General features: G+C 49.2%; 1 protein-coding gene across 1 annotated transcript; it reads left to right on the top strand.

The window, feature by feature from the left end:
• Positions 1–40,365: 40,365 nt before the first annotated feature.
• Positions 40,366–135,448, top strand: PTH1R (parathyroid hormone 1 receptor). The gene is made up of 13 exons (XM_053950985.1): positions 40,366–40,845; positions 80,443–80,548; positions 91,752–91,862; positions 95,823–95,941; positions 105,298–105,392; positions 107,818–108,004; positions 111,238–111,391; positions 120,290–120,350; positions 122,229–122,295; positions 125,491–125,585; positions 127,751–127,892; positions 128,365–128,406; positions 129,544–135,448. Exons 1-13 carry the CDS (start codon positions 40,771–40,773, stop codon positions 129,904–129,906), a joined length of 1,617 nt encoding a protein of 538 aa, XP_053806960.1. The 5' UTR covers positions 40,366–40,770; the 3' UTR covers positions 129,907–135,448.
• Positions 135,449–142,500: the final 7,052 nt, after the last annotated feature.

Genomic DNA, 142,500 nt, shown 5'->3' with positions numbered 1-142,500 from the left:
TTTTTTATTCCCTCTGATGTCTTTCCTGGATTTCTGGAGCTGTGTATGAAGCACTGAAGGTTCTGCTGTTAATTCCAAAAGGAGAAACTTTTCCCTGCTCTCCTGCATCCCATTCCCATGGGGTGACACCGTGATGGCATCAGTGACACATCCCTGAAAGGGATCATTCCCATTGTTTTCCCATCATCCTGTTTCTTGTTCAGCATCCCAAAATTTTGGAGAGCTAGGTGGGAAGATCCTTCATTCAGGGGGAAATCTTCCTTTAGGTCCCTCTGTAGGAGCTGAGCCTTAAAATTATAAATATTAAAATTACCAAGATCATGGAATCTCACCCTGATCCTCACTGGCTTTCCAAGTGTTTTCTGGTGGATTTTCACCCGTCTACTCCTTGGGCAGCTCCTCATGTCCCTGCAAGGTCATTCCCACAATTCCTGCATCCTTCTCCCCACAGAGGTTGCTCCACCCTCAGACTGCTGGAACTGGGAGTGAATTGCTTCCCAAAAATCCTGGGGAGTTTGGGATTCAACCCCAGGAAAATCCTCTCCTGGAGTTTCTAAACTCACCTGGAGAGTTTTTGGCAGGGCTGAGGGAGGGGCTGGAGGGTGTGGAGGAGGAACGGGGATGGGAAAAGCGGCTTTTGCATCCAGAGAATCCTAAAATCACTGAGGCTGGGAAAGATCTCTGGGATCATCGAGTCCAAGCTGTGCCTGATCCCACCAGAGCCCCGAGTGCCACATCCAGGAATTCCTTGGACACCTCCAGGGTGGGCACTCCAAACCTCCCTGGGCAGTTTCAGTGCCTCACCAGGATTTCCATGGAGAAATGATCCCAAATATCCAATTGAACCCTTCCTTGGAAGGGTTCAGGCTGTTCCCTCTCCTCCTGTCCTTATTCCCTGGGAGCAGATCCCAATTCCCTCCAGCTGCCCCCTCCTGTCCCAGAAGGTCCCCCTGGAGCTCCTTTTCTCCAGGATGAACATTCCCAGCTGAGCTCCAAACTCCTCACAACCTAACGCAATCGGAATGTCCAGGAGCTGGAATGAGATGATCCAGCTGCCCCCTCCTGTCCCAGAAGGTCCCCCTGGAGCTCCTTTTCTCCAGGATGAACATTCCCAGCTAAGCTCCAAACTCCTCACAACCTAACGCAATCGGAATGTCCAGGAGCTGGAATGAGATGATCCCTTCCAACCCAAACCACTGCGGGATTCTGGGATTCCACGGCATCCAGATTTACTAGGAATCACCTGGATGTTCCTCTCCTGCATGGAGCTCATTCCGTGAGCCCCCGGCTGTCAGATACAGGCAGTGGATCCGAGATTTTGGAATTTGTCCGTGTTCCTTGAGGTCCCAATTGCCCTCAGCCCCATCCGAGTGATGGTGTCCGAAGAGTGACGATGGAAAAGTCTGATCAGTTCTGGGTGGAACCCAACTGGATCAGGAAATGGCGCTCATTAATCCATGGGATCAATTAGGAATTAACCTGGGTGCTGTCCTGTGGACTCCAAACGCAGCGGAGTCGCCCAAGCAGAATTCCTGCCTGGAATCCCACCAGCAGCGAATGCCTGGATTCTCCTGTCACATCTGATCCCATGGAATATTTTTAGCTTTTTCCCAGTGTCCCCAAGCCCCTGCTGACAATCTGCACTGCCACCTTGTGTGACTCCGGATTTCACTCCGCCTTCCTTCGGGATCTTCCCTCTCCATTTCTGCTGGATACCCCTCCCTCCCTCCCAGTCACAGAATTTTCACCTGATCCTGAAATATTTTCATTATTCCCCTGCTATTCCCACTTGTCCCAGCCTCCAGTCAGGCTCTGATCTCATCCCTCCTCCTGCTGGTGGAAAATCCCTTGGAAGTTCGTGACGGTTCAGATTCCCAAACATGGATTTTTCCAGGACTGGTATTCCAGCTCCTCATTCTCCTCCCGCTCTTTCCCCTGGCTCAACTCTTGCTCAGGAACCTGGAGAGGATTGGACCCAGCGGGAAAAAGATTGGAAATTTAGGATTCATCCCTGAGCTTCCATTTCCCACTTGCCTGTGGCTGAGCCTGTTCCATTCCCAAATCCAGGTCAGGGAGTTCATCCATGAGTGGTGTGTAAAGAATAGGATCAGATCCTGTAGGGTGCAGAAACATCCAGAAAAATCCCATCCCATAGGATTTTCCCTCAAATCACTGCTGCTTTAGGATGATAAGAAGAGTCTCACCCTCCTGGGTGTGGAAAACCCAAACCCAATCCTGGTTTCTCCTCCATCCTCCAAGGAAAAAATCCATGGTTTTATTAGAATTTTCCTTTAGTGACATTTGGGACTGGTTTTGCCATCGAAGGTTAAGTGGGGAAGGAGAAAAACCAGGGAATTTTGCGTGTCCTGAGGAGGAAATGGTGAGGTTGGAAATTTATTCCCAGGTATCCCAGTTGTTCCCAGATTTTTGAGACCCTTTCCACACATCCTGCCACATCCAGCTGGATCCAGGTTGGAGAGGATTCCTGACAGGAAAAGGAGACACTCGAACTTTCATTTTCTTCTTGTCCCCCTGTTTTCCACATTTTATCCTGCTTTTCCCACACTAAATCCAACTTGAAATTCCTCGTTGCAGCCCAAAGCCATTCCCAGCGATCCCAAAAATCACCTCAGTGTCCCACATTTGCACATCTGCCCTCAGGAACCTTGTGAGCTTTACCTTTAGTCCTGGCTTTGGTTTTAAGTGTATCCATCCTGCTCCTAGGAGCTGATCAAGGCCCAGATGGAAATTCCAGGATGTTTATGGACCAGTGGATTGAGATGATTCTGAAGCCGGGTGTAATTAAGCTCAGTCTAACTAAACCAGGCTCACAGCCTGGTTTGACACAGTAAGAACTGAGTTCAGGTGATCCCAGCAGTGCTTCCCAACGGGATTTTAGGCAGAGCTGCACTTGGATCCAATGGGAACACGTGGATCCCGTGCCATTCCCAGCTGTTCCCTGTTCCCTCTCTGCTGGGAGGGGCTGGTGTGCAGCTGCCTCCCAGTAAAGGATCCCAGTTGAAGGACACAGGAATGTTGGAGTGAGTCCAGAGGATGCCACGGGGTTGATAAAGAGACTGGAGCTTCTTCCCTATGGAGCTGGGAGAGCTGGGAATGCTCATCCCGGAGAGGAGAAGGGTCTGGGGAGAGCTCAGAGCAACTTCCAGGGATTGAAGGGGCTCCACGGAAACTGGAGAGGGAATTTTCCTCAGGAACTGCAGGCACAGGACAGAGGGATGGGCTCAGGCTGACAGAGAGAGGAGGTTTAGATGGGATATTGGGAGGTCCCTGGGAGGGGCTGGGATGGAATTCCCAGAGAAGCTGTGGCTGCCCCGGGATCCCTTGAAGTGTCTGAGGCCAGGCTGGAGCAGCCTGGGACAGTGGGAGATGTCCCTGCCCATGGCAGGGGTGGCCCTGGATGGGCTTTAGGATCCTTTCCAACCCAAACCATTCCATTATTCTTTTGCAATTCTACCCTTTAAAGTGTCTTGCTGGGACAAATTAAAACATTTAAATTAATAAGAAATTTGTTTCTTTCATATTTTCAAATATACGGATATAAAAAAAAAATTGTTTTGGTGTGAAGTTGGGGGTATTTTAAAATTTATTGGTTTTTTTTATTTACCCTTTTGTAATAAAGGAGGGAAGAAATGGAATTAAAAAATGAAAATGTTAAATCCGTTTTATAAAGGGTTTAAATGCAATTTTTAAAAGGTTGCCCAGAGCAGCTGTGGCTGCCCCTGGATCCCTGGAAGTGCCCAAGGCCAGGCTGGATGGGGCTTGGAGAAATCTGGGATAGTGGGAGGTGTCCCTGCTCATCCAGGGGTGGCACTGGATCACCCTTACGGTCCCATCCAACCCAAACCATTCCATGGTTCTGGGATCCACTTGGATCACCAACTCCTTTCACATCCTGATTTTTGCCTTTGCATCAGACTCCTGAGGAATCTGTACATTTCCCCTGCCTGTATCAGGCCGAGGAGACCAAGGGATGGAAAAATTCCTTCTCCAAACTCCGAGTTCCAATTCCAGGCACAGAACAACCAAGGAGTGTTTTAGGCAGGGTTTATTTCCTGGTTTTTCTCCTTCAGTATTCATTCATCAATTCATCATTCATCAAATCCTGACCCTGGGACTGAGAGCAGGTAAGCCAGGCTGGGAACCGTGTCCCTGCTGAGTCCCTGCTGTATCCCAGCCTCTGGAAGTTAATTTTCCCTGCTTTACTCATTAACTCCATGCCAGCTATGCCTGATTAAAAATTCCTGCCCCAAGCAGAAAAGTGTGGGACAAAGGGATTGTTTAACCATCCCAAAGGGGATTGCATGGATGGAACAGCAAAAACCTCATCATTTATTCAGGACTGTTTTCCCTCTCCAATATTCCCCTGGTTTTCCATTTATTCCAAGCTCTGATCCTGTGGAGCTGGAGAACATCGACCTCTGGCAATGTTAAACTCCGGGACAGGGCTGGAGTTCACTGTGGAATTTTTAGGGAGCATTTTCCTCGCCCTAAGGAATCATTAATGAAGTTTCACAGATAAGAAAAGTCCTGCCACACCAAATCTTTGTCCTGGGTGCTTCCCAAGATATCCATGTAATCCTAGAGCAGCTCGGGATGGAAGAGAGCTTCAACACCCCCAAATTCCAGCCCTTCTGACCATTTTAAGTTTTGTGTTTTGGGGTCACTGTGCTGGAAGGGAGCCAGGACTGTGATGCTCCCTCAAATCCATGCATGCAGGGCAGAGAGGATCCCAGAATTCCAGGATGGTTTGGCTTGGAAGGGACTTTAAGGATCATCCCATTCCACCCCCTGGATGGGCAGGGACACCTCCCACTATCCCAGGGTGCTCCAAGCCCTGTCCAAGCTGGCCTTGGGCACTTCCAGGTCAGACTGGAGGAAAATCCTTCTGGTTTTCTCCTTTCAGTGCCCCTCAAGGGCTTCTGTAACCCCAAATTCTCTGGTGCAGCTGGAAAGGGATGGAACGGAGATCCTGGCATTCCTTATTCCAGGAGCCCCAGGGATGAGAGGGGACACTAAACCATGGAAGTGACACTGGCCAGACCTTTCCTGCCTCGTTCTGCTCCACTTTCCCGGACTTTGGCCAAGAAGAATCCATGGAGATTTCCCAATCATTCCTGAGGATGAGGATGAAGCCTCAGGGCAATGAGGTCGCTGTGATCCCACCCAGCCACCCAACTGTCCCCCCATTCCAGGCTTTTGGCAGCTCCTTGGGCTGAATCCCGGGAATGCCAGGGGTTTAATGAGGCGAAGGGAAAGCCAAAGGTGTTTTCAGGGACCTCGTGTCACCTCTCCATAAATATTTAAATGTTGGAATGCAGTGCCAGCTTTCCCTGGAATTCCTGTCACTGCTCCCTGCTGGGACAACAGAACCTCCTCGTTCTCAAGCACATTCCCATCCTGAATCCCCTTTGGAAAATGGAATGATTGCCGAGATGTTTGGTCTGGAAGCAGAGTTCAGGCTTCCTTTCTTCCATTAATCACAACCAAGCACAGGGAGATCCCAGAAAATTCCCTGCAGTTCCACAACTCCCACGTGCAACAAAAGGAGTCACAGCTTGGATTCCAGGATCTCAGAGGTGTCTTCCAACAGAATTGGTTCTGTGATCCTCTGAAGTGCCGGATTTTCTCCGTGGATGAAGCTTCACAGCAGGGGAGTTTCGGGAGTGTTTGGAATTTGGGTTGGACAATCCCAAAGGATGTAAAATGTGGGCAGAGTTCATCCAGTGGCTCCGAGCTCCCTGCGGGTTCCTCGATAATCAGCTGCTGGCTCCAAATGTTCATCCTGTCTGACTGTGCTTCCACCAGAGAATTCCAGCCCAAACTGAGAATATTCCCACTACATCCCATGGAAAGTCTGGAAAAAGTGCTGTGGAGTCACAACAAACTTTGGTTTCCATAAGTCAGGGTCAGTCCAAAAAAAAAAAAAAAAAAAAATTAATAATTATGGGGGAAACCTCAGCCTCTTCTGGGGTTTCTAGCAGTGGAACTGCTGGAAGTGAATCCAGAGGAGGCCCCGGAGCTGCTGCCAGGCTGGGAGTGCTGGGAATGTTCCCCTGGAGAGGAGAAGCTCCAGGGAGAGCTCAGAGCCCCCTGCAGGGCCTGAAGGGGCTCCAGGAGAGCTGGAGAGGGACTGGGGACAAGGCCTGGAGGGACAGGACACAGGGAATGGCTCCCACTGCCAGAGGGCAGGGATGGATGGGAGATTGGGAATTGGGAATTCCTGGCTGGGATGGAATTCCCAGAGCAGCTGTGGCTGCCCCTGGATCCCTGGCAGTGTCCAAGGCCAGGCTGGATGGGGCTTGGAGCACCTGGGATAGTGGGAGGTATCCCTGCCCATGGAATGGGATGGGATTGGGATAATCCTTAGAGTCCCTTCCCACCCAAACCATTCTGGGTTCCTATGAGAGGAATGAGGAACTGTGATGATCCCAAATTCCATTTCTTTCCCAATCCAAGCTGTCCTTTACATTCCAGTAGTGGGATGCTCCTGAACTAAACCTCCTCTGATGGAAAAGTTGGGCACAAGAAGCTTAAATTTTTTTTTTTTTTTAATTCTCAATGAACAATATCCAACAAACATCCGTGGATTCTGTGGATGGATAAAGGATATTGGAATGAGCATTCAGGTGATATTTTTTTAAAATAAAAAACAGGATTTGGGATTATTAAAGCTGCATCCCCAAGCGCTCACCAAGGGCAAATCCTGAAGGCTGCAGCCATGAGGAAAACAAGGAGAATTCTCCCTGGTTTATTTCCCAACCACAGCAACAGCAGGAGTCGGATTTCACGAGGCTGCAATGACTCTGCAGAGTAAACTTTGGGAAACTTTGGAAAACAACTCCATTGTCAGGAACCACAGGCTGCTGATTGACAGCCGGAGAACAATGGCTTCACACACATTCCCAAAGCCAGCCTTTATTCCCTCTTTTTGACTTCTAGGATTGGCAACACTTGAAAGGCTTGGAATTTTCAACAGCCAGATTTTCAGATCTTTCTTCCTGAAAATCGCATTCGACACCTTTAAATTCTATTTTATATCATATTATCATATATAACATGATAATATATTACATATGTATTATATGATATGATATATCATATATCATAAATCATATGAGTCTAATAATGATCTAATTAATAATTACAAATGAGATAATTTAATATGATGTTTAGGGGTTAAAAATTCCAGCGGGGAAGGGAATAAAGTCTGCGTCAGCCATGCTGAAATCACAGCTGATCCACAATAATGACAGCAATTAATTCTCTAACAATTAATGCCAATAATCCCAATATTTGCTCAGGAGCAGGACTGGGAGCTGGGAGCATCAGGAGTTTCTTGGAATAAATCCTCCTGTTCCCTGTGCCAGCCAAGATTGGCAGCCCAGGGTCTGACCCTCTCCATCCAGGGAATTTTATGGATTTGTCCGTTCCCTGCAGATCCAGATAATGTTTGTGCCGTGATTTATTTGTGCCAGGGGGGGAATGCCGTGTTCCCACAGCCTCCTGGCGTAAATATTCCTCTTTTGTCAGCAAGAAAAGTCCGGGATGCCGATGGCAAAGATAAGGAGCCGTGCCAGGGGTTCTGACGGATTCAGGCTGCGCTCAGCTCCAGGAAAGGAGAAAGATGGGAGAGAAGAGGCTCCTCCAAGTTCAAGTTGCTCTTTGGAGCCATTATTCCCGCCTGGATTTTGGCCGGGAGCCGGAGATCTCCCGCCCTTCCAAGAGCAGTAAATAAAGCAGTGGCCTCTCCTTAAAAAGGCCGGAGAGTTCAGCTGAGTGCTGGGAGCCTTTTCTCCATCCCAGGATGGAGCAGCTGGAGCTGGAATTGTTTAGGAAAGGGGAGAATTCCCACCTTCCATAGGATGCTCCTTCCATCCTCTCCAGTGCCGTGTTTGGGTCTCCTTATCCAGCTTTAATTCCAGGCTCACTGTCCCACCCCAGAGCTTCATCCAGCTGCACTTGGGAGCTTCACCTGCATGGAAGAATGGAAAAGGGAATTGCAGTCCTGCAGGTCCACAAAGACCTGCACAAACAGGGATACCCACATCCCTAAAAATCCCGGTGCCAACAGGGGCATAAAGATTTCCATGCACAGCAGGGATTGAGGGATAAAGGATGGATAAAATCCTGCGGAGATTGGGGCAAGGAAATATTTGTATTTCTATGGAAATTTGTGGTTATGGAATCATAGCAGGGAGAATCCCAGGGTTATTAAGGCTGGGAAGGATCTCTGGGATCATCGAGCCCAAGCTGTGCCTGATCCCCACCACAGCCCCAAGTGCCACATCCAGGGATTCCTTGGACACCTCCAGGGATGGGCACTCCAAACCCTCCTGGGAAATTCCAAGGCCTGATCACACTTTTCATGGAGAAACGATCCCAAATACCCAATTTAACCCTTCCTTGGAACAACCTGGGGCCTTTCCCTCTCATCTCATCCCTTGTTCCCTGGGAGCAGATTCCGACACCACCCCGGCTGCCCCCTCCTGCCAGGGAATTCTGCAGAGCCAGAAGATCCCTCTGGAGCCCCTTTCCCACCTCCATCAGCTGGGAATTTGTCCCAGATTAATCCTGGAGCATCTCCAGGCATCCCTCGGGGTGCTCATGGTAGAATTGGAGTGCCTGAAATCCAGGGAAAATCACCCCAAGGTGAGAATGGAAGTGGAGCTCAGCTTTTATCCCGAAGGAACTGCTGGGCATCAAATCCCAACATGGAAAAAAAGGTTTGGGATCAGCCCATGGCTTCCCTGTGTTTTATTTTTTCCCTGCACATTTTGCATCTCCTCAGCGAAATCCTTCCTATGGTTTTCCAAGGAAATCAATCATCAGTGCCTGGCAGAAGCTCACAATGGATTTTGGGATGGAAATTCTCTTCTCCTATCCCAAAACTTTTTTTTCCATCTTCTATAGATAACCAAAATTCCCTTCACATTCCCAATCTGAGCAGCCAGGACTGGTCTTTACATTTTTTAAACAAATTTTTATTTTTAATTTCAATTTAATTCCATTTTTCAATTTCATTTTTAAAGAATAATCAAAATAGGCAGCACTAAAAGAAGGGGGAAAATCATTCTTTAAATAATTAGGAACGGCATGGGCATCTCCTCAGGCTTTTCCAATGTTTTTGAAAAGAAAATTAATTTACCCATACTGTTTTTAGGAGTTTTCCTGCCTTTAACAAAAAAAAATGTGGAATTTTTCTCCCCAGAATTGAAATTTATTTTTTAAAAAATGAAATTTATCTTAAATTTATTTTATTCAGGACGAGCACCAAAATATCTTTATAGAGAAAAATGGATAGAATCACTTCCAGCACTGGAAAATTCCCAAAGTTAACTACATTTCCCAGGATTCCATGGGTTTTATTTGCCTATAAAACTGTGGGAATGATGGGGAATTCCATCTGTCCCACGGAGAAAAATGGGAACATCTGAACTTTGGAGTCCCTCAGGCTCCACGGCCACACTGGGATTCTCGATGGGATCCAAACATTATTCCCAATCCCAATTTCCTGAGGAAAAGCTCGTTGGTTGTTGTTCATCCTTTATAACTCAGCACAGAAATTTCCTTTTTTCCTTTCCCTCACTCCTGTCCCAGGGAGTAGGAAAATTCCTCAGCACAGGCATCGTCTCCCTGGAATAATGAAAGGAATGATTAAAGGACAACCCTTCCCTCCCCAGCACTTCCATTTCATCCATTTCTCATCCAAAACACCAGGAATTTTCCCCTGGATCAGCTCAGATATCCCTTTCCTGTGCCACGAGGAGTTCCTGCTCTCCCAAAGAACCCGGGAGCAAAATTAGAAATCAGGGAGAAAAACCAGCCGAGGGAAAGGATCCTCCAGCCCCGAATTAATCCCTGGATTCTGCTGTTTACTCAGGGAAAGAACACAAGGAATTCTTTTTTCTTTTCCTCTCCTCCTTTTTTTATCCTTGCCCCGAGGAAACCAGAGAAGGGTTTTAAAAATCCCAAACCTTCAGCACTTTCCTTAAATTACGGAGTGGGAGTTGGTGAGGGCACGGCGTGGCTCCTTTTTGTGCTGCTCCTGCATTTTTGGGTGGCTGCAGTTTCGCTGGAATGGTTCAGGCTCGGATTCTGTTTTGTTTTTCTGGTTTCCCTCCTCTTCTGGCCACGTTCCGCGGCAACTTTATCCTTGGATTTGGGGAGCTGGTGGGGACTGGGGCCAAGCTCAGTGAAGAATTCATTGTCTGGGCGATGTCAGGATTCCAAATCCGCGGCGTGGGCAGCGCCCGCAGTGAGGTCAGGTGCCAGGGGAAGAGGGGAGCGCCTAAAATGGGAAAGGGATCAGGAGGAACGCTGAAAAAAAAGAGGGAATTCCGGATTTGGGGGAAATGTTCCCATTATTTGTCTGACGAACATTTTATGGAAGCGCAGCTGCAGAGGAATCTTGGTGTTTGGAGCCTGTCCTGGAGTTGTTCCTGCAGGGATGCCTGGGAAGGGCTGGCACGGGACATTCCCAGAGTCCAGGGAGACAAGTGCTGGGAGAGAAATGCAGCTGGGGATCCCCGGGGGATGCAGGGAAGCTGGGCATGGCTTGGAATGGCTTGGGAATGGTTTGAGAATGGATTGGGAATGGCTTGGGAATGGATTGGGAATGGATTGGGAATGGATTGGGAATGGCTTGGGAATGATGTGGGAATGGCTTGGGAATGGCTTGGGAATGGTGTGGGAAAGGTTTGGGAATGGATTGGGAATGGATTGGGAATGGATTGACAATGTCTTGGGAATGGTTTGGGAATGGCTTGGGAAGGGTTTGGGAATGGTTTGGGAATGGATTGGGAATGGCTTGGGAATGGATTGGGAATGGATTGACAATGTCTTGGGAATGGATTGGGAATGGCTTGGGAATGGTTTGGGAATGGTTTGGGAATGGCTTGGGAATGGATTGGGAATGGATTGACAATGCCTTGGGAATGGTTTGGGAATGGCTTATGAGTGGCCTGGGAATGGTTTGGGAATGGTTTGGGAATGGCTTGGGAATGGTTCGGGAATGGTTTCAGAATGGCTTGGGAATGGTTCGGGAATGGTTTGGAAATGGCTTGGGAATGGTTTGGAAATGGCTTGGGAATGGCTTGGGAATGGCTTGGGAATTGTTTGGGAATGGCCAAACCCATCATTCCCTGCTCAGGGGGGATCACAGCAGAGCTCACCTGGGCCTGGCCTGGGCTGGGCACTGCATCCAAATCCCGGCTTTAGCCAGGTCTGGATCCCTCTTTTCCTTCTCTGTCCAACTCCATCCAAAAACACAGGGATGACATCCAAAGCACCCACAGGGCCCACCCTGGGTCCTTCCCTGGGAGAGCTGGAGCCCCTCTGCTCTGGAGCCAGGCTGGGAGAGCTGGGAATGTTCCCCTGGAGAGGAGAAGCTCCAGGGAGAGCTCAGAGCCCCTGCAGGGCCTGAAGGGGCTCCAGGAGAGCTGGAGAGGGACTGGGGACAAGGCAGGGAGGGACAGGACACAGGGAATGGCTCCCACTGCCAGAGGGCAGGGCTGGATGGGAGATTGGGAATTGGGAATTCCTGGCTGGGATGGAATTCCCAGAGCAGCTGTGGCTGCCCCTGGATCCCTGGCAGTGTCCCAGGCCAGGCTGGATGGGGCTTGGAACACCTGGGATGGTGGGAGGTCTCTGCCCATGGCAGGGGTGGAATGGGATGATCTTGAAGGTCCTTTCCAAACCATTCCAGGATTCCCTGAGTCTCCTTTTCCTACACTTCTGTGTTTCCCCTGGGATCACAGTCCTGCCTTCCTCAGAGCAAGATGGCCCTGAAATCCCAAAGTTTCTTTGAAAAAAAAAAAAAAAAAAAAAAAAAAAAAAAAAAAAAAAAAAAACAAAAAAACCTAAACAATTCAAATGTTTGCACAGGCCGCTTCCATGACCCTTGGAAGAAAATCCCTTTGGAGAGGGAAGGGAAGGGAAGGGAAGGGAAGGGAAGGGAAGGGAAGGGAAGGGAAGGGAAGGGAAGGGAAGGGAAGGGAAGGGAAGGGAAGGGAAGGGAAGGGAAGGGAAGGGAAGGGAAGGGAAGGGAAGGGAAGGGAAGGGAAGGGAAGGGAAGGGAAGGGAAGGGAAGGGAAGGGAAGGGAAGGGAAGGGAAGGGAAGGGAAGGGAAGGGAAGGGAAGGGAAGGGAAGGGAAGGGAAGGGAAGGGAAGGGAAGGGAAGGGAAGGGAAGGGAAGGGAAGGATCAAGGTTTAACCAACACAGAGAAAGCCAGAGGAGATGAAGAGGAATTGGATTTCACTTCCAGCCTCCCGAATATCCCTTGGGCAAACATTGGATTCCAGTCTGGGACACGAGATTGGATTTTCCAGCACATTCCCACCCAAGATGGGCTGGGATTGTGCCTCTGGCATTACAGGGATTACAGGGACCTAAAATAGAGGTGGGTTTTTGTTTTTTTTTTTTTTTGGCTAATTTAAACTAAACTGCTAATTTAGACTAAACTAAACTGCTAATTTAAACTAAACTGCTAATTTAAACTGAACTGTTAGTTTAACACTAAACTGCTGTCTAGTTTAAACTGAACTGCTAATTTAAACTGAACTGCTAATTTAAACTCAACTGCTAATTTAAACTGAACTGCTAATTCAAACCGAACTGCTAATTTAAACTAAACTGCTAATTTAAACTAAACTGCTAATTTAAACTGCTGCCTAATTTAAATGGAACTGTTAGTTGAAACTAAACTGCTCTCTAATTTAAACTAACCTGCTCATTTAAACTGAACTTCTCATTTAAACTAATTCCATGTCAGAAAAGCCTTCATTTGGGGAGGAGATTCCTGAAATTCCCAGCTCCAAACCCCACGTCCCAATGTCCCACACAGATCCCTCCAGCTTCTAATTATGGAAATTATGGAAATTACAGAAATTATGGGCTGTGCAAATGCAGAGTAAGGGGAAAAAGGGCATGAGGGCTGTGGTTCATCCCAAAGGTGGGTTAAATCCCGGGAAACTCAACCAGCAGTCCTGTCCTAAAATTTCTTCCCACAGCACAGGGTGGATTCCAGAGGCTGGGAGAAGATATTCCAGGAATTTTAATTCTGCCTGCTCTGAGAGTCCAGGAATTCTGATTTAAAGGGAATGCTGGTTTAAAGGGAATGATGATTTAATGGGAATGCTGATTTAAAGGGAATGCCGATTCAAAGGGAATTCCATGGAGAGCAAAGGCCCGTTTGGAAAGAGGAAGAGGAGCAGGACTGAGCTCTCCACTGAGATTCCAGCCTGGATTATAAATCCAGGTCTAAAAAAGATGGATCATTTTACTTGGAGGTCACTAAACCACTCAGAATTTAATTTGAAGCTTGGACTGTAACAGAATTCCGATATGATGGACACAAAATCCATGATTCCCAGCTCCCTGCAGGGGGGTTGTGGCACTCGACCCTTGCTCCTGAGAAAAATTGGGAGGAGAATTCCAACTTTATAAGGATCAGCAAGATCTCACTCGGGAGGAAGATTTAAGGAGGCTCCACCTAAATCGTCCTCCTTGGTTGGGAGAATCCATCCCCAGCTCCAGAGGAACCTGGAGAAGGTGGAGGCTCCCACTGGTGACCCAAATCACCCAGATGTGAAACTGGTTTGAAGTGGACATAAAAAATGATTTATTTGGTATTTGTGGGGCAATTTTAAGTCATTTTGGGGTTTTCCAGGTGTTTTTCCAAGGCCACCACAACCCAGTTCCAGATGTTTTCCTTAAATCCTTCAAGGTGAAAGATCTTTTTAGCTAAAAATGGCTGGTTTTTTAAAAAAAGCAAACAGAAAGGGAAGGATGAAGTGGATATGAACTCACTTAATTCCAGGGCCCAGAAAAATACGATTCATTTGTTCAATCTTTGGGAATTTCCACAATTTGCTGCCTTGGAATAAAAACCACTGAAATCCCTGTTGAGTCTGACCTTTTTCTCCCCAGAATTAAACTGGATTTCTGTGGGGTAGAATCAGCATTCTGTGGGGTCACCATCCCAGAAAACATTGAAGGACTATCAAGGAGCAAGAAATTCCATTTTTAAAAATTTATTTTCCGGGATATGAACCAGCTTTGAAAGGGAGCAGTGAAGAGTTAACCTTTTGGAGCTGTCGAATCCGTGATTCCCAGAAAGGAGACTTCCTGTTCCCGATGACAAAAACCTTTTGCTCCCAGATGAGATAACTCCTGGGAGTTGTAGGAATTGCAGGATAAGGCTTCATAAGGATTGATATTTATCATTTAAAGTCCTGGCATGTCACGGACACTTCGAAGCTGGGATAAAAGCTGGAATCTGACTGAGAGGAGCAACACTGAATTACTCACATCGGCTTCTCCCAGGGCGGGAATTGTCTGTTCCTCTCTGGAATTCGCTGCCCTCTCCTTGATGTGGTTGGAGGGGAGGATTATCCGTAGGAATATTACAAATCCTTGCTGGCTTTAAGGAAAGGAAACATTTACATTGGCCCGATGTCTGGGATAATAAATCCCAAATTCAGCAATCCATTAAAACAATGGCCGTAGGAACTGGAGGCGGATTTTGGGACACAATTCCGAGCCCCTGTTGAAGGGAAATGATGGAACAGGAGGGTGGGGAATTTGGGATGCTCCTGGTGTTGTTTAAAAGTCATCTTTGGATGGACGCAAAGGATTTTCCCTCCCTGTGGGTGGGTGTGGAGTTGTTCCATCAATTCCGTCACCTGCTGAGTCCTTATCCCACAAAACCACAGGGATGAGACCCCCCAGATGGCAGAGCCTCCTGTCCCCTCTTCCACGTTCTTCCCACTGCAGCAGGATCCAGGAGGAGCCAGGAACACAGGGAATTCAGATCCTGTAGGATCATGGAACGGTGTCCACTTAGCCCGAAGGATCCGAGGAATACACCAGGGAGATTTTGGCCCAGCAGAGAGATCTCCCAAAAATCGTGAGGGAGGTGGACCTGAGATGGAGGGAAAGGAATCCCAGATTCCCAGCAGGTGATTGGATAAAATCCAGCGTGGGCCAAAATTCCCAGCCAAGGGAATCAGGAATTCCAGAGGGGATCCCTTCCCTCCCATCCACATGTGGAGAGACAGGAGAAGATGAACCAAAAAATATCCAAACCTTCAAACCATCCTCAAAACCGTCTGAGAGGGGACAGTGGCACAGAAGGCTTTTTCGATTGGAATTCTGGCCTTAGGAATGATTTGGGATGAGCCGGGATCAGTTTTCCACTTCCAGACAGGATTTCAGGCTCCAGGACGGCCGTGACAGATCTGCTGGAGCTTCTCCTGGTCCTTATTTTTAGATCATCTTGTGCAGTCCTTCCCTCAGGATGAGTCACTTGGAATCGGCCGCTCCAGGAGTTACACAAAAAGTTTTATTTTCTCCCAAAATTCTGGCAAGAGATGGAGCTGAGCACTGTCAGCATTCCTGGCTGGAAGTGATAACTCGGCTCCGGCTGCCAGGAGGAAAACTCATCCTGAAAATGCTCCCAGGGGAAGAAAAGAGCTTTAAAAACTTGTGGAGGCTGGAAATAAATGGGGTTTTTCAGCTGATCTGGAGCTCCAGCGATTCCAAAAAATTTCAGCTGATCGGGAGCTCCAGATATTCCCGAAATTTCAACTGATCAGGAGCTCCAGGAACTCGCAAAATTTCAGCTAATTGGGCTGACAGGAGCTCCAGAGATTCTCAAAATTTCAGCTGATCAGGAGCTCCAGATATTCCCGAAATTTCAGCTGATCAGGGGTTCCAGGGATTCCCAAAATTTCAGCTGATCAGGGGTTCCAGGGATTCCCAAAATTTCAGCTAATTGGGCTGATAGGAGCTCCAGAGATTCCCAAAATTTCAGCTGATCTTCCCGAAATTTCAGCTGATCAGGGGTTCCAGGGATTCCCAAAATTTCAGCTGATCAGGGGTTCCAGGGATTCCCAAAATTTCAGCTGATCAGGGGTTCCAGGGATTCCCAAAATTTCAGCTGATCAGGGGTTCCAGGGATTCCCAAAATTTCAGCTGATCAGGGGTTCAAGGGATTCCCAAAACTTCAGCTGATCAGGAGCTCGAGGGACTCCCAAAATTTCAGCTAATTGGGCTGACAGGAGCTCCAGATAGTTCCAAAATTTCAGCTGATCAGGAGCTCGAGGGATTCCCAAAATTGATGGTCCTGGGGAAAGAAACCCAAAGCCAGGTTTGGGATAAAATTCTGTTTCCGAGTTACATTCCATAAGCGATCCAGGAAGGAAAAGCTTCCATCCATTATAAAGTGGATAACGGGACTGATAAGGGGCCAGCTCTTATCTCCTCCCAGGAGGGCCTTATCCAAACAGATCCAAGCCACTGAGGAAAAATTTGGGAATGTTTTAAATGAGGATTGAGGTTTTCCCAACTCCCTGTGGAACGTCACCGGGAGAGCGACGCTTTGTGAAGGGTTCCTGTTGCACTTCCCTTCTTAAGCGGGGCACAGGGACAAAATCCATGGAATTCAGAAGGATCATGCATTGAAATTCCTGGAATATCAGCCTTTGGATTGGTCCTGCAGCTCTCCGATAGATTTTCTAGAGAATTTTTAATGTTATTTTTTATACTTTTTCCCCCTTCCATAGGAAACCTGCCCTGATTTCAGCATCTTGGAGACACAAGAAATCAGGGAATGGAGGGAAAAGGAGGGAAAAAAAGCGGGGAAAGCCCCCAGTTCTGCATCCCATTGGAATCTGGCTTTCCAGCTGCTATATTGGAAGTGTGAAATTCCTTCTGGAGATAAAAACATCTGGATCTGAGTAATCTCTGTCTCATCTGAGGCTGGACTTCATTTTCAGCTTCCCAAGAATATCCCTATGGAATTCTCCTTCTCCTGTTTGCAGGTGACAACGCTAAAGAAATGAAGGAATAAATCAATCCCTGGGATCAGTTGCTTGGATCAGGGGTTCCAGGATCCTGCTTCAACTGGATCAAGTATTTTATCCAAATATCCATCTTTATCCAAATATTCCCTTGAAACCAATATCCAGCTGAAAATCCAAACGTTTTATTCCCTTTATCCCAGTATCCAGATGGAAACTGGGATGTTTTATTCCCTTTATCCCAATTGCCAATTGGAAACTGGGATGTTTTATTCCCTTTACCCAATATCCAGCTGAAAATCCAAACGTTTTATTCCCTTTATCCCAGTATCCAGCTGGAAATTGGGACGTTTTATTCCCTTTATCCCAATATCCAGCTGGAAATTGGGATGGTTTATTCCCTTTATCCCAATATCCAGCTGGAAATTGGGATGTTTTATTCCCTTTATCCAATATCCAGCTGGAAATTGGGACGTTTTATTCCCTTTATCCCAATATCCACCTTGAAAATGGGATATTTTATTCCCTTTACCCAATATCCAGCTGGAAATTGGGACGTTTTATTCCCTTTATCCCAATATCCAGCTGAAAATCCAAACGTTTTATTCCCTTTATCCCAGTATCCAGCTGGAAATTGGGATGTTTTATTCCCTTTACCCAAAATCCAGCTGGAAATTGGGATAATTTATTCCCTTTACCCAATATCCAGCTGGAAATTGGGATGGTTTAGTCCCTTTACCCAATATCCAGCTGGAAATTGGGATGTTTTATTCCCTTTACCCAATATCCAGCTGGAAATCCCGATGTCCATCAGAAAATGAAAACAATAAATAAGGAAGCATCCCATGGGATTTATCCCTGTTCCCTGTGCAGTGCACATCCTGCTTTCCAGGGCCTCCGGGATCCCATCAGGAATCACATTTGGGATTCTCTTTATCGTGGAATCTTGGAATGGTTTGGATTGGGAAGAACTTTTAAAGATTTTATGTCCTACCCTTTCCCATGGCAGGGACACCCTCCACTATCCCAGGGTGCTCTTAGCTCCATCCAAGCTGGCCTTGGACAATTCCAGGGATGGGGATTAAGGCTGGAAAGGACTTTTAGGATCATTGAGTCCAACTGCAAATATCCTTGAGGGGCACCTTGGCCCCACAGGGACTTTTAAGGAATTTTTCTCCATTTGGATGTGGATGAACAACTCGGACACTCCCAGGCATGAACCTCCTGCCCTCTGCGCCTTCCCAATTTCCATGGAAAGAGATAAAAATAACTCCATGGAAAAGCTCCATGGGCAGGGATGGCCTTGTTTGTCAGGGGTGATTAACGCCATGAATAAATTACCTCCAAGTGCATTAATTAACGTCCCCTTCTTTCCATTCCAAGGGGCACGGGTTGAACCTTGAGATTGCATTCCCAGCCAAAAATATGGTTAATCCCAAAAAATGGGCACGAGCGGGAGCCAAGGACATGAGAGCAAAACAAAGGTTGTGCCAACAGATCCGGCAAAACGAGCGTGGAGCGGGAAGAGAAATCCATGGAAGAATTCCCAGCGGGAAGGGAGTTACTCATTTATCCTGAAGGTCGTTGTTGGCACTGGAAGAGGAGTTAAAGATTGACCCAGCCCGAGCTGAGGCTGGAAAACAGGAGGGGAATCTGGGATTGGAGTCTGATCCCAGGCTAGGTGATCCCAAGCCACAGGAATAACTTCCTACATTTTCACCAGGATCCTGAGAGCACTTGGATAATAAAACCTGGAACAGGGACATGTGTTCCCAAAGAATCTGGAGAGCAGCAGCCTGCCTGCAGCTCCCTGGAGATTCTAGAATCCCAGAATCCTGGAATCCCAGAGTCACAGAATCCCAGAATCACAGAATTCCAGAGACCCAGAATCCCAGAATCCCAGAATCTCAATATCCCATAATCACAGAATTCCAGAGTCCTGGAATCCCAGAATCCCAGAATTCCAGAATCCCAATATCCCAGAACCACAGAACCACGGACTCCAGGAAACTCGGAATCCTAGAATCACAAAATTCCAGAATCCCTGAATTCCAGAGTCCTGGAATCTCAGAATCCCAGAATCCAAATATCCCAGAATCACAGGATTCCAGAGTCCCAGAATCCCAGAATCCAAGTATTCCTGAATCACAGAATTCCAAAGTCCTGGAATCCAAGAATCCCAGAATTCCAAAATCCTCATATCCCAGAATCACAGAATTCCAGAGTCCTGGAATCCAAGAATCCCAGAATTCCAAAATCCCAATATCCCAGAACCACAGAATTCCAGAGTCCCAGAATCCCAGGATCCCACAATCCCAGAACCACAGAATCCACCATGGGAACGGCTGGAAGGGAGCACAGTAGAACCCAAACTCTGATCCAAGCTCCCTGCTCCAGCAGGACCAGATTTTTCCAGTCCCTCCCTACTTTTCCAGCTGCAATTCCTCCCATCTCACTTCCAAGAGGATCAGCTCCCAGATCCATGTCCCATATTCAGGGCTCTCTTTCCCATATTTCACTGTCAGGGGTGGGAATTGTCCCAAAATTATATTTAAAAAAATATAATTCAAAAAATATCAAAATATGGTGGACCTGGAAGTGCTGGTTTATGACTAGACTCAGTCCTAGAGGGCTTTTCCTTAATAATTTCTTTAATAACTTCCTTAATAATTCCCTAATTCCACAATTTTTTATCTTAAAATTTATGGGATAAAAGATACAGAAATTAAACCCCTTCAAACCCTCACAGGACTCATGTGGGGATGGCAGCATTCCCAAAAAAACAGCCAAGAAAAGGGGCAAGCATTGAGAATGCTCTGCTTGGAAAATTCTCTCCTCGGTAAATCATTCCAAAATGATGGAATTTTAAAGTGTGAGGATGAGGAATTGGAGGAAGGGCAGAACTTGAACTCCCCACCCACAGGAATTTGGGGTGTATTTCATGTTCCTGCCGGGAATGGGCTGGATTGGGATCCTGTGGCTGCTTCCCAGCCTTCCATAGGAATTCCTGACTGGGATTTCCCTTTCCTGGATATCCCCTAAAAGATCATTTATAGCTCAGTTTTAAAAATGGAATTTCTAGCTGCTTCCCACTCCCCCAAATCCTTCCCAACAAGATTTTTATTTTGAGAGCTGCAAGGAGAGTTAAATTTGAGCCAGGCAAGAGAACTGAGCCCAGCTCAGCTGTGAAAAGCCAGGCCTAAAATTAAACTCAGGCAATAAATTCCTTTTTTAAGCTGGAGTTTGAGCTGAGGTCAGGTAAATCCCAGGAAGGGGCTTTTAATGGGAATTCTCTGGGTAGTTTAGAGGGATTTGATCAGTTTCCGTTCTACTTTGTGCCGGAATTCCCTGATTTTGGAAAAGCGCTTTTTCCTGAGGTTTCTGAATATCCAGCAGCAGGGACTGGAATTCTGTCCCAAGGATTGAGGGCATGGATCTCACCCAGGATCACCTTCATATGAGCCCCAGCACCTCCACAGCCTCCCTGCCCTTTCCTGATGATGCAAACACTCCCATTCCAACAAATATTTCCAGGGATTCGAGTACAGGGATCCTAAAGCACTTCCCAGAATTCCGGGATGAGGCCATGGCTGTAGGATTGCAAATTCCCTTTAAGCCAGGCCCAGCCACACCTGGGGAAAAGCTGCAGCAGTAAAAGTTGCTGGCGTTGACCTGGAAAATCCCGATTTATCTCCTTATCCAGAGGGGATAAAGGTGGGATTTGTTGGACCTTCCTGGCCGAACAGAATGTTCCACATCCCGTTATCCGCGAACTTTGTGCTCATCTCGGTCCCACCAAATTTTTCCAAGTGCTGGGAAGCTGAATTTTCCTCGCTGAGTGAAAAAAAATCGTAATCTGTGTTTCAGCAGAACCATTTTCCATGGGTTTTAGTTTGTTTTGAAGTGGAAATATCCAGGTCTGAGCTGCTCCAGGGGAAACATTCCCTGATATTCCCTCTGTTTCCCAGCCCCTGTTGAACGTGTCCTCTGTGAATTCCCAGATTTGTAGCTCCTGTGTGGAAATTTTTCACCCAGGAAGGTTTTCCTGGGGCTTTTCCTTTCCAAAATTGAGTTTCAGTCCAGTCCAGGACCATTTAAAGGGAAATTCCCCCATTTCAGTTCCCTTCCATTAATTTTCCTCATTCCTGTAAAAACTTGGATGCTTCCAAGTGCTTGGAATGCTTCTTTATTCCCATTTTTTTTTGCAAATCAAAAGGCAAAAAACGTCCCAGGATGTATTTCAATGTTTTCAGTTCTTCTTTATTCCCATTTTTTGCAAATCAAAAGGCAAACCCAACATTGCAGGATGAATAGAAATGTTTGGAATTCTTCGTTATTCCCAGTTTTTGCAAATCAGAAGGCAAATCCAATATTTCAGGATCTATTTAAGCCTCCCCACTGCAGCTGATGGAAATTTAAGAAGTTTTAGCATTTTCAGTGACTTTCTCAGGGCACAACTCTCACCCAAGAGCTGCCAGGGATTGTGCAGGACCCCGAATTCCATGTGGATTTGCTCATCCCAGAAGGAAAACTCAGATATCTCAGACAGCTGGAATTCCATTTTCAGCCTGAACAGATCTGGAGATTTTTTTTCTTTTCAACACCAATTTTTAAGCTCAGTTTTATCTCTCATTATCCATTTCTGAGGTGTTCAAATCAAAACTTCTTCCTTAATTCCCAATTTAATCTCCTCCAAGTGCTTTGGGCTGTCTCAGCATCGTTTGGAGCTCCCCCCTCCCAAGCCCCCAAATCCAAAGCTGCTGTTCCCAGCCCTAGGGAATAATTCTTGGAGTCGGTTGGGATTCCCCAGGGCCAAATACTCAGGGAAAAACTGGAATTTATCACACTTCCAACATCCTGAAGGAGGAATTGGACTTTTATTGTCCTTGTGGGTCCTTTCCATGCCTGGATATTCTGTGGGTCTGTGACTCCAAGTATTTGGAATCTCACTTTTCCCAAAATTTTTCACTTTTCCCGCTGCCCAAGAGCTCCCACTGCCTTTCAGGGAAAGTTTGGAATCCATGGATGCACTGAGGGCTGCAGTGAGCTGCAGATGACCCCAGGATCTCCTTTTTCCTTTCCCCGTGTCTCTCCACATTCTCTGAGTAATTACTAAAAAAATCCCAGCTCTTCATGAGTTTAATTAATTTAATTAATCCCATCCTTGCTTCCCAAGCCCAGAGCAATTCCATGAAGTTAAAGGAGCAAAAATTGTCAGCGATTCCCTCAGATTCCAATTTAAACTTCCATGAAAATAAAGAGGAGCCACATCTGGCCACAAGAAGAATAAAAGCTGTTGATTGAGCAAATCCTTGATTATCCTGGAAAAAGCAAGGCCTGGGGATGAGGCTGAAATAAATCAAATCAGCACATCCTGCCTGGAAAAAAGTAAAAGCTGGGATACACAAGCTCTGATCCTGAGCTGGATTAGCATTCCCTGGAAAAATGGGAAAGGAGATGGAGCTTAAATCTCCTTCAAATGGGGCTTCCACTGATGCCTTGTCAAGGCTGTCCTAGAACAGAGATTAGACAGAGCTAAAGAACAAAGCAGGGATTCATTCCAAGGATCTCCTCCATGGATCCACCTTGGGCAGCACCAGAGCCCAGCCAGGGCTGCACCCAAGAGGAACCAAAATGGTCCCAAAATGCACGAGCGCTCCCGGGGGCTCTCACTGGGATCAGCTCTGCTCCATTTGCACCTTGCAGTTCATTGTCCCATTCCAGCTTTAGCCCAGGCACTCCCATCCTGCTTGTTTTTCTCTCTCCAGCCCACGGTGTTTGTGCTCCTGGGCCTGAGATTTGGATCATTTGTCCTTGGTGCCCAGCTGGAGCAGGAATTGTTTTGTCTCCCTGCTCTGTGCACAGAGCTCACCATCCCATAATGTGAAGCTCAGACCCACACACTAAAGCAGCACAGAATGTGAAAAATATAAAAGAATAGAATAGAATATTAAAAAAAAAAAAAAAAGAACAGAATCTGAAAGATATAAAAGCTAAAATATAAAAGCTAAAACTGAGGCATCACCAGTGCTGACATCCCTCAGCATTCCCTGCATCCCAACCCAGGCGCTGTTTGTGTTTTCCTGCTTCGATTCCTGATCCCGGGATCTTTCTGCTGACTCCGGTTTTGTGTGTGGCCGAGAACAGACCCAGCCTAAAACCTTCGGGAAAAGCTTCGGAGCAGCTGGTTCTGCTTCCAAAAAAAACCAAAAAAACTGGGGAAATTCATCCCCAAGGAATAGGAAATGTTCAATTGCAGGCAAAACCAGCAGAGCAGTTTAGCCTGGACTACTCAGGCTTGGTCTGGACTTCTCAGGCTTGTTTTGGGCTACTCAGGTGTGCTCTGGGTTACTCAGGGCTGAATCCTCAGGTCTGGTTTGGGCTACTCAGGCCTGGTTTGGGCTACTCAGGGCTGGTTTGGGCTACTCAGACTTGGTCTGGGCTTCTCAGGTCTGGTCTGGGCTACTCAGGGCTGAATTCTCAGGGCTGGTCTAGGCTACTCAGGGCTGGTTTGGGCTGCTCAGGTCTGGTTTGGGCTACTCAGGCTTGGTCTGGGCTACTCAGGCCTGGTTTGGGCTTATCAGGCTTGGTCTGGGCTTATCAGGCCTGGTCTGGGCTACTCAGGCTTGGTCTGGGCTACTCAGGCCTGGTTTGGGCTTATCAGGCTTGGTCTGGGCTTATCAGGCCTGGTCTGGGCTACTCAGGCTTGGTCTGGGCTACTCAGGCCTGGTTTGGGCTGCTCAGGGCTGAATTCTCAGGCCTGTTTTGGGCTTCCCAGGCCTGGGCTGGGCTGCTCAGGTCTGGTTTGGGATTCTCAGGCTTGGTCTGGGCTACTCAGGCTTGGTCTGGGCTACTCAGGTCTGGTCTGGGCTACTCAGGTCTGGTCTGGGTTACTCAGGGCTGAATCCTCAGGTCTGGTTTGGGATTCTCAGGTCTGGTTTGGGATTCTCAGGCCTGTTTTGGGCTTCCCAGGCCTGGGCTGGGCTGCTCAGGCGTGCTCTGGCCATCTCTGGGGCCCAGCAGGAGTTTTCCTCTCTCTCCCCACATTCCCAAAACCGTTCCCGGCTGTTTTGCTGAGCTCGCAGCTCACTCCGGGTCCGGCTGACCCCGGACTGGCCCGTCCCGAAGGGATCGGAAAATTCTCCCTGTCGGGTGTTCATGAGCCACCCCGGGTGAGCGCTGGGTAAATCATCAATTTCCAGCTGGATTTTAACCTCAGTTTGCTGAGATTTGTGTCCCTGGGGGTTGACTCTTAGAGAAACCATTCCACGGGCAGGGAAGAAGAAATAATGGAATTATGGAATGGTTTGGGATGGACGGGACCTTAAATCCCATCCACTTCCAGGGATCCAGGGGCAGCCACAGCTGCTCTGGGAATTCGGTGCCAGTGACCAACCCGGAAATATTTTTTAGGCTAATCGCCCCAAAAAGTGTTATTAATAAATTTCTGGAAATTAATACATAAAAATATTAATATAAAACAACATCTAAAAATATTACTACATGAAATAATAATATAGAAAATAATAAACATATAAAATAATAAATCTGTAAAGTAACAAATGTATAAATTATTCATATAAAAATACTCAATATACAAAATAATAATATATACAGTGATTAATATACAAATTAATTAATGTAAAAATAATTAATATATCAAATAATAAACATGAAAATTAATACTATTAAAAGAATTAATAAGAATAAATAGAAATTTTTTTTTATTAAAAAATAACTATAGAAAAGGAGCCCTTAGCAGAACCAAGACTTGAAGGGAAGGATCCCACACAATTAATTCTGGAAAAAGGAATAAACAGTAGGAGCTTTTTATATAATAATGGGATTTTATTTGCTCTATAAATGGGAATTAAGAGCAATCAGAATTTTGGCTGTGCCAGGATCATTGAAACAGCACAAAATCTCTGTTTGTGTTTTGATAAAGCCGGGAAAACTCGGAAGGGATCAACAATAACTTCATTTTTTGAGCCACCCTTGTTTTGGCAGCCAATTCCCAAACTTTGCCCGTGGCAAAGCGCAGCAGAACACCAGGAGCAGCGGGACGGCTTCTAATAAAGCCTGGATTAATTAAACTCAGCCTTTGCAGAGTGTGGGCTGAGTGACCAGAGAGCAGCTGAGCCCAGACATTCTCCAAATCCAAACGGAGGCACAATCCTTGTTTTTCCGCAGCCTCTTCCACTGCTTTGCTCCTTGACTTCGTTCTGCAGCTGCTTTTACAATCCGGCTGTAATGAATGCGATTAATTAATGCAATTAATCCATGCGGCGCAGGAGGAGCTGCTCAGGTTTGCAGGGTTTGGCTGACAACACGAGAAGTTTCCCTTCGGTGCTGCGGGAACGAGGAGCTGAAGCTTCCCCTCTTCACCTTCCCAGATTTGGCACCTCCAGAGCCGACAGGAAATTCCCCAAAGTCATGCTACCCGTGGTTTTTTGGGATGCCAGTCAGAAGGATAAAGGTGGATAAACCCAAAGGTGGTCAGAGGTTTTCTTGCCCTCTGTGTGTCCCAAACACTGAGATTATTTTTAGTCCAGCCGGAATTTTGCATTTAAAAAAAAAAAAAACCCTCAAAAACGAGGAATGCTGGGAAAACGCATCCCAGCCCGGCCCATCCCGATGGGTGAGAGGCTGGATGTGACTCCACTGAGTGACTCCACACCAACCCAGAGATCCAATCACATCCTGGGCTCACCCAAAGGAATGTGGGGAGAAGGTCCAGGAAGGGAATTCTGCCCCTGTGCCCCATGCTCAGGTGAGGCCCCACCTGCAGAGCTGCCCCAGGCCTGGATCCAGCACGGGAAGGAGCTGGAGCTGCTGGAGAGAGCCCAGAGGAGGCACCAGGATGATCCCAGGGATGGAGCAGCTCTGCTGGGAGGAAAGGCTGGGAGAGCTGGGAATGTCCAGCCTGGAGAGGAGAAGCTTTGGGGTGAGCTCAGTGTGACCTTCCAGGACCTGAAGGAGCTGCAGGAAAGGTGGAGAGAGAAAATTTCCAAGGGATGGAGGGACAGGACACAGGGAATGGCTCCCACTGCCAGAGGGCAGGGGGGGATGGGTGGATATTGGGAATTAGGAATTCCTGGCTGGGATGGAATTCCCAGAGAAGCTGTGGCTGCCCCTGGATCCCTGGCAGTGTCCAAGGCCAGGCTGGACACTTGGAGCAGCCTGGGACAGTGGGAGGTGCCCCTGCCATGGAATGGGGTGGGAAGGGGTGATCCACAGGGAGGTCACCCCAAAGTTTCTCTTCTCCAAGATGAGCATTCCCAACTCTCCCAGCCTTTCAACATCCCTAAATATTACATATAAATAAACTCTCTCTCCATCTCATGCCAAGGAAATGTGGGATTCCATTGGAGATCCGGGATTTGTGGGCTCTGACCAGGGCTCCCGACCCCCGGAGACGTTTTGGGCCTCGATGTCACTGGGGACTCAGCATTTCCCAAATTATCCCAGGCTGACAAATCCTGGGAATTCTCCTGCAAGTGCTGCTGCTCCCTTCCGACCCACAGCGCTCTGGGACCGCAGGACTCTTGGGATCTGTTTTCAAATGACCTTCCCAGTGAAGATTCCTGGAAATCCAGCTCCAGACAGACTTGTCTGGGACCTTTCCCACCCTTGAACTCAGCGAACTGTGGTGGTGGAGGAGCAGGTTCTTCTTATCACCTTCCCATGTTTGTCCTCCTCGACTCCTGGAATTCCGTCGGAATTGCAGGGGAGGCAGGAATGGGGTGAGAAGGGCCAAGGGTCGCTGCCATAAAGTCACGTGGGAATTCTGCTCCCGCATTCCAGAAAAGGAACAAAACAAATCCAAAGGAAAATCACGCAGGAAGGTGTAACCAGCCCTGTGTTGAGATATCCCAGGAATATTCCACCTTTTTTCCCCTCCAGGCTCTGCTTTCCTCTCTTCCCAGCAATCATGGATGAGGTTTTGGTGTTTTCCCAGGTTTCCCAGGATTTTTCCACATGGAAAGTCGCCAAACAATTCATCCCCACCACCTCTAAGCCAGCAAAAATTCCTTACATAAATACAATTAAAGTTTCTGTTAATGAAGAAAAGTCAAAAATTCCAAAGGGAAATCTTTCCCTGGGAAGATATTTGGGACAAAGTGGTGAAATCACCATGCCTGGAATTTTTTTTAAAAAACAGTGGATACGGCACTATGGGATTTGGTTTTGTGGGAATTTGGTTGAAGGTGGGAATGGATGCTCCTGGATGTCTTCTCCAACCTTCACGATTCCATGATTGGCCTAAGCCTGGAAAAATCCTGCAGGAGAGAACTTTCCACAGGGAAAATAATCCAAATAATTCCTTCCAGTTAAGGAATGTTGACTTTGGAATAATGATCTCAGGAATAATTGGATTGAGGGAATAATTATGGCAGTGAAAAAGTGGGACAGACCCAGGCCTGCAGCTCCAGGAAAAGCATGGAAGCTCTTCCCATCCTGAATCCTGGATATTCACAGGGAGGAGGGTGGGACGAAGGAAGAAAATTCCTTTTTCCAGGTTTTTTTGTGTTTGTTCTTGGGTTAAACATTTCCACACGATCCAAATATTTGCACTTAGGTCCAACACAAGGCTGAAGCTCCTCTCCCAGTCGGATCATAGGCACGGATATTTTATTGGCATTGCTCCCCAGCCTATGGAAGCAGGAATTTCCTGCTCATTCCTGAATTCCCATAGAAATTTCCCCCACACTGGCTGGGTCAAGGAATTTCTGGAGTTAAAACCAACCCAGAATCAATGGAACTTGTTTTATTCTGGATGAGTTTTCCTGCTCGTCCAGTAGGATTGTGGTGGCCCAAACATGGATTGGAGGGAGCGGGAATTCAGAATTAATAGGAAATATTCAACACATATTTATTAATTTCTTATAATTTATTTATTTAAATATGCATTTATATAGTTAATATCTATTTATTATATCTTTTCCCATATATATTTATTAAACATCTATCTCTTAATTTAAAATATATTTATTTAAGTTATTTATATTTATTTAATTAAGATCCAGTTATATTAATTACAAGGAATCTCATCCTGGAATATCAATTAGGAAATTAATAATTCAGCTGGGTTTAAATTGGAAATTTGGCTTCCCATAAAATGCCCATAATGGAATTATTTATAAAAAGGGCTCGTGCTGGGGCAGGAAATAATTTCAAGGCAAATTTCCAAGTTCCATTTCCTTTTCCCATTGCCCAAATCCTTTTTTCCAGTCACTGGAGAGGGATGACTCCAAGCTGGGTATTCCCACCTGAGGATGGATGTGAAACAAAACCTCTGGAGCTCCAACTGCTCCTTGATTCGGGAAAAAGGAATCCAGCTCACGGATTTCACCTGGACACTCCCCTTCCATCGGGAGAAAAATCACGGGCAGCCTTATTTGAAGTCACCAGGCAAGGATTTATGGGATTTGGGATTAGCTCCCAGCTCCATAATTCCAGTTTTTATGATCCCATCACTCTGTTCTTGGGTGACTCTGTTCACCATCTGGGAATGAGATATTTTTCCTTGATTCGTCCATGAAATTCTTTGAGTAGGTGCCGTAAATTCCCCATAAATGCAGCACTGAGCCAAAGGCATTGTCCTGGCTGAGGAGTGCTGGGATTCCTGCTCAGCTTTCCTGGGATTTTCTCTACCCTTTGGGAATTGTCCTCCTCCTTCTTCTCCTCCTCCTCCTCCTCCTCCTTCTCCTTCTCCTTCTCCTTCTCCTTCTCCTTCTCCTTCTCCTTCTCCTTCTCCTTCTCCTTCTCCTTCTCCTTCTCCTTCTCCTTCTCCTTCTCCTTCTCCTTCTCCTCCTCACCCTCTCTCCTTCCTCTTCTCCTTTTCTTCTTCCTCTTTTCCTTTCCTTCCTCCTTTTCCTTTTCCTTTTCCTTTCCCTTCCCTTTCCCTTTCCCTTTTCCCTTTCCCTTTTCCTTTTCCTTTTCCTTTTCCCTTTTCCTTTTCCTTTTCCTTTCCTTTCTTTCCCTTTCCCTTTCCCTTTCCCTTTCCCTTTTCCTTTCCCAGAACTTACAAACCTCTTTATCCCTGCACCCCCATCCCATAATTTTGGTGACTGATTTCCCATTGCAGCTTTTTGTTTAGGAGGTTTTTTCTCCTGGAATTTTCCCTCCACTCTCACAATCGATTTTGATGGAATTTACACAAAATATTTACGGGACTTTCATCCTTCTGGGAAATTTACTTAAAATTGAGCAACGGGGTTGAAAGTTCCTGGGGCAGGGACTGGGAGGCCTGGGAATCCCAGGGACAAAACACATGGAATCAAATAATTCAGTTCAATATTCAAAATAACTGGGATGAACTTGATGGTGTTGCTGAGGGAGCTGGGAATGTTCATCCTGGAGAAAAGGAGCTCCAGGGGGACCTTCTGGGACAGGATGGAGCAGCCAGAGGGAATTGGGATCTGCTCCCAGGGAATAGGGACAGGAGGAGAGGGAACAGCCTGAACCCTTCCAAGGAAGGGTTCAATTGGATATTTGGGATCATTTCTCCATGGAAATCCTGGTGAGGCACTGAAACTGCCCAGGGAGGTTTGGAGTGCCCACCCTGGAGGTGTCCAAGGAATTCCTGGATGTGGCACTCGGGGCTCTGGTGGGATCAGGCACAGTTTGGACTCGGTGATCCCAGAGATCTTTCCCAGCCTCAGTGATTTTAGGATTCTCTGGATGCAAAAGCCGCTTTTCCCATCTCCGTTCCTCCTCCACACCCTCCAGCCCCTCCCTCAGCCCTGCCAAAAACTCTCCAGGTGAGTTTAGAAACTCCAGGAGAGGATTTTCCTGGGGTTGAATCCCAAACTCCCCAGGATTTTTGGGAAGCAATTCACTCCCAGTTCCAGCAGTCTGAGGGAGGTTCAGGTTGGACACCAGCTGGAATTTCTCTGTGGAAAGGGCGGTCAGGCATTGGAAGGGAACCCAGGGAGGTTTGGAGTCACCATCCCTGAAGGTGTCCAAGAAATTCCTGATGTGGCACTTGGGGCTCTGGTGGGGATTGGGCACAGCTTGGACTTGGTGATCCCAGAGATCTTTCCCAACCTCAGTGATCCTGGAATTCCGTAATTCCAGCCCCACGTGCATCTCTCCTGATCCTCAACATGAAGCTTGATCCATCCAATTTAATCCATGCATTTATTCTTTTCCCAGTCCTACACATGGAGAAGGATCCCAAAGTCATCCAGAATCATCCCAGCAAGGACATTTTGGATGCAAAGATCCAGATTTTTCCCTAGATAAGACCTTGTTTCCGACCACCTGGATGCTGAAATAAAAAGTCTTGAGTTGGGAATTTTATTATCATCCCAAATTTCCTTTATCACCCATTCCTGCTAAAGCAGCACCGTTTAAAACTACTGGACAAGTTGGAAAACGTTCCTGCAGTGAAAATTCCTGAAATCCTGGCAAAAAGCAAATGTTCCAAAGGCTGGGGTGGATTTTTTCTCTTCCTTTCTCCTTTTTTTTTTTTTTTTTTAATTCCCATTCCGCTCCTTTATCCCTATGCTTGGCTGAGTTGTTGAAACGTGCAGGAGCCAACTTCCAGCTTTTCCTTAGGCAGCAAAAAATTTTATGGAGTGAAACCATCCCAGATCCCAGAGTATTTTACAGATGGCCTTTCCACAGTTCATGGAAGTGTGGAAGCACAGGGATCCCTCTAAATTCCATCTGGAGTTTAAGGAAAATCCCAATTCCCAGCTGCCTGCTGTGAAAAAAAAAAATGGGAATATAAAAATATATAAAAAGGAAATATCAGGACAATTTAAAATTATTTTCAAATATTTCCATTCCTGTAAATAGAATGAAAAATCCATGATTTTCTATTAAAGCCTGTTTTCATCCAAAAAAATTTAGGAATTGCAGCTTCTTTTTCATACAAGTCCCTAAAAGAGTGGGAGATGTGGAAATGGGAATATAAGAGCAACGGGGAATGCTGAGTAATTTAATTCCATTTTAATAGGATAGAATAAAATAAATATTTTCTCCCCCAACTCTTGACTTGGAAAATTTGGAAAGCGACGGATCCTTGGAACTTCTGGAGGCTCCTAAATTTCTACAAATCCCTGAGAGGAGCTGGTTTGGAGCTTTCCCAAAAAGATCTGTGAAGTGTCTTTACTCAAAATAGAATTTTAAGCGATAAATGGGAGAATTCTGTTCAAATAAATCAGTTTTGGAGGAGCTGGAAGTTGGATGGAGAGGACTTTTTCAACTGGAATCATGGATTTTATCCCTGATAAAATGAATTGTGGGATGCTCAGGTTCAAACCTCTATTGAAGGAAAAATCATGGATTGAAGCCGTAGCCCTCCCTGGGCTGGAATTTGCTGTGGGAATGGAGTTTTCCTTGATTTTTCTCAGCTCATCCTGGGCTCTGCACATGGAAAATGAGAGTCACCCCTGTGGACACACAGCCAGATATTCCCACTGCGTTATTTGGGCGTCTGAACTTCCGTGGATCTGGGAAAAGGAGAGCAGAACGACATGAAGGATCCAGGGAATGGCTCCCACTGCCAGAGGGCAGGGATGGATGGGAGATCGGGAATTGGGAATTCCTGGCTGGGAGGGTGAGGAGGGGCTGGGATGGAATTCCCAGAGCATCTGTGGCTGCCCCTGGATCCCTGGAAGTGTCCAAGGCCAGGTTGGGCAGACTTGGAGAAATTTGGGATAGTGGGAGGTGTCCCTGCCCATTCCAGAGGGGTTGGATGGGATGACCTCCATATTGTCCTGCCCCACCCCAAGAGGGAAATTTGGGATAATCAGGAGATCCTCCAGCAAAACCATGAACCCCAGAATACCTGGAAAAACCATCCCAAGGATTTGTGGGAGAATTTAATGCTGCAATTCCCAGAGCCAGGTTCAGACTGATCCCACCAAAACACTGGGAGAGAAAACAGAGGGATGAGCCCTGATATTTTAATATTTCCATGATATTCCACCTCTGGGAGCCCTGAATTCCCAGGAAAGCATCCAGTGGGACCCAGAGGGACTGTGGATGCTCCATGGGCTTGGAAAATCAGGAGCCTTCCCTGCTTGCAGCCCTGGAATTTCAGAGAGGAGTGAGCTTGGACAGGGAGGAGTTTTCTACCTGGAAAATCCCTTTTTTCCTGATTTTTTTTGTTTGGTTTGGTTTGGGGTTTTTTTGGGGTTTTTTTTTTTTTTTTTGGTTGGTTGGGTTTTTTGGGGGTTTTTTGGGGGGTTTTTGGGATTGGGTTTTTTTGTTGTTTTGTTGGGTTTTTTGGGGGAATATTTTTTTGTTTTTTTGGTTTTTGTTTGTTTGGTTTGTTTTGTTTTGTTTTGGGGTGGGTTTTTTTTATTATTTTTGGGGGTTTTTTTTGTTTTTTTGTTTTACCCCAGAACTGCTGATCCATCTCAGATGGAAATTCCACCCTCTGGAATCTCCTGTCTCCAGCAGCACTAGTGATGGATAACGAGGGAACAACAGGTTGGTAACTCCTGGGAGTAGAATTCCACATGAGCGTGAGAACAGTGGGAACATCCGATCGTTTTCCATGAAATTCCCCAGCCTCCAACAACTCCAAACTCAGGGACCTGCCAGGGCACAGACATTTCACTCCAGGTTTTAAAAGCCTGGAATGTTTTTTTTTTCCTTATCTAATCCCAGCTGGAATCCACACAAACAAAATCCTGCACAAGGCGCTCCTCAGCTCCAGCACCCGCCTGGGAGGAGGCACCTCCTTCTTCTGCTTCGCACTCCTGGAATTTTCAGTGCTGTGTTCCAACTCTTTATTAGGAAAAGTCCCAAATCCCCATTTCACTGTGGCATTTTCCATGATTTTCACAGATCCTTTTCCAGCTCCAAAAGCTTTCCCCGAAGTGCCAATCCGGGATGGATCCCAACAACCTAAAAACGCCCAGGGCTGGACATCCCTTCTCCAGGGCTGATTTTTCCAGGACGGAGAGGAAGAGTTGCCGGGATGAAGGTTGTGGATCCTCCTGGAGTATTTGGGAATGGGATGAAGGTGCCGTTCCATGCTCCAGCCCCACAAAGTGGCCCCACAAAGGGACCTTGTTGCCCCCGGTGTCCCCGGCAGGTTTGGGGACATCACCTTTGAACGCTTATCGGCGCTCCGGCGGACTGTGAACTCCCGGGAAAACCGCTCTGGAGGCGGCTCGGGACAGGCCTCACGTGCTCCCCACAGGCTCGGCCCAACGGATAAGCGCAGCTTTATGAGGGCCAGGCAGTAAATCCCGGCTTAAGATCCCAGGGAACGGGTTCTGAGCTCAAACGGTAAAAAATAGTCCCATCCCTCGTCGTCCCCACATCGGAGTCAGCAGTTGGGGTGGGAGTGATTCCAGCCGCTTTCATCCTGCTTTTTCCTCCTGGATCGGAGCATTCCCAGTCCCTGGGAGCTCATCCTTGTGTCTATCAAAAAATTGGAAGTGCTTATCAGAAAATTTGGATTGCTTTTCAGAAAAATCTGGATTCATCATCAAAAAAATTGGGATTGCTCATCAAAAGACTGAGATTCCTCATCAAAAAAATTGGGATTCCTCATCAAAAAATTGAGATTCCTCATCAAAAAATTGGGATTTCTCATCAAAAAATTGGGATTCCTCATTGAAAACTTGGGATTGCTCATCAAAAAATTTGGATTCCTCATCAAAAGACTGAGATTCCTCATCAAAAAATTGGGATTGCTCGTCAAAAAATTGGGATTGCTTATCAAAAAATTGGGATTCCTCATCAAAAAATTTGGATTCATCATCAAAAAATTGGGATTGCTCATCAAAAAACTGGGATTGCTCGTCAAAAAAACGGGATTTCTCACAAAGGAGCAACTGGACACAACCAAAGTTGGCAAGGTCCCGGCAGTTCCCAAGGCTGCGTTTGGTGCTGTTGGAATGGGGAAAACCGGCCCATCCCACAGAATCCCCATTCCCAGATTTCCAGAGAAGTCTGGAGTCAGATTCCCGGCTCTCTCCGGGCTTCTCCGACTGTTTGAGCTCCAGGATGATCCAGCAAAGCTGCAAAGGCTCTGTCCCACTTTTTTCCATGTCTGATTCCCTGGCAGGTGGGAAAGGGCTCCTTGGCTGGGATCAACCTCGCTCCAGGGATAATTCCTTAATCAGAGCTTCTCCCACTGGAAAAACGCTCCCATTCCTTCATCCCGGGCTGGCACTTGGCTCCTGAAGAGTTTTCCCAAATTGTTCTGGTTCCCGACAGTTTCCGAGGAATTTTCCCGCTCGCCTCTGGAGTTTTTCTGTGGATTCTGGCCAGAGTTTGGGAAAAGGGAAAGAAAACTAATTTGAGTGAGGACAGGGGCACTGAGGCAGGGGAGGGGGAAAGGGAAAATAATTTTAAAAGAGGAGAGGGAATAAAAGACTTTTTCAGTCTGGAGAAAAATGTGGAGCCTCCAGACGCTCCTTTTCTTATTAGGGTGTGGAGAAATCCCTGGAATGGTGAAACCTCTCAGCTCGCGGTGCTGCTTTGGGGCAGCAAATTCCCAAGAAATTTGGATCAATTATTCCAATGAACGGATAAATTCCAACTGTTTCGTAAGACGGAGCTGGAAAATCAAAGAAGGAAGGAAGGAATGATCCTCTGGAAGCAAAACTGGAAGTGCCCGGGGCCAGGTTGGACAGACCTGGGAGAGTGGGAGGTGTCCCTGCCCATGGAATGGGATCATCCTTAAGGTCCCTTCCCACCCAAAGCATTCCACGATTCCAGAAGGTGATCCATGACCTCAACCCCACATTCCTCATGTCCCTCTTCTCCCAGTCCAGACATCAAAAATGTTGGAAAGCAAATATAACTCTGGGAAGAGTTTTAGGAGTTGGGATTCTCGCTCCAGCTCTCCAGGAGGATTCTGGAAGTTCTCCCAGGCTGGATAAGAAACACGCAGGAATTTCCTTCATCCTGTCCCGCTTTTCCAAGGAATTCCTGTTCCCAGAGTGTGGAATGATGCTGGAGAAAGTCAGAGAGAGACCAAAAAAAGGGGAAGTTTTTCCCATATTTCAGGTGATTTCCCAATGGTTGGAGCTGTGAGCCAAGGGAAGGAGAGCAAGGAAGGAATTTTTCATCCTTGGAAGTTTGACACCAAGACGAGGCGGTTCTAGTTTGCCATGGAATTCCAGAAAGTTTGGGATGGAAGGGAACTTAAGGATGATCCCAATCCACCCCTGCCATGAGCATCCCAGGGTGCTCCAAGCCCCATCCAACCCTTCCTTGGGCATTTCCAGGGATCCAGGGGCAGCCACAGCTTCTCTGGGAATTCCATCCCAGTCCTTCTCCACCCTCCCAGCCCAGAATTCCTTCCCAATATCCCCTCTCTCCCTGCCTTTTGTCACTTTAGCGACCAGGAGAGAAAGGACAGAAGATATTTTTATCCAGAATGGGAATTTCAACTCCCACACGAGGGAAATGTTCCCCCAGCTTGAAATCAACTAAAAATCCAGGGAAAGGCGAATTTGATCCTTAAATTTTTATTTAAAATAAAAATTCCCTCCAATATGGAGCTGATTCCTGAAAGTGACCGTTCTTGGCCCAAACTGCAGCAGTTTAAATGGATGATCCCCCACCTTTTTTTTTTTTTTTTTTCCTTCCCAAGATGCTGATTTCCAACAGTGGAAGCATCCAAAAATTTGGAAAGGTTCATTTGAAGCTGTTGGAGAAACATTCCAAGCCCTGCCATTCCCAAGGGGCTCCATAAAACAACAACGTTACAAACACTCCTTTTATCCCACATTCCTTCCCGCTTCCTTAAATCCCTGTTCATGGGTACAATCAGAAAGGGAAGCAAAACAAAAGTGTCCGAATTCCCTCTGAGAGGGAGGCAAGGCTGGGACAGGGAATGGAGCTCTCCAGAGGGAAGAATTCCAAGCAAAGACCTCCCACACTTGGCTGCATCATCCCAAAAAAAAACCCAGGATGCGCTGGAGAATTCCCCCTGCCCTCCAAAGGCTGCAGAGAGGGAAAAATTCCTCTTGGAAGCAGCTTCAGGATGATGGGAGATGCCAGAATTCTTGGAGCATCCCAAATTCCAGCAGCGGGGCCGGGGCTGCTCCTGGAATAAATCTGGGTTTCCAAGGAAAAGCCTCGGAGCGCAGGGCCGGGACTTCTGCACCTCGTGATCCTTTGATGTGGGGAGAAGCTGGAGAGGCTTTTCGGGATCATGTGGATGTGGAGACGCTCACATGGCCCCTCTGGAAGTGGGATGGGATTCCCTGGGATTATAGGGAAGCTCTCCCCCCCCACCCTCCCCAGGCCTGGGCCTGCATTCCCGCTCTTCCCAAAGCACAGGGAATGGGATGAGCAGGGTGGGTCCTTCCTCAGGATCTCAGCTCATCCCCCGCAGTGGGATTCCCCAGAAATCCACGGGAATGGTGCAGATCTGGGAATCAAACCCGAATTCCCATGGATCCAAGAAGAAGGGTGGGAATTGTCCACCCTCCCTCGCTCTGATTGTTTGGGAAAAGGATTCCCTGGAAAAATCCACTTGCCTGGACTGGATTTGAAGCTCATCCCACGAAAGAATCACTCCAGGCCCTGCAATTCCCATTTTTCCAGGAGGAAATTGGGGAATTAATCATTCCCTGGCTGTTGGATCTGGCAGGGGGAGGACTTTGGATCTAAGGAACCTGAGGAGTGAGTTTGGATTTTTGTGGATAAAAGGGAACCAGAATTTCTCAGTCTTGGAGTCGGGGGAAGATATCCCAGGAGAGCTTCTGGTGCCAGGGTTAAACTTGGAAAAATTCCCTTTTTTGCCAGGGTTAAACTGGGAAAAACTCCCTTCTTGTGCAAGGGTTAAACTGGGGAAATTCCCAGTTTTATCAAAGGGTTAAACAGGGGAAATTCCCAGTTTTATGCCAGGGTTAAACAGGGAAAATTCCCAGTCTTGTGCAAGGGTGAAACTGGGAAAATTCCCTTCTTGTGCAAGGATTGAACTGGGAATTTTTTCCTTGTGCAGCTCCAGCAGTTCAGGGTTACCTCCCTTCAATCCCTTCAGTTTGGGGGAGGAATAAAATAATTGCAGATATGGAAATAATAAAAGGAAGTTTAAAGAATGAAATAAATAAATACATAAAATAAATAGTAATAAATTAAATTGGTAAATTAAATAAATTGGTAAATTAAATAAATTGATAAATTAAATAAATAATGATAAATGGGAAATAATAAAAGGAAGTTTAAAGAAAGAAATAAATACATAAAATAAATAGTAATAAGTTAAATAGATAAATTAAATAAATTGATAAATTAAATAAATTGATAAATTAAATAAATAATGGTAAACGGGAAATAATAAAAGGAAGTTTAAAGAAAGAAAGAAATACATAAAATAAATAGTAATAAATTAAATTGGTAAATTAAATAAATTGATAAATTAAATAAATAATGATAAACGGGAAATAATAAAAGGAAGTTTAAAGAAAGAAATAAATACATAAAATAAATAGTAATAAATTAAATTGATAAATTAAATAAATTGGTAAATTAAATAAATTGATAAATTAAATAAATAATGATAAACGGGAAATAATAAAAGGAAGTTTAAAGAAAGAAATAAATACATAAAATAAATAGTAATAAATTAAATTGATAAATAAAATAAATAATGATAAATCTGAAATAACTTCTAAAGAAGCACATTGGAAATAAATTAATTATAAATAAATAAACAATAAAATGTCTCTTAATAATGAAATATCTCTAAATTATAAAATATGTAGAAAACCAAACAGGATCAAACGCATCCCTGGATCAAGCCCTGGACACAGAGGGGACACTAAAAACCTGGATTTGGCCATTCCCAAAGCATCTCAGATCCCAGCTGATTCCCATCCCCTCCTGGCACTGGAATCTCTGGACAGGGCCCCTATAAAATCCTCATTTTTAATATCTATAAACCTAGAAATGGGATTTTCCCTGCTTCCCCCTCTCTCCAGGGAAACACCCACCACGGAGCCCCTGGAATGCTGCAGGCGAGTTTTCCCCTCCTTTTCCCAAGGCCTGTGGATCCCTGTGTCCCTAAACCCACACTGATCCTGGGAATCCCTGGGAAGGATTTCCCCAATCCCAGGCCTCCCTCAGTGGGAAAAGCAGCCAGATCCCACAAAATCCCCAGCAGAGGTGGGAATAGCTGCCCAGAAATTCCCAAATTCCCCTCAACCTTCCCAGCTCTCCCTAATGGATAACTTTGGAATCGCTGCTGGAAAAGCAGATTTGGGATCCAGCTGGAATGGGAATGGGGTGGGAGGAGTGTGGGGGCACTGCTCTGAAATCCCTCAGCACCATCCAGCCCAATCCTGCTCCCCTGGGATGGGATGGGATCCATGGGATGGGATGGGATGCCATGGGATGCCATGGGATGCCATGGGATACAACAGGATGCAGTGGGATGGGATCTATGGGATGGGATGCAATAGAATTTGTGGGATGGGATCCATGGGATGGGATGCAATGGGATCTATGGGATGGGGTCCATGGGATGGGATTGGATGCAGTGGGATGGGATCCATGGGATGGGATGGCATGCAATGGGATCCATGGGATGGGATCCATGGGATGGGATGCCATGGGATCTATGGGATGGGATGTATGGGATGGGAGCCATGGGATGGGATGCAATGGGATCTATGGGATGGGATCGATGGGATGGGATCCATGGGATGGGATGCCATGGGATGGGATGCAATGGGATCTATGGGATGAGATCCATGGAATGGAATCTATGGGATGGGATGCAATGGGATCCATGGGATGGTATCCATGGGATTGGATGCAGTGGGATGAGATCCATGGAATGGAATCTATGGGATGTGATCCGTGGGATGGGATGCCATGGGATCTATGGGATGGGATCCATGGGATGGGATCCAACGGGATGAATTCAGAACCTCCCCTTCATTCCCAACCCATCTGCCCTGGATCCGCTGCAATCCCCATCGGGAATGCGGGGGGGGTTCACTCCCGTGCGATCCCCCCGCAGCCGGGGAGATCCTTTGGGATTCCAGGGCGAGGGGAAGGCGGGGAAGGAGGCGGAGGAAGAGGAGGAGGCAGAGATCGCACCAAGAGCGGCCCTTTTTTTATCCCTTCCCCTCTCTCCCTCTCACAGGAAGCCCAACTCTACCTTCGCTTGGAAAGAGCCTTTCATAAACCCAGCTCAAGGCTCCCATTCACGGCCATGGAGCTGGGAAAAAAAAAAAAAAAAAAAAAAACGGGAATAAAAAAAAAAAAAAACCCAACCCGAGCAAGCGGAGAGTTTGGGGTTTCTTTTTTTTTTTTTTTTTTTCGCTCTCCCTTTCGCTCTTCTTTTTTTTTTTTTTTTTTTTTCGGCGCTCCAAAAAAATAACCCAGAAATGCTCGCAGCGAAAATTTGATGTTTTTACCGTCTGCTCCCCGAGAGAGGAGAGATTGGAATTTTTCGCTCCTCAGCTCCTAAATATCCGCGAGAAAAGCGGGAAGTAAAGGGGAAGAAAGGGGAAAAGCGACAAAAATATTCCCTCAGAGTTTGATTTTTAAAGTTGAGTGAGTCAGCCCCGAGCCCGGCGCCTCTCTGTGTTTGCCCGCGTGGTGCATCCCTGGCAGGGCGTGTAACCCTTTCCCAGCCTCGCTTCTCTTCCCAGCATGGAAAAAAGAGCAGGGAATGCTGGATCCCGCCGCAATTCCCAAATAATTCCCCCATCCCCCCCCCCCCAGCTCGCTCTGGGGGAAGAGAGGGTGGGTTGGAATTTTTTTAATATTTTTTTTCGCAGCGGAGTTTTATGAATGAAAGCTCCCGGCTGAGCTGGGAGTGATATCCCAATCCTTTTCCCGGTTTTCAGGGATCTTGGGATCTCCCGGAAAACTCTGCGCCCATGTGGATGGAAAAAAAAAAAAAAAAAAAAATTAATTCCCAAAATCAAAATAACCCCAAATCGCGAGGATTTCAGGGAGTTTCGGAGTGAGGGCAAAGCGCTTTTGCTCCGGGGTGATAAATTTAAAAAAAAAAAAAAAATCCTAAAATAAAGGACGGGAAAGGGGTGGAAAGAGGGGACGGGAATTTTCAGCCCCACGTTTGCAATCGTCTTTTCCAAACTGCAGCTCCTTGGAGGCAGAGAAGGAGAGAGAAGCCAAAAATTCCCGGTTTTTTTCCCTAAAACCAGAGAATTCCGTGCCTGGCAGAACCAACTTTTTGGGACAGCCAAGCAAAACCTCCCCAGTGCCGCCGCCGCTGCCCCAAAGGCAACTGCGGAGGGAAAACATTCCCAACTTTTGGGGCGTTTTGGAAATTTGGGATTTGTTCTGCGTGCGGCAGAGAGGAGGAGAGGCAAATAAAATAAAAAAAAAAATAAAAAAAAAATAAAAGAAAAAAGAGAAACCCCAAAAATAAAAGGGACGGAGAGCGGGGGGAGTTTGGGGTTTTTTGTCCCCTCGGCGAGCGAAAAGATAAAATTACTGCGGCTAAAAATAAAGCGGTGGTTAAAGGTTCCCCCTCCCTCTGCCATCTCCCACCCCTTCCAGCCCTCTCCCTGCTCCCTCCCTCCTTCCCTCCCTCCTTCCCTCCCTCCTTCCCTCCCTCTCCCGCTGCCTCTCCGTGTTTGCGTTTGACAAAGAAATGATTTGAACTTCCCGGAGCCGCAGAAAATCGGGATCCCGAGGCGCACCCGGGCCCATATGGATGTGATTTCCCAGCTCGCTCCCAGATGATCCAGCGGCACCGGGAGCCGCGGCGCTGAGCGGCTCCGCTGCCTCTCCCCATGGGCTCCGCGGCGGAATTTTGGGAGCTGCCCGCCACTCCAGCCATGAGAAAACGAGGAAAAGCCCCGGGATCTCTCGTCATGTGCCTCTCTGGCTGAAAGCTGGGGAGCCAAAGGAACAAAATCCCGCGGATCTGGGGGCACGCGAGGGAGGACAAGGAGAAATCCGCGCCGCTGGAATTCCGAGCTCGCCTACCTCCCGCTTCCCTGCGCGAGGCTGGATGCTGGAAGCAGCCCCTTGGATATGGGATCATATCTGGTGTATCCCAGCCTGGGTTTGATCCTCTGCTGCTCCGTGCTCAGCTCCGTCTACGCGCTGGTGAGTCCCGCTTTTTTTTTTTTTTCTTTTTTCTTTTTTTCTTTTTTCTTCTTTTTTTTTTCCCCCGCGGTTTTTCCCGGAGGATCCTTGCGGATCCTGCCGCCAGGAGGGATAAATGAGGGGATGAAGGATTAAAAAGCTGTTTGGGGTTGTTGGGATCCGCTGGCGGGGCTGCAGGCGCTGCAGTGAAAATGTCTGTGCTTCCCAGGAGTTGGGATCGCTTGGAAAGCTCTGGACAGGACGTGTGAGGTTTGACAGGGATCTGGGACAGCGTTTGGGGCAGAATTTCGGGATCTGCCTATGGAGAAAGGACAACTTTGCTTCCCTTTTCATATTTTTATTTCTTTTTCCCCCTTTTTTATTTTTTATTCTGCTTTTATTTTTTTTTAATTTCTCTTTCATTTTTTCTCTTTTTCTTCTTTTTTTTCCTATTCCGTTTCCTTTCGTTTTTTTCCTTTCCATTTCTTCCTTTTCCTTTCCCTTCACTTTTTCTCTTCCCTTTCCCTTCCTCTTTCCCTTCCCTTTTTTCCTTCTCCTCCACCTTTCCCTTTTGCTTCCCTTCCTCTTTTCCTTCTTCCTTCCCCTTCCCCTTCTCCTTCTTCTTCCTCCCTTCCCCTTCCCTTCCTCTCCACCCCCTCCAAGACAATTTCATTCCCAATTCTCCTTTCCCTGCAAATCTCCTTAATCCCAGTGAAACCGAGCCTCTCTTTTGGAATTAAATCCCAGGAAAACAGGGAAGTTGTAGGAACCTTTTGCTCCTTGGCACTTTCCACCCCTTCCAGCACACATCAGGCTTCCCAAGGTTGGAAAACCGGGATAAATCCATCCAAACTGGGAAATGGTGGGAGACCTGCAGCTCCAAAACCTCCAGGAAGCAGGGAAGGGACATTTCCTCGGGAATCAGCTGCTGGATGTGGAGCTAGTGCTGGAATTCCCTGTGACAGGAGCTCTCCTGGCTTTCCCCAGCCCTGGGATTCTCACTCCTGCTCCCATTCCCCAGCGTTTTCCAGGAGTAGGACACCCATGGAAAGTGGGATCTGCTCTCCAGGAGGGATGGAAATGGGATTGGGATTGGGATTGGGATTGGATTGGGATTGGGATTGGGATCGGGATCATTCTGGCTGCAGTCAGGTCCTTCCTGACCTCCAGGATCCAACAGCCTGGGCCTTATCCCTGGAATCTTGTGCAGAGCTGGGAGTGTTTTCCAGCTTTTCCAGTGGGAAATTTCTCCTCACTAAATGAGAAGGAACAGCCCCTTGGAAAACAATCCCTGTTTTCCCTGTCTGAGCCCATCCCTGCTCAAACCACACAAAACCCAAAGAAAACTGGGGAAATCAGGAGAACCACTTGGAGATTTGTTGGGATTTCAGGGATGGGTGAGGCTTTTCCCAAATTCCAGGGCTGGATCAGCATCTCCTGACTTTGGGGCTGTGTCCAGGTCCTGCAGCACCTGCTGCTCCCTGCTCCAGAATTCCTGCAATTCCTGCTGCTTTGGGACTGGGAAAATCAGGATTGGGAACCAGCCAGGCTGGAGCTGGGGAAATTTCAGGGATGCAAAAAAAACCTGGGCAAGGCTGCATCTCCCATTCCCATTATTCCCATTATTCCCATTATTCCCATTATTCCCATTATTCCCATTATTCCTATTCTCATTCCCATTATTCCCATTCCCATTTCTGTTCCCATTCCCATTCCTGTTCCCATTCCCATTCCCATTATTCCCATTCCCAGCTCACTCCTCTCTCCCAGTAACTCCTGCCTGGAATTCGCAGTGGGATTTCTTTGGGATCCCCCATCCCAAGAGATCCTTTCCATCCCAAGGGATGAGCTGGGAGGTGCCCCCATGTCCCCAGCGCCGGCTCAGGGTGAGCTGGACCTGGCAAAAATCGGGAATGAGCTCTTCCAGGATCCCAGAGGGCTGAGAAATCCATGGGATTTGCTGGGAAAGCACAGGAGTTTCCCTAAAACCCCTCCTGGACCTGGATTTGCCGATCCCATGGATCCTTCCCAACTCGGATTTTGACTGGTTTCAGGTCCTGCTGCTCCAAATCCTGCTTGGTTTAGTTAGGCCAGGCTTAAATTCCCATTTTAGACACTTCCCTTGCTTTTCCAACCGCTCCTGACAGCAGAAGGGATTCCCAGAGGGTTCCTAAATCCATCCTGACAGTCCGGGAGCTGCGGAGATCCCGAGTGTCCCCCCTTAGGCAGGATAATGTCACCCCTTGTCACCCCCGTCCAAGAATCGCCTCGAGCCTGGATTTTCCTGGAGCTGTCGTTTCTTTTTCCAGCTACTTGGATTTTTAAAGGGACTTTGGACAGAGGGAATGGGATCGAGGGTGGCCAGCAGGGAGAGATTTTATGGATTTATCCTGAAATTTGTTGTTGTTATTATTATTTACTATGAAATGTGCTATTAATATTTATTATAAAAGTTGTTGTTGTTTTTATTTGTTATAAAATTCGTTGTTGTTGTTATTTATACAAGGGTCACAAATATATTTGATATTTGGCTCTGGCTGCCGTAAATCTTCCCTTTCCTAGGAGCAACAAGGAAAAATCCATGGATGGATGGGGATGCAGGGATTTAATTCAGGCTCTGGGCTGAGCTTAAAGCGCTCCCGAGCTTTCCCCGGGGCACAGCAGAGCCCGGCTCAGCCGCGGGCTTGGATCAGGAGATTCCCGCAGCCAGAGGCGGCTCCAGGGCACAATTCCCGGCTGAATCTTGGGAATGAGGGCCCAGATTCCCGGGATCTCTGCAGCTCTGTGATGCTGGGATGGGACAGAGCCCGGAGTGTCCCAAAGCCGGCGCTGACATTCCTGGAATTCCCCTTGGAGCCGGCAAGGATCGTGCCCAAGGCGCTTTTAGAGGGAATCGTGCTGGAGCAGGGCTGGGAAATCATTTCTGGGATATCCCAGGATTGGGAGATGGATCCGGATCCTTGGAATATCCCAGGACTGGGAGCTGTATCCCTGGGATATCCCAGGACTGGGAGCTGTATCCCTGGGATATCCCAGGATTGGGAGCTGGATCCCTGGGATATCCCAGGATTGGGAGCTGGATCTGGTCCCTGGGATATCCCAGGACTGGGAGCTGGATCCCTGGGATATCCCAGGATTGGGAGCTGGATCTGGTCCCTGGGATATCCCAGGATTGGGAGCTGGATCTGATCCCTGAGATATCCCAGGATTGGGAGCTGGATCCCTGGGATATCCCAGGACTGGGATCTGGATCCCTGGGATATCCCAGGATTGGGAGCTGGAGCTGGATCCCTCCTCTGCAGCAGCCTTGGCTGTCCCTGCATTCCAAGCAGGGAGGGAAATCCAGCACTGGGAAAAATCTCAGGGAAGGAGAGAAAAGTCTGGGAAATCAGGGCCCTCTTCCCTGAGGCTCAAATCCCTGCGGGATCAGCTTCCCAATCCTGGGGTTTTAGGGACAGACTTGGGCGAGGCTCAGCTTTGCTCCAGCTCTGACAATCCAGAGAAACCTTCCCAAGATTTCCCTGGAACAGCCCAATAACACCTGCCTGGGCAACGGGTGGAATTCCACCTGGATGGAGTGCCTGAAATCCGGCAGGGTGAGGGTGGGAATCTGGGATAATTCTGCCCTTTAGTCCCAGGATTAAGGAATTAAGACCGGCCTAAGGCGGAGAGCTCTGCAAAGATGGGCTTGAGGAGAATTTGTGGCAAAAGGAGCTTTGAAAGTCGGGTCTGACACCGGCAGAGCTCGGGAGAAGGGAAAATGTGGGAATGGTTTTTATTGGGAGGTGCTGGCAGAGGGAAAACCTCCCCATGTCCTAAAAGGTTGGATTTTGGGATCTGAATGATTTTTCCAACCGAATCCTGGGATCTACGGAGCCAAAATCTCCATGGTTTTGCTCTTCCAACCCTTTTTATTTTCCCTTTTTTCCCCTCCTTTTGCTCAGCCGGGGAGATCCCAGCCCTGCTGGCACCAGAGGAGAGATTCTGATTAATCAATCCATGAATTAATTATTAATTAGACAGCAGCTTTCTGCAGGACTTGGGACCAGAATATCCCAGTTTTGGGAAGCAGCTGCCAGGCTGCAGCGGGCTGAGCTCCGGGAAGCAGATCCATGTGGGAACAGGGTGGGAACAGGGACCATTCCCACTTTTCCTTGGCTGCCCCGGCCTGCTCACCGTGTTCGGGTGATGCTGAACTTCCCTCTGCTTTTGGGACGATCCCAAAAAATTCCAATCCCGATCTTTGGGGGATTGGGAATCTTTTCTGGCACACCTGGAGAGAATTCCCCATTCCGCATCCACCCCTGGATCCCTGGAAGTGTCCTGGGAAAGGCTGGATGGGGCTCGGAGCAGCCTGGGATGGGGGAATGGGATCATCCTTCGGGTCCTTCCAAGGCAAAGCACTCCGGAATTCCGTGCTGTTGGAAGGTTGGGATTAAGGAGGTGCTGGATGGGGTTTTCCTCTTGGGCTCGTTCCTTGTTGGGCGGATCAATCCCACAGATCTCCAGAAATCAGGAAAAGGGAAATGGTTTGAAGTTGGATGGAAGGAAGGAATGATAATGCTCGACATTGGAATACTACCCATAATTTTTTTTTTAATTATTTAACTTTTTTTTTTATTTTTAAATTTAAAATTAATAAAAATAGCAATGAAAATTGCAACATAAAAAATAACAATAAAGAGAAGGAGAAAAATAAGAAAGATAAGAAAAAAAAGAAAAAATAAAATAAAAATTAATAATAATAATAATAAAATAATAACAATAATAAAAAATAAAATTGTAAATAGTCCTGTAAAATAAAAATCCTACAAATCCCAATTTATCAAACCAAGACAGGCCCCAGACAATGGGAAATGTCCTTTTCTTGGCACATTCCCGGGAAGGAGCCCACCCCTGCTCCCAGATTTCCGAGGGATTCTCCCGCTGTTCCTTGGGATCAGCCAAAATCCCGAAATCCCTGAACCTCTGATATCCCTGGAGCTGAACCTCTCCGGCATCAAAGGCAAAACCAGCAAACCCCTGGCGAGGGCAAAGCCCAGCCTGGCAGCTCGGCCCTCACCAGCCAAGGAAATTCCGGCAAATCCGCGCTGGATTTGTGGGAGCTGCTGGCGCTGGGAAGAGGAAAAGCAGGAGCAGAGCTGAGCCCGCGGCGGGGTCGGGGCTGCGGGAGATGAAAGCCGAGGGTGGCCCTGGGTCCCGGCAGTTGTTGTTTGGTTTGTGTTGTCCCAGAAATAGCCCGGAGCGGTTTTTTTGGGATCAGCGGGATTATCCCGGCTGGAGCGTGGCTGTGCCTGCAGGGATCCCCCGGGCAGGGACAGCTGGAGCCACCGGGGCCACCCCCTGTCCCTTTGGAAGGTGATGCTGGGAGGGACATCCCAGAGCTCTTCCTGGGATAAGGGATTGTCCCGCTGGAGGATTCCCACCCTTCGGAGAACTCCCTCCATCCAATCCAGCTGGAATCAGGCCCCGTTTGCAGAGGGATTTGGGACACAAAGGTCACTTTGGTCACCCTGAAATCCCGGCTTTTGTGGTGTGGGGTGAGGGGGAAAACTGTCCTGGCACTGACACCCATCCCATCCCATCCCATCCCATCCCATCCCATCCCATCCCATCCCATCCCATCCCATGGATCGCATCCCATGGATCCCATCCCATCCCATCCCATCCCATCCCATCCCATCCCATCCCATCCCATCCCATCCCATCCCATCCCATGGATCCCATCCCATGGATCCTACCCCATCCCATCCCATGGATCCCCTCCCATCCCATGGATCCCATCCCATGGATCTCACCCCATCCCATCCCATGGATCCCACCCCATCCCATCCCATGGATCCCCTCCCATCCCATGGATCCCATCCCATGGATCTCACCCCATCCCATCCCATGGATCCCATCCCATGGATCCCATCCCATGGATCCCCTCCCATCCCATGGATCCCATCCCATGGATCTCACCCCATCCCATCCCATCCCATCCCGCCGCATGGATCCCATCCCATCCCATCCCATGGATCCCTGACCCTCTCCAAGTGCAAACCATCCCCCAAATCCCAAGCTTTGGAGCCTTTCCACCGTAACGATCCCGAGGGTTCGAACTTCTCCCAGAAAAACTCATCCAAAGGAATCTTGGCCTTCGGAAAACGATCCCAGGATCCGAGTCTGGGGCAGGGAAGGGGTCAGGAACTGCTGACTCAGCAGCTCGGGCTCCTTATCTGGTTTTCCACACGGTTGCCCGGGTGCTGATCCGGGCTCCCGATGTTATCTCAGCTCCAGCCTCCCTCCCCCCAACTCTCCAAGAATTCCCAGGTGTTTCTCCAGCTCCAGCTGGATCTGGGAAGGCAGGATTGGATGTTTGAGTGTCCTCAGGAAACCTTCTCTTCCCTTCCCTGAATTTTGGCTTGGGGACTGAAATGACATTTGGGGTTTGGGGTTTTTTTTAATTTTTTTCCCGTGTTTTAACAAAGACCCAAAATTCAGCTTGAGCTTTTCATGGATTTAGGGATGAGCGCTTTGTGGGGAATTCCCACCTCGAAGAGGACAAATGATCAATGATCTGCCTTCTGTGGGATTTTGGGAATCTCTGCCACTTTTAGGTGATCTTCCTGCTCATTCCACAGGGGATGGATAAGGTGGCCTTTAAACGTCCCTTCCAACCCACATTATTCCACAATTCCATGATTTAATCACTTTATTGCCAGGATTTATCCACCTGGCTGGGAGGATTGCAGCATTCCCAGAGAGCCCTGGGCCCATCGCCTGCAGGAAAGCTGGGAATGGGGCTGGGAGCAGACCTGGAGCAGGATATTCCTCAGCTCTGCCTGGAAAGGCCGGGATTGCTGGATCTGGGAACTCCCTTTAAGCCTGGATTTGTCCCATTCCCTTCACCATTCCCGTGCTCCATCTCCCATCGGGATCAGACCCTGCTCCAGCATTTCCATCCCTGGCTTTGGCCCTTTTGTCACAATTCTGGGGACAAAAAGTCAACATTTTTGCTCTGGAAGGGCCACAGAGCTGAATCCAGCCTGATCCATGTGGGCACATGGAATTTCCCCAAAGGAAAAGCTGCTCCTGACTCATCCTCAGCTTCATCCCCACCCAGCCCCGTTACTTCTTTTTTCATAACCCCAAAACCTGGGAAAGGTCTGGAACAGTTAGTTTAGGGATACAGCAGGACCTGGGACTCCAGGGAATGCTCAGCTCTAGGAAATCATGGAGTCATTAATTAATTAATTAATTAATTGATCTTCTGAACTAAAGCGCCTTAAAAGAGTTCGAGGACTAATTTGCTTTCACAGAATCCCAGAATTCCAGGATGGAGTAGCTTAAAGCTCATCCCACCCTTCAGGTGTCTTTTCTTTTTCAAAGACACAAATCAAATCCCAAAATTCCCTGAAAACTCTGGACTGATTTCCATGGTCTTCAACTGCCTGAAGCCCTGGCTTGCCTCAACGTCTCCTGTTTTCCTGCATCCCAATCCATGTTTCCTCTTGGATAGGGAGGAATCCGAGTGGCTTTGGGACTTTGAGCAAGGACACGAGCTCCTTGTCCCAGGTTTATTCCGAGACTCGGATCAATATCCATTACAAGCAGCTTTTATTTTGTGGGTTGCAACTCGACCCCGCTCGATAAAAAAACAGGAAAATGATCCCTAAAATAAAAGTGGGAGGGAGCTGATAGAGGTGAGACTTCCAGGGTGTTTATCTATGGATCTATAATGGCTTTAAACGGGAAATGTGAGGCATAGGTGGGATATTGGGAAGGAATTCCTGGCTGGGAGGGTGGGCAGGGGCCGGGATGGAATTCCCAGAGCAGCTGTGGCTGCTCCTGGATCCCTGGAAGTGCCCCAGGCTGGGATGGATGCAGCTGGGAGCAGCCTGGGACAGTGGGAGGTGTCCCTGCCATGGCAGGGCTGGAATGGGATGATCCCATAAAATTATTCCAATTTTAGGGTCCCTTCCAGCCCGAACCATTCCGGGGTAACAGAGGCATGGCTGATTTTCCCGCGTGCTGATTTCCCAGGACTGTTTGTCCAGGATAGTCCCTGGACTGGGACAAGGCAGGATAGGGCCAGGACTGGGTGGGCCTCGGGGTGGTTTTTCCTTGGCTGTACAAACCCATGGAATTTGGTACAAAACTGGGATGTGGCTGTGTACCCAAGAGAGTGCAAGGGTGTCCCTGCACGGCTGGGGATGGGATGGAAAGGGAATCAGGGTCGGATGGGAAGGAAAGGAATTCTGCAAATGGAGAGATCCCAGCTGGATAGGAAGGGAGAGGATTCTCCCAATGGAAAGAGGTGATGGGAAGGGAGAGGATTCTCCCAATGGAAAGAGGGTGATGGGAAGGGAGACGATTCTCCCAGTGGAAAGAGGGTGATGGGAAGGGAGAGGAATCTCCCAGTGGAGAGATCCCAGCTGGATGAGATTTGAGAGGATTCTCCAGATGGAGAGATCCCATTTGGTTGGGAATTGAGAGGATTCTCCCAATGGAGAGATCCCAGTTGGATGGGAAAGGAGAGGATTCTCCCAAAGGAGAGAGGGTGATGGGAAGGGAGACGATTCTCCCAATGGAGAAATCCCAGTTGGAGAGGAAGGGAGAGGATTCTCCCGATGGAAAGAGGGTGATGGGAAGGGAGAGGATTCTCCCAATGGAAAGAGGTGATGGGAAGGGAGAGGAATCTCCCAGTGGAGAGATCCCAGCTGGATGAGATTTGAGAGGATTCTCCGGATGGAGAGATCCCATTTGGTTGGGAAGGGAGAGGATTCTCCCAAAGGAGAAATCCCAGTTGGAGAGGAAGGGAGAGGATTCTCCCGATGGAGAGATCCCAGCTGGATGGGAAAGGAGAGGATTCTCCGAATGGAAAGACAGTGATGGGGAGAGGATTCTCCAAATGGAGAGGTCCAAGCTGGATGGGAATTGAGAGGATTCTCCCGATGGAGAGATCCCAGCTGGATGGGAATTGAGAGGATTCTCCAGACGGAGAGATCCCAGTTGGATGAGATTTGAGAGGATTCTCCCGATGGAGAGATCCCAGTTTTCCAGCCGCATCTCCAAGCCCTGGTGATCTCCAGCAGTTCCTGTGGTTCCTCCCTGCCCTGAGCTATGAAACTTCCCTGAAATGATTCCAAGCAGAGCCATGTGGGGGCTCGGCAAAGCGGGAATGTCCCTCCTGAGCCTGGGAAGGAGGATGGACACACTGGAATCGTGGATTTTCCAAACCACAGGAAAGGGCTAGATCCCATTGTGGATTTGGAGCTGTTTTTTAAGGGCTGCCAAATCATCTTGGCAATTTGGGCAAATTGAGTTTCACTATTTAAAGCAGACTGGTCAGGAAATTATTTTTTTCTTCTCTGCTCCCCAAATTTTTTTCCTGATTTTGCCTCAGTGTCATCAGCAAAGTCCCTGTGATCAATAAATCGGATTTTAATCGCCTTTCCATGGATTTTGGAGGTTTGGATGCGGGAAATCCGCGCTCTGCGCTGTGTGTTCCCAATTTTCTGCGCCACCAGCCAGAGGTGCCTCAGGCTGCTGGAAAAGGGGACGGGCCGGAGCTCAGGCGCTGGAAAAGCAGCAGAGTCCCCGTGTTTGGGATCCAGGGGAGGAGCTGGGGCTGTGCCAGGGAATGGGATCACAGGGAGAATCTCCATGTGGGATCATGCAGGCTGCACCAACTCCCCTGACTCAGCACCCCCAGGGTGATAAGGGCTCTGATAAGGGCTCTGATAAGGACAACAAAGCCCCAGGGTGACCCCTCTGTCACCCCCTGGGCGGCTGAGGAGAGGCCACAGCAGGGACATTCCCGTGTCCTTCTGCTTCCCAGTTTTCCTATTCCTGCTCCCACGGAGGTGAATCCCCCATTCTCCCATCCCTCCTGTCACTCCAGGAATTGGGAATTCCCACCTCGAAGAGGACAAATTATCAATGATCTGCCTTCTGTGGGATTTTGGGAATCTCTGCCACTTTTAGGTGATCTTCCTGCTCATTCCACAGGGGATGGATAAGGTGGCCTTTAAACGTCCCTTCCAACACACATTATTCCACAATTCCATGATTTAATCACTTTATTGCCAGGATTTATCCACCTGGCTGGGAGGATTGCAGCATTCCCAGAGAGCCCTGGGCCCATCGCCTGCAGGAAAGCTGGGAATGGGGCTGGGAGCAGACCTGGAGCAGGATATTCCTCAGCTCTGCCTGGAAAGGCCGGGATTGCTGGATCTGGGAACTCCTTTTGAGCCTGGATTTGTCCTTTCCCCTTTCCTTTCCCCTCCTTTCCTTTTCCCTCCTTTCCTTTTCCTTTTCTTTCCCTTTTTCCCCTCTCACTTTATTTTAACCCTCTTTAACCCTCTTTAACCCTTTCCCTGCCCTTTCCCGGCCAGATTCCTGCTGGAATGCCGCAGCTCCCACTCCGGGAGCAGAGCGTGGTGTTCTGGCTCCAGCAGTGCCTCAAACCACAGGTATCCAACCCCATCCCGATCCCTGGAATGCTGCTTAATGTCCCGATTCACAACCCCACGACAGAGCCGGGACACCCCCTCCCCTCTCCCTCTGCTCCCTGCAGATCCCCCTCTCTCCCTTTTCTTGGGAAGGGCCGTTCTGTTCCCCAAAAAACCCAGGCCGGAGTTGCCAGCGGTGCCCGGGAGCGGAGCATGGAATGGGATGGGATGTTCGGGACAACAAGGGAGGCTCTGTGTGGGGCACAGGAGCCTGCAGGGAATGCTCCATGTGCTCCTGCTCCAGCGGCACTTCCAGGACATCCCTCACATCCCAGCTCCAGGACATCCCTCACATCCCAGCTCCAGGACATCCCTCACATCCCAGCGCCGGGACATCCCTCACATCCCAGCTCCAGGACATCCCTCACATCCCAGCTCCAGGACATCCCTCACATCCCAGCTCCGGGAATCCCTCACATCCCAGCTCCAGGACATCCCTCACATCCCAGCGCCGGGACATCCTTCACATCCCAGCGCCGGGACATCCCTCACATCCCAGCTCCAGGACATCCCTCACATCCCAGCTCCGGGACATCCCTCACATCCCAGCTCCACGACATCCCTCACATCCCAGCTCCAGGACATCCCTCACATCCCAGCGCCGGGACATCCCTCACATCCCAGCTCCGGGAATCCCTCATATCCCAGCTCTGGGACATCCCTCACATCCCAGCTCTGGGACATCCCTCACATCCCAGCTCCAGGACATCCCTCACATCCCAGCTCCGGGACATCCCTCATATCCCAGCTCCAGGACATTCCTTATATCCCAAATCCAGAACATCCCTCACATCCCAGCTCCGGGACATCCCTCATATCCCAACTCCAGGACATTCCTTATATCCCAAATCCAGCAGCACATCCAGGACACCCCTCAGTTCCCAAATCCTTGGAATCTGACCAGCTCTGGGATCCCCATATTCCCCAAATCCACCTGACCAGCTCCCACATTCCCTCATCTCCTCATTCCAGCTGTTCAATTCCACAATTCCCTCATCGTCTCCTCCATCCAGGCAGCTCAGGAATTCCCTCCTCTCCCCTTTTTTCTGGGAAAGAAGTGGGGATGCTGGTCCTGGAGCTGAGGGAAACCCTGGGATAAGGCAGGAGAGGAGAAAAGCTGGATTTTTTTCCCCAGGGGGAAAGAAAAAGGAAAAGAGAAAGGAAAAGAGAAAGGAAAAGAGGGAAAAGGGAAAGGAAAAGAGGGAAAAGGAAAAGAAAAGGAAAAGGAAAAGGAAAGGAAAAGGAAAAGGGAAAGGGAAAGGAAAAGGAAAAGGAAAAGGAAAAGGAAAAGGAAAAGGAAAAGGAAAAGAAAAGGAAAAGGAAAAGGAAAAGGAAAAGGAAAAAAAAGGAAAAGGAAAATGAAAAAGGGAAAGGGAAAGGGAAAAAGGAAAAGGAAAGTTTTCCATGGATTTCCCAGCTCTGCTCCAAGATTCCAGGAGGAATCACCAGTTTTTAACCTGCCTGTTGAGCCTTTGCCTTGATTTCTTTTCCTTTTCGTACCCTTATCCTGGCACTCTGGAATTCATCTCCAGCTTCTTCCTGTTGCCGGGACAGGTAAATTTTAATTGGGAATTTTGTACCTCTCCACAAATAACTCTGAAAGTTGAGGCTGGAGGAAAACCACTCCAAAAACACGGCAGAGGAAGGAATGAGAACCCACAATCCTGACATTCCCATGTCCTAAAAGGGGAAAAGGAGTAACAAAAAAAATCCTATTATCTCCTTCCTGTGTGTCCTTCAGCAATTCCCCCTCTGGAAGCAGAGTTCACAAAGGAGACATCCAAAGATCTGGGGGGGAATTCCCAGAATTAAAAGCTCTTTTGCTGTTGTTATTATTTTTATTTTTTTTTTCACCTTTTTGGTCACTGTGGGGTAGAGGGAAGTGCCAGGGCAAATTAGAAAGATCCCAAAAATCCACAGTTTAATTCCTGTGGGGGTTTGTGTGTACAGGAATAGGGATTCTCCTGGAATGAGTCGGATTTTGTCGGCGTTTTGGGCACAGTTTGGGGTTTTTGTTGCATTTGTGGCGTTCACAGCGGGAAGATTTGGATGTCAGAGTTTTTGTGGTCGGATTTGGGCAACGCACCTTTGGAAAGAGCAGGAGCTGCAGCTTGGGCGTGAATTAAATTTTAAAAGATTCCAAAAATGGGTCCTGAAGGGAATAAAGAGGACAGTCCCAGTCAGAACTCCGCGGCTGAAAAGAATCAGAAAATCCTGGAATGGTTTGGGTTGGAAGCACCTTGAAGCTCATCCCATTCCCAAGGGCAGGGACACCTCCCACCATCCCAGGCTGCTCCAAGCCCTGTCCAGCCTGGCCTTGGGCACTTCCAGGGATCCAGGGGCAGCCACAGCTGCTCTGGGAATTCCATCCCCGCCCTTCCCCACCCTCCCAGCCAGGAATTCCTTGTCTGGATATGACAAACTGGGAGAATCTTCCCAGAAAAGCCCCAGCAGTTCCCCAGGCTTTGGTTCACCTTTTGTCTTACAGATATTTCTGTGGAACTCTGGAATTTCAGAGCTTCTCCTTCCTGGTTTGGGAATGTGGCCCAACGAGACACTTTAAAGGATAGAATTGCCAAAGAATCATGGAATGGTTTGGGTTGGAAAAGATCCTAAAGCCCATCCAGGGCCACCCCTGCCATGGGCAGGGACACCTCCCACTATCCCAGGCTGCTCCAACCTGGCCTGGACAATTCCAGGGATCCAGCGGCAGCCACAGCTTCTCTGGGAATTCCATCCCAGCCCCTCCCCACCATCCCAGCCAGGAATTCCTTCCCAAATCCCATCTCTCCTTGTTGTGTCTCAGAGTTTTTCAGGGATTGCAGAGACCATCCTGGCCTAAGTGAGCCCAGATCTTCCAAGGAGCTGTGTGAGCATCTGCCAGCAGGACAATTGGGATAATTAGGACAATTAATTAGGATAATTAGGAAGCTGCTTTCTGCTCCAGGTGCTCCTGGTTCCTCTCGGCTGGAATTTTTTCCAGGCGGAGTCTCCCAGTTCATCCTCCAGGAAGGAGATTCCCCGCGATGTCCAGGTGTCTCCCGGGCTCTGTGGTGGGAATTTGTCCACGGAGCTCCTGGGGAGGGATCCAGCTCTTTCCACGGAGGCACTGAAGGCTCCATTCATTCCTTGGCCTTCCCGGAGTCATCCAGAGGCACCCAGGGTGTCCAAGAAACTTTCCCAGGGAAGGCAGAGCTGGCTGGGGACCAGCGGGAAGCCGTGGAGCGTCAAGTAGCACTCGACACCTCGCTCCCAACCAGCCTCTGGAAAAGCAGGAGTCGGGATTTTCCCGCCTGCGGTTGGGGAGCAGGGCAGCCCCTGGAAAAGGAGCAGCACCCTCACAAGCAGGGTCTGTCTCTCTCTGTTGACTGAGCTGGGCCTACCCCGGGACAGCTCCGGATTTGGTGGAATTTTGCTCCAAGATTTCCGGACGGTTCCAATTCCCGCTCCAAATGTGCAGTGATTCCGTTTTAATCCCAATAAAAATCCCTCTGAGACTGCAGCAAGGGTGGGAATTTTATCCTTCCTTTCTCTCCCGAATATTGGACTCCAGATTTAACGGGGTCTTTTCCAACCTTGATGATTCCATGAGATCAAATGTCCAAAATGCTTTTGGTGGAGGAAAAAAAAAAAAAAAAACATCTGGGATGCAGGGATTTATCTGTTTGTAAATGAAATTCAAAGAGCAGAAGGAAAACACCCAGTTGAGCAGGAAAACCATGGCACATCCCTGTCATCCTCTTGCATTTTCATGGAATGCTGGAGAGTGGTTGGTCCAAATCCAGCGTGAACTTCAGGAATATTCTCAGAAACATCTGGAAGCACAAATTAAATCTGCTGCCTCCCTGGGTTTGAGCTCGGCTCCACTGGCCACGGAGAGATTGGAGAAAAATGGATAAAAATTCCCAAATCCATCATTAATAGGCACAGGTTATGAGACAAGGTCCACATCTCCAAAAAAATGATGGATAAAGGCTGAAAGCCTCCAGTTAATCCCCAATATTCCCTTCAGGCCACCGGGATCTGAAACCTCCAACTTTCAGCTCCAAGTCCCAGTGATTACTCCGATTCTGGAGGGAAATTTGGGATCAGTCGTGGATCGTGCCATGGGAACTGCAGGAGAACAGGGACGAGAATATTTCATCTCACTTGATCCAGCTTTTATAAATCATGGAGGTTTTTCCTATGGCGTTCCAGAGTTCTCATCCCATGGAATTTTCTGTGTTCCTGCTTTTCTCTGAGACGCATGGGAACACCCTGGGCTGGATGTTCAACCTTTGAATGGCTCCTTCCTTCCTTCCTTCCTTCCTTCCTTCCTTCCTTCCTTCCTTCCTTCCTTCCTTCCTTCCTTCCCTTCCCTTCCCTTCCCTTCCCTTCCCTTCCCTTCCCTTCCCTTCCCTTCCCTTCCCTTCCCTTCCCTTCCCTTCCCTTCCCTTCCCTTCCCTTCCTCTTGGCTTCAGAATCATCCAGGTTCTCCCTGAGATCTGAGGGAATTCTCCCCAAAACTTCCCAGCCAATTGCTGGGCCCTTAGCCAGGATTTGTGTGGATCTGTGGGAATTCCGTGGCTCAGGGCAGAGCAGGAATGATTTCCAATTGGGAAGAATCCTCTGTGGATCCAGAGGTGTGGAATTCAGGGACATGCTGAGATCCAGCTGCCAAATCCTCCCCACTTCCTAAAATTCCCTAAAATCAGCTGTAATCAGGTGGGGCTTGGTCCCTTCTTCCAAGAAATCAGTGATGGAAGAAGAGGAAAAGCCTCCAGTTGTGCCAGGTTGGATATTGGGAATATTCCTCACGGAAAGGCTTGTCCAGCCCTGGCACAGGGCAGTGCTGGAGCCCCCATTCCTGGGGGATATAACATCCACATGGATGTGGACCTGGGAATGCCAGTCCTGGTCCAAGGACTTTGACAGAAGCAGAAACACGGGGGAAATCCGAGGGAAAAACAAGGATAGGGCTGGAATTCCCTGGGGAGAACTCCGTGTCCCTGGGCTGGATGGAGCCTGGCCAGGGAAGCTTTCTGCTCCCTCCTTGTCTCGGCTCCAAATGAGCCAGGATGGGAAGGAGGGGGAGAAAGGAATCCCAGCTAATGGATTTGAGGGATCATTAGGACAGGAACCGGGCCCGGCAGCGCGTGGTTTCCGCAGCTGCTCAAAAATTCCCATTTTCCCTTTCCTCCCTTCCCAGAGCGCTCCTGGATATTGTTTCAGGCTGAGCAGGAAAAGCTGGGTTTGGGTTTGTTTCACCCCAAATTCTCTCCTGGTTCTCCTTATTTCCCATGGAAAACCTGTGAACCTGGGGAATATTCAGGAGGGCCAGGTCCCGGTTCCTTTTGGATCCAACATCCCTCCCTCCAGCAGCCTTTGGATTGAATATCCCTCCCAAAAATCCCAATTTTCCCTCTCCTCCTGCACCAGAGAGCTCCTGGGTACTGTTTCACACTCCTGGTCAGCTGAGCAGGGAAAGCTGGGTTTGGATTTTGTTTTATCCCAAATTCTCTCCTGGTTCTCCTTATGTCCCATGGAAAAACCTGTGAACTTGGGGAATTTTTAGGAGGGGCAGCTCCCGGCTCCCTCTGGATCCAACCTCCCTCCCTCAGGCTGTGGTTGAACATTCAGATCCCTGGATTTCTTTCCCATAAATCCCTTTGTGAGCAGAGGTAGGGAAGAATTGTTGGAGAAACCCCTCCAGAAGTTACCTTTAAACCTCCCTGAGAACATGGAGGCATCCAAGGAAAATCCCAGATCCTTTGGGTTTTCCACCTGGATTCCCAGTCGAGACTTTGCTCCTTCCCTTCCACCCGGAGCATCAGGGAAATCTTTGCTGGTGGCACAGACTTGGAGAATCCCGGGATTTTTGGCTGCTGTCAAATCCTTGTGGCCAAGGTCACCCGTCTGTGTCCTGAGGTGGCCCTGGAGCACCGGGATCTCGTGATCCATGATCTGGGAGAGAGGAGACAGGGAGACGTCTGGGCTGGAGGAGATCAAGGAGACACATGATCCCAATTTCCAACACATGAAAGGAGAGGGGAAAACCCTTCCACAATCCCTCCAGGACTGGCTGGGATGACCTCAGATTGCTGGGAAGGAAATTGGGTTAAAAGTCAGAAGATTCCTGGGAGGACGGTGGGGCTGGAATATTGGGAATATGGGAAGGGAGGGATTGGTTCTCACGGGGGGTCTCAGCTCCAGAATGTCATCAAAGTAATTAAAGCAGAGCTGATCCTGGGTTTAATTAGGAAAACGGGCTCAGCGCTTCCCATAGATCCGTGTTTCCAACAGCTCAGCAGTGCCAGGATTATCCCAAAACCCCTCCAGCCCAGTTTTACCTCCTGCCCGAAGGGAAGTTCCCAGAAAAGGAGGATGAAGGATGGTAATGGAGAAAAGGAGCTCGGGAAGGACCTTCTGGATCTCCACAGCTCCCTGACAGGAGGGGACAGCTGGGGGGAATCGGGAACAGGGACAGGACGAGAGGGAACGGCCTCAGGGGAAGGTCCAGGTGGGACATTGGGGGAATTCTTTCCTGGAATTGGTTGTCCAGCCCTGGCCCAGCTGCCCAGGGTAGTGCTGGAGTCCCCATTCCTGCAGGGATTGAAAAGCCATGGATGTGGCACGTGGGGACATGGTCAGGGGTGGCCTTGGCAGAGCTGGGCTCGATCGAGGGGCTTTTCCCACCTCAGTAATCCTGAGATTCAAAGGAAAAGCGATCAGGATCTCCCAAACAATTCCCTCCACTCCAAGGAAGGAGAGCAGGGCACAGTCCTGGATAAACCACGGGATGTTTTCCAGAGGCTGGGGATGACGGAGGGTGGGATGAGCTGATGTCTCCATCCCAGAAGCACAACCCTCAAGGACAGGGAAGCACTGGATAAAGGATCTCCTGGAATGAAACGTTTTGTGGGATTCTCTGAGTGTTCCTGGCTGGAAGGAGATCCCGGGGCTGTCAACAAATCCTCCTCGTCCCGAGCGGAACAAAAGCGCTTCCCCTGCAGCCTGGCTGCTTTTCCTTTGTTTTGTAACTCCCGGAGTTTTAACCATGGAATTGCACTCTCCAGAGCTGCCTCGGCTCCACGGGACTCACAATTCCCAGCCCGGAGCTGCCAGCACTTCCAGCATTCCAAGCATGCAGAGGACACCCCTCAGTGACCCGAGGAGGGTGCAATCCACGGAGCACATTCCTGATATTCCCAGCCCCACGTGTGAGGCTTGGCTCATCCCAGATGGTTTTTCATGGGAATGACCGAGCTCCAGCTGCTTTGCATCACCAGAGCCCTGCAAAGCACTTAATGCAGGCCAGGCAAAGCTTTCCCTGGAATATTCCCGGGGTTTTCCGTATTTCTGGGATTTTTAGGAAGTTTAGATCTCCTTCAACTTCAGGTTTTCCAGGTAGGAACAGTCAGGCCCTGCTCCCAAGGAATGGGGGCAGGATAATGGGGAGCATCCTCAAGTTGTGCCAGGACAGGGGGAGATTGGACAACAAGGGAAAAGTTTTTCCCAAAAGGAATGTCGAGGCCTGGCACAGGCTGTCCATGGAAGTGGTGGGATCCTGGTCCCAGCAGGATTTAAAAGTGTGGATGTGGGATTTGGGGACATAGGGTGGTGGCCTTGGCAGTGCTGGACTCCATGATCCTACGGGATCATCCGACAGAAATGATCCTGGGATTCCATAATGTCACAGAGAGTACAGGAACGTGGGAACGTGGGAATGTGGGAGCAGGGACCTGGCTCCGCCTCTGTTGGTGATCATTTTCCATGAGGAAATCTGGGAATTCCATGAGGAAATCTGGGAATTCCACGAGGAAGTCTGTGTTCTCTGAGTCTAGAGCTGATTTCCAGGTGGCTGATCCGTATTTTCCAGACATCCACGTGGATGTGTAGACTCGATTCCACAATGTCCCAGCAGAGCACAGGAATGTGGGAATTGGGAGCACGGACAGAACTGGGATCTGACTCAGCCTCTGGTTGTGCTCATTTTCCATGAGGAATTCTGGAAATCTGGAAATTCCATGTGGAATTCTGGAAATTCCAAGAGGAATTCTGTGTCCTCTGGCTCCATTTCCAGGTGGTTGATCCATATTTTCCAGACATTTCCATGGATGTGCAGGTCCTCTGAAGGTGCTGAGATTCCAGAGCCCCAAAAGCCAGGATTTCCTGACAACTCTGGGCCATTCCCACTGGAATAAATCTGGAATCTCCTGAATGGGAATCTCCAGAGGGAGAACCAAGCCTGCCTAAACTGGTGCCAGTTCTGCTTCCTCGGTCACCAGCATTTTTTGGGAATATCCCCAGTTATGGATCGGGATCCATCTCTCCAAAATAAACTAATGGAAAGTGCAACCAAGAGATTTTTCCAACTCAATTCAGGCTCCCACTCCTCTTTCCCTCTTTTTAATGGATATTATTTCTCCTTCCTGCTGTTCTATCCAGGAAATGTTGGGATGCTGCTTTTCCTGGAATTCCCAGGAGCCACAGCTGATCCTTTTTTAATTCCATTTCCTTCCCTTCTCTGCCAGATTTCTCTCATAGTGCAAAGCACCTAAAAGAGGCAAAAGGCTGGAAATAGGCAGGTGGGAATTCTAATTCCCAGAATTGTGGGAATAAAGGAAGGCCAAGCTGTAGATTCCTGATAAATTGGGGGGGGGGGGGGGGGGAGGAAAGGAGGATCCTTTTCCTGTAAAAGGTTGGGAAATGGGATGGGCCTTGGAAAAGGGAAAATTTTGTGCTGCACTTCTTAAAATCCAGATCCACACCAGCTCCTCAGGGTGCAGCTGGAATTCTGGAGGGAGCAGGGAATTCAATCCCTCACAAACACAGAACATTCCAGTCTGAAGTTCCCACAGAGCTTCTGCAGCCCCAGGATCCAAACGTTCCGTGCTGGGCTCGGTCAGACGAGATTCACACTCCTCATCCCAGGGCTCACTCCAAAGGCAGGGAATGATTCTCCTGAGCCTTTGGAAAGGCTGGAACAGAGGCTGAGGGAGGCTCTTGGAATTGAGGTCCAGAATTGGTGGAAAACCTGGCGTTTATCCTGGTGAGGGATCCGCTCTGCCTCCATTGGATCAGGAATGGAAGGAATTCCATCAGTGGTGATGGAATTCCAGGTGGGAAGGATCCCTTCCCTGTCCCACACAGGACGGGAATGGAGCAAGGACAGGGAATGTTCATGCCATGGATGCAGAACCTTGAAAGGGATATCACTGGATAAACAGGATCCTTCCCATCCCAAAATCTGCTCCTTCCTCTAGGAACCCTGGCTGCTGAGAATTCCAGACTTTCTGTGCTGCCAGGCACTGACCCCCAGGAGAACACTGCATTGACCTGAGGCCGTGGAGAAGCTTCCAAAATGGAATGACAGAGCTGGGATTGTGGGGGTGGAGTTTGGATAGAAGTGTGTGATATCACAGGCTGGGAAACTCAGAGTTTAAGGGTTTGGAATGCAGGAATAGATAGAAAGCAAGATGGAGGTTTTGGGGCGGAGGCTGGTCCTTCTTCTCCTTCTCCTTCTCCTTCTCCTTCTCCTTCTCCTTCTCCTTCTCCTTCTCCTTCTCCTTCTCCTTCTCCTTCTCCTTCTCCTTCTCCTTCTCCTTCTCCTTCTCCTTCTCCTTCTCCTTCTCCTTCTCCTCCTCCTTCTCCATGGGTTTGGGTGGTTTTGTGTAATTGGATAAAAAAGTCCCCATTGCAGGCACGGGTGGTTGGTTATTGGGTTAAAAGTGAAAATAATCCAGGTGTCATTTCTCAATGGGACAGTTGATCCTTGAAAGGCCTTGCAGGGAGAGAGATGGGGCTCCATTTTTAGTTTGTTGGAGTGAAGGGCTGCAGAACTCAGGGTTTGTGAGGCTGTGACAGAGATAAGAACTGATCAACATCTCAGTCACAACAAGAAATTCCGTCCTGAGCGCTTCAATCCCGACCCTGGCCCAGGCAGGGAAAGGAGATAAAGAATCAACACCTTCCTTCTCCCTCTGCTCCCGCCCTGCCGGGCGCATCCAGGATTTCCCAAAGGCAGCAGCTGGAGAAGGGATGGAGAGCGGGAGGAAGGATGGGGGACACACAGCAGGCACAGCTGGAATTCTCTCTCCGTGAGCTCTGCCTGCTAATCCCTATCCACAGAAAAAAATCTGGGATAAATATCCTGAGGAAAAGGAGGAAAAGACCTCCTCCAATCCCTTTTTCCAGCAATCCCCTCTCCAGAGACACGGAGTCACTCCCATGGGAATGCTGAGTCCTGGTGGCATCCCAGGGGCTTTGCTTGGGAATCTGGGATATCCCAGCAGCATTTCCTGATCCCATCAGCAGCAGGATTCTGTGGCTTGGAGTGTCTCTGGTGCGTTTTTAGGGAGCTGATGGGATATTTATTTTTAAGGAATTTAGGAGACATTTCTTTTTAGGGAATGATGAGGTATTTATTTCTAGGGAACTTAGGAGATATTCATTTTTATGGAATTATGAGGTACTTCTTTTTAGGGAATTTGGGAGATATTTCTTTTTAGAGAATGATGAGGTATTTATTTTTTTGGGGAATTTGTGAGATATTTATTTTCATGGAAATTAGGGAATATTTCTTTTTAGGGAATTTAGGAGATAGCTGTTTTTAGGGAATGATGATTCTTTAGAAGATATTTCTTTTTAAGGAACTACGAGCTATTTATTTTTATGGAATTATGAGGTTTTTCTTTTTAGGGAATTTGTGAGGTTCTTTTTTTAGGGAATTATGATGTATTTATTTTAGGGAATTTAGGAGATATTCATTTTTAGGGAATTTGTGAGATATTTATAAGGAGCGTTGATTGGCCCCGTGGGTATTCCAAGGACAGGGAGGAGAGGGAAGTGGAGGAATGCCACAATTCCAGGAGGCTGCTCCAGTTCCCTGCTGAAATCCCCATCCCAACCCTCCAGGGAAAGTTTTCCTTGAACAGAAACCTTCCCACAGGAGCCTCATCCCACAAATCCATTGGCCAAATCCCTGGAAGTGCCCTAGGAAATCCTGGAGCACCCTGGGATAGGGGAGGGAATGAAATGATTATTTAATCATTGAATTCATGCCGGAATTAAATGATTGTTAAGCTTCCTTCCCACCCCAACCATTCCATGATTCCATGAATATCCAGTTTTATTGAGCACTTCCAGGGACAGCCATTCCATCATTTCCCTGCAAAGCTTTTCCAACGCTTTGCTCTCTCAGGGAAGGAGGAATTCCCACAGCTTTCAGAGCAGCAGCCCCCAAAACACCCGGAAAAGGCCACAACTCCCAGCCCTGCTCCTTGAAATATTCCAAATATTTCTGCTCCTCTCTGTAGGTGGCCAAGAGCTTTGGAAACAAATCCCGGGTCAAGGATAATGGAAAACTTCCTTTCCAAATCCAAAGTTTGGGGATTTCCTGACCAAGGCTTTGTTTTCCCACGGAATTCAGGACCTGAGTGGGATTTTTGGTTGTTTGTTCCTGAATCTGTTCCCATACAATTTTAGCATCCACAGGGTTTTACATCCAGAAGTTTTCCAGCTTTCCCAGATTTCCTGCAGAGCTGGAATTACCACGGCAGGCTGGTGGGATGAGCTGGAGGAAGCCGATTCCTGGATTTCCCAGGGGAATCGTGGGCATCCCAATTCCTTTTCCCGAAAGGAAAATCGTGTTCAGAATTCCATGTGGGATCCGGACGCATCCAGGTGGATCAGGGATGATCCTTTGGAGCTCTGGCTTTCCCTGCTGTACCTGAGCTCCGTTTCAGTCCCGGACTCAACATCCCAAATTTTTTTCCCCTTGGAATAAAGAACTGAGCCGAGTTAAAAAACCTGGATGCCTCGGGATAACTCGGGAGCAGGGAATCCACAAACTTTCCTTTGGTTCCTTTAGGATTTGTACAAAGGGAAACATCCCAGGGATGGTTTGGGGCTGGACATGCCAAGGTCACCACAGCAGGAGCGGGAATATGCGGGAATTTTCCACGGGAATTTTCCATGGGAAGAGGGCTCAGGGATCAGCTGTGGAGGAGCTCTCCCTAGAGCTGATCCTTGATCCAGCCTTTTCCATGGAAGCTGGAGGGACGGGACACTTCCCTGGGGCTCTGAGCTCACCCTGCCACCCAATCCCATTCCCATTTCCCGGATTTCTGGGATTCAACGGAGCAATCCCACACCAGTGTCCCAGCCGGAGCTGGAGCTCCCCTCTGGGTTTCCCACAGGATTCTCCCAGATACCAGAGGACCTGGATTTGGAGAGGGAAAAGGGAGGGAAAGGGACCAGCCCGGTCCCTTTGCTGTCCCCAAAGCGGCGTCCCAGCCCTGCTGGGCTTTCCCAGGATCCCAAATCCCTTTTCCTGGTCTTCTCCTGGAAAGGTTCAGGATTCCCTGGAAAGGAGCTCCCACCTCCCTGGAAAGGCGGTGGAGGCAGCTCCGGGAGCATCCAGAGGGGATCCCCAATCCCGAGCTCGGGAAGCGGAGCCTGGCAGGGAAGCGGCTCCGCGGCCTCGGGACCCTGCCAGGACAAACAGCGGCGCTCGGGATTCCCGGGAATTCCACACCGGGAATGCGCTCCTGCTTCGCCGGGAGGGAGGGAGGGAGTGGGGCAGGAAGGGAAGCACCGCCCGCTCCCTGCGCCGATCCCAAATCCCCGTGCTCACATCCCAAATCCCCGTGTTCATATCCCAAATCCCCGGTGTTCACATCCCAAATCCCCGGTGCTCACATCCCAAATCCCTGGTGCTCCCATCCCAAGCTCTGGTGCTCCCATCCTAAATCCCCAGTGTTCATATCCCAATTCCCCAGTGCTCCCATCCTAAATCCCCGCTGTTCATATCCCAAATCCCCGTGCTCAAATCCCAAATCCTGGTATTCCCATCCCAAATGTCCGGTGCTTGCATCCCAAATCCCTGGTGCTCCTATCCCAAATCCCGCTGCTCACGCAGCACTTGCTCCCAGAATTTGGGTCAGGATAGGGGGATGCAAATTTCTGGGGAAATGCTGGTGAAAGACCATCAGGACTGGAAGTTTTCCAGGCATCTGCTCAGGAAAAACAGGGGGAAAGGGGAACGAGAAGGAAGGAAAAGGGCAGGAATGTTTTCCAAAGCCTTTCAGGTGTGTCCCCTCTGGAGCAGCTTTGCACCGTCATTCCCAATCCCAGATTATACCGGGAAATTCCTCTCCCATCCCTGCACTTTATACCCGTTCCTGGCGGGCTCTGTGCATCCTGGGATGGAAGTTTTCCATGGAAAAGGATTCCTAGGAATTCCTTTGCAGACAGCTCCTCCCTGCTCCCCCATTCCCGGTTCCCAGCCTCCTCTGAGCATCCCAGTGCCCAGGAAAATCCAGCCTGGAGCCAGAGGCAGGTCTCTCCCGGCTTTTGCACTTTTTGGGATTGGCCGTAGATGGCAGCAAATGTCTCGGAGCTTCCCGCTGAGTTGGCTGCAGCCGGGAAAATTCCTGCATCCCGGAAAATTCCTGCATCCCTCTGCTGTGCGGGAATGGTCTCTTCTCCAAAGGGAGAGGGAGCGCCGGTGGGATCACGGCTGCTCCCATCCCGGGATCTCCGGAGCAGCTCTGGCACCACCAGCAGCTCCTCCCGGCTCCTCAGCTCCTGGATACTGGGATGAACTGGGGGATGTTGAGGGAGCCAAGGCTGGGGAGATCCTTGGGAATGGTCCTGGAGCTGATCCAGGAGGGATCGCCCTGCAGGGACAGCACAAGGAGCAGCAGTTTCAGACTGGAAAGGGGAGATTTATGTGGGATATTGGGAATTAGGAATTCCTGGCTGGGAATGCGGGGAGGGGCTGGGATGGAATTCCCAGAGCAGCTGTGGCTGCCCCTGGATCCCTGGAGGTGTCCAAGGCCAGGCTGGACAGGGCTTGGAGCAGCGTGGGACAATGGGAAGTGTTGCTGGAACAAGATGAGCTTTAAGGTCTCTTCCAACCCAAGCCAGTCTCAGATTCTGTGATCCCATGAAAAGTCTGCCCAGCCCGAGGCCCTAATTCCATAGAGGATATTCCCAAGTGCTTGGGAAGAGGAATAATAGAATTGTTGGGAGTGATCCTTCCCCTTGTCCTGCCCCTGCTGTCATTTCAGGGCTTCATCTCCAGGGATTTCGGGAAGGCTCCCAGTGTTTCCCAGCCATGCCTCTGTTCCGGGATCATTTAACAGGAGCTCCCTGGATCCCATTTCCAGAGTGGAGCCATGTTCTTAGTTCCACGGAATCCTGGAATGGTTTGGGATGGAAGGACTTTAAAACCCATTCCAGCCCTGTGTCATGGGCAGGGACAGCTCCCACTATCCCAGGCTGCTCCAAGCCCCATCCAAGCAGGGAATCCAAAACCTTCCCGATCTCTTCTCCACCGAGGAGAGCCAGCCCTGCTGCTCCTCACTTTGCCTTGACTTTCCCAAATCCCTGGATTCTGCCCTTCCAGCTCTTGTTGTGCATTCCCTTAGCCAGGCTCAGCCCCTGGCTCTTCTCCAGAGCCTGGAATGCCGATTCCTGCCTGGTCCCTTCTCCTTTCATTTTCCTTTCAGGAGCAGAACCACCCAGGGAGGGGAGAGATGGGATGAGGAGGAGTCTGGATTCCCCCATACCATTCCCTCTAGAATTCCAGAGCAGGAATGCTGTGGTTCCATAGGTTTTGTCCTACAATTAGCAGGGTCTCTGTAATTAGCCCAGAGCAGGAATGCTGTGGTTCCATAGGTTTTATCCCACAATTAGCAGCATCTCTGTAATTAGCCCAGAGCAGGAATGCTGTGGTTCCCTAGGTTTTATCCCACAAGTAGCTTAATTTTCCCATAATTTTCTCTCTGTAATTAGCCCAAGATAGACAGAGCTGGCAAGGAAACTCCTCATCAGCCTAATTCCAAACTGTTGTAAAACCAGGGAATGGAAAAGGGACAGCATCCATTTGTTTCCAATCAGGAAAAGTGCAGGGTTGGGATCCTTTGCCTTCCCGGGACATTGGGATACTCCGGAGTCAGGGCGTGGGGTCAAACCCAGTCCCGAACTTTCCTTGATTATTTGGCTGCTCCCTTTCTTTATTTACCTCTTTCCCCATTCCATATCTCGTCCTGATTTGGATTCCCAAATCTCCTCCATTCCAGCCACAGGGCTGGTTTTATTCCAGGGAGTTTGCAGTCGGAAAATGCTCACGTTCACCCCATGAATCCGTGTCAGAGGAGAGATTCTGGTTTCTAAATGTTCCTAAATTTTCTCCTGAGCTGCAAAGGATCCACTGAACTTTGACTTCATCCCTTTCCCAGCTTTATGGCTCTGCTCCCTCTCCCAGTTTTCTTCATCCCTGCTCTCCTCTCCCACCAAAATTTTTGTTCCCACCCTATATCCTGTCTCCAGCCATGGAGACATTCCTGTGTCTCAGGGACTGGACAATCCCTTCCACTGCCTGGGGCTGCTCAGCTCGGGATGGGATGGGATGGGATGGGATGGATGGGATGGGATGGGATGGGATGGGATCAGGGAGGTCATTCTGCCCCTGCACCTGGCACAGGTGAGGGCACACCTCGAGTGCCGCATCCTCGAGGTTTGGGAAGGACATTGGGACGCTCGAGTGCGTCCAGAGGAGGCAACGAGGCCGGAGAGGGGCTGGGAACACAAACCCTGTGAGGAACGGCTGAGGGAGCTGGGGGTGCTCAGCCTGGAGAAAAGGAGACTCAGGGCTGACCTCAGCACTCTCCACAGCTCCTGAAAGGTGCCTGTGCTCAGCTGGGCTTGGGCTCTTTCTCCAGGAACTGACAGAACCAGAGCACACAGCCTCCAGCTGCACCAAGGGAAATTCAGGTTGGATATCAGGAAAAAGTTTTTCACAGAAAGGTGATAAAGTTCTGGAATGGCTGCCCGGGGAGGTGGTGCAGTCACCATCCCTGGGTGTGTTTAACAAAGCCTGGATGTGGCACTGGGTGCCAGGGTTGAGTTGAGCTGTTGGGGCTGGGTTGGACTCGATGCTCTTGAAGGTCTCTTCCAACTTGGTCATTCTGGGAATTCTGTGAAATTCTGGGATGGTCGCCTCTGGGATCACTGTCTGGGGATGGAACTGTGGCTCCCAAACGTCGGTTCTCCCTCTGTCCCGAGAAAACCACTCAGAGATTGTGTCAGCCTTGGATTTTTTGCTCCAGGGTAGCTCTGAGCCCCCCTGTGCTGCCCAAGTCTTGGGCAAAGCTCCGAGGTTCTGCAGCCCCAGGAGATGTTGTCCTTCAAAGCTCAGGGATCAGCTTTGGGCTGGAATTCCTCTGGCTCCACAGGAAATATCCCCAGAATCCAGTGAGACCTCGCTGTTCTGTCCCAGCACAGGGGAACCAAAGGCAGCCTTGGGAATCAAATCCCACCAGGGCAGCTCAATCCTCGTGTTCCAAGCTCCAAATCCCTGCCAGGTCCAACATTCCAAGTTCTCTGAACCTTCGGTGCTCCCCAGGAGACGCCGTGGGGGGACAGGGAAGGGCTGGCATTCCAAACGGCACGTGGGGATGGCACTGGGAATCCTCTCCTTCAGAAACCTCTGGAAAAAGTGTGGAAAAGCAGGATCTGGGCCCAGTAGAGGAGCAGAGGGAGCAGTCGGGTTTATTTGGGACACAAAGGAGGCTGGGAAGTTGTTTTGGTTTATTCCTGTCACGAGAAAAGCCAAACCCAAAATGTGTGGATGCCTCCAGAGTGTCCGTGAGGATTCCTTCCTAATCCAGGCAGGCATTCTAGGCTGAACTGGCCAGGGATGATTTTGTCATTGTTTTTCTAGAAATTCTGGATTTTGACCCCAAATTCCAGCAGAAAGATGAAGAGGAAAGTTTACTCCTGCCCTTAGGGAGAAATCCATCAGGATTTGTAGAATCCCAGAATGATTTGGGTTGGAAGGGACCTTAATGAAATAAATCCAATTTCTTTCGGGAATTAAATTTTAGAATGCCAATTTTGGACTGATTAAAGACTCCTCGGGATTCTGTTTTTTATTCAAGAATTCCACCCCATTCCAAGGGCAGGGACACCTTCCACTATCCCAGGCTGCTCCAAACCCTGTCCAGCCTGGCTTTGATCAATCCCAGGGATGAGACCGCCACAATTTCTCAAGTCCAGCTCAAATCCAGCTTTTCCCAGCAGCCAGAGTGGACTTTTCCAAGAGGAGCCGTGGCTTGGGCTGGGCTGACTCATCCCGCAGAGCCCAACCCTGCCCTCTGTGGTGAGCAGGGGCTGCCACAAACTCTGCTCCCAATTTCGGTGCTGTGGGAGGTGAGCTGAGATCAGAGCAGTCGGAGCTGTGGCCGTGGTGTTTTGGGAAGGAAACAAAACTCCTGGATCTCCATGGCTTGGAATTAAAGCCCAAATCCCAGTTTACTCTGGAATATTGTGTTCCCAACCAGGAAATCCTGCCTGGTTCCTCAGGGCGTTGGAGCACACGTCTCCACCTCCTGTGGTTGTGCTGCACACCATGATCCAAAATTCCCCCCCACATCCCCAGAACTCCAGAATCGCTTTTCTGCCATTTCCAAATGTCCAGAAACTCTCCCCAAGTGCCTCAGGATTTCTCCCGGCACAGGGAACTGCTCCTTAGCCACGGGAATTCCCCCCAGACGGGCTGAAGCCATGAGGAGCTGTGATCTCCTGGCTGTGAACCTCCAAGAGAAGCCCAAATCCATCAGCATGGATTGAATCCCGTCACATTTGGCGTGGGGAAGCAAAGCGCTCTTGGGTCCGTGCCTGGAGGGAACGCTGCGATCGGTTTTCCATCTGAATTCCCATTGGAAGGGATCCGTTTGTGCCCGGGGTGGGCGAAGGGGTGGAGGGGCTTCCCTCAGGTCTGCTGTGAACCCACCAAGACCCTGAGGCAGCTCCTGTGTCCCGGGAAACCTGAGCTCCCTCCCCTCCCGCCTTTTCCTTTCATCCCTCTTCCATCTGCTTCCTTAAGCCTGGCTTAGAGGAAGGCTCAGGACTAAAGCCCTTTGGATGCTGTCTGGGGCTGTGTTAGCAGAAGTGGTTTCCCGTTGCAGCTCTTTGTTTCGGGGTCACCAACTCCGGGTGCCAGAGGCCACATTTCCCCTTCTCTTTTCCACGCCCTCTTTCCGTGCTCGTTGCTTCCAGTCGGGATTCGTCACCCACTGGGAACAGCTGCTGTGGGAGTCGGGAGGCCACCACCGCAGGGCCCAGCGTCCCGTGGTGGTGACAGGGGACAGCAGTGGGAATTCTCCCAAGGAAAGCAGGCCCAGGCTCAGCTAAACCCAGCTGGGCTTTTCCAGCCCCACTCCTGGCTCCAAAGGGGCCAAACCCCACATTTTAGGAGCTACGGAAAGAACTCCATCGTAAAAATGTGTGGTGCAACATCCCTCCCTCTCCTCCATCTGTGTTTATTTTCCAACCTCCGACTCCTGGATAAAAAACTGGAATCCTGAGGAGTCTTTAATCAGTCCAAAATTGGAATTTTTAAAATTGAATTCCCCAAAGAAATTTGATTTATTTCATTTTGTGTTCACGCACATCTGGGGTTGGAGACGGATCATCTGCAGAGTCCCTTCCAATCCTGACCCTGCCATGATCTTCCCTTGCAACTCTAACTTTCCAAAAGCTTGGAATATATTGGAGAACTCAGAATCAATCTGATTTTTAGCTATTGAAGCTGATCAGAGTCCGGAAAATCCCCCAGGAGTGAGGGGAGAGAAATGGAACCATTGGTGACCTTGAGAGCTTAAAGTTCAAACCTGCCCTGGGTTTTATTACCCAGCGAGGCATCCAGAGTCCAGGCTGGGATAAACTGGAATTCCCTGCATCCATTGTTTACTCACTGATTTGCTGGCGTGAACTATTCCTAGATAAAGAACTCCAGACGGAATTCCCGCCATTATTCCAGAACAAAGCCCATTTCTCACGGATGAGATCCCCATCTCTTTTTCGGGAGGCATCCAATCTATTTTTTTTTTTTTTTTTTTTTGGGATGGAGAGGAGTCTGTGCTAAATTTAAGGCCCAGACAGGAGTAAATTCATCATCCCAAAGTCACGGGCCTGGGTGTGCCCCAAAATTCCCAGTGCTGCTCCGAGCGTTTCTAACCGCGGCAGCAGTAACGCGATATCCGCACGTGCTGAGAGCCGGACCCGTCGGGATATTCCTGGATACAAACCCTGGATTGTGGCTGTGGGATTCTCGGGTGGGGTCTCAGTAAGGGATCCTTCCCCAGCTGACGTCAGCGGGGCGGCTCGATTTCCACCGCCCGAAATTCCAGGTCTTTTTGCCGCGTCTCGGCGGGGCTGGGGATTCTGGGAGAATTTGCGCCATTCCCGCTGCAAGAGGGATTGAAAAATAACACCAAGGGCTGGGGAAAAAAAAAATGCAGCCTTGCATTTCCCAGCTCCGGATGAGGAGCACAAAGGGAAGATGTCAATGGATGTTGGGTTTTTATGAGCCCCAGACTTGCCTGGGTTTGGGTAACTCCAAACCAGACCTGGGAATGTGAGGCTTAAATATCCTTCTTCCGTTGGTTTTAAGGTGAAGGAGAGCGCACTGAGATTGGATCTGGGGAAGGAATTCCTGGCTGGGAGGGTGGGGAGGCCCTGGGATGGAATTCCCAGAGAAACTGCGGCTGCCCCTGGATCCCTGGAAGTGTCCAGGGCCAGGTTGGACATTGGGATTTGGATCACCCTGGGATAGTAGGAAGTGTCCCTGCCCATGGCAGGGGTGGGAATGGGTGATCCTTAAGTTCCTTTCCATCCCAAACCATTCCCTGATTGATTCCCTGGTGTGGGACAGCCAGTCCACGTTCAGCCAGGCCTGAGGTGACTAAATCAGGCTCAGCTTGTTCTGGGAATGACCAATGGATTGCAGGACACCCCCAGATCTGCAGTGGGAAGTGGCTGGAAGGATTCTCCTCCCAGGGATGGAAACAACCCTGGGGAGAAATCCCATTGTCAGGGTATCCCTGATGTCTGAGAAAAGCGGGATGAACCAAGCTCAGCAGTGACCAGGAAAGGCCAGCAGGACCAGGCAGCCTCAGCTTTGGTGTCAGAGCTGGGATAGTCCGGCCTAAATTCCAAACAACGTGGACAGAGGTGGAAAGCTGGGATCACAGGATGTTGTGGATGGGCAGTGCAGGGAGGTGAACAAGGTGACCCCAAAATTGTGGGGTGGTCACCTGGGGCTGGCTGGGAAGGCTCAGCTCTGGGAATTGGCACTCAAGCCAGACCCAGGGAGAAGAAGGTCTTAGACTGGTCGGAACAACTTAAATGCACCTTGCTGTCCAAAAAAAAAAAAAAAAAAAAATTAGGGAATGGCCTCTTCCAGCACACACCCAGAGCTCCTGGCAGCATCTTTACAGCTGTGTTCAAAAATCCCAATCAGGAATAGTCACAATTAAGAATATTCCCTGGTGGCAGAACTGGGAGATTTCCAGAGCCATAAAAACTCATTCTTTTCACCTCTGATTTCCAGAGCTTTCCTTCTCTTGTTTTCTGATGGAAAATCCTGGTTCACCTGCAGGGAAAAAGTGCAGGAGGCACCTGCCCGTCTCAGGTTTCCTTTCCCAGTATTTCCACGTCATCCTGATCCCAGAGTCACAGAATTCCAGACTGGTTTGAGCTGGAAGGGAGCTTGAACACCATCTCCAACCCCATGGACAGGGAACCTTCCATTATCCCAAGCTGATCCAAGCCTTATCCCTGGACACTTCCAGGGATGGGGCATCCCTTGAGTCCTGCTCCAGTCCCACCTTCCCACAGCTCCCCGACATCCCCGTGATTCCAATGGAATTTTTTCCCTCTCTGTTTCTTGTTGACACCCAGGTGGAGCCTCCAAAGCAGGATGTGAGCACTGTTTGTTGGAATCCCTGCACCAACCTCATCCCAAAAAAGTCTGTTTTCATCCAGACAAAAACTCATTACTTGTTTTATGGGCTTGTGGATGGGCACTGGCCTTGTTTTGGAATCCAAAGGGAATTTTTGGAAAAGCTTCCAGCTGGGACGGTGAAATGCAGGGAGATATTTTTAGTGTGGGGTTGTTGGGGTTTTTTCCCTTCCCATAAATCATGAGGATCTGCCTCTGTCCGTGCTGAAAAGGTCACGGGTAGCCGGGAATTTTGGCTGTGCTGGAGGGATCAGCACATCCTTCATCCTGGAAAAGGTGATGGAATCTCAAGTGGGGGGTCCCCACCACTTGCAAGAGAAGCTGGTGATTAATAAGTGGCTTTTTTAGGGAAAAAAAGCAGCAGCAGGAAATAAATCCCAGCCCCGGCCAGGTGATCCATGATTCCCCACCACAAAGCTCTGGCTCGGGCAGGGAGCACTTGGAAGGAAAACTCGGTTGCAACACTTTTAAGGAGGCCGTGGCTTATCAGGAACATCTGTCCCTGCCTAAGCCCGGCTGTTAACTTTGTAAAGCCCGAGTTAAGAGGGCAAAGCCAGGGATTGGCATCGGGAACAGCAGTCCCGGGAAAGGCCCGTGGAGAGGAGGGTGCAGAGGAGCGGGAGGAAGGCTCGAGCCCCTTTGGGTGGCGGAGCCGCTCCCCGTGAGCTCATCCCAGGCTCCCTTTACGGCCTCCCAGGGAAAAGAGGCACTTTTAGGGAATGATTTAAGGAATGATTCATGGCCCTGTTTACGTGTCTGGGTTAGGAGGAGATAAATCACTCCTGGCACTGCAGGCACGGCCGGCTCCAACAAACCAAACACCGCCTGGATCCGCTCGGGATTTCACTCGGGATCAAACTCCTCCGGCCTCCGGCGGCGTGTGGCCCCGGCCCAGCAGCAGGGCAGGGATGGGGTTTATGCCGTGCCCAGGAATAATCTGGGATGAAGGAATGGGGCAGCCCACGGGTCTGGGTGCTGCTCCAGAGCCAGAGGGGTTCCCCAGCCGTAACTCATCCCCTGAGGAATATAAACCCCAGATATTTTGAGCAGGTCGGGGCTGGCACGGACACAGCCCCAGGTGCCCAGTTCCAGTGGGATCTGCACGGAGCAGCTGGATCCTCCCAAAGTGGGATTTTAAAAAAGGCTTTGGGTCATTTGGACTTGTCTGGTCTATTTTATGTGGTTCCAAAGACAGTTGCAGCTGGGAAGGCAAGTGTGGAGGGAAGAGAGGAAGGGTTAGGTGGGATATTGCGGAGGAATTCCTGGCTGGGAGGGCAGTGAGGAGCTGGGATGGAATTCCCAGAGAAGCTGTGGCTGCCCCTGGCTCCCTGGAAATGTCCAAGGCCAGGTTGGACACTGGGGCTTGGATCACCCTGGGATAGTGGAAGATGTCCCTGCCCATGGCAGGGGTGGACCAGGATCGCCCTGAAGCTCCTTTCCAACCCAAACCATTCCCTGATTCCGTGTTATTTCCTCTGATAATCTCCCTCACCCCACTCGTTTATCCCATGCTTTTCACGGAGATCTGTCTAAGCCTGGTTTTCCCTGTGTTTATGGATAGTCTGGGCCAGCAGTGTCCCCTGGAATTTGGGTCGCTGATGGATGGGGGGAGCGCTGACTCACGGAGCAAAGGCATCACCACCTGCAGCCTCGCGTCTCACAGGGACACGTCCGGGGGATTTTCCACGCAAATCCAACAGGGAGGCAAAAATAAGAAACCTTCAGGGACTGACCAGACTGAGGAATTTGTTATTCCAAGAGAGGGATGGAAACCAGGAGCTGGAGCCAGAGGGGGAATCTGAAGAGACAGGAAGTGTCCGAGGTCAGGTTGGACACTGGGGCTTGGAGCATCCTGGGACAGTGGGAATTGTCCCTGCCCATGGCAGGGGTGGCACTGGATGATCCTTGAGGTCCCTTCCAACCCAAACCATCCCGCACCGGTGCCGGATGTTTGGATTCTCCAATGCAAACCCAATCTCCCAAATGTGATTCCCGGGATTCCTGCCCTGGATAAGATCCAGACCCGGCATCCTTCCCTCCGGCCTCAGCCAGGAGCAGCCTCTGTGACATCAGCCTTGTTGGGGTGACATCCAGGCCAGGAGGGGCCCTCTCCCACTCTGGAAATCCTTCTTTTCCTGCCCCGACCTCCAGATTTCCGCCACGTGGAGCTCATTGGTGGAAATGGATGGGCACAGCCCCACCCCCACCACGGCAGCTCCCATCCTGAGGGACAATTCCCTGCCCAATCCGTGCTGGAACGTGTCCCTGCTGTCCCCGGTGTCTCCTGGGACGTGCCCTCAGTCCTGGCGCTGCTGCCCATGCGGATGATCCGCGGATGATCCCGAGGGAGCAGCTGCTGGCACCGGGAGCTCTCCGAGGTTTCCCTGCTCCGGCTGTGGCTCCTGGCACACGCAGAGCAGCGGGAACGTGGCCCGGAGCTGCCCCACGGCCTTGGCACGGCATTCCCAGGGCACGGATTCCGCGTCTCCCCGCGGTCCAATCCCACCGGCAGATGTGACCTGGCAGGAGTCAATCCCAAATCCCTGCTGGGGCTGCGGGGAGGGGTGTGGGATTGACCATTCCAGCAGAAATATCTTGGGATCATTGCCCAAGCCCCCCTTAGGGACATCAAGGATGGCAAAGGGGGAATTTTGCTTCCAGCTCAATTTCTCCGGACTGGGAGGGAAGAAGGAGGGGCTGCTCCAGGTCTGTGCCTCTGGAAGAGGGAATTGCTGGGATGAGGATGCAGCTGGATGTCTGAACAAATGCTCCAGGGAAAGGAGCAGGTTGTCCTGACCTGAAGGATTTGTGCTATCCCAGGTCTCCAAGCTGCAGCAGGGAAGTCATGCCAAGATTTTGCCTCTCTCCCAAAATTCCTGGGCTGCCGGAGGCCACGGAGTGATCCTGTGTTGATTCCCAGTCAGGGCTGCTGGAAGGTGAGGGGTTGGTGTTCTGGAAGGAGGAAAAACCAGGAAAATGGGGGTGGAAAAAAGGGGGGAAAAAAGAATCAATCCCAGCATGGGCTGGAGCAGCTGCATTGGGATTTCGGTCAAACCTTTGGATAATTCACCCATGGGAAGGCTGGAATTTGGGAGCAGGAGCTCTTTTCCCATTCCTGGTGCAGGCAGAGCTCCCTCTGATCCCAGGGGAAGAGAAATTCCTGTGTCTCCAGCTCACTGCTCCCAAATCCATCTTTTCCTCCCCTTCTCCTGAGCCAGAGGACCAAAAACTTTGGGATGGTCCAAAGGGATAAGGCAGGGAAATGGGAGAAGCTTTGCTGGGCCAGTGGGAAACTGAGGCAGGATCTGCTTTCCACATTCCCAGACGGAATTCCTTGGGGAGCTTGGAGTCACCGAGGTGTGCAGGACCTGCCTGTCTGGAGTGCAGTAAGACAAGATCACTCAGAATTCCCAGGTGAATCCTGAGGATGTTTTGCCTCTTGAGGGAAATTCCAGGTTTTTACCTGGAACAGGGAGGTGCAGGACCATGAGGGGGCCACAGGTGATCCCAAATCCTGGCTCTGCTTCTTCAGGAGACTCCACAGGTCCCGTTTGGCTTGAAAAGCTGGGCTTGAGGAGGACGAGGACTTCTCCAGGATGACCAGGATGGGATTCCTGGGAATATTGGAGACATTTCAGTTGGGATTAATCGTTCCTGAAGCGTGGAATGCCATGGGTGTTGTTGATGATCCAGGAATAGAATTCCAACCCCTGCTGATCCCTCTGCACCAGCTCCATGCTCCGATCTCTGGGAAGAACATCTCTGCTCGGGCAGCCCGAGAGGAAATTATGGGAATCTTCTCCTTGCTTGGAAGTTGATTTTTCCATAGCTCAGCCCCTCAGGTCCCACCTCGTTTGCTCCAGGGGTGGAAAACAGGAAACCCTTTGGGACTGAGGAATGTTGTCCCCAAATTCCTGTTCCTGGAAAGGCACCACAAATCTCAGTTCTCCTGGATAAACGGCACGCGTTGACTGCAAATTGTGGATTCCCAATCCCTGGAAGTGCCCAAGGCCGGGTTGGGATGGGGCTTGGAGCACCCTGGGAGAGTGGAAAATGTCCTTGCCCAGGGAATGGGATGATCCTAAAGGTCCCTTCCAACCCAAACCATTCCAGAATTGCAATGTTTTCCCTTTCCTCTTCTTTCTCCCGCGCTCCCTTTCCCCTTCCCAGCGATTCCCTGGTGCTCTCCCAGCATTCCCTGCCCTCAATCCCAACAAATCTCCTTGCCTGGAGCTGCTTTTTGAGCTGCTGCCAGGGAAGTGGCACAGCAAGGACCCCGTTATTCCCCAAAATGAAGCCCATAAACGGGGATGACCGGGACCTCCCCGGGGACATTTGGGGTTTGATTGCATGCCTGGGACATCAGCCAGGGAATGGAAATTCCAGAGGACATCCTCATCCTACCCCACGGGCTCCAGAGGGGCAAGGAAAGGGGGAGGAAAGGATCCAAATGGATTTTACAGCCTCGGGATAAAGCTGTTGTGTCCCCCTTCCCTTCGGCATTTCTGCTTTCTCCGGACAAGGAGAGAAAAGCGACATTCCCAGATCTTTTCCCCACGAGGAACTTTTATTTTTCCAGCAAAACCCAGCGCTGGGAGGAGAGGAGGAGATGATTGAGCAAGAGGAGCAGGTGGGGTTTGATTGGAAAACCGGGAAGCCCGGGGAAGGAGCCTCCATCCCTTCCAGGTGCTCCTGGGATTTCCGGAACGAGGGAGAAAACGTCCCTCGGGATAAAACTCTTCCTTGGACAAACTGCATGCCAAGGAACTCAGTGCAGGAATTTCTGCTGAGAAAATTTAGGGAAAGCTGATTTAAAGGGATTTGCTGGCGGTTTTTAGAGGGATTAAGTCAGCAGGGACAGGATAACCTCGACCTCTTCCTTCAAAACAGCTGGATTTGGGAGCTGGACCCATCTGGGACAATTTCTGCCTTCCCTTGGATGCTCCTCTTGCTCCCAGAATTCCCATCAGCAAAAATTCCTCCTCAAAAATCTTCTCAGTGCTCCTGAGTGGCCAATTAATGGGAAAAAAGGGGGTGGGGGGGGGGGTAAAAGAATTCCCAAAAAAGGCTGATCCAATTTATTTCAGGTGCTGGTTTGAGGAAGGAATAAATTCCAGCTGCTCTGGGCAGGAAAAGGCCATAGGAGGAGCTCTGAGGGAATAGCTCAGGTTGGTAAATCCCATCCTGGATATTCCCAGTTTTTCATCAAGGCAGGGATTATTGGGAAAAATATATCCTGTACTTATTCCTTTCTGTTGGATAAAGGGTTTTACCGGGATGAGGGATTCTGGGGGGGGCATAAAAAGGTGAAGCCGTGTGGGAATTTGATAAAAGAGGAGGGAATTGTTGAATATGGGAATCTTGAGACGGTTTTGGCGCTGGAATTCACTGGGATGAAAAATTCCCAGCGCCTTTTATCTCCTTTTTTCATTGTCCTGAGCAGAATGTGCAGGGAGTTCATGGAATAAACGGAACAAATTCTGGAATTAATGTGGATTTTGGGATTCTCAGCATGGCACAGGTGGCCTTATAAAGAGAGGGAATCCGTGGATATTGATGAAAATATCCATTTTTTTGGCCAATTTTCCATCTTAGCCTAATTCCAGCAGGCGCCAGTTTAGGAAAAGAGGTGACACTTGAGGCTGTCACCTCCCGGCTTTGGGGCAGTTTAGGACATTCCTGTCCCCTGAATTTGCATCCAGGCTCTGGATTTTCCCAGCTCCTGCTGGATTTGGGTTTTGCTCGTTTGTCTGATCCTGGCTGGGATTTGTTGGGATTTTTCAGTCCTTGCTCTCTTCATCTGAGTCTCAACTCCTGCAAATTAGGGATTCATTTCCCTCCTCTCTCCATATCCTACGGACATCTCATCCTGGGACCTCCATCCCTGTTTTTCTCCCTCCCAAAGGGATCCAAATCCCCTCCAAAGCAGTGGCTGCTTCATTCCCAGCACTTCCCACCCATTCCCAAATCCTGAAGCCCCACCTGGGCACTCCTGGAAGTGAAGCCGCTTCTTTTGCTGCCTGGGAATCTCCGGATTCCCAAAAATTGGCACAAATGGTTTAAGCAAGGCCGCCCCCCGGCATTTTTTTGGATCAGGTGTCGGATTGTTTTCCCAAGGGAAAGCTTTGCCCAGCCAGAGCCAAATGTGCCTTGGATCAGAAAGTTACCACAAGGAAAATCTTCCCATGGATTCCTTTCACCATGGACAGCCGGGCTGGGAAGAGGAGCAGGGGATTTAATTTTGCCTTAAAATCAGGAGATCCAGGGCAGGAAAATCCAAGGAAAATCAGGAAAATGTGCAGTTAGGGAGTTGAAATTCCTGCAGCAGCTGGAAGATCCAAAGGTGTTCCAGGTTTTTGAGCTCTGGGTGTTTGTACTGTCCCACCTGCTGTCCCGTGATCCCAAATCTGAGGATTCCAGGCTTGGATAATCCCCAATCCCTGGGGATCTTTCAGCCCCACGGAGGCACTGAAATGTCCCCACAGGGCTTGGGACAGAGGGGATGCCAAGTTCCAAACTCCCAGCTCCCAGCCTGGTTTTCCCTAGATGTTTCATGGGATTTATCCAGCACCATTCCACAGTCTTCCCAAAAGCTTTTGAGAACTGATGCCTTCAAACAGCAGGATTTAGTGAAAAATCTCTGGTTTAATCCATAAATTTATTTACATCCACATCTCCACCCCTTTGACCAAGGAGAAGCCCACAAAGTCAGGTCCTAAATAGATTTTTTTATATTTAAACCATCCTTTGAGAGGAGAGGAGGGAAAGTGGGGTCAGTTTGGTGGATTTTTTTTTTTTTTTTTTTTTTTTAAGGATAGAGCAGGTTTAGGAAATTAAACCTGAGCTAAGCTCGGAGCTCTGTCTCTGCCCAGCTCCGGGCCCAGCCCTCGGAGATTTTTCCCTTTTATTTCTGGGAATGAAAATGTGTTTTCTGTGCATCCCTCCAAGCACAGCCAGAGCAGCTGAGGACTGAGCATGCTTGGGATGAATCCCTTGGAATTCCTGAGGTCCCATCCCTCTAAATCCAGCCTAACTCCTCCAGCTTTGGCGGAATCGCTCCGGCTTTGTACAGATCCGAGCGCCAGCGGGAGCTGACCCCGAGCTTTTCTGTTCCCCGTCCAAGCTGAAGTGAGGGATGGTGCCTTAAATGTGGACAGGCCAAACATCTGGGAAGGGCTGGAATGGTTCCCATTAACGTGGACGCGGTTTGGAAGCGACTCCCGCTTGTGAAGGGTTTTCAGCCTGGATTTGTTCCAAGGACACGAAAACCCAACTCCTGTTTTACTCCCGGCCCCTTATCAGATTTAACTCCACAGCTGCGTGTCCGTTGCCCCCGTTGCTCTCCCTGGGAGCCCACTGGGAAATCGAATCCCGGGTTATTTGGGAGCTGGGATTCATTAACCCTCGTTATGTCATTTGGAGGGAGTTTGTGTCGGGAGTTAATTGGCCCTCAGCTGGTTCCTGTTACTGGCTTGGCAAAGGGGATGAACTGGAAAGGGGGGAAGGAGCCTGGATTTGGGATAGGGGTGGCTTAGGGAGTGCAGGGAAATCATGGAATGGGTTGGTTGGGGGGGGTCTTAAGGATTATCCCAATCCCTTCCCATTCCATGGGTAGGGACACCTCCCACTGCCCCAGGCTGCTCCAGCCTGGCCTTGGACATTCCATGGATCCAGGGGCAGCCACAGCTGCTCTGGGAATTCCAGCCCAGCCAGGAATTCCTAATTCCCAATCTTCCATCCATCCCTGCCCTCTGGCAGTGGGAGCCATTCCCTGTGTCCTGTCCCTCCAGGCCTTGTCCCCAGTCCCTCTCCAGCTCTCCTGGAGCCCCTTCAGGCCCTGCAAGGGGCTCTGAGCTCTCCCTGGGGCAGAGGGTGGGGAGCTGCTGTCAGCTCCCAGTTCTGCCTGGGACAGATCCCTCCACACATTCCTGGGATTCAGGCAGGATTTTATGGAGCCTGATGCCTGTGGATGAAATCTCCGTGCAGAGGAGGAAGTGGCACGGGAGGTTGTAATTCCTAAGAGGAGAGGGGTCCTTGGCATGCAGTTATTTCCTAGGAATGTTTTCCTCCTGGATAGCAGCCTCATCCCTGCAATCTGGGATGCTCCGTCCCAAAACTGCTGCTTCCACGTGTGAGTGTGCACGATGGGATCAGCCCCAGCCCGCGCTTCCTCTGCCACCTCCAGGGACGGTAATTCCACGGAGGAGCTGCTCCTTGGGACACAACTGCAGGGCAAACCGGGATTCCCAGGGCGAGGCAGAGGAAATTGTGGATGCAGAGGAGGGTTTGGAATTGGAGTTTGACCTCTCTGTCCCCTCCCTGCAGGTGGATGCCGACGATGTCATCACCAAGGAGGAGCAGATCTTCCTCCTGCTGAAGGCCAAGGCCAAGTGCGAGCGCCACCTGAAAGCCAAGGTGCCCAAGGTGCACGGTGAGTGCTCCCAAATTCCGGGGCTGGATCCACCCCTGCTCCTCCCAGCCCTTCCCCTCAGCCCCGCGTGCTGGGAGCAGGGAGGGAAGGAGGCACTTGGGGCATCCCAGCGAAGCGGTTTTTCAGGATAGTCCATGGGGAGGAGGTTTCAGTGCGAAGTGTTGGAAAGCAAAGCTGCCCCAGACTTGTTCTGCTCTAGAATTCCAAACGCCGAGGGTCCAGGAGGATGCAGAAGTTGTGGAATTACAGCCCTGGTTGTTATATACAATGCACAAGAGAGAGCACCAGCCACCAGCTCTGCTGGGATCACAGAATTCCAGAATGGGTTGGGTTGGAAGGAACCTTAAAGATCCAGTTCCACCCCTCTGGAATGGGCAGGGACACCTCCCATTGCCCCAGGCTGATCCAGCCTGGCCTTGGGCACTTCCAGGGATCCAGGGGCAGCCACAGCTGCTCTGGGAATTCCATCCCAGCCCCACCCCACCCTCCCAGCCAGGAATTCCTAATTCCCAATCTCCCATCCATCCCTGCCCTCTGGCAGTGGGAGCCATTCCCTGTGTCCTGTCCCTCCAGGCCTTGTCCCCAGTCCCTCTCCAGCTCTCCTGGAGCCCCTTCAGGCCCTGCAAGGGGCTCTGAGCTCTGCCTGGAGCCTTCCCTTCTCCAGGTGAACATTCCCAGATCTCCCAACCTGGTTCCAGCCCTGGAGCAGCTCCGGGGCTTCCTCTGGACTTGTTCAAGAGGAAAGCCACTATTCCAAATCCCAAAAATCCTTTGCAACCAGTGATAGGGAAAGCAAAACAGCACTCCAAGACCTTTCTCCTTCCCCAGTCTCTCTCCTTGGAAGGGCCCAAGCTCAGCTGAGCCTCTTCCTTCCATTTCCTTTCTATTTTGGGCTGGAAAATCACTCCCAGCTGTGGGACTGGTGGGGAGGAGGAAGGAGAGAACTCTCTGATGTGGGGAGCAAAGCCCTCACCCCCCGCTGGCTCCTTCCCTCACATTCCCAAGTGTTAATTCCTGAGGGACCCTTCAGTCCCCGGGGTGGGTGTCCTGTCCCACTTCCTCTATTTCCCGGGAAAACGGGACAAGCCACGATGTTCCTGCAGCTCGGCCTTCCCTTCCCTCGGGGAGTGCTGTGGGAAAGGTCCCCAAATCCAGCTTCACCACCTGCCCTCCCGGTGCCTTTGGAAATGCCAGCAAGGGCCATAAAATCCCAGCTTTCCTTTGATTCCCTGCCTCCTGTTTTCCATCAGCAAACCTCAAGCCACATCCTCTGCTGCTCCTTTGTCCCCTCACCCCGCGCCCAATTAACACCTCGTTAATGAGCACATGTGCGAAGGCATTTCCTGCTGGTGTCTCGCTGCCCACCCCGTCCTGCTCTTGCACCCCTTTTCCAGCTTTTCTGAGGCAGCCTTTGGGATTGATCCCCCTGCGCTATGGGCAGGGATGGGGATGTGATTGACAGCCGGATTTTGGGCTCCTTCCCAAGGGCAGAGCAAAGGAAGCAGATCCCAGGGATTTGGAGATCCCGTGGTTTTGGTAGTGGTTGGAGACCTGGGTCTGGGACTGGAACGAAAAACTTCCAAGATCCGATGGTTTAATCCCATGGACCAAATCCTGCCCCTGGAAAAAGCTGTCCTGACCCCCTGCTCCATCCTCTACAGCAAATCCAATCCCAAAGAGTCCAAGAGGAGGAATCGCCTGGATTTCAAGGCTTTGGAGACTTCACTCATTAGAGGAGGAGAATTAGATCCAATTAATCTGCACCAATCCAAAGGCAGAATGAATTCCCACTCCTTTTGCAAGGAATGGCTTTTTAGGATTTAGCACCCCATAAATTCCCTTTGAGACTTCCCAAACAAGGCAGGGATTTGCCAGACTGCCCCTGAGATGGTTTAAGGAGTTTGTGGTCCCAACAAAGAGTTTTCCAATTTGGAAAAGTTCTTCCCAGTTTTCAGAGGAGCTGCCATCCACAGATTTTGGGATTTCAGATGCCCTTGGACACAGGGAAGGAGGTTGGGTCCGGTGCTTTCCTCCTTGGATGATCCAGAATTTGGGATGTGGTGTCTGTTTCGGAGATCAGAGACATCCAGACCAGTGCCCTCCTCATCCAGAGGGAGGATCTCATCCCGTTACCTCTTCACTCACTGCAGATCCCAAAGAAAAATCTGGGAAGGGCAACAGTCTTCACCATTATGATGCTCCAGCTCCTATTCACAGATAGGATTTAAAAGGAAAAAGTAGGGTTGGTTTGGAGCAAAATAAATCCTGGATGTGGTTTCCAGTTGACCCACGGTCAAATCCATGCTGGATTTGTCATTCCAAAGGGAAAAGGACAGGCCCACAAAGAGGCAGCAGTTTTGGGGAGATCCTCAGGAAAACACATCCCACAGTTATCCAAGGATGGGATTTCTCCAGCCTTTCCCAGGGAGTTGTTTGTGGTGAGGGATAAGATCCACGTTCAGCTCTGCTGGAAGGGATCTTCCTGGAGAGCCAGAATCCCTCTGGGATCATCCTGGAGCAACTCCAATCGAGGGCCAAGCCTGCCGACAGCCCAGCGGTGTCGGATGTTTGGGAAAGGAGAAAGTTTCCACTTAAAATTCCTGACCCAACTTGAGGACTTGAGGGGGATCTCTCCTGGGAAACTCCTCACCACAGGGGTCGTAGGAAAACAGTCTTTGACCCCATTCCAGAAAGTGGGAACAGGTCCCGGCTGGCAGGGTTGATATTCCAAAGAAAAATCTTAGGGAACAAAAAGGTTAAAACCCTCTAAAATTTCAGACTTTCTTCAGCCACTGTTTATGTGTAAAAACTCCAAATTCCCCTTTTTTCACCCCCTAAAAAGGTTAAAATTCTGTTTTATGGGAGGATGAGGTCCCTGCTCTCCTCCTGGAGGGCTCACAGGGCTCCTCTGGCCCCTGGCCACCTCCCAGGTGTCTCTGAGCCCTGGCTCCTGATCCATGTGGCTCCCACATGGATCTGTGCCATGGGGAGCCGAGGCTGAGCTGCTCCAGGAGCTTCCAAAGAGCCCCGGCAGGATTCGTGCGTCATCTCCACCTTTGGCTGAGGCACTGAGGGCTGGAGACCCAAAATACGAAACCAAAAAAACCCCAAAACCCTTCCCCCACAAGCATTTGGTTTCCTCCTTTTCTCTTTTTATTCCCCCCCTCCCCTTTTTTCCTTAAATTTAGTCTCCAGATGAAAGCCTTTGGGAAAGAACAGGAAACCCGAAAATTTCTCTTCTCCCGACACAAATATTCCATCCCAGCCCTGGTGGGCAGCTGATGCCACCCCAAAGTTAAACCTGGAAGGGGATGAAGTGAAATTCCCAGCCCTGAGCCATCAGACCTGACTTTTTTTTTTTTTTTTTTTTTTTTTTAATCCATGAATTAAAAGCTTGTCTTTGCCTGGTTTGGAAAAGGAGATGGGACATTTTGTGGGGAAAGAAGAGGGAGTTTTGCACAACCCTGTCATTAGCAAAGGCCATGGCCACCCCTTTCTCTGAGCCCGAGGTGTTGCAGCTCCAAACTGTGTTGTTTTTTTAATAAATAAACCTGTTTTCCCAGGAAAGGCGTTATTTTTAGTTGGGAATCTGGGTCTGTTTACCTGGGTTGTACATCCCAGTTTGGTTTCACTGTCCCTAAAGGACCTGGAGCTGATTCCAGGCTCTTGCTTGCCTTGAGAACCCCCCAAACCTGCTCCTGGTTTCCTCTCCAGAGGGTCCAGCACTATTCCCTGATGCCAGGAGCTCCCAGAGGTCGGGAGAAGCCTCGGGTACCTCAGAAATTAAGGGAGACAGGGGCACCCTAAGGCCTAAACACCCCAGCCCTCTATAAATCCATAATTTCTCCAGCTATTTCCATCTTCTCCCAGCTTCTGTTCTCAGTTCTTGCAGATGTGGCCCAAATTCCACAAAAAAACCAAACCATTCCTTGTGAACATATTCCCAGCACAGTTTTGGCTTGGAAGAGCTGTCACTGCTCCAGTGGACACCAGCTGGGGGGTGTCCAGGAGACTTTTTAGGATGGAATTATGGACCAGGAGAGCTTCTAGGATGGAATTATGGACCAGAAGAGTGTCTAGGATGGAAATATGGACTGGGAGAGCTCCTAGGATGGAATTATGGACCAGGAGAGCTTCTAGGATGGAATTATGGACCAGGAGAGTGTCTAGGATGGAATTATGGACTGGGAGAGCTCCTAGGATGGAATTATGGACCAGGAGAGTGTCTAGGATGGAATTATGGACCAGGAGAGCTTCTAGGATGGAATTATGGACTGGAAGAGTGTCTAGGATGGAATTATGGACTGGGAGAGCTTCTAGGATGGAATTATGGACCAGGAGATTGTCTAGGATGGAATTATGGACTGGGAGAGCTTCTCGGATGGAATTATGGACCAGGAGAGTCTCTAGGATGGAATTAAGGACTGGGAGAGCTTCTAGGATGGAATTATGGACCAGGAGAGTGCCTAGGATGGAATTATGGACCAGGATAGTATCTAGGATGGAATTAAGGACCGGGTCAGTGTCTAGGATGGAATTATGGACCGGGAGACCTCTGAGAATGGAATCACAGACCAGACTGTTCTTCTGGAGTGTGACGGAGTTCAGAGTCATCGATATGAACCGTGATGGACTTGAAGGAGCTGAAACTGGGATGTGGCCTCTACCTGCAAAGTTTTATGGGCCAGGGGCTCCCAGTCCTACTGAGGAAAGTCCACAGGGCAGCTAAACAGGCCTTGGAACTCACAGGAGGAACGGATCTCGGGAATTACGAGAGGCACAAGTGGTCTGTGGTTTAGATTTGTAAAGGAACACAGAGAAAGGGTGGAAAACATTCCAAAGGGCGGCTGAACTCAAATGCTAATTATCAACCTTGTTTTAATGATTGACGGGAGCGATAGTTTTCCCTCTCAGAGGCAGGCTAGAAGGGTTTGGAAGGACTGGATGTGCTGAAAGGAGGAAAGAATGGGATGTGCCAGCAGTGGCAGGTCAGGAGTTCCTGATGGGATGTTGGAGGTTGAATTTCTGCTCCTGGGTTGGGAAGTTGGAGGGTGGATGGGCAGTGTCTGGAACTGGCTGGTGAGGTCAGGAAGGTGTCTCCGGGGCTGGGTCATGGAATTTTCTGGTGGCCTTGGATTGAGGTGAGCCAAGATGTGTTGTGACATGGAGCAGCTCCTGGCCCGTGTCCATCCCCTCCAATGTCCGTTTCCTCCAGGGCTGAGCATGGAAGGGATGTTCTGTCCATGAGACACGGGGTGAAGAGCAGCAAAGGTCTTGGAGCAGTGACAGAGAGAAGCTGCATCCACCTATGGCCATGGACCTTCTGGAGTGGGTCCAATGGAGCTGAGCAAGGGCCTGGAGTATCTCGGTGCCCAGGAAAGGCTGAAGGAGTTGGGGCTGCTCAGCCTAGAGAGGAGCCCCAGTGAGAGGGGCCTCAGCCCTGGGTGTCCCTGTGTCCCTGGGTGTCCCTGGGTGTCCCTGAGTGTCCCTGAGTGTCCCTGGGTGTCCCTGGGTGTCCCTGAGTGTCCCTGGGTGTCCCTGGGTGTCCCTGAGTGTCCCTGGGTGTCCCTGGGTGTCCCTGGGTGTCTCTGTCCATCCCTGGGTGTCCAGGGGCAGAGCAGAGCCAGGCTGTGCTCCAAGGCCCAGCGATGGCACCAGAGCCACTGGCAGGGACTGATCCCAGGAATTCCCCCGGCACAGGAGACAGAACTTCTGCCCTGGGCAGTGCCCAGCCCTGAGCAGAGCCCAGAGAGGCTGTGGGGTCTCCTCCCTGGGGATATTCCAGAACTGTCAGGATGTAATCCTGAGCCCTGTGCTCTGGGATGGCCCTGCTGGAGCAGCTGATCCACTGCGGTCCCTTACAGCCTGATTCTGTTGGATCAGTGAGGATCCCACTCCTCGCGTCCTTCCAAACTGTCCAAACAATATCCACAATATCCGTGCGCACACACAGCCGGGTCACGCAGCCGGGTCACACCCCCTCTTCCTCCAGCCACATCCCCCACAGACCAGGACAGCCCCAAAAGCAGCCCCTCATCCCCCCTGCCCTCACAGCCAGGTTCAAAATCCGTCTGCAAAGCCCCAAACTTAATTCCTGCCCCTCCAAACCCCCATTCCTCCCTTTTCCTATCCCAAAATTATTTCTCCCCCGTTCCTATCCCAAAATGATTCCTCCCCTCTTTCTATACCAGAACAATTCCTCCTCACTTCCTATCCCGAAACAATTCTTTCCCCTTCCTATCCTCAAATGATTTTTACCCCTTCCTATCCCAAAACAATTCTTCCCGCTTCCTATCCCAAAATGATTCTTCCCCTCTTCCTATCACAAAACAATTCCCCCCATTCCTATCCCAAAATTATTTTTTCTCCCTTCCTATCCCAAAATGATTCCTCCCCCTTCCTATCCCCGAACAATTCCTCCCCTTTCCAATCCCCAAATGATTTCTCCCCCTTCCTATCCCAAAACTCTGCCTCATTTTTTTTTTTTTGGGTCGCTCCTCCCCGCCTGCTTCCAATGCCCCAAATGTCCTTCCCGTAATGGAGTGACCACAATCACACAGCGTATTCCAACTGTGGTCTCCCGGGTGCCGGAATGAGCCGGGCTGATTTATATTCCGTGCCCCTGGATAAACACCTCGAGCCCGTGTTTGCATTTGTGCAGCTGCCAAGGAGCCTCGCAGATGGTTTGAATGTGTTCTCCACATGCAAAGTGTCCCGTTCCGCCTGGAACGGGAATTGAGGCTGGGGGAAAGGAAAGGAGCAGGAAGGGAAAGGAAAAGGGGGATGGAATAGGAGCAGGAAGGCGGGAATGACTCTCCGTGCACCCTGAGCAGGGATGGCCCAAATTTGCTCCTACTTTTCTCTCTTCTACCAAAGCAACCCCTGGGATTCTGGGATTCTGACTTGGTGGAGGAGCAAAATCAAGGAGCAAAATGAGGGATGCATTTGGGACAGCCCCTTCCCAAAGTGTGCTGGGACTGGCCTTCCTGCCTTCCAGAGTGAAATCCTGCAGCAATGACAGTGTTTTTGCTCGTTCCCATCTTGGAATGACTTCAGCTCCCACGCTCTGAGATTCCAACATTCAACAGGAAAGGACTGATCCAAGAGATGATCCAAGAGATGTCTTGGTGGACAAGAGCCAAGGGGGTCCTGGAGGGATCCCATGCTTCCCTTCAGGTCTCATTTCTTCAGGAATGTCATCCAAGAGAGTTTTTGCTTGTTCCCATCTTGGAATGACTGCAACTTCCATGTGCTTCAAGGGGGAAGGTGAGAGCCAAGAGACGTCCTGGTGGACAAGAGCCAATGGGATCCTGGAGGGATCCCATGTTTCCCTTCAGGACTCATTTCTCCAGCACTGAAGTGGTCGGTGATGTCCTCAAATCACGAGGAATTCCAGTGCCATTCCCACCTTCCGTGTCCCCATCCATGAGAGACGCAGCTCTGGATTCGGAGGAGGAGGCAAATTCCTGAGGGATAAACACGATCGTCCCTTCAGCATTGCCTGGATGATGGGATACACACCCAAAACTCTCAGGGATGTGGGATATGTGTGAGACTTCCTTGTTTTCTTAATAGTTTGTGAATTCCTTTGGACTTCCATCATCTGTGAATCCTACTATTTCTTCCAAGGAAAGAAACGTTCGACTTTTCCGGTTCCACATCCTGAACGACCTGGATCGATCCAAACAGCACAGTGGAACCCTCAAACTCATTTTCACCAAAATTCCAAGAGGTTTTCAATAAGCTTTTCCAACTGGATCCTTTGGAATTCTCTGTGCTTTGGAACATTATTACCAGTGTCTCAGGAGGGACTGATTAACAGGCCAAACTTTCCCAATTTTCTACTTTCTTCTTGGAATTCAGCCTGGATCTCCTCAGAGAAATGACCGGGAGAAAAGGAAAACAAAGGGAGAAGCCAAGCTGTTGATACTGTGAATGTTTTTATAAATTCAGGGAAAAAAAATGTTTGGAGGAGCTCTTTGGGCAAACAAGCAGAAAGGAATGGCTTGTTTGGATTCCAGCACAATGGGAAACACGGGATTTTCCCTTCCCATTTTATCAGAGGTTCATGGAATGATTTGGGTTTGGGAGGGGCCTTAAAGACCATCCAGTTCCACCCCTGCCATGGGCAGGGACAGCTCCCACTATCCCAGGGTGATCCAAGCCCTGTCCAACCTGGCCTTGGACATTTCCAGGGATGGGGCATCCACACATTTTCTGGAAAGGCTGTTCCAGTGTCCCACCACCCTCATTATAAAATTTTTTTTTCCTTGTAATTAGTGGGAATGAGCCCTCCTGTGGTTTAAACCCATCCCTCCTTGTGCTCCCGGGAGGTCTCCTTAGATGGGAGGATTGGAGGGATTTGGGATAGGAGAGGAGGATGGTGAGGCTCCTCTGCAGGACACGGAGGGGACAAACAGCTTTTGGCTGTGTTAAACCCCAGGAATGAGGATCCAACAACCCCAAAGTGCGACTGCTCCTGATATCAGTCCACATTTCCGTTTGAAAGAGGTTTTCCAAGAGTTGCAGTCAATGTAGGAGCTCCTCAAATCATTCCAGGAGCTCCAGAGGCACCTGGCTTGACCTGTGGATGTTCCTCACCAGGTTCCCCTACCTGCAATCCCTGTTCCCGACCCAAATCCTCTCTCCTTCCCCCGTGGTTCCCAGGATTTTCAGGGAACAGCTGTGTTATCCTGAATTTTAGGGCGGTGTCCAGGTGGCAGATCCAAAATATCCACCCGCCCTTCCCTTAACTCATCACCCATCACCGGGGAATTCCAGGAAGGAAACGATCACGGAGATGATTTATCCCTCCTCCAAATTGTCCTGGAATGGCTTTTCCAAGCAAGGAATGGGGAGAGAGAGGCCAGAGATGATGGAGAGGAGGGGGAAGAGATTTCTCTGGGAGGGGTTCAGGTCTTGGTAACAACGATGGATCCTTTTGTTGGGAAGCTCAGACACTTCCCGAATTTTGAGTCTCACTGGATTCTTATCAGGATTTAACACTCAGGATGACTCAGGATAACCCTTTAATGACTCAGGATTAAATCATTTAAAGAATCATTTCCATGCAGAGGACAAAATTTTAAATGCAAAAATCATCTTTTGAAACATTTCTAGGGCACCTCTTGGCTCCCCAAATTGTCCCCCCTTAAAGCAGCATTCCAGAGGCGTCCCACCACCGTTCCCTTCAGCTTTTGGGGAGGATTTTGGGGGCTCAAAATACCCAAAAAATCAATAATTGTGTGGTTTGTTATTAGTTTTCCATGTTTCCAGCACAAGGAGGATGCACCCACCACAAAATTTAGCACTTTCTTCTTTTCTGGCCACATATTTCGGTGGGATGCGAAATGAAACCTCTTAAAAGTGAAATTGCCCTTTGCAATTTGCGAAGATTTTGGAAAAGTGGGAGATTTTCCCTCTGATTTCAGAGCACTTTTGGAGGACTGTTTTTCTCTCAGAGTTGTTTCTCCACTGTGTTTCTTTTAATGTTTACTCAAATTGATTTATTTTGTCATAAGAACTGATTTTATTTTAGGCAAGAGCACTTTGAGGGCTCCATTAAATCTTTATTTACTTTCTTGTCTGCAGAAAAAATGTCAAGGACATCAACATTTTCTCCTGAGCCAAATTTTGTGGGGCCCTGTGTTGGTTTTTTGGTTTTTTTTTCCTTTGTCTTTTGTACCTTCCAGAGAACTGAGAAATAAATAAACTCTTCTTTCCCAGTGTAAATTATCCTGCAAATAATGAGCCAGAGGGAAGAATTTTCCCAGTTTTCATGAATAGGAAATGTATTTTTCTCCTCCTAGTGGGACTCTAAGCAGACAAAATGCAATAAATTATTTCCCTCTTTTTTATCACATGGATGTTGAGGAATTTTTGCTCCTGACCCTCACTCCCATTTGATGCTTTAGAAGAAAGGCTGCGATTTGTCTGGTCCTTTTCATCCACAGTAAATTAGAGATAAGAAATCAGCTGCTAAATGAGGAGATTTTCCGTGTTTTTCACGTCCTAAAAACCACCAAACTGAATTAATCCATGTCGGCTCTGACCCTAGACTAGCCAAAGGGCTTTGAAGCAATCCTGGTTTTCCTTTAATCTTGGGGAATCACGCTGGTGAGGAAGGATGAATTCCTGGGTGGTGGGAGGTTTTGATATCCACGGATCACGCTGAGATCTTGGCCCTGTTTGGATTTAGTTCTGTGAGGAGTTGTTTTTTGTTTTTTTTTTGTGGATGAGAGCAGGTGGTTCCTGTTCCTTGTGATTGCCAGGTATCTCCTGTGTCCGACACTCCGTAACCTCGTGGCTGAGGGCAGACACAGCTCTGGGAGCAGATTTGGGAGCAGATCCGACACTTTGAGCGTTCCATTCTCAGTATTGCACTGCAGCTGGAATTTCATGGGTGGGTGCAGTTACCCAGCCCAAAGCACAGGAGATCCCTGAGGACACGGAGCTGGGAGCGAGCGATGCCTTGGGGGACTGTGGAGGGACCTGCTCGGGCTGGGGAGATGGGCTGGGAGGAAACTTCTGGAATTCAGTAAGATCCCAAGGATCTGAGAAGATCATCCCATTCCACCTTCTACCATGGGCAGGGACACTTCCCGCTATCCCAGGCTGCTCCAAGCCCCGTCCAGCCTGGCCTTGGACACTTCCACAGCTGCTCTGGGAATTCCTTCCCAGCCCCTCCCAACCTTCCCAGCCAGGAATTCCTAATTCCCAATCTCCCACCCATCCCTGCCCTCTGGCAGTGGGAGCCATTCCCTGTGTCCTGTCCCTCCATGCCTTGTCCCCAGTCCCTCTCCAGCTCTCCTGGAGCCCCTTCAGGCCCTGCAAGAGGCTCTGAGCTCTCCCTGGAGCTTCTCCTCTCCAGGGGAACATTCCCAGCTCTCCCAGCCTGGCTCCAGAGCAGAGGGGCTCCAGCCCTGGGGGAAACTTGTCCGGAGTTGCCTCCTCTGGACTCTCTCCAGCAGCGCCACATCATTCTGATCCTGGCAATCCCAGAGCTGGACAGTTTGTCCTTGTGGAATAAAACTTGGGATAATTCTCACCTTTTAGAGCCACACACTAAGAAGGAATTTGCAGTATTCCCAGGACAGGTTTCCCCATGGAATGCCAGCGCTGGCTCTTCACGGAGAGCCCTCTCCGAGCAGGTGTCACCTCTGCGGGTGCAGTGACTCCTCTTTGTCCCCGTTCTCTCCCACAGATGGCTTCTGCCTTCCGGAGTGGGATGGCATCGTGTGCTGGCCCGAGGGCGTGCCCGGCAAGGTGGTGGCCATGCCCTGCCCCGAGTACATCTACGACTTCAACCACAAAGGTGGGTGTGGAGCCCAGCGCCAGCACAGGCCCTTCCTGACAGCCAGGAAATTCAAAATTCCCCTCGTCATCCCTTTTTTCCTCACGTGGTGCCTCCCTTCCAAGCAGGAGTAAAGCCAGGGGATAAGGAAGGAAGGAAAGGAGCGGCCGTTGTTTATTGATAAACACGAATTATCGGGAAGAAAGCTCAGTTGGAACTGAAATAATCACAAATTTGCCACCTGCCCCTCACAGACTGTGACATTCTAAACACCAGTTACCTGCTCACAGCTCCCAGTTGTAAATCCTGGCGGTGTCCACACATGGATTTGTTGGACTCCATGAACTGTGTGTAGCAATAGAACCCCAAAATATTCTTCAAACTTTTATTCTCTGCCTCGGGCTTTGTTAATCCTGTCTCCAGAGCCCTGGTGGGTGTCTGGGAGCAGAAAGTGGGAATTTCTCCCTGTCAGTACCAGCAGAGCTTGGGGGATGCACAGAGGACATCCCTGACAGCCAGGAAATTCAAAATTCCCCTCATCATCCCTTTTTTCTCACATGGTGCCTCCCTTCCAAGCAGGTGCAAAGCCAGGGAAAAGGAAGGAAGGAAAGAAGAGGTCGTTGTTGATTGATAAGGGAAGAAAAGCTCAGTTTGAACTGAAATAGTGACAGATTTCCTACACAGATTGAAACGTTCTCAGCACCAATTACCTGCTCACAGCTCCCAGTTGTAAATCCTGGCAATTCCCAAACCTGGATTTGTTTGTCCCCACAAACTCTGTGTAGCAATAGAACCCCAAAATATTCTTCCAGCTTTTATTCTCTGCCTCGGGCTTTGTTAATCCTGTCTCCAGAGCCCTGGTGGGTGTCTGGGAGCAGAATGTGGGAATTCCTTCTTATCTCCCTTTCCCTCAGGCTCCACATTTCTTGGCTTGCTGGCGCTGCCGGGAAGTCTGAGGGTGTTTTTAGAAGTGATCAAAGCACACTTGGACCCTCAGTGAATGTTCCAAGCACCCAAGGAGGGGAAAAAGGAGGGAATTCAGACTCTTTGCTCAGAGCAGAGCACTGCTGGGGTTTTTGGAAAGCAAGGGAGGATATTCCCAGGCATCCTCGTTTCCCACAGTCTGTCCTGACTATTCCACAACAGCTGAGAGCTGGGATTCACCCCTGGCCGGTGACCTCTCACTCTTCCCCTCAGAGGCCAGGAGGAGCAAGGAGGCTGAAAATCATGGAATTATTTAGGGTGGAAAAGCCCTCCAAGATCTGTTCATCGATCCCCTAGCACTGCCAAGGCCACCCCTGACCATGTCCCCAAGTGCCACATCCACAGGGATGTTCAATCCCTCCAGGGATGGGGACTCCAGCCCTGCCCTGGGCAGCTGGGCCAGGGCTGGAGAGCCTTTTCCAGGAGGAACATTCCCAATATCCACCTGAGCCTGCCTTAGTGCAATCCTTCCCTTTTTTCTCAATATTCCAACGTGGCTTGGATTTCTCATTTCACTGGTATCCGCCGGGTAAGTCAGGGAGTGTGGGAGCCCGATGGGGAGCCTTAGGTGATGGAGTCGGAGAATCCCAGAATAGTTTGGGATGGAAAGGACCATAAAGATCATCCCATTCCACCCCTACCGTGGGCAGGGACATCTTCCACTATCCCAGGTTGCTCCAAGCCCTGTCCAGTCTGGCCTTGAATACTTCCAGGGATCCAGGGGCAGATCTGGGAATTCCATCCCAGCCCCTCCCCACCTTCCCAGCCAGGAATTCCTAATTCCCAATCTCCCATCCATCCCTGCCCTCTGGCAGTGGGAAGCCATTCCCTGTGTCCTGTCCCTCCAGCCGTTGTCAAAATCCCTTTCCATCTTTCCTTAGGCTCCCTACTCTCCCTCTGTAGTTCCAGGATCTGTGGGATTAATCCCTGTTTCCTGTGAGGGCGTTTTAACACACGCCTGATGCCACAATTCCCACATGGACATCTGAACACGGATATTCTCCTCTGCCAGCCGAACCCAAGGATAAAACCTCGCATTCCCTTCCTTCTGCATCCCCACGAGGAGGGCAGGAGTAACAAAATACCCTTTGACATGACCTGAGCTTGCAAACAAAGAGCAAAATAGTACAAATCACCTTTTATTTTTTTTTTTTTTTTTTTGTCCTATAAGGAGAGATGCAAGGAATTCTGAGGGTAATTCTGGGCTTTGTGGCTTTCCAAGTCTTCTCTCCTCGATTTGCAGACCCAACATCTGAACTTCACTAAGGGAAACTTAAGGCCTCCGTGGCGTTTCTCAGCTAAAAAAATTGATAAAACTGATAAACTGACGTGGAGATGGAAGTCGGTTTTTGCGGCCGAGCTTCCAAGCAGGCAGGAGGCCCCAGCATGGATGGGCTTGTGAAAAACACGTTCACTGTCCTGTGAAAATTTAAGAAGTTTGATAAAGGACCACCGAGCAAAGGTTATTACAGCCGGGGGCATCTTGGCACCCCGTTATCTTTGGGGACACCCCTTAAATACCTTTTAATTACATCAGCCCTTTGCATATTCATAAGCCCTTATGCACAGTAAACTTTTCCCCGAAGTAGTTTACATGTTCCAAGAGCTGTTCAGCACGGCTTCTTCTTGGGTTCACCATTTCAGAGCACGCGTGTTCCTTGGTTGTGGTTTTAGTCCTTTTTTATCATCCCCTCCAGTTTTTGGGCCGTGCTCCACACTGCCCTCAGCGAGTGCTGGTGGTTGGCAGATCCTTAAAGGTGTCCTCATTGGGTGTTATCCCATCCCAGCAGGAATTTTAACACAAGCACGCTCACATCAGCTACTTCACTAAGCTTCATTAACAACGGAAATAAAAAACTACATCTTCATAATGAAGTTCCTTTAATGCCGCACATATAAAACCCATTTTAATATCTGCGAAAAGCCAACATTATATTTATGTATCTATAACAGGCTCCACCTGGGGATGAATTTCCTGACATTTTCCGTGTCTCCTCTCTCTGGGCAGGGATGAATTTGGGATTAAATTCCTGCTGTTTTCGCGCTCATTCCATGCTTTCTCAGCAGGGATGAATTTGGGATGAATTTCCTGCCGTTTTCCCACTGATTCCGTGTCTCCTCTCTCTAGGCACGGATGAATTTGGGATGAATTTCCTGCCATTTTCCTGCTCATCCCGTGTCTCCTCTCTCTCAGCAGGGATGAATTTGGGATGAAATTCCTGCCATTTCCCCTCCCCTCTCTCTCAGCAGGGATGAATTTGGGATGAAATTCCTGCCATTTTCCCGCTGATTCCATGTCCCCTCTCTCTGGGCAGGGATGAATTTGGGATGAAATTCCTGCTGTTTTCGCGCTCATTCCATGCTCTCTGGGCAGGGATGAATTTGGGATGAATTTCCTGCTGTTTTCCCACTGATTTCATGTCCCCTCTCTCTGGGCAGGGATGAATTTGGGATGAATTTCCTGCCGTTTTCCCACTGATTCCGTGTCTCCTCTCTATAGGCACGGATGAATTTGGGATGAATTTCCCACCATTTTCCTGCTCATCCCGTGTCCCCTCTCTCTGGGCAGGGATGAATTTGGGATTAAATTCCTGCTGTTTTCACGCTCATTCCATGCTCTCTCAGCAGGGATGAATTTGGGATGAATTTCCTGCCATTTTCCCACTGATTCCGTGTCTCCTCTCTCTAGGCAGGGATGACTTTCCCACCGTTTTCCTGCTGATTCTGTGTCCCCTCTCTCTGGGCACGGATGAATTTGGGATGAATTTCCTGCCTTTTTCCCACCGATTCCCTGCTCTCTCAGCAGGGATGAATTTGGGATGAATTTCCTGCCGTTTTCCCGCTCATTCCATGTTCTCTCTGGGCAGGGATGAATTTGGGATGAATTTCCTGCCGTTTTCCCGCTGATTCCATGTCCCCTCTCTCTGGGCAGGGATGAATTTAGGATTAACTTCCTGCCGTTTTCCCGCTGATTCCATGTCCCCTCTCTCTCGGCAGGCCACGCTTACCGCCGGTGTGACCTGAACGGGAGCTGGGAGCTGGTCCCGGGCAACAACCGCACCTGGGCCAACTACAGCGAGTGCGCCAAGTTCCTCACCAACGAGACGCGGGAAAGGGTAGGCATTGCCATTCCTGCACGCAGCAGGAATTTCTGGCCTCACGCCGGGCTAACCCGCGGACCTCTGTCTCATTTAAAGCGCTCCAGCTCATCTTCCTCCTCTTGGAAACCCTTCCTGAGCTTGCCAAAGCCACATCGTGCTTTGATGGGCAATGATTTGATCGGAAAATTGTCCTCAAAGGCAGAAAAGTTTCCTGCAGCTGCCATGATCCCATTCCTGAAGAGATCTTGGGGAAAATTGGAGCAGTCTCGGGGACGCTCAGAAGTGGTTGGAGGTTGTTCCATGGCATTGAGACTCCCTCTGCCACAGCAGGAAATCCTTTTGCTGCCAGGCTGTTATCAAAAATTCCAATGTTTATGTGGTTGTCTCTGGGAGGGGATGCCCAAACACATGTGGAATCAAACCGGAGCAAGTGGTTGGGAGAGCTGGGAGTGCCCAGCCTGGAGAGGAGAAGGCTCCAGGGAGAGCTCAGAGCCTCTTCCAGGGACTAAAGAGGCTCCAGGAGAGCTGGAGAGGGACTGGGGACAAGGCCTGGAGGGACAGGACACAGGGAATGGCTTTGAGCTGAAAGAAGTAGAATTAGATGGGATATTGGGAAGGAATTCCTGGCTGGGAGCAGGGGGAGGCCCTGGCACAGGTTGTCCAGAGAAGCTATGGGTGCCTCTGGATCCCTGGAAGTGTCCAAGGCCAGGTTGGAGCAGCCTGGGACAGTAGGAGGTGTCCCTGCCCATGGCAGAGGGTGGAATGGGATGATCCTTAAGATCCCTTCCCACCCAAACCTAACTGGTATTCCGTGATCTTGAATTAATTGTGGTGTAGTCACAATTTGGAAACAGTGACAGCAGACCAAAGTTGGAAAAGGGTTTCAAACATGGAGAGGGTCTGGCGTACTCCTGGGGGAAAAAAAAAAATCCGTGAGCCAGAAATTTACAAAAATTCAGATAATGATAAAACAGCAGCTGCCAGAAATTTCTTTCCTCCCCATGAGCCAGCCTGGGGCTCTGTAATGCTGGAAGACTGGAAGGAATTCCGTGCTAAGGTGACAGCAAAGCTGTCCCTGGTGTCACTCGGGAGGATGTGACCTCCTTGTCCCACAGAGAGTGACGTTCCCACCCACACGCACCTGTAATTCCCAAAGAATTTACCCAAACCCTCTGGTTTTCCAGTGGTTCTTGGAAGAGTCCCCTTGGATATGGGGAACGGCATCAGGGACTGATCAGCTGCAGGGAGGAGTGTCCCAGACAGCTGGAGATAAGGATCTAACCACAGCTTCCTTGAGGATGATCCAGGGGCCCTTCGGGGCAATGTTCTTAATTTTAAATCTAACCACAGAGTAGGGGATTTTGATTCTTTTGTTGTTGTTGTTGTTTTTTGATGGTTTTTTGATTTCTTTTTTGGTTGGTTGGTTTGTTTGCTTTTCATTTTTTGTTGCCTTTTTTGTTGTTGTTGTTGCTTTTTTTCTCCTTAAGAGTGAAGCAACTCACGAATGAAGTGATTAAGGAAAATAAGGAAATGAGGGAAAGGGGGAAATGACTTCTTTGAGCTGCTGAGTGTTTCCTCTCATGTGGACAAGGAGCAGAGGATTGTGTGCACTGGGTGCTGCTCCAGCCACTCCAGCAAAGACCTGGATGATGTTCCCTTCCAGAACCAGTTTGGGGGGATTTTTCCCAGTTCACAGTGGAAAGAACTCTTTTAGCCCCAGAGTTTCCCAGGAAGGTCCTGGAGCAGGTGTTGGGGTCATGGAGCACCTTGATCAAGGTGCAAACTTTTGACCTCTCTGAAATCATCTCCCCTGTCTCAGCTGCACCCTGGGGTGGGAATCATCCAGCTGATTCCCAAAATTTCCCCTAGGGAAAGGACATCCTTCCCTTTTAAAATCCCACTGGCAGGACTTGTCAAGGTGACTTGCTAAAGGAAAGACACAAAGAACAACAGAGTTGCCCCCCACCCCACCCCTTTTTTTTTTTTTTTTTTTTTTTTTCCACCACAAGGAAGTAATGGAGGCTTTCCACCTCCAGGGTGATTTGAAAGGCTGAAAGCAAAATCTCCTGTGGTGGGTTTGATGTTCCTGACCTCGTCTGTGGCCCCTGAGTGGTCACAGGGTGAGGAGTCTTTGCTTCTTTATGCCAGGGTCGGGATTAAATGTGTGAGACAGTGTTTCTTGTTGGGACTCGGATGTTTATCAGTTCTTATCTCTGTCACAGCCTCACAAACCCTGAGTTCTGCAGCCCTTCACTGCAACAAACTAAAAATGGAGCCCCATCTCTCTCTCTGCAAGGCCTTTCAAGGATCAACTGTCCCATTGGGAAATGACACCTGAATTATTTTCACTTTTAACCCAATAACCAACCACCCGTGCCTGCAATGGGGACTTTTTTATCCAATTACACAAAACCTCCCAAACCCATGGAGGAGAAGGTTAAGAAGGAGCAGCCTCTGCCCCAAAACCTCCATCTTGCTTTCTATCTATTCCTGTATTCTAAACCCTTAAACTCTGAGTTTCCCAGCCTGTGATATCACACACTTCTATCCAAACTCCACCCCCACAATCCCAGTTCTGTCATTCCATTTTGGAAGCTTCTCCACGGCCTCAGGTCAATGCAGTGTTCTCCTGGGGGTCAGTGCCTGGCAGCACAGAAAGTCTGGAATTCTCAGCAGCCAGGGTTCCAACAACAGGGCTCACAGCACAGGGGACTCAGGCTGTGCTTCCCAGCAGAGACATTTACAGGAGGTGTCACCTCGTTTTTATTCTCAACCTCTTGGAAAATTACTCCTCCTCATAAACTCTCCCTCAAGGAGCTGCTTTAATAACCCTCCCCAAAATCCTCATCCTCATTATGCTGTAGCCAAAGCTGAGGCATCTTTTGCCAGGAATTTTCTGTCACAGCTACAAAGGTGAATGGAATAATGTTTAATATTAAGACGAATTAAGCCATCATCACTGTTCAGATTAAATGACCAGGCTGGTCTTACTTAAGTGGTGCTTACCCAGGGCAAAGAACACAGGAAAAATTGATGTTTCTGCCAGCTTTGAAATGATATCTTGATCAACAAGTGCTTTTTAATGACATCTATTTATCAATTTTTATTCTTATCATTAACTTTATATTTGCAAGAGGTCTCTTCCTCAGGCGTGGCCTCACCTCAGCGATTCTGTGCCTTGTCACAGAGTTCCCTGATTTTATCACAGAGGTGGCTGAATTATTGTGGCAAATAAAGTGCATCCAGTCAGGTTTCTTGGACCTTGGGGTATGAAAACCACTCTGGAAATAAAAGAAAAGGGGGAAAAATGCACTTTTTCCCTCAGTGTGCCAATGCCTTTAGCACGGAGAGCACACAAGGCCTCTTGTCACACATAAACGTGGCACTGCAGCCCTGGGATTAATAAACCTTCCTTTGATTTCTTTACTTCGTGGAGTAGATTTTCAACATCATCTCTTTATTTATTTTAATATTATTATTATTATTATTATTATTATTATTATTATTATTAGCCTTGCATTTGTAAGAGGTCCTCTCCTCATCCCTGCCCTGCCCTCAGCGATTCTGTGCCTTGTCACGCAATTCCCTGATTTTATCACAGAAGTGGCTGAATTCTGGTGACAGATGAAGCACTATCTGTGCATCCACTCAGGTTTCTTAGACCTTGGGGTATGAAAACCACTCTGGTAATAAAAGAAAAGGGGGAAAAATGCACTTTTTCCCTCAGTGTGCCAATGCCTTTAGCATGCAGAGCACACAAGGCCTCTTGTCACACATAAACGTGGCACTGCAGCCCTGGGATTAATAAACCTTCCTTTGATATCTCTTTTCCATGGAGTAAATATGTCCAGAGATGTCAGAACAGGGGAATTTGGCCACATTGAGCCGTTGTCTTGAGCGAGAGATGGTTTTCTATTATTATTTCCCTCCCTGGGGAGCAGCATCTCTGCGTCACCACCAACAGCTGCATTTACCCAACGTTTTGCCAGGAGATTGTGGCTGACTCCGAGCAGATGCAACCAGAGGGAATTTTAAGAAACTGGGCTTTTAGGAAAAAAAAAAAAAAAAAAAAAAAAAAAACCACAAACCAACTGTCTATGGCTATAAATATATGGATTTGCTGGCTATCTCTGGAAAACAGGCCTGAACCTATAGATAGCTGGAGATATCCACACCTAAATAAACACCACGTGCGTGCGCACATCTCCAGCCAGGGATGTTTGTTTAGGTGGGGAGTTTTCCCATTTTAGCCATGCTGGGATAATTTTAAGATTGGCCCAAGCGGCAAACAGAGGGCCCCAGAGCAAGCTGGTGTCCCGCCCCGAATAAATGGGGATTATTTCACACAGAGCAGCTCGGAAACCGCTCTCTGCAAAGAGCAAAGTGTGTTAAAGCCATCGGAGCCTGCAGAATTAACAGCTCGTAACTGCCCGGGGAGCAACTGCTCCTGGGCTGCTTCCTCAGGGAAAATTACCACTGGAGGATGGGAATTGACAGCCCTGGAGGCTGATTCCTCCTTTAGTCAGGTAGGGTGAAGCAATCCAGGGAAGTGTTCCCTCAAATTCCTTCCAGATAACATTGAAGAGGGAGTGAACAATCAGCTGGGAGTGCCCAAGGCCAGGCTGGACAGGGCTTGGAACAGCCTGGGATGGTGGGAGGTGTCCCTGCCATGGCAGGGCTGGCACTGGGTGGTCTTGTCCCTCATGGCAGGGACACCTGCATTGTCCCAGGCTGCTCCTGGAACAGTCCAGCCTGGCCTTGGACACTGCCAGGGATCCACTCAAGGAATTCCATTCCCATGCCTCCCCACCCTCCCAGCCAGGAATTCCTTCCCAGTATCCCATCTAAATCAACTTTCTTTCAATTTGAACCCAATCCCCTCATCCTGTCCCTCCAGGCCTTGTCCCCAGTCCCTCTCCAGCTCTCCTGGAGCCCCTTCAGGCCCTGCAAGGGGCTCTGAGCTCTCCCTGGAGCTTCTCCTCTCCAGGGAAACATTCCCAGCTCTCCCAGCCTGGCTCCAGAGCAGAGGGGCTCCAGCCCTGGAGCAGCTCTGTGACCTCCTCTGGATTTGTTTCAGCAGCTCGTATTTATTGTGGATTTGTTCTGTTCCCACACTCTTCCCTAAGCACCCCTTCCTGGCCATCAAGGAGACAGGGAGCAGAGTTAAAAGGACTTTTGGCCTGGCCCTTCTCCTTTGTTCCCTGAATTCCCTTAAAGCCAGGAGGGAGGCTGACCTGCATTCCTGGAGCTCCTGAATCTTTGGGAAAAAATGCAGCACAAATGACAAGTGATGAACCTCGGGCAGCTTTTTAGCCCATTTCTCCCCGAATTCCATACAGTTCACAGACTGTGGATCCCTTACCTTCCACACATCCAGCCAATAGCAGCAGGGTCATTTTCCCAGTCACTTTTTCTAACAGTGGCAGCAGCAATGGCATTCCCAGGAATTCCCCTCATTTCCCATCTCCCCCAAAAGAACAGGGATGCCAAACACAGCTGTTTTTTTTTTTAAAGCAGCTCAAACCCATCCTCTTCCCAAGGGTGAATTCCTTGGAAAGGGTGAATTCCCTTCGCCCAGCTGAAGGGTGAATGGGATCTCCACCTCCCAAAATCCTGGGGAAGGAGAGTCAGAGCCAGCAACTTGGGAGGTTGGCTCAGCTTGGGAACCACCACCAGCAGGATGGGCCATCCATCCTCAGATCCAACCCCAATCCTGTCTTCATCTGCTTGTTGGTAGCGTGAGGGTTTTACGGCTTCCTGGAAATTCGGAGGGGCCTGGAGAATCCATCCCCTTCCAAACACAATGGGAAGGGCCCAGCGTGTTGCAGGGCTGCTTTATCTAAACCCCATTGTTCCAAGCAGCAGTCCTGGAGCTCCCCGGGGTCCTGGGAAAAGCAAACAACTTTGTGGAGCCTCAAAGTGACGGCACAGGAACGGGTTTGGATTGTTTTATCCCGAATTTCCACAAAGGAATGTCAGCAAAGTGTCAGGCATTTGCAGCAGGACACGGGCAGAGGTTTTAAAGTCTGTGGAGGAATAAAAAAAAATTATCTGAGAGATGTTTGGTTTATAATTTCAATTAACCCCGAGGTGCCATTCTCATTCCATGCCTATGGATTTGGTCTGGTGCGTTCCTGGAAATAGAATCCAAGAATCCTGGAATGGTTTGGGTTGAAAAGGAACTTAAAGATTATTTTTATGGACATGTGTGTCTAAATTGGGGTGTCTGAGAGTAAACTGGAGTGTCTGAGGCTAAATTGGGAATCTTTTGTGAGAGCTGATCCCAGTCACGCTCCAGATTGGGAGGATTTAAGAGCCTGGAATCTCTGGGGATGAGGGGAACAGTGTCCTGCAGGAACAGGATCATCAACACTCAAAGTTTTCCCTGAGGCTTTGGAAATCAGTGCCTGTTCTGTGCCTTTTGTGAATATCCCATTTTGTGAATATCCCATTTAGCTTTTTATTTAGTCCCATTTTCCTCTTTAAAAAAAAAAAAAAAAAAAAAAAAAAAAAAAACAAGAAAAGCAAGGACAGAGATTTTCTGGCTTTGTTTATCACTCAAAGCAGCAAACCCCCGATTCCAAACCTGTCCTTAACGACATCGGAATCAGCAGCTTGGAGAAACTTCGCAGAAATTCCACCTGGAAAATCCTAATTTATGCTTCCCTGTGCTGCTGATCCCACCCTTCACAGGCTCAAAAATTCCTCAAAAAACACCGTATCCCTGCCAGCTTCACAGCCCCACTGCTCCTGGTGTCTTGCTAAAGGGGAATGAAAAGGACAAAAGGAAAAATTTGGATACAGGGCACAGCTCCATGAAACTCAGGGTAGGATTTGCCACCAGAAAATTCCTCCTCCGTCTGGTTTTCCTTTCCCTTTTGCACACATGGCAACAGTTGAAAGAGTGGAGGGTTCCTGGAGGAATCTAATTCATGGAATCCTGGAATCCTGAATTGATTGGGGTTGGAAGAGACCTTGAAGTCCAGCCAGTTCCAAATCTGTGTCACGGGCAGGGACACCTCCACCAGCCCAGGTTGCTCAAAGCCCTGAATATTCTGATTAATTATAAATTAAATAATAATTAATAATAATTTAATAATTTAATAAATTAAATTATAATTAAATGGAACCCCATTGGTTTAGTTACCACACTTTATAGACCAGGATCTGGCAAAGGCAGGTTTGGCCTCTTCCAGCAAGGGATGACCAGGGATGGTCAGTTTCTCCTCAGGGTGGACTTCCAGGAGACTTCAGGTGGGAACTTCCTGGAGCGTTGGATCTCCAGGTTGTGTCCATGGCTTGGCCATCATGGATTAATGGTTTGTGGTTTCCTGGGAATTATTTAACTTCCCATCCATCGCAGCTCCCTAAGGACGCTCCTCAGACCATGGAGATGGTCGTTGCAGCTGGCAGACCATTCGATATTTTCCTGCCTGGAGGATCTTTCCTGGTTGTTCGTTGCGGTTTTCATGGAGTCAGGACCTCCCTTGGGATACACGGAACTCCTTTGGAGGTTTTGTCCCCTCATGGGTAAATCCAGGGAGGAAAAGCTCCTGGGAACTACCAGTCCTGAGCTCCAAGTGAGGGACAAGTGGAAGTGGAGAACCTCAATTTTCTGCTCCAAAGGGTTTCCCCAAGGATCTGAGTCCCCCCTCCAAGAAATCTCCATTTCCCAAGGGCTTTCCAGAGTGACTCCAGGGAGGATTTGGGGGAACCTCCTCCTCCAAGGAGGGCTCCAGGAGAGGCTTTCTGTGTCTTGGCTCTTGGTGCTCAACCTCCTTTCAAAGAGAGGCCCTGTGGTCAGTCAGAGCACTCGACTTTCCAAAACCTCCTGCCAATCCAGAGGCTCTTCCCAAGGACACTCCCGCCCATAGGAACGTGGATCTTCCCAGCGAAATTTGTGAATGGGGCTCAGGGATGTTTTGTTAAGGCCTCACAACTTTTGTTTTACTGAAAATTCCAACCTTGGAGTGAGATTATTACTACTACTATTATTAATTATTATTATTTAATTTTTTACTATGGAGGCAAATGTTTTCCAGCTCCAAGAGGATTCCAGCTTGGCAGCAGGGAAATCACGCAAGGATATTTTTCCCTGAAAGCTTTGAAATCTCTTCTTCTTGGCTTTTCAGGGCCTGCTGCCTGCACAGACAGATCTATAAAAATCTATAAAAATATCCCATAAATACGCACAGACACACTCAGTAAATTAATATTGGCAAGGGCTTCGCTCCTCCAGTGCAAACCGCAGAGAAACATTCCCAAATCTGCGGATTCTGATGTAATAGGGCTGAGGTTTGGCATTCCAGGACAGCGTTCCAAGCCTCAAATCCCAATCAGAGCTGTCATTCAGAGCCCAGCATTCCTGACGTTATTTCAGCCCCGTGGGCAGGGCGAGGGAAAGGAGGGAATGAGGAGAAAGATGCTGAACTGGTTGGCTTTTTTGGGATTTTTTGGCTAAAATCAGTCTGGGAAAGGCAGGACAGGCAGGAGAGGAGAGGGTGGGCAGGCATTTTAACCCTTTCCAGGAATCCCTGAGTTCAGCTGCAGGATCAAGGAAAAGAACCCGATATTTAATGGAAACCTCAGGGTTTCAAGGCCAGCTTTAGAAAATAGCAACCTAAAACATCCTAAAGGATTAATTATTAGGAACTCTCCTGTGACAGGACCTTTTCCAATGGCATTTTGGCAAGCTCAGGTTGTGTCTGGATTGGATAACCACAGGCAGAGGCTGCTTGGGATTTAAAAAAGGGAAAAATAAACGCAGGTGATTTTTTTCCTCATATCCCATAGCCAAAGTATTTCCTTCCCGTGTTTTCTGGTGTGGGTTCTGCTCCCCCAGGCTGGACATCAGTCATCCAGCAACGGCTAAATTGTGCAATTCCAGCAAAATTCCCAGCCCAGCAGGCATTTTTGTCCAGGCGAAATTTCCCAAGTGATCCCTGAATTGGGTCAGGAGTTTGTAAAGTGCTTTGGGTTCCTTTGGGATGAAACGCTGCGAAATTCCCAGGCATGGGATTAACCCCACTCCATCGTTAACCCCTTGCAAAATTCCCAGCTCAGCAGGCATTTTGTCCAGGTGAAAATTCCCAAGTGATCCCTGAACTGGGTCAGGAGTTTGTAAAGCGCTTTGGGTTCCTTTGGGATGAAAATGTCGAGTAACTCCCAGGTACGGGATTAACCCCACTCCATCGTAAATCCCTTGGGAAAATCCCACCTCCCCACCTCAGGGAACACCAACCCCACTTCCCAAAGCTCCCAAAAAGGCGGGATTGCCGGAGGATCTGGGCTCTGCGTGCTGCCAGGGTTGTGTGGTGCAGGAGGGCCGCGTTCCCGGTGTGACGCTGTTTTCTCCATCATTTCTGCTGCAGGAGGTCTTTGATCGCCTCTATTTGATTTATACTGTTGGATACTCCATCTCCCTGGGATCCCTCACAGTTGCTGTCCTTATCCTGGGATACTTCAGGTAGGCGGCTCTGTTTTTACCTAAGCGACACCGGAAAAGCCGCGGGTTTTTCCGGAAGGGTAAAACTGGGGTGGCACAGTTCAGGAAGCCACCAGTGGTGGTGGCATCTGTGATTTGGGCTGTGTTAGGCTAACTTAGGGCAAACTTCCTGGGGGTCGGTGGGTGGGATGTTGGAACTCCTTCCACTTCCCTCAGGTGGAGTTTTCCAGGCCCTCTTTGTAGCAAATGGGAAGAGGGGCGTCTCCAGGAATCCCTTGGAAGATTGTCCAGGATTTTCTGTCCTTGTTGTCCCTGCAGGCGACTGGCTTAGCTTTAGATGGCTGATTTGCAGAGAAATAAGATTTCCTGAGGGAAATCCCACTCTAAATCCAAATGTTCGTGAAGGAAAACCCAGTTGAAAAGGATGGAAAACTCCCAGGCTGATTCCTCCCATCTCCCCACACTGCTGCTCTTCCCAGGGCTCCAAAACTGACCCTCCTGACTCCATTGTGTCCCTTCCCTTCCCACCATCCCTGCCAAGGGATTTAGACCCCAAAATGCCACTTTGAACCCTCATTATCCATTCCTCAATCCAGTGTTGCAGCTTCCATCCCTGGAAGTGTCCAAGGCCAGGTTGGACAGGGCTTGGAGCAGCCTGGGATAGTGGAAGGTGTCGGGGTTGGAATGGGATGATATTTAAGGTCCCTTCCAGCCCAAACCATTCTGGGATTCTGGGATTCTTGCTAGCACAGACAGCATGGGATGGGAGGGATGAAAGGTGTCACCCGTATCCAGGGATTCGTCCTTTGGGAATGTTCTGTCTGGTGACCCCATAGAGCAGGATGACCCCAAACCCTGAGCCCCAGGTTTGCTTCCCTTCCATGTCTGCTCCTGTCTTCTCCTAAAAAAACAGCAGGACCTGGAGAAGAGCTGGTGGTGGCCAAAACAGCCACGTGGTGTCTGCAGAGGTTTTTGGGAAGCTTGAGCCAAGCCCTGGACATGGAACACTGGGAATGAAATGTGTGGCTTTGGGCTCTGAAAGTGCTCAGAGCTCTCAGCTGACAGAAAAGGTGTCAGGGGGGTTTGCTTGGACAGCAAATCCCAAATCCACAGCAGACCCGATCCAAAGGGGACTGCAGACCCCATCCCAACACCACACTCCAGTTCTCCAGACCTTTTCCTTCCACTTCATTTCCCACTGGACACTGGCATGGTTGTTCAAATATTCCATGTCCACGTGTGCAAGAGAATTCCTGGTTTTTCTTTATCCGTATCTTTGTCCCACTTCATTTCCAGCCCAGACGACCTGGGCAGCTGTGCTGGAGCATCTTTATCCCAAGGATCAGAGCAGCAGCAGGGAACAAGCCAGATTTTATCCTCGATAATCCAGAGATTCATCGACTCCCTTTCAAATGCAGGGAACAAAGCCAATCCTCATTTAATAAACCTCATCAGTTCCGCTTGGTGTAATTTGGATTATAAAGACGCAGCGAACACAACTGGTGTTGTTGTCGTAACATCCTGCAAAAGGGATAAAAACACAGCCTTTAATTAGTGCAGATCATTGGGATTTAAGAGGAATATAAATCCATTCATAAATCCAGGCACGGCACCAGAGCTCCAGAGGGGACCCCAAGAGGTCATTTCCTTCTTCCCAAAATCCTGATTCCAAAATACACCCCTTCTTCTTGGTTCTGACCCATTCACCTCTCACCATCCCCCAAAAAAAGCTTTTCCTCCAAAAAGGACCTTAAAGCGCTTTACAGCTGGGATTTGTGGGGTCACTGCTGCCATTGCTGGGGTGGAGCCCACAAACTGCTCCCAAGGATGACATTTACAGCAGGACAAGAGGGAGACCAGCCCAGCACACCCGAGTTACTGCTGGAGTTGCTCCTAAAATGAGCTGGGCAAAAAAATTTAATGGTTTACAGGAAGTTCTGCGAGGTTTCCAGTGGCCCCAAGTTCTGGAGCCTCTGGAATCCAAGGGCAGGAGTGGATGGGAGAGCGAGAATGGCTTCCCGCTGCCAGACCGCAGGGTTAGAGCAGATTTTAGGAAGGAATTCCTGGCTGGCAGGGTTGGAAGGCCCTGGCACAGGGTGCCCAGAGCAGCTGTGGCTGCCCCTGGATCCCTGGCAGTGCCCAAGGCCAGGTTGGATGGGGCTTGGAGCAGCCTGGCACAGTGGGAGGTGTCCCTGCCCATGGCAGTGGGTGGGATTGGATGGGCTTGAAGTCCCATCCATCCCAAACTATTCCATGATTCCCTGAAACCCCTGAAGATGAATCCATTTCCCAACCCCATGGGAAAGCAGGGAGCTGTGACCCTCACTCTGCTCCCCATGGGGACACGGTGCCGGTGGGAGGAGCTGGGGCTCTCCAGAGCCAGAAGTGGCCCTGGCTCCATCCAGCAGCTGGGCTGAACTTCCCAATCCTTCTTCTCCTCTTCCAGACGTTTGCACTGCACTAGGAACTACATCCACATGCACCTGTTTGTGTCCTTCATGCTGAGGGCCGTCAGCATCTTCGTGAAGGACGCAGTCCTGTACTCCGGGTCAGCCCTGGAGGAGATGGAGCGGATCTCCGAGGAGGACTTGAAATCCATCACGGAAGCACCTCCAGCGGATAAATCGCAGTTTGTGAGTATTCCCAGAGCAGTGTTTTTCCAGGATTCGTGTCTTTGTCCCCTCTGTTCAACACTCGCCCTCTTTTGGGGAGTTTTCCACCCTACTCATCTTTCACAGCTTCTTTCCCGTCCTTTCCTGTTCTCAGTCCATTGGTTCAGAGAGATTCCCAGTTCCTGAGCTAAGGAAAAGCTGCTCCTATGGCAGTCAAGGGTGATGGTTTGATTCCCATCTACATTCCCCTGATACCCCCTGGAGTTTATGGCTGTGGAAACATTCCTGACCATCCCAGCACGAGGTACCTCCAACTTGGCTCACAACACCTCCATGGATGGGGAACACACGACTTTTCTCCCTCCCATATGGAAAAAAAAAAACATTTTGGAAGAGAAAATGGAGGGAGCCACAGGAAAGGGTGGTGGGGCTCATCTGCAAAGAGGAGGTGTTGTCTATGAGAGGGACCTCGGACAGAATCATTGAGTTGGAAAAGAATTCCAAAGTCATCCCGCCTTGGAATGGTTGGCGGGTCCCCAATCCCAGCCTTGTCCCCAGCCCAGAGCACTGAGTGCCACATCCAGGAATTCCTTGGACACTTCCAGTGATGGCGACACCAAACCTCCCTGGGCAGCCCCTTCCCATGCCTGACCACCCTTTCCATGGGGAAATTCCTGCTGGTGTCCAGCCTGAACCTCAGGCTGCATTTATGGTTGGGTTGAGTCAACGCAGTCAACCCAGGCAGACAAGTCAGCATCCTAAAATAAAAATGGAAGAATGGAAGCGAGGTCAGTTGGACTCTTCTCCAAAATTCCATGGGGATGTCACTCTATAGAAATCTCTGATGGCAATATCTGCATTGTCCGTGTGCTTGGGGGGATGAAGCCCATCCTCACATTTCCCACATCCTGAACCTCTCAGCTCTCCTTGTCATTGGTCCCACCACGGATTTCCCATGGAATCCTGGATATGGCACCTGTTCACTTCCCACAACTCCCTGACAGGAGGGGACAGCCGGGGGGGTCGGGCTCTGCTCCCAGAGAACAGGAACAGGAGGAGAGGGAACAGCCTCAGGCTGGGCCAGGGGAGCTCAAGATGGACACCAGGAGGAATTTCCCCATGGAAAGGGTGCTCAGGCCTTAGAAATGCCCACAGAGTTTTGGAGTGCCCACCCCTGGAGGTGTCCAAGGAATTCCTGGATGTGGTACTTGGTGCTCTGGTGGGGATCAGGCACAGCATGGACTCGATGGTCTTGGAGGTCTTTTCCAACCTCAAGGATTCTGGGACTCGATGTCTTGGAGGTCTTTTCCAACCTCAAGGATTCTGGGACTCGAAGTCTTGGAGATCTTTTCCAATCTCAAGGATTCTGGGACTCGAAGTCTTGGAGATCTTTTCCAATCTCAAGGATTCTGGGACTCCACGGTCTTGGAGGTCTTTTCCAGCCTCAAGGATTCTGGGATAAACTTCCTGCCTATGGATTTGCTTGACTTCTCAAGTCTTTCCCAGCTTGTGCTACAACCAGGGACCAGCAACACCCTGTGAAAAATCAGAGGGTTTGGGAATGCCCCACTGTGCATCCACGTGTCCCAACTGGAACTTTGTCATTGTGTTCCTTTGCCATCCCGGAGATCCGTGTCATCAATTTACAGAGTCTCACTCAATACGCTCCAAAACTCTCATTTTTTTGGAAAGAGCACAAAATGTTTCACTGCATTGTTTGGTGTTTCTCCTCTTGCCGAGCTCATTATAAGGAATAATTAGGATAATCTATGGCATTCTTTGGATATTAGCATTTAATGGCATTTCCTACTCTTCGGAATTGCAAGGCAAACAAGCGATGAAGGCGAAAATGGATTTCTTTTGTTTCCAAATGTAGTGGGAATTTTGCAGTTAGTGCCTCACATTCCCTGCATGAGGCAATAAATATAAAAAATAAATATAGAAAATATTATCAAACCTAGAAGGGAAATTTTTTATAAATATAAAAAATATAAATTAATTTAGGGGGATTTTTTAATTAATCTATTTTAACTCCCTCTGTCTATGAAAGAAAATTAGTGTCATGTATGCATATCTTATCAACATGCAAATATATGTATAGATGTGTGTATTGATGGACAAAAAATTAGCAAAAGAGCTGTGCCAGGATAAAAAAAAAAAAAATTCTTTTTATTTCCAAGGTATTATTATTGGCATTTTCTATCAGTCCTTTGTATTCCTCTTAAAGGAAGGGACAGCACAAAGATGGGCCAAGGGATGTGGCAGCCACAGAATTCCTGGGAAATCCAACTTCCCAGACTCCAAGGATATCCACATTGACAAGAGCTGGCTTTGTACTGGTTAATCCCAAAGTGGCACCAATATTTTGCAGCCTGTCTCTACTGGAGCTGAGAAGTTGGGAAGAAGGATGGCTTTGTCCGAAGGGAGCGCTGGGCCACAGTCAGGGTTTTGCTCCCAAAAAAACTGAAGGATTTCAGCTCAGCGTGGAGCAAGAGCTCAGCTTTAACACCAGGATGTCCTGGAAGTCTGTCCCAGATGTCCCACCTTGCAGCTCAGGTGGGACACCTTGGGATTTCCAGGGAAAAACCTCCAGGTCCCATTTGCTCTTGGAACGCCTGGCTCCGAAGGCAGCAGGAGCCATCTGCAACGGTTCCCAGTTGCTGAGGACAGACAAACAGCCCTGGAGGATCCGGTGGACATCCCTGACAGGATGGGGTGGCTCCATCCCACCTTGGTCTCTCCATGAGCTGAGGGAAGAGTTGTAATTCCAAGTGCTGTGACTTCAGCAGGACACCCAGACCGGGACAACTTGGCCAAGGCCCCTTTGGCCTCCAACATGGACAAGGAACACACGGAAAAATGGAACACAGGGAAAAGATGGAACACAGGGAAAGATTAAACACAGGGAAAAGATGAAACAAAGGGAAAAAATGAACCCAAACTGCTCTAGGAAGTGCGTGAGCCCCTCATCACCGGGTTGGGAGAGAGCAGGATCAGGCCACCATCTCTTTTTCTCTACTTCCCAACTCACCTGCTGTAGGAAAAATCATCTTTGGCTCAGGAGATTTTTCCCAACAGTTCATCTTTCCTGCTCTTCCACGGATTTTCCTCCCCATAAAAAAAAAAACCCCGAAACAGATTTTTTTCCGGTTTATTTCCTTTCTCCACCTTGCTTCCCACCCCACCTCAACGTGTTTGCGCGGCGCAAGAATTTCACCCCGTGTTCCTTCTCTGTCCTTCTGTGGTCGCTGCAGGTGGGCTGTAAAGTAGCTGTCACCTTCTTCCTCTACTTCCTGGCTACCAATTACTACTGGATCCTGGTGGAAGGGCTCTATCTCCACAGCCTCATCTTCATGGCATTTTTCTCAGAGAAGAAATATCTCTGGGGATTCACATTATTTGGCTGGGGTAAGTCATGCCTGCTCCTGGAGAAGCCTCTTGGAGGTGGTTCTGGAAGGAAACTGTGGATGGACAGAAATATGGGAGAGGGGATGGAGGCAGGATGAGCGTCAGGGGACTCTTGCAAGGACAGGCTTTCCACCCTGGGATGTCATTTTTTTTTTTTTTTTTTTTTTTTTTTTTTTTTTTTTTTTTTGTTGGGAGTTTTGAATAAGTTAGAGATGGGACTTTTGAGTTGTTTTTAAAAAAATCACAAGACCTTTAATTATAAGACTTTTCAAAGAGTTATTGATTATTAAAACACTATTAATTAAAAAAAATATTTTTAACCTAATCTTTAAATATTTTGTCTTATAAACTTATATTACAGTATAAACTTCCTTAATTATATTATCATACATGAATTTATAATACTATATTCTGATCTTTTTGTTTACTTCTATAACTACTTTTATTTTTTCTGTATCTCAAACTCTAAAACTCTAAATTTTCTTTTATTTAGTTTAACATGTCTTTACTTTAAACTATAAATCCACATTTTTATTTTCAATACCTAAGTTTAAAAGCTTTTTCTGAAGCCTTAAATCAAATCCTGTGTTTAATTCTAAACTTTGATTTACAAATTCAAAATTCTAAGAATTCCTTATATTTCAAATTTCAGCACTGGGAAGCCTTTATCATTCCGGAATTGTGGTGTTATCATTCCGGAATTGTGGTGTTATCATTCTGGAATTGGGGTGTTATCATTCCAGAATCGTGGTGTTATCATTCCGGAATTGGGGTGTTATCATTCCGGAATTGTGGTGTTATCATTCTGGAATTGGGGTGTTATCATTCCGGAATTGTGGTGTTATCATTCTGGAATTGGGGTGTTATCATTCCGGAATTGGGGTGTTATCATTCCGGAATTGTGGTGTTATCATTCTGGAATTGGGGTGTTATCATTCCAGAATCGTGGTGTTATCATTCCGGAATTGTGGTATTATCATTCTGGAATTGTGGTGTTATCATTCTGGAATAGGGGTGTTTTCACTGTGACTCTTCCAGGGTCTCCAGAAGGATCAGCCCAGGCTTGGAGAGGCAGCACAAAGAGCCAGGGAATCCCAGGATGGGTTGGAGTTGGGAGGGACCTCAAATCCCATCCAGGGCCACCCCTGCCATGGCAGGGACACCTCCCACTGTCCCAGGCTGCTCCAATTCCCAGTGTCCAACCTGGCCTTGGGCACTGCCAGGGATCCAGGGGCAGCCACAGCTGCTCTGGTGAAGCCTCACCACCCCCACATTTTGCCACCCTTCCAGGGCAGGAAATGTGAGGGCTAAATTTGGGATGAGACAGCCAATTTCAGGGATTTATCCCCACCTCTTCCCAGGATCTCCTGCTGAGAAACCAGCGCTGAGCTGGAGGGGCAGAAATCTGTGGGAGGTTTTGAGCATCTGCTCCCAATGAGAGCCCCAGGCTCTGACTTCCTCCCGCAAACCTCAGCTGGTTCAAAACCTTGAGGTCTCCTGAGCCTTGGAACACCACTGGAAACCTGCAATTTGTGGGGAAGAGTTTTTTATTTTCCTTTTCTTTCAACTTGGGCATCTTTTCCCTGAGTAACGAGAAAGGGGAGGGATGTGGGTGCAGGGAAGGGGCTCATTAGGAGAAGACGTTTTGGGCACGCACATTTCGGAGGAGAATGGGATTTCTGTTCACTCCTGGCTTTAATTTTGGCTTCCCAGGAGTTACGAGGTGCTGGGACAATAAAACAACTGCCCACAGTTGTCTCGGATTCTGGAGGCTGGGAGGAGAACGGGGAATGTTTCCGATGATCCTTGAGGATGTAAGGAAGGATAATGGGGTGCGGGTTTAAACAGGAATTACAGCAGGAAAACCTGTCCAGGGGGGCTGTGGTTACCTGGCACAGCACCACTGCCCAAATTCCATATCCCAAATCCACCTGGCCACATCCTGACTGCATTTTTAGGACAAAGTTCAGATGTGCACCACCCCAACCCCCATTCCAGAATGAGATTTTTATGGAAAAAAGTTGATGGCTCTCTCTAATGGCAGAGCTTAGAACAGGCAGGGAACACAACTGAGTTTATGTTGTGCACATTTTTGGGATTCAATACTCCAGGGCACGGCTCTCTCCAGCCTTTCTCCTTCCCAAATGGGATACGGGGAAGGAGCTGCTTCCAAACCTCCTGTTCAGCTGCGCCATAGGTCAGAAACTGCTGGTGCTGACAGATGATAACGATGGGAAGTGTAAATATAGAAATATTCCAAAGTGGGAATCCATCTCTCAGGAAAAGCCTAGTCCTGGACTGCTGGAAAAAATTGGGGAAAAACAACAAATTAAGAGATATTTGATGGGGCTTGGAGCAACATGGGACAGTGGAAGTTGTCCCTGCCCTTAGCAGGGGGTGGAATGAGATGGGATTTAAGGTCCCTCGTCACCCAGATGGTTCTGGGATTCTATTTTGGGGATTTGGCATTTCTTATCTCAGCTGCTGAGGGATGGAGAGGGCTTTGGATGGCACCTCTTTGCTAAAGCAAATGAACAAAACCCCAACTAAATTAAATTAGAAAAGAGAAATAAACTCATCTTCCTCCAAACCTTCAGGCTCTGCAAAAGTTCCCTCTCAAAAAATAACATTAAACTGCAAAGAGCAGACTTCAAGAAGCAATTTCCCAGAGGGAATTTGGGAGGAGAGGGAAGCAGCTGGAAAATAATGCCATGTGTTTAACAAGCAAAACCAAAGGAAAAAGTTGGGACAGGCAGGGATTGCTCTCGTTAGCCCTCCCAAGTTCTGCCAGGGAATAATCGTTTTATCGGAGCGACCACAGGGCTGGAGTCACACCTGTCACAACAGCCAGCGTCCCTGGGCTTCCAGGAGCCTGAGGCTGCCCCATGGAAATTCCTCTGGAATGAGAACACACGATCCCTCCCGGTGGCAGTTGGGATTGCTTTGTTTGGATTGGGATGATAATGTCCACACAGACACCCGCTCAGGCGGATTGTTTGGATAATTTTTGGGCACTGCAAAGGGCAAACCAATCCAGGAGCCACTGGAGACAGTGGAAAAATTCCAGTTCCCTGCAGCGGGCACTGGATCCTGCCCACACCGCAGCAATGAGTGACAGGGAATCAGGGATAAAAAATTATTCCACACAAAAGACAGATTTGCCCCCCACTAAAACTGGAATATTCTGGCAATGATCAGCATTGAATTTGTCCTGCCTAGAAATCTCCAAGGTGGAAACAGGGAGCAAAAATCACCCTACAACACCTTATTTCTGGGAAAAGCAGGACAAAGAGCAATTCCTTGATGTCATCTCCATGGATTTCTGTCCGGTATTTTCAATCCACATCCTCACTGTGGATGCTCCATCAAAGTCCTCGACCCCCTTCTTCCAAGGGAGACCCCGCTGACGGAAAGGAACTCGCTCCATGCCGGCACCCACCCAAAATAAAGAAATAATTCCATTAGGGGCAACAATAAATCCCTTGGGAGACTCCCAGCTCCCTGCAGCTGTTTTTTGAAGGAAGTTTAGGAACAATGACCGATAGCCAGGAAATCCAAGCTGATTCCACTGGCGTTTTTCCTTCGCACCGCGTTAATTCCCACACGCACGACTGGGCTGCCCTGAATTTCAGCAAACTGGGGATTGCAGGGACACCTGGAAAAGATAAAAAGGATGGTGGGAGGTGCCCCGAAAATCCATGATGACAATCCCTGCATGTTTATCCAAGCAGGAATAATCCTTCACTGAAAAATTTGTACCAAGCAGGACTAGAGGCCTTAAAAGTATTATTGTTGTTCCCATTAAACATCAGGAAAGAGGGACAGAGAGGGACTCATAAAACACAGGCATTGTTCCTCAGAGAAGCTTTTAAATCCCAGGGAATTGAGACCAGAATTCCCAGGCCTACACAAGGGCTTTATTCCTAAACTCCCTTCCAGCAGTCGCTCCCAAACTCCACATGCATGAAACCCATTTTCCAGCTGCTGGGAGACATGGACACAGGAAAAGCTCTTGAAGGGGTGGGGTGGCCAGCAGATCTTTCCCATTTTCCGGCTGCTGGGGAGATTCCTGACTTTATAGCACCTGCATTGTACACACTGTGTGTGTGGCTGGAAATGCACAGCGCATACAATGTGGATTCTGTACAAGTCACTCACGGCACGGCGGGGCTGGGCTGGAGTCGGGAAGGACATCCATCCATCCATCCATGTATCCATGTATCTGTGCATCCATCCATCCATCTATCCATCCATCCATGTATCCATCCATCCATCATCCATCCATCATCCATCCATCCATCCATCCGTCATCTATCATCCATCCATCCATCATCCATCCATCCATCCATCATCCATCCATCATCCATCAATCCATCCATCATCCATCCATCATCCATCCATCATCCATCCATCCATCCATCCATCCATCATCCATCCATCCATCATCCATCATCCATCCATCATCCATCCATCATCCATCCATCCATCCATCATCCATCCATCCATCCATCCATCCATCCATCCATCATCCATCCATCCATCCATCCATCCATCCATCCATCCATCATCCATCCATCCATCCATCATCCATCCATCCATCCATCCATCCATCCATCATCCATCCATCCATCATCCATCCATCATCCATCCATCCATCCATCCATCCATCCATCATCCATCCATCATCCATCCATCCATCCATCCATCATCCATCCATCCATCCATCCATCATCCATCCGTCCATCCATCCATCCATCCATCCATCATCCATCCATCCATCCATCATCCATCCATCCATCATCCATCCATCCATCCATCATCCATCATCCATCATCCATCCATCATCCATCATCCATCCATCATCCATCCATCCATCATCCATCCATCCATCATCCATCCATCCATCCATCATCCATCCATCCATCCATCCATCCATCCATCATCCATCCATCCATCATCCATCATCCATCCATCATCCATCCATCATCCATCCATCCATCCATCCATCCATCCATCATCCATCCATCCATCCATCCATCATCCATCCGTCCATCCATCCATCCATCCATCCATCATCCATCCATCCATCCATCATCCATCCATCCATCATCCATCCATCCATCCATCATCCATCATCCATCATCCATCCATCATCCATCATCCATCCATCATCCATCCATCCATCATCCATCCATCCATCATCCATCCATCCATCCATCATCCATCCATCCATCCATCCATCCATCCATCCATCATCCATCCATCCATCATCCATCCATCATCCATCCATCCATCCATCCATCCATCCATCATCCATCCATCATCCATCCATCCATCCATCCATCATCCATCCATCCATCCATCCATCATCCATCCGTCCATCCATCCATCCATCCATCCATCCATCATCCATCCATCCATCCATCATCCATCCATCCATCATCCATCCATCCATCCATCATCCATCATCCATCATCCATCCATCATCCATCATCCATCCATCATCCATCCATCCATCATCCATCCATCCATCATCCATCCATCCATCCATCATCCATCCATCCATCCATCCATCCATCATCCATCCATCATCCATCCATCCATCCATCCATCCATCCATCATCCATCTATCATCCATCCATCCATCATCCATCCATCATCCATCATCCATCCATCCATCCATCCATCATCCATCCATCATCCATCATCCATCCATCATCCATCCATCATCCATCCATCATCCATCATCCATCATCCATCCATCATCCATCCATCCATCCATCCATCCATCATCCATCATCCATCCATCATCCATCCATCCATCCATCCATCATCCATCCATCATCCATCCATCCATCCATCCATCCATCCATCCATCCATCCATCCATCCATCCATCATCCATCCATCCATCATCCATCCATCCATCCATCATCCATCCATCCATCCATCCATCCATCCATCCATCATCCATCCATCATCCATCCATCCATCATCCATCCATCCATCCATCCATCCATCCATCCATCCATCCATCATCCATCCATCATCCATCCATCCATCCATCCATCCATCCATCATCCATCCATCATCCATCCATCCATCATCCATCCATCCATCATCCATCCATCCATCCATCCATCCATCCATCATCCATCCATCCATCCATCCATCCATCCATCCATCATCCATCTATCATCCATCCATCATCCATCATCCATCCATCCATCATCCATCCATCCATCCATCATCCATCATCCATCATCCATCCATCATCCATCCATCCATCATCCATCCATCCATCCATCATCCATCCATCCATCCATCCATCCATCATCCATCCATCCATCATCCATCCATCCATCCATCCATCCATCATCCATCCATCCATCCATCATCCATCCATCATCCATCCATCCATCATCCATCCATCCATCCATCCATCCATCATCCATCCATCATCCATCCATCCATCCATTATCCATCCATCCATCATCCATCCATCATCCATCCATCATCCATCCATCCATCCATCCATCCATCCATCATCCATCCCTCATCCATCCATCATCCATCATCCATCATCCATCAATCCATCCCTCATCCATCCATCATCCATCCATCCATCCATGCTCATGTTGGGATTTTTAACTCTTTCCCCTCGGTATTTTATTGTTGCTTGCGAGCTCAAAGTCCCATGTTACAGGATGAGTAAGAATGGGAATTGTGTCTCTTCTGAAGCTCAGGACCGGCAAGAGAGGAACAAATTCCTGTCAGATATATCCAAATCTCCAAAAAAAATCCATCCTTCAGGCTTAGAGCTTTGCTGTAGTGGGAATATCCAGAATTTCATGGGCAGCCTTTCGACATGGCAGTTCCTCCGTGGACATAAACTGAAAGAGCACCAAAAAATTCAATCCATTTAAACCTTGCATGATTTTCCAGAGCCTGCCCTGCTTTCCATGGATAGGTGGATGGCAGGGAGGAGGAAAGAGCTGGTGCCTGTCACCTTTCTCCGAGCCCTCACTTCCCTCGCTCCAAGTTCCCAGTGCGACAGGTCAAGGATTTTCTTCCCAGTGCCGGCAGCACAGGGAATTGTGGAGCGGGATGAATTCCTTATAAATGTGGCTTTGTAGGAGCACTGGGCCTGAGTGAGGCTCTGTGTTTAATTATTTATGCTTTCTTATATTACCTCGGCATTCCCAGCTCCCAGCCTGGATAAGGGCCCCGTTGTCCCCGGGTTTGGGACACAGCCGTCCCTGCTCCACACCCCGTGGTCAGGAAAACCTTTAAGCACCCTAATGAGACTTAAGTGCATGCTGAAAGTTAAGCCTGGGCTTATCCCCGAGCCCCAGTGAGCTTAGACTGGGAACAGCCTCTTCACAGTCCCCGCTGATAAATGTCGCCTTTATTTATTTTTTAATAATTTTTTTTCCACCTGAAAGGGGTCATTCTTCCCAAATTTGTGGAAGCTACTGTGGATTGGATCCTGCTTTTTAAGGGAAGCCAGTAGGGGACTCAGTTGTACAAATAACTGGACCCTAAAAAAAAAATAAATACAAGGTTGCATTTGGATATTGGGGATTTTTTTTTTCCACATTTCATAGGGAAAAGATGATGGCCTGGGGTAGCTGTGCTGAAATCAGGATGGTTCCTTTGGGAATGAACCTTTGGCTGGATATTTTGGAAGCATAATCCTAAATTTTAGCATTTCTCTGCTTTGTGCAGCAGCTCCCTCAAATTTAACAGAGCTTCCAATCCATCCAGGGATTTTCAGGGAGAAACTGTCGGAGCCTGACTCCTGCTCTACCATTCCTTGATGTGAAGGAAGGGAGGAAATATCTTAGAGAAGGTGTGCTGCAAAAAAACATTGGAATCATGGAATAGTTTCAGTTGAAAGGGGTCTTGAGGATCATCCCATTCCACCTTCTACCATGGGCAGGGACACCTTCACCAAGCCCCAATGCCCAATCCGGTCTGGGACACTTCCAGGGATCCAGGGGCAGCCACAGCTGCTCTGGGAATTCCATCCCAGCCAGGAATTCCCAATTCCCAATCTCCCACCCATCCCTGCCCTCTGGCAGTGGGAGCCATTCCCTGTGTCCTGTCCCTCCATCCCTTGTCCCCAGTCCCTCTCCAGCTCTCCTGGAGCCCCTTCAGGCCCTGCAAGGGGCTCTGAGCTCTCCCTGGAGCTTCTCCTCTCCAGGGGAACATTCCCAGCTCTCCCAGGCTGGCTCCAGAGCAGAGTTCTCTGCTTCCCATGGGATGAGTTGGCCAAAGCTGGTTTCAGTCTCTCAGGTTCCAGTACTCTCAGGCCTTGGAGTCCAACCATTCCCAGCACTGCCAAGGCCACCCCTGATCACGTCCCACATCCACAGGGATTTAAATCCCTCCAGGAATGGGGGACCCCCACCCCTGCCCTGGGCAGTCCCAATGTGTAACAGCTCCTTTTGGGAAAGAATTTTCCCAAAATCCACCCTGACCTGCCCTGGCCCAGCCTGAGGCCGTTCCCTCTCCTCCTGTCCCTGTTCCCTGGAGCAGAGCCCGACCCCCCCGGCTGTCCCCTCCTGTCAGGAGCTGTGCAGAGCCACAAGGTCCCCCCTGATCCCCCTTTTCTCCAGGCTGAGCCCCTTCCCAGCTCCCTCAGGAGTTTTCCAGACCCTTCCCAACTCCTTTTCCTTCCCTGCACACGCTCCAGCCCCTCAATATCTTTGTTGTGGGCACCCCAAACTGAACCAGTTCAGCTCTCGGATGTGAAAGCTCAGCCTTTCCAAGTCTCAGTCATGCCTGAATAACTAAAAGCTGCTCCTTCCACCTTTCCCTAACCCACTCCACCTGGAATTTCGGTGCCGGAGCTCTCGGTCCCCACTGACCTCGTGTCGCCTGTGTTCTTTTGCAGGACTCCCTGCTGTGTTTGTCACAGTGTGGGCCAGCGTCAGAGCCACTCTGGCCGACACAGAGTAAGTCCCACTGGGTTTCCTTCTCTCCCTCTTATGTGCAAAGTCTTGTGGGATTTATGGGTGAATCCAAAAGGAGAAAGAACCAGGCAAAGCTGGAATTCTACTCTGGCGTCATTCACTTTTGGAGGAGGGTGGTGGATGGAAGGGAAGGATAGTTTTTCCTTTCATTTTGCAGGATCCAATAAATGGGAATACCTGCGGTTGTTATCCCTGGGGATAAAGGGACTGTGTCACAGCTGGGCAGGGACAAGACAGAGATCCTTAAAATCCTGAATGGGCAGGGATGAATTTGGGACACAGCAGCTGCAGCACGGTCAGAGAGGTTTGGTCATGGCGGAGTGGTAGAACTGTAACTCCTCCATGGATTTTATGATGGTTTGGGTCGAAAGGGACTTTAAAGCTCACCCCATTCCACCCCCTTCCACTATCCCAGGTTGCTCCAAGCCCTGTCCAACCTGGCCTTTCCCCCAAAACTCGCAGGCTTGACCACGCAAGCGCTTCCATGTTCCCAGGATCCTCCACCTGAGGGTCCCCAGGCATTCCCAAACGGCTTTGCATGGGAAGACGCTGCTTTCCAAAGGGGATTTCAGCTCCAGGCTTGGGCGGGTGGCTCAGCAGAAGGGTGACACATCCGTGACACCGGCTCATCCTCACAGAGGTTCCAGGGAGCACCGGTGGCTTTCCGGCCTCGCCTTCCCCGAGGAGCTGACCTGGGAAAACTGCGGCTGCCATGTGGGGGTTACCAGGATCAGACAAGGAAAAGCCTGTGGCATTCCTGTCTCCAGAGCTGGAGAGAATTCCAGCAGGATAATTAACACTGAGTCAGCTTTTCCAATGGCTCCTGGAGACTCCCGGGAGCAAATAGAGCCTGTCCCTTCTTGGCAGACGGAGGGTTGGATCCCAACATCCCAACATCCCAACATCCCAACATCCACGTCACCAAACCGGCCCTCCCAGTCCTCACTGGGATAAGGACTGAAGGTGGATGGAGATAAAGGATTTTGGGGGATTTTGGCTGCAAGGGCAGGGTTGAAGGAAACGCGGGAAGCAAGTGTGGAACCCCAGCATTGTCCCCATCACCACCTGTCCCCATGGGAAGTTGTGCAGGTTTATTCCAAGGGGGAATCATGGAATGGTTGGGTTGGAAAAGGCCTCTAAGGGTCATCTAATCCAACCCCCTGCAATGAGCAGGGATATATTCAGGATTGAAGAGGCCTACAGGGAAACTGAAGGGATTATTCATCAGGAACTGGAGGGACAGGACACAGGGAACAGCTTCCCACTGCCAGAGGGCAGGGATGGATGGGAGATTGGGAAAAATTCTTCCCTGTGAGGGTGGGGAAGCCCTGGCACAGGTCACCCAGAGAAGCTGTGGCTGCCTCATCCTTGGAAACGTCCAAGGCCAGGTTGGAGGGGGCTTGGAGCAACCTCTCTCCCGTGGCAGGGATTTGGAATTAAATCATCTTTAAGGTCCCTTCCAACCCAACCCGTTCCAGGATTCTGTGATCCCACATCAGTTCAGCCTCTCCTGTGTTCATAAAACCTGGATTACTTTTAATGTAGGGATTTTTTTTCTGGTGAGGAAGTGAAGAAGTGGAAAAGGATCCATTCCTGCTTGGAAGGGACGAGTCTGGATGGGTGTGGAAAGAGCTGGAAAGAGCAGAACCATGCCAACCATAGGAATATTCTCATTTTTTTAGTGGCTTTACAGCAGGAAAAGGGATATTCCAAAGTCCCACTGAGTGCAGGCAGGGTTGGAGCAAGGTTCTTCCACCAGGCTTTGGAGGAATTCGTCCTTCCAGGGGGATTTTTCCAGCAGAACTCTTGAGCCGATTGCTTTTCCAATGCTTTCCTGACAGGATGTCCATCTCTCCTCAGGTGTTGGGACTTGAGTGCTGGCAATTTAAAGTGGATTATTCAGGTGCCCATCCTGGCAGCTATCGTGGTGAGTATGGGGATGAGTGAGGGGCTGGGAGGCCTTTGGGTCCTTGGGAAGAGCTGATCCAGGATTTCCTGCTCCTAATCACCCTGCTATCAAAAATCCTGCCTTATAATAGTCCCTACATCTCCACTTTGAGGGGTCCTGCCTGGAATTTTGGCAGCTGAATATGGCAGAAGGGTTTGTGAGTGACCTCAAGGAGAGGAAAAATCCCACATTTTCAGGGCTAAGACCCTAAAATCACCAATGAAACCATCGCCCAAGGCAATATTTCCAACCCAGAAGATCTTGGAAACTCTCAGGGGCCATGACACATTCTTACCAGGTATCTCCAGTCGGAAGAGAAGGAATTTGGTGTCTGTAGCTGGACCAAAGCTTTTCCCAGGCGTGTTTCAGGGCCACCCCATTATTCCTGAACTGGTAAAAGCTTGGGAAGCCTGAGGTGAGAAGGGAAATTAAACCATCCCAGCTTTGATTGGATCTTTAATCACTGAGGGTGGATTATTCCAACCCCTACCCAGGAGCCAGAGCGGGAAGGAAGGATCCAAGTGATATTATCCCGACACAGGAGGAGCTCTGGAAAAAAAGCTAGAGAGGGCGTTATAAGAGTTAATTATCTGCACCAGGTGAATTCAGTTATGTCCTAATTAATGAAGTCATTAATTACCCTCTTCCCCCCTCTTCTTATTTGGGGTTCTCCACTGCTCAGTCTCCTGATGGAATCCATGTAAAAGAGCTCATGCACTCCCCCGAATCCCATCTCCCTTTCCACTCATCCACGAGTGGAGCCAGTGGGAATCTCTCCGCAGTCCAGAGGGTTTGGAATCAGGCTCTTCCTCCTGCCTCCCAAATCAGGAGGCCTTGGAAGATGCTCAGTGTGGGTGAGAAGAACACCAGACGCACAAAGAGCAGGAAATTTTCTGAGGTGGATGTGCTCATCTGTGCCGTTAGGTGAGATTTTTGGGGTTTGGGGGCGGGGCTGGATTTCATGCTTTTGGTGGAAATTCTCCACCTGGCTCCAGCAATTCCTTGGAAGAAACGCATCACCGAGACCACATCTTTGGAAATGGAACAGCAGAGGCTGGAGAAGAAAGTTCGGATGGTTCAATCAAATTAATTCCAGCGACCCCATCGCATTTCATTTACAGGCCAATTAGCAGAGGACAAAGAGCCCAATTGAGGCTAATCCTTGGAAAAAAAAAGGTTTCTCCAGGAAGCTGTGCCTGTGCCCTGGCAATTTGCAAATGCAGCTGTTTATTATGCAAAAATATTCAGTTGGTTATGTCTGTTTAATTTCTGTGGGTTCGTATTGTTCACTTGGCTGCTTCTGCCATTCCCACGTTGCTGGACGAAGTCCTGCATTTTCTGGATGGGATTTTGGAGGCTGAGGGGTTTAAAATCTCTCCACTTTCTGCTAATTTGGATGTGATTCCTTTGTATGGATTTCTTTTCAAATTTAGCACGTTTGGGGAGATCAGAGGAGTTTCCCTCCTGGATGTGAGAAGGCTGGGCATCTTTAATTTTGCCGACAAATGCAAAACAAGCTCCCACTTTGGAGCCTCTAAAGCTCCTATAGAGACATAAATCCTGCTTGGTGTTTCCCTTTCAGATGGTTTCCAAGGAATTAAATGCCCCCGGGCTCTGCCCTTCCCTGCCTGTCGGTCTATCCATTCCTCCCTTATCATTCCTGTGCCAGTCAGGAAATTTCAGGAACTCAGGGAATGGAGTTGCAGGGGTGTAAAATCCCCACAAACCTCATGAAAACAGGGAAATGGATATGGGAGAGAATTTTCACCCCTATCCCAGTGACGGGAAGAATATGGCACAACCTTCCCTGCTTTTTTTTTTTATGGAAAGCAGTTCCAAACAAGCTTGCACCTCCTCAGAGGAGGAGGAATCCAACCACAGGAGACAAAGCCATGGCAAACCAGCCCCTGCTGGCTCAGCAGCTCAGGGAATTCCTGGTTTTCCCAGGGGAGGATAACTGACCATGGGAATGACTCTGCAATGATTGCGGCGGAGAAATCTCTCCCATGGAAATGCCAGGACACGGATCTGCTCTGGCTCCATCCAAAACGAATCCAAGGAGGTCTCCTGGACCGTCCGGCTTGAGGTTCACAATGGTCCCTCCCTAAAACTCCGAGCCGGCGTGTGGTGTGGCAATCCAGTGTTTTGAAACGCTGAAGGCTCCAGAGGAATCCGTAGGCATTATCCAACAACATGGATCTGCTCAGTGCAGTTGCAGGATGGGCCTGCCTGCACCCTCTCCATAACCCCATGGATGGGTTTGGCTGGGCCAGCAGCTGGTGGGATCCAGGGAAGCCAAGCTCTGAAGAGCTCTACGAAGATGGGAATCTCCCCATTGCCACCTTTCCTCTCCATGGGGCGTTGCCATTAAGTTTTCCTCAGCGTGTTCCTGTAGGAGTCATGAAGGTTGGAAATGTTCTCCCAGATCAAGTCCAACCATTCCCTCAGCACCACCACGGTCACCGCTAACCCTTGTCCCCTGGTGCCACATCCACACGGGATTCCACCCCTTCCTGGGACGGGGATTCCATTTCTTCCTGGGACAGCCTGTTCCAAGGTGCTCAGGCACCACTGGAATTATCATGAGCACCTGGCCACAAGCTGGGTTCACAAATGTGTCTCCCTGAAAGGCAGTAGATGATATTCCCTGACTGTCCTTGTCTGCTCCGTCCTAAACACTTCCCAGAGGAAGTGGGAACATGGGAGAAATCCAACAGTTCCAGTGCCCTTCTGCATTCTTGAGCTGTCTTCTCCAGTTAGGTCCACTCTGTATCTTCACCGTGGTGCCTTGGGCTTGTTCCTCTTTCCTTTTGCACGTGGAAATGTGGGAAGACATCCTACGAGTGCTCCTGGTATGCCGAGTGGACCTTAATCCCAGCTGGGCTGTAAAGACAAATAAAAGCCCATTTTGGCCTTCTCCAGGTGCCTGCTGGGCTGGGCTGGCTCAGATGTTTCCATGTGAGATGTCCGCACCTTGTGAGCCATTCCGTATTCCCGCTGAAGGTTAAAAACCCCCGGGGATCATCCCTGGAACGCTCATCCTTTCCACGGGAGGAACTTCCCCCCGCCCACCAGTCCCTGGGGAAAACACCAACTGAACAACTCCACCATTTTCATCATTTTTTTTTTTAAACAGTTCTCATTTCTTTGTTGTTTGTTTTCTTTCCCTTGCAGGTAAATTTTATTCTCTTTATCAATATTATCAGAGTCCTCGCAACCAAGCTCCGAGAGACGAATGCAGGGAGGTGCGACTCGAGACAACAGTACAGGTGAGTGTCACCTGTCCTGTCCCCTCTCGGGCATGGGGCAAAGTCCTTGTTCACCCCCCTGGCTGTGGAGGGTGACACTGGTGCCACCTAAAATTACTTGAAAAGTTTGTTGTCTTCCAAGTGTGGTAATGCAGAACGAAGCAGAGCAATTTAAAACTCTCCTAAACCTTTCAAATCCAACCTGCTGGAGTTCAGGGAGGAATTCCAGCTCTTTAGCCAGTTTTTGGACCCAAAGTGCAAAAATAAAAAATTGTTTGTGCTGTTGAAGGCCATAAAACTTGTATCAGTTTATTTGCTTGTTTTTGTTTTCCTCCTGTGCTTTGTTAAGCTTGGCCTATTGGTTAAACCTGCCCTTGAGCGGGTGTTTCAGTGCCTTGGCTGAACCGAAAAAAAAAGATTCCAATTTCGTTTCGTTTTTTGTTTGGTTTTCCTTTGTTCTGCCAGCTCGTCTCCCTTGATAATTCAGGTTGTTTGTAGCATGGTCAAAAACTGGATGGAAAAATCAGATTGCTGGGACACCACGGCTGCTTGAGAGCTCCCGAGGCTTCTCGGGATCTCCTGGACTGCCCAACAGGACACTTGGGAAAGGGGGGAGAGCAGAATGGTTTGGGATGTAAACCATGATCTCATTGCTCCCACCTCCCTCTCCAAACACACATTTGAGGCAGGAGGGAGATTTGGCAGGAAAACACCTCCCAGTTCTCCTCGCTGCCCTGTCAGGGCTCTGATTTATCCATTTATTTACTTCTCCCTGGCTGAAGCTTTGCCATTAATTATGGTTTGGATGCGGCCTGCTCCTTTTAAAGTGTTAAATTCCCTCGGTGGTTTGCAGGCGCTGGACAGAGGCGGTGCCGGGGCTTTCTGGGAGTCATTCCTGCCCTTCCCGGTCCCTGCTGCACTCGGGGACTTGCTGGAACTCTTGGCACGAGGTCTAAGCCCTCACTTAATGTCACTTCCAGGCAAAGATGATTCCCTCCGGAGCCAGCCCGGCCAAATACTCCGGGTTGTGGTGCCTCCGTGGAGTCCCCAGCACCGATCCTGTGCTGAGGTGGAGCTGCTTCCTGAAAAAAAAAGGAGCTTTCCCAAGGGATGCTGAAGCCCAAAGCACCTTCTGGGAGTGTTCACCTCTGCTCTGTCCTCTTCCCCTGGAGTGATTCCACTCCTAACTCACTTCCCTCTCCTCCAGATCTGCTCGTTGCGCAGGAGCCTCTGATCCAGGGTGGATTTTCCTGCCTTGCCTCAACGGAGTGGTTGAGGCTGGAGAAGACCTCTGGAAGTCAATTCTCCACCCTCCTGCTCAAGCAGTGGCAGCCACTGCAGGTCGTGTAGGACCACGGGAAGATGGAGAACCATCCTTTAGGGATAAGGGGATTTGGTGGATTTTAGTTGGAGCCCAAGGGCTGGAATTGCAGTGCAAATTCCTTTCCTTCCTTTCCACCTTCCCCCCCATGATCCTCACCCGAGCCTGGACTTGGTCTGAGGCTGGAAAAGCCACCTCAGTGTTGTCACCTCCAGCATCACACAGGGACAAGTTGAGGGTTTGGACTGGCACGTGCTGGAGCGTGAACCAACAGCTTGGAATTCCAGGTGGAATTCCACAGCACCTGTGTAAGCATCCCATACCCAAGGGGACAAGGAGAAAACCACCAGCAGCTTGTGCCCAGCGACAAACCTGGCTGGGCTGGTGATGCCAGGGAGGTTTATCCATGCACTAATTCCTTTTCCCCCCTTTTTCCCCCCTTTTTCCCCCCTTTTCCCCCCCTCTTTTCCCCCCCTCTTTTTCCCCCCTCTTTTTCCCCCTCTTCCCCCCCCCCCCCCCTTTTTCCCCCCCTTTTTCCCCCCCTTTCCCCCCCTTTTTCTCCCCTTTTCCCCCCCTTTTCCCCCCCTTTTCCCCCCCCTTTTCTCCCCTTTCCCCCCCTTTTCCCCCCTTTTTCTCCCCTTTTTCTCCCCCTTTTCCCCCCTTTTTCCCCCCTTTTCCCCCTTTTTTCCCCCTTTTCGCCCCTTTCCCCCCTTCTTTCCCCTGCTTTTTCCCCCCATCTTTCCTGCTTTTCCCCTTCTTTCCCCTTTCTTTCCCCCTTTTCCCCCCCTTTTTTCCCACCTTTCCCCCCTTTTTTCCCCCTTCTTTCCCCCCTTTTTCCCCTTTTTTTCCCATTTTTCCCCTGCAGGAAGCTGCTGAAATCTACCCTCGTCCTTATGCCTCTGTTTGGCGTTCACTATATTGTTTTCATGGCTATGCCATACACAGACGTGTCAGGGATTCTTTGGCAAGTTCAAATGCACTATGAAATGCTGTTCAACTCTTTCCAGGTATTGGAACTCCGGGAAAACACGGGAATTTCAACGGGGAGAGGAGGGAAATGTGGGTGCAAGGCTGCCTTTGGAAGCAGGGCTGGGTTTGGGGTACACTAGAATTAATTCATGAGGGGATTTGAAAATATTTTCGCCGCAGTTCTGTTTTCTACTTGCAAATTGCAGCAAGGAAATGGGAAATGTGTCCAGCAAAAAAAATGTTCTTCCCAATTCTTCCCGATGCACCCCAGGATCCCGTTGGCCTCTTGTCCCCTCTGCTGGCTCCTTGTCCACCAGGAGCTCCATCCACAGGGAATTTTCTCTGTTCCCCCCCTCTGCCCCACTGAACAATCCCACATTTCTCACCACACATTTTCCGCGGCGGGTTTTGAATGTCCCCAGTCTCAGAGAAGCCTTGGGGGTGCTGGGCAGAAAAGAGACCCGAATTTCCCTAAATTCCCATTGATTTGTTGTTTCTTCCTCCTTCCAGGGATTTTTTGTTGCCATCATATACTGTTTTTGCAATGGAGAGGTGAGTCGTGAACGCCTTCATTCCCTCCCTTCTTGGGTTAATTCCACACCCAGGTGGATGCACATCAGCACATCCTCATTTTTCTACAACAAGCAACTTTATTTTGCAGTCCAAGGTCTATCAATCCCCATAAAAAAATTCAAATCCCCATCTTTTTTTTTTCTGGTGGAAAACCCCCAGGTCAACATGGCACCGATAAATGAGCTACTAGAAGCAGCTAATGCAGAAAAAAAAAGTGGAATTTTTAATTTCCTAGCTCAAGTGCTGCTTAGTGCTGCTTAATTTCAAATTAGGAAGAAAAACAGATTGATAGAGTCACTGATTAACAAAAAAATCTGGATTTTTCCGTGCTCATTTGATTTTTTAAAATCTATTTCCAGAATAATATATTTTAATTTTCTCATTTCCATTAATTCCCTCGATTGCTGCTAATTAAGAAAGTGGATGGTCAGTGGCTGCACCCCAGGGAAGAACTTCCACAGACTGGCATAAAATGAAATTTATGGATTTTAAAGGGAATTTATGACCTAAATGTATGGATTTTTTAAGGGGAAATGATAACCTAAACTTATGGATTTTAAGGAGAAATTAAACTAAACTAAAAAAATTAAACTAAACTAAAAATCACTGTTTATGTTCTGCAGTTTAAACAAGGATAAAATCTAAGGGGAACTGATCTCATCCTAAATGTAGCAATCTACGTTAGACCCAGTCTAAAATTGCCATCCCAGGGAAATTTCTCAGGATTCAGGTGCCTCCCAAGGTGGCTTTCCCACTGACACTTGATTTTTATGGGACATTGAGACAATTCCCTCCTGGCTCTGCTGCTCTCCATCCCTTAACCCTTGGGCAGAGCTACCTCACCTTTCCAGCTATCCAACCTTTCGGCCATTCAAGCTTCCCAGTGTCCAATATTCCATTCAGAAAGGGCAGATTTAATGTGAATTTATCGTTCTTTCCAATTTCATGCAATCACAGAATCTCCTGATTCGGAAGGGACCCATAAAGACCATGAAATTCCGAATTCCCCACCCATTCCGTCTACGGACACCACATTTTTCCGGCATTTTCCTTCTCCCACTCATGGGTTTTTTTTTTTTCCCCTCCTTTTTTTTTTTTTTTTTTTCCCCCTCTCAGGTCCAAGCAGAGATAAAGAAGTCATGGAGCAGGTGGACTTTAGCACTTGACTTTAAAAGGAAAGCCCGGAGTGGGAGCACAACCTACAGTTATGGACCAATGGTTTCCCACACCAGCATCACAAATGTAGCCACCAGAGGGGCGCTTGCCCTGCACCTCAACACGAGACTTATCCCAGGGACCCTCAACGGCCACCGGAATTTGCCAGGTTACGTGAAAAATGGCTCCATCTCAGAGAATTCCATGCCTTCCTCCGGCCCGGAGCAGTACAACAAAGATGAGGAATACCTGAATGGCTCCGGGCTTTACGACGGAGACAGACCCACGGTCCTTGTGGAAGAGGAGAGAGAGACAGTGATGTAAAGCCAGGAGGAGGACAAAAAAAAAAAAAATCAGCCAAAGGATGAGAAAAAGGTTCCTGGAGAGCATTTAGTGGGAAAAGACCGTCAGGCCATGCAGCGGATCCCGAGGGGTTTCCATGCAGCTCCTCTGTTCTGTGGAATGAGAGATTTAAGTTATTTGGGGGAAAAAAAAAAAAAAAAAAAAAAAAAAAAAAAAAAAAAAAAGGCAGCGAGCCACCAACGTGGCCAGTGGGTGATGCCATCCATGAATTCCGTGATCCACGTTCTCCTGGTGATAACAGAGCTCTCCAGACCTGCTGGACACCGGAGATTCCTGGGAATCTCCGGTCCTTGGATCCGTCGGAGAGCGGGGGTGGCCAAGGAGGACGGGAGCGTCCCCCAGGAAAGCAGGAGGCGTGCAGGGAGGGTGCAGTGCCATCGTCCCGGGAGGGGACAAGCCACCCCTGGGGGGTCGGTGGCTCGGGTTTGGTTTGTTCTCTGCCTGTGGATCTGCCTGGTGACACACACAGCGTTGGGAAAGGCCCCGCGATCCGCCGGTCACGTGTTGGGTACGACCAGCCCCACGTTCCTCATCCCCTGGGAATGCTCGCTCCGTGGCAAAATGTTCCTCTGGGGCGGGGAGGGTTAGCAGCTCATGGATGCAGGCAGGGATTGTCCTCTCCTTCCCCCGAGTCCTGGGAGCAAGGCAGGAGCCGGTACAATTTTCGGGTTGGATGCGGTTATCGGAATGTGCGGCATTCCTGCTCTTCCAGAGGGGCAGGTGGACAGGGCACCACCAAGGGCACAGAATTTGCAGGTCCCAGAGGGGTGATTGTGGCTAAAATCAGCTCCCGGGGTGGAGAACTCAGCCCTCCCTTTTTGTGGGTGCTCCTGGAAAGCGGCTTCAATCCTTTCTTAAAACTCGGGATTGTTCCTTGCTCTGCCCTCTGGATGTCCTGGTCCACAGGGACATGGAATTCTGGGATGGTTTGGGTTGGAGGAGACCTTAAAGGTCACCTCGTTCCAGCCCCTGTCATGGGCAGGGACACCTCCCACTGTCCCAGGTTGCTCCAAGCCCCATCCAACCTGGCCTTGGGCACGTCCAGGGATGGAGTATCCACAGTTTCTCTGGACAGTTAATCCAAACCCTAATGAGGAGAAAGACTCCACCAGCAGCAGCCAGCTGCTCTTCTGAGGGCTAATTAAGGATTAATTTCCCCAGGCTCTGAAGGGAGTCAGGAAGAGCAGGTGGGACCCTGACTTTGTGTCCCACATCTTTATCAACCTCTCAGATTAGGGCCTGACCAAAGTCCGGTGGAATCCAGGGAAAAATCTCCTCCCTTTGACATGTCCGAGGTTTGGATTCCGACCTGCTGGGGGATGTGGTGGCTGTGAGGTTCTGACAGGAGCTGGATCTATTGCAGGTCACAGAATCCCAGAATCCCTGAGGCTGGAAAAGCCCTCCAAGGTCATCAAGTCTGAGCTGTGCCCGATGCCCACCACACCTCCGAGTGCCACATCCAGGAATTCCTTGGACACTTCCAGGGATGGGCACTCCAAACTTCCCTGGGCAGCTCCTTCCAAGGCCTGAGCACCTTTTCCATGGGGAAATTCCTCCTGGTGTCCAGGCTGAACCTCCCCTGGCACAGCCTGAGGCCGTTCCCTCTTGTCCTGAACAGAAATCTTTGACAGCCGATATTTATTTGTGATGTTCTTTTCTTGTCTAGCCTCACCAAAAGAAGTCAAACCTCATCATAGCCTTTTCCCACCAAATAAGAGTTATCAAAATATCAGCTTTTCAAAACTTAATCCATTTTCCCACTCTCTTCTTCTACCCCTCCTGATTTTCTGGCTCAAAGACATTTCTAAGTTATCATTTCACTGCTGGAACAAAGCAAAAATACCAAAAAACCCCGAACAAAGCAAAAATACCAAAAAACCCCAACCAGTGACTCACTCTTTGCTTGTGTTTATTACTCAATATTGAGAACACTTGACAATCCCTCAGAAATTCAAGGAATCAACAAAAGCCGTAAATTTATTTATAAACAAACATATCCCCCCCCTCCTAAAACGCAGCTCTCACTGAAATGAATTCGACACTGGATTATTTAGGATTAAAATAAAAATTACAGGCACTAGGGTTGTGCAGGGGCAAGAATTATTTTTTTTTTTTTAATCCTTTGAATTGCAAATCATAAACAGATTTTTCTTTCCTGGATGTTTCTGTGCATGAGCAACATCCATGTAAAAATTGGGATAATGCTGACACCAAAACAGAGGGAAAACTGCCACTAAGGCCCAGCAGGATCTGTTTGTCACAGTGCGTTCCCATCATTCCTGGGCTGGTCCCAAACTCTTGGTTGAGTGTGTGGATCAGGATTATCTGGAGATCCAGGGTCATCCCTCCTGGATTTTAGTGAGGAAGAATCAGAGCTGGCATGTCTGGAAAGAGAGAAGAAGCCCCAGTTTCAGGGTGGGATTTTCCCTGGAAGGACAAATGGAATGATCCTGGTGGAGCTTAGCCAGAGCCTTTGGATCCAGAGCAGGCTCCTCTTCCCTTCCTCCATCACCAGGGGCTGAGAGCATTTCCCAGGGAGTTTATCCCCATCCAAAGGTCTGAGTCCCTCTGGGATAACATTTCCTCCCCTGTGGGATTTTCCTGTGCAAACACAGCCCCAGCGGCCACAGCAAACAGAAACCTTGGAGGGGAGGATTCATTTGTTCAGGATTCGCCCACAAATCCTGCAGGAATGACAGGGCTTGTGCCCATCCTGGTTCGGATCCAACGTGGGATCGTGGGGCGGAGAGAGCAGATTGGAGCTGGGGTGTAGCAAACGTAGCATGGAATCGTTGTCATGGAATCGTTGTCATGGAATTGTTGTCACGGAATCGTTGTCATGGAATTCTTGTCATGGAATTGTTGTCACGGAATCGTTGTCATGGAATCATTGTCATGGGATCATTGTCACAGAATCGTTGTCATGGAATTGTTGTCATGGGATTGTTGTCATGGGATCATTGTCACAGGATCGTTGTCATGGAATTGTTGTCACGGAATTGTTGTCACGGAATCGTTGTCATGGAATCGTTGTCATGGGATTGCTGTCACGGAATCATCCCAGAATGAGTTGGGTTGGAAAAGACCTTAAAGCCCATCTCATTCCATGGGCAGGGACACCTTCCACTATCCCAGGTTGCCCCAAGCCCAGCCCACCTTGGAAAACAGGAGAAGAAATTTTCCCAAGGGAGGAGGAGAATATCCCAGAGAGCTGTCTTTCCCTGTTTTTCCCTAGTTTTCCCTCCTCCTTTGTATCAGATCTGTGCCCGTTTTCCTCTCATCCTAGAAAACATCTGGCAATACTCCATGGAGTATTTCCATGGAGCCTCTCACTTCCCCAAGCCAAGCTGTGCCCTGCAGTATCCCGGCTGACTGGCTCACACGGAATCTCCCTGGAATCTTTTGGATCATCATCCTCTTCTCCAGAGCCACGTGTTGGGCTTGGACAGGGAGTCTCACCCCTGGCAGGTTCCTCGATTGTTCCTCTCCTATTCCCACCTGCAGCAGAGTTCTCCTCAGGATTCCTTGCTCCATGATCCCGCTCTTTTCTGGGATTTGACAGCTGTTTAATCTTCCTTTTATTTCTTTGGGATGACTTTTGGCAGCAGTTTCGCCATTCCTGCTTCTCCTGGGTAAAGGCAGACGATTGTTTTTCTGCCTCCTCCATTCCCCCTGGTCCGGGTTCAGATGAGATCATGTCTTGTCCTACCCCTCATCATTCCTCAGCTCTGCTCCTTGTCTTGTTCTGGAGCCAAAAATGCTCACAAAGATCTCCCAAAATCAAATTTTTTTAGCCAGGGATTGGCTTTGTTTATCTGTTTATGGGCAATCAGCTGGAGGTCAGGGAACATCCACAGCGCTGGGAAGAATTTTCCACTTTTTAAACCATGAAAATCCACAGAGAGGGAAGGTGTCCAAAGTTTTTATTCCTCTTGGTTGTCTTGACAAACTCGGTGACTGAAAGGGCTTTTCACTTCAGATTCTGATGTTTCAAAAAGTTAAGAAACCTCATTTATAGGTTGGGTTCTTTTTCTCACATGTCCTCCTTGGTGATTCCGTGTCCTCCTTGGTGATTCCATGTCCTCCTTGGTGATTCCGTGTCCTCCTTGGTGATTCCATGTCCTCCTTGGTGATTCCATGTCCTCCTTGATGTTCTCAAGTCCTCTTCGGTGTTCCCAAGTCCTCCTCAGTGTTCCCAGGTCCTCCTCGGTGTTTCCAGGTCCTCCTTGATGTTCCCAAGTCCTTCTCAGTGTTTCCAGGTCCTCCTTGATGTTTCCAAGTCCTTCTCAGTGTTTCCAAGTCCTCCTCGGTGTTCCCAGCTCCTCCTCGGTGTTCCCAGCTCCTCCTTTGCCATTTAAAGCTCAGAGACACCAAACAAACTTTGCTGAGAACACAAACCTGTTCGGATGTGCTTCACTTAGTGATTAACTCCAAGCTAATTTGCTGTCAAGGCTTTCAATGGCCCTTGGTAAATCTCCTAATCCTGGTTTTCCTTCCCTCAGTGCTGACAGGAATCCTCACTGGCTGCTCTTTGCTCTGTAAGAGGTTTGGGACGGTTTGGAGCCGGGATTTTCTTCTGGGAGTCTTTTCCCACACTTCAATTCCTTTTTCCAAACTGTCCCTCCAAAACAACCTCAAAAACTTATTTAAATAACTTAATTCAGCATTTAATTTCCCCTTTTAAGTGGGTGCAAATTTGGCTGGAGGAAAGGGTTTGTGGTTCAAAGCCAATCTCAACTGGCAGTTCCCAAACCAATCCAGAGCTTTGGGATAGGAATTTCCTTGGATCATCTGGGTCTCACTGTACTCATCACACCTGGGGCAGAGTTCAGGTATCCCGAGGTGGGAGATGACTCCCAAACACTCCTAAATCTTGGTGGATTTATGGGAAAAGGGCACAGAGAGAGCAGGGAAAACACTCATTGTGTTTGTGCCTCACTCCAGGAGGGTTTCAAACAACAAAATAGAAATCTTAAGCTATTTTTGTTTATTTTCTGGGGTCCTGCTGAGTGCTTTGCTGGGCTCTGGACAGTGTCTGGAATTCTGATTTCTCCCAGTTCTCTGTGCTGGATAAAACCTCTCCAGTGAGTGGGCAGAGATGTTCTGAGCTGGGCTCCAGGGCAGGAGAGCTGGAAGCAGCTCCAATGTGGATTTGATATTCCTTGGCATGAGGCAGGAGCTGCTCGGCTGAGGGGATTTGGGGTAACTCAGAGCAGTGAAAAGGCAGAACAGCTCTGGAGCTAAAGCACAGCTCAGGACTCGAGTCCAATGTGCAGAATGGATTTCAAATCCAGCTTCCAACTGCAGCTCCAGAAATGCTCTGCTGAGAATTACAGACCAGGCTCGGTGTTGGGATTAAATCCAAGGACACCCAGTGATCAGCTGGACATAAAACAATCCCATTTATCTGTCCTCTTCCTTTCCTTTCCTTTCCTTTCCTTTCCTTTCCTTTCCTTTCCTTTCCTTTCCTTTCCTTTCCTTTCCTTTCCTTTCCTTTCCTTTCCTTTCCTTTCCTTTCCTTTCCTTTCCTTTCCTTTCCTTTCCTTTCCTTTCCTTTCCTTTCCTTTCCTTTCCTTTCCTTTCCTTTCCTTTCCTTTCCTTTCCTTTCCTTTCCTTTCCTTTCCTTTCCTTTCCTTTCCTTTCCTTTCCTTTCCTTTCCTTTCCTTTCCTTTCCTTTCCTTTCCTTTCCTTTCCTTTCCTTTCCTTTCCTTTCCTTTCCTTTCCTTTCCTTTCCTTTCCTTTCCTTTCCTTTCCTTTCCTTTCCTTTCCTTTCCTTTCCTTTCCTTTCCTTTCCTTCCTTTCCTTTCCTTTCCTTTCCTTTCCTTTCCTTTCCTTTCCTTTCCTTTCCTTTCCTTTCCTTTCCTTTCCTTTCCTTTCCTTTCCTTTCCTTTCCTTTCCTTTCCTTTCCTTTCCTTTCCTTTCCTTTCCTTTCCTCCTCCATTGTCCTTCCCATCCTTGCATGTGAACTCAGATCCTCCAAGTTTTCCCACTGTTTTCCAGGTTTCCAGTAGCCCCAAAGCACACAAAGTTCCCAATAATATCGACATTTTGCCAGGATTTGGGAGTCAAGTGGAGGAAAGATGATCCCGAGGGAGCCTTTGAAGAAACATTAACTCAGGTTCCTCTGGAGCAGGGAAGGGTTTCCAGGTTTCCAGCCCAGCATTTCACCCTCCAGGTGAACTCCTGTTTTCCTCAAGGATCCGGACTCAGTGTTCCAGAGTTCCCAGGAATCTTTCCAGCATGTCCAGGGGGTTTGGGATTAGAGCTGATACAACGTTAAATATTCTTGTTTAAGTTGAGCTTCACCTTCTCATCTGCTCCTGTGGTTTCTGCACCCGGCTGTGGGTTGGACGATCCAACGGGGCTTTTCCAATCTCAGCAATTCCCTGATTCTCTGCTCGGTCTCCTTTGGGAACACTTATCCCTTGAGCTGCCCTTGCACCCGTGGCACATCCCAAAATCTGCCCCCAGAGAGGCGTTCCCAGGCATTTCCAGGGCTGGAAATCAGCTGAGGGATTGGCAGGGGCCAGGAATGGATGGAAAAGTTCTGGAAAACTCACCCAGTTAATCAGGAGCAGCTCCAATAAATCTGGCTTCTTTCCATGCAGACAGGTCTGACAGGGGTAAATTAGTGCTTAATTGGGATTTCTCCTAATTGGAGGAATATTAAGACAGCAAAAGGGGGAAGGTGGGGTGTGACAAAGTCAATACAAATTCCTCTTCCTTTTCATCCTCACTGCTGCTTTTCCTTCTATTTTTTTCACTGGGAAAATAGGTAAATTAGAGCAAACTCTACTAGAGAACACGGAATTCCAACCCATTTTTCCTTGGTCACACAGAGTAACTTCTCCCTTCGACTGGAGCAATGGTTTTCCTGGCACATTAACTAAGGAATTCAGTGGAATTTAATTATTCCCTCGGACCAGGGGTTAATGATTCTGGGCTAATGATGGGGTGTGCAAAACCAGGGGTGCTGGCACAATTTGGGATGAAATCCTGACCCCAGGAAAATCAACACCGAGGCGTCTGCTGATTTCCATGGAGTGGCCTTCACCCATAAATTCTGAAGAGGAAAAGGGGAACTATTCAAATAAATTCCCTGTTCCCAAAACCTTAATTGGAACTGGAATTTCAGGGTGTCTTTATCCTTTAGATCCAGAATCCAGCAGGATCCCTGACATCCAGAGGCAGGAGAAGGGGCAGCTTCCTCTCCTAAAATTCTTCATTTTCTCTTGGTATCAGCTTCCCCATGTAGAGATTCACGGTGTGGGAGACACTTGGGTGGAAACACCTGGAATAAAAATGTTTGGGATGGAGGGATCAACGTGTGCCTGGTTTCCAAAACGCCCGGGGTTGCATCCTCTGAAAATAGGGATACATAACCCACTGGAAAGGCACCTTAAGCCCAGCTTAACTGAAGGGTGGCCCAAGCAGGCAGGCTCGGGTGCCTGAAGAGGAGACAAAACCATGAGAAGCAGCATTGATTTAAAGCAGAGCTTTATGAGACATAAGCCAGACTAAATATAGACCTGAGCTCTTCTTGCCAGGCCAGTCTTTTACCTCATCTTCTACCTAAACGAATCCTTCTTCCTTGAGAGCTGCAGGACAGGAGGAATCAGAGAATCCCAGGATGGGCTTAGGTCGGAAAGGAGCTTAAAAACCGCCCCGTTCCAGTCCCTTGGAACTATCCCAGGGTTTTCCAAGCCCTGCCCAACATGGCCTCGGACAAGAAGCCAAATGTTGTTAAATGTGGGATCTTTGGAAGGCCAGGTTGGATGAGGTGGAGCTGGTGGGACAGGAGTGGTGGGAGAAGAGGAAGAGGAAGGACAGGCACAGGAGAGCGCCAAACCCATCCCGCATTCCAAATCCTTTGCCGAGCTCTTCCCGTCAGGATCCACGGGGAGACAAACCTGCTGCTGAACCCCGTTGCTTCATCTCAGCAGCTTCAGGGTGACCCAGCCCTGGTGGTCACCACAAGTCACGGGGTCTGGGCTTTGGGAAAAGCGTTTTTTTCCCAGGATATTGGCTCCTTCTTCCACTCGGAGCAGGAGGGAGAGGAGCAGGGGGTTGTTTGTCCCTCTGCAACACTGCAGTGGGTTTCAAGACTTTGCTCCCCTCCAGAGGAGGGACAAACCCCCAAAAAATGCAGGATAAAGGTGTGATTCCAGGGGCATTGCCGTGTGTGTGTCTCCAGGCAGGAATTTGGTTTACATTCCTCCACTTCTGCTTTCTGCATGGACCAAAGTAACGAGCGGGAAAAGGCAAACCACAGGTGTATGTAAAAGGGAATTCCAATAAAAAAGAAACCTTTATTGATTCTCATGGAATCTTTCTCCCGTGTCTTTTCCTGTCTCTTGGACTCAGAACCTCAAAAATCCTGTCGGGAACGCTTGGATGGATGTGGGTTAATTATTCCTCTGGGTTCTTGAGGAAGGAGCTCCATGGGATCCTCCAGTTCATTAAGGACACAGAAAGATGGGAGTGAGTTTCTCTGGGGTTCCTTTGGGAAAATCTCACACTCAGTGGCTCCAAAACCTCCTTAGGCTTGTGATTTTCAGGAGCACTGGGAACAACCCGGGTCAGCTCCCATCCATGCTTCCAGGAGTTCTAGAGACGTAATTCCACTGCTGGCATCCTTATCCTTATGCCTGGTTTGGCTCCTTCAGTCAGAGAATCCCAGAACGGTTTGGGTTGGAAGGGATGATCCAGTGCCACTCCCTGCCATGGACAGGGACACTTCCCACTATCCCAGGCTGCTCCCATCCCTGTCCATTGGATATCGAAGGGCCCCAGTCTCACTGAAATAAAATTCTCATGAAGTTGTGGATTCTGGAGCCATTTTGTTCTGGGATGACTAATCCAGAAGGGAAGGGCTGCAGGAGGAGTGAATTCCAGGGGGGGTTTGCTGGCACTGAGCAGCCAAAGCAGTGGGAATGACATTCCACAAAGGACTGCCTCAGTTTCCCTGGGATTGTATTTCACATTTACAGGAGGAGCAGCATCTGCTCGTGCCCTGCTCCAGCCTCCTCCGTGTGCGGGGCAGAGCTCCAGGGGATCCATGAGGTGCCCCAAATCCCAGAGGAACTTCCCTCAAAACAGAGGGCTCCGTGCTGTGGGAGGGACAAAAGGGATGTTTGACCAGTTCAGCTTTTCCAACTGTTTTCTGCTTATTCCTCAATTTCTCCTGAATTCTCCGGCTGGGATTTAGGGCCGCACTCAGGGAGATGCTGTGCAGCCTTTTATCCAGGGAAAGTTAAGGAAAACTATGTGGGAAAGGCTCAGTCTTAACGTGAGGGGAAGGGAAGGCTCAGATTTACTGAACTGAGTCTTCCAAGAAATTGTTTTCCCCACGTTTGGTTCATGGAAGTGGGCCTGGAGCGATCCCTCTGTGATCTGTGACGACCAGGACTGGGAGAAAGGTTTTAAACTAAATAAGGGAAGATTCCGACTGGATAAAAGGAAGATAATTTTGAGATGAAGGTGGGGAGGAGCTGGGATGGATTTCCCAGAGAATCTGCGGCTGCTCCTGGATCCCAGGTAGTGTCCAGGCCAGGCTGGACATGAACCATGGATAATTTTCCCCCTGAGAAACAGGGATTTCAGTTTGAACCAGGGGTTTCAGATTTTCAGCAGCTCCAAATCCCAGCAGCTCTCTCTCGAAGAACAAAACCTTTGGAAAACATTTTCCATTTCTCTTCGCTCCAGGGAATGCCGCAAGGATTAACGAGTAATATCAGCTCTGCTGAAGGGCCTCCATCTGCTCCTGGAAAAGAGGGAACATCCAAGCAGCCAAACTTGGAGCAAGGACACGAAATTGAATCCAAACAATGTCTGTTTGGAATCAACAGCCCCTTGGAGAAGGGAAGGGTCGAGGTGTGCCAAAGTGCTGACAAACAGCTGGATTCCACATGCAGCGCTGCGCAGGCTTTCTGCAGGAATTCTGCTGGATGCAGGGATGGGGAATGGTTTCCCTGGAGCAGCAGGTGGATCACCAAGCACGTTCCGAGCTGGTTCCTGTGGGAGGGATGAGGGGCTTCGGTAAGGGGGTAAATTGAGGCAGTAAATTGAGGCTGTGGATGCAGCAGGGTGGGAGCCAACCAGGCCATTCCACGAGTCCATCCGGAGTCTATCCCTGAGTTCCAGCATCCAAACAGCCCGTGCAATATTCCTTGGATATATTTGATCCTGTTTGGGAGGTGGCAAAGCAGTGAAATCACCATGGCAAAGGAGGAACCTGGAATTTTTATTTTGAAAGGCTCTGTTTAACCTGGAACTCCCTTTTGAAAGGCTGCTCAATCCCGGTGGATGCAGTTCCCATGAGTTTGGGAAGGAAATGAGAGGGATGGAGAACCTTTCCTATGAGGACAGGCTGGGAGAGTTGGGAATGCTCAGCCTGGAGAGGAGAAGCTTTGGGGTGACCTCACTGTGGCCTTCCAGGACCTGAAGGAGCCACCAGAAAACGGAGGGAGAAAACTTCCAAGGGATGGAGGGACAGGGAATGGCTGAAAGCTGAAAGGGAGTAGCTTTAGATGGGATCTCGGGAAGGAATCCTTCCCTGGAAACGTGGGGAAGCCCTGGCACAGGTTCCCAGAGAAGCTGCAGCTGCCCTTTGAGGACCGGAAATTTCATTTGGATTTTGAGAGAAATCTGCCCTCTCTGGGAACGACCACAGGGCTCCAGAAGCAGAATCCTGAATTTTCCAAAATTCTCTTGGAAAAGCTGCAGCAAATTCAGAGGAACCAGCAAGGCCTGGAGGGCAGCGAGAATTATTTGAGGGAGTGTCTGGCGGGGAAAAACCGAAGGGAAAGAAGACACGAGACCAATCCCGAGGGATCCATCGGCTCCAAAACAATTCTTGTTGTTTGTTATTGTGCACATTCCCTTTGTCAGCTCCTATCTGCCGGCAGGACGCCACCGGATCCGAAGGAAAAACAACTTTGGTGCATTCTGAATCACTTTCCTTGATAAAAACAGCTGAGGGATGTGGAGAGCAGAGTTCTGAGGCGAAAAAAAAAAAAAAGTTCTCGAGGCAAAAAAAAAATTTTTCAGGCAAAAAAAAAAAAATCCAATGTTAAACAGCTGGAATGCTGCCAAGGGAATGGGGAAAATCCCTCCTTCCCCCAGTCCCACTGTTAATCCCAGCAATGTTTGGAGGTTTTGACTTCTCTTGGATTTGGTTCTGTCCCCTCCAACGCCTTCCCTGACCTTGGTGTGGGATTGGGGTGAAGGCACTTCCATAAATCTCCGTGTGCATCCAAGACCTTGAGAAGTGGGAGTCCTGGGGAGGGTCCCGAAACACCAGGGGGTTTTACGAGATGGGAAAATTGCAAAAAAAAAAAAAAAAGGATTGGTTCAGAAAAAAGGACTTGGGATTTTTCCAGTCAAAACTGGCACATGCTGAAAATCCAGCATGTTCCCAATACAGGTTTGTTTCCAATAATTTCATGGCGCACTATAAAAATCAAGTTATTATTACTATTATTATTATTATTATTATTATTATTATTATTATTATTATTCCTTTAAATTTGACATCAAGGTCTCCATGCCCTCTAAATCACTGAAATTCTGGGAATGTCAGCAACGGAATTGACTCCCAAATTTTAATCAGACTGGGTTCTCTTATTGTCCCCAAACCCAACGCAATGGAGACATGGGGGGACACTGAGGGACAGTGACGTCACTGAGGTCAAATTTGGGGATTAAATTATCCCATCTCTTTTAAATCCCACAAATCCGCATGAGGCTGTTTGGAGAATTTTATTACAGAGACAAAACTGGTTTTTATTCTCTGCCCAGACAACTCTTTTACAACAGGTAATAAACAACCTTATTTTTATCCTTTGATTGGATTATCTCCTGGATCAAATCCAATTCCATGGGCAGCTCCCGTCTCCAAACATCTCTGATTAGTTTATGCTGTCTGAAATTATTCATTTCCTCAATAAAATCCTTTTCCCTGGTAAATTCCGTATATTTGATACAACTCCAGCTTCATTGGCCCTGTACAGGGCAGAAGAAGCTTTTCCATGCCCCAGAATCAGAAGATTCCAAAAAAAATCTCTCTCTGGAGCAGAGTGAGGAGGTTTTGTCCTCGTTCTCAGGGCTTTGGACACCCAAAAAATTCCAGCCAAAAAATTCCAGACTTTTCCCTTTGTGCTTTTCCCTGTCCTTGCCGTGTTTATATCCAGCCCAATCCACAGAGGAGATTTCCAAGAACCTGGAAGGCATTAAAGACCTAAATCCATATAAAATCCTAGAGAAATTGATGCTTTGCACTCCTGAATTTTCCCTGGAAAATGTTACTGGTGGCATTTTCCAAATTCCCTTTCTCCTCATCCCACCAACTTCCCAAGGCATTTATGGGAGCACCAACTGCTCTTATTCTCACCTGGATACCTTCAACGGGTGAATGAAACCCAATCCACGTTTCTTTTGCTCTCTCTTCCCAGGCAGGAATTGAACCCTGGAAAGTTCCCTCAAAGGGGCAGAGGCTAAAGATCCTTTGTTCCCTGAAAATCTGGGAGATTCCCGGTGCCACCACCAAAGGAAGAA

Source organism: Vidua chalybeata, chromosome 1, assembly GCF_026979565.1.
Source record: "Vidua chalybeata isolate OUT-0048 chromosome 1, bVidCha1 merged haplotype, whole genome shotgun sequence".
NCBI classification, from domain to species: Eukaryota; Metazoa; Chordata; class Aves; order Passeriformes; family Viduidae; genus Vidua; species Vidua chalybeata.
This window is presented reverse-complemented; position numbering and strand designations above follow the sequence as displayed.

Bases quoted from the DNA above. Each gene is read 5' to 3' on its own strand.
- PTH1R (XM_053950985.1), top strand. From the start codon at position 40,771: ATGGGATCATATCTGGTGTATCCCAGCCTGGGTTTGATCCTCTGCTGC. The intron at 91,863-95,822 runs GTGGGTGTGGAG...CTCTCTCGGCAG, and splicing joins CTACGACTTCAACCACAAAG to GCCACGCTTACCGCCGGTGT. The intron at 108,005-111,237 runs GTGAGTATTCCC...TGGTCGCTGCAG, and splicing joins CAGCGGATAAATCGCAGTTT to GTGGGCTGTAAAGTAGCTGT.